At 37.8% G+C, this 144179-nt stretch overlaps 4 protein-coding genes across 7 annotated transcripts in view; 2 read left to right on the forward strand and 2 right to left on the reverse strand.

Annotated features, from left to right (window-relative positions):
• The first annotated feature begins 22504 nt into the window (after window positions 1-22504).
• Window positions 22505-85116, forward strand: vipr1b (vasoactive intestinal peptide receptor 1b). 2 transcript variants are annotated; one of them, XM_028434713.1, is made up of 13 exons: window positions 22505-22739; window positions 36752-36842; window positions 40469-40579; window positions 58698-58798; window positions 64289-64386; window positions 69117-69249; window positions 75220-75373; window positions 75497-75557; window positions 75641-75713; window positions 77389-77480; window positions 79640-79769; window positions 80368-80409; window positions 83285-85116. In XM_028434713.1, exons 1-13 carry the CDS (start codon window positions 22680-22682, stop codon window positions 83471-83473), a joined length of 1335 nt encoding a protein of 444 aa, XP_028290514.1. In that variant the 5' UTR covers window positions 22505-22679; the 3' UTR covers window positions 83474-85116. The 2 variants fall into 2 exon arrangements, with proteins under 2 accessions (XP_028290514.1, XP_028290515.1); XM_028434714.1 differs by lacking the exons at window positions 79640-79769; window positions 80368-80409.
• Window positions 85117-99065: 13949 nt separating this feature from the next.
• sec22c (SEC22 homolog C, vesicle trafficking protein) lies at window positions 99066-104116 on the reverse strand. 2 transcript variants are annotated; one of them, XM_028477319.1, is made up of 7 exons: window positions 103858-104116; window positions 102712-102923; window positions 102433-102596; window positions 102117-102296; window positions 101607-101725; window positions 100804-100869; window positions 99066-100718 (listed from the first exon to the last, which is right to left on the reverse strand). In XM_028477319.1, exons 2-7 carry the CDS (start codon window positions 102891-102893, stop codon window positions 100518-100520), a joined length of 912 nt encoding a protein of 303 aa, XP_028333120.1. In that variant the 5' UTR covers window positions 102894-102923; window positions 103858-104116; the 3' UTR covers window positions 99066-100517. The 2 variants fall into 2 exon arrangements, with proteins under 2 accessions (XP_028333120.1, XP_028333118.1); XM_028477317.1 differs by having other exon boundaries at window positions 99066-100869.
• A 506-nt stretch (window positions 104117-104622) lies between these two features.
• nktr (natural killer cell triggering receptor) lies at window positions 104623-123286 on the forward strand. 2 transcript variants are annotated; one of them, XM_028477315.1, is made up of 17 exons: window positions 104623-104758; window positions 108017-108095; window positions 109543-109617; window positions 112257-112364; window positions 112910-112954; window positions 114436-114523; window positions 116028-116057; window positions 116278-116423; window positions 117616-117829; window positions 118378-118530; window positions 118628-118715; window positions 118860-119008; window positions 119087-121708; window positions 121866-121949; window positions 122060-122116; window positions 122514-122615; window positions 122764-123286. In XM_028477315.1, the coding sequence occupies exons 2-17, from the start codon at window positions 108038-108040 to the stop codon at window positions 122825-122827; spliced, it is 4083 nt and encodes a 1360-aa protein (XP_028333116.1). In that variant the 5' UTR covers window positions 104623-104758; window positions 108017-108037; the 3' UTR covers window positions 122828-123286. The 2 variants fall into 2 exon arrangements, with proteins under 2 accessions (XP_028333116.1, XP_028333117.1); XM_028477316.1 differs by lacking the exons at window positions 104623-104758; window positions 108017-108095; window positions 109543-109617 and adding an exon at window positions 113193-113217 and having other exon boundaries at window positions 112304-112364.
• Window positions 123287-126322: 3036 nt separating this feature from the next.
• Window positions 126323-144179, reverse strand: part of klhl40b (kelch-like family member 40b) — a 42544-nt gene continuing 24687 nt past the window's right edge. The window contains exons 4-5 of the mRNA XM_028434484.1: window positions 134469-134479; window positions 126323-126333 (exon numbers count right to left, since the gene is read on the reverse strand). The gene's annotated coding sequence lies outside the window, so the exon portion shown is untranslated. The remainder of the gene's footprint in view (window positions 126334-134468; window positions 134480-144179) is intronic.

Consider the following 144179-nt stretch of genomic DNA (forward strand, 5'->3'; position numbering starts at 1 on the left):
ATTGATTGTGACCACGGCAGTCAGATGTTGTATTATTGGTATTGACCTTACATCTTTATACTGGCTTTAAACTGACAATTTCTTTTTGCATTCCTGTTGCCAAAATATCAACAAAATGTGCAACAACTAAGATAACCAGTCACTCCACTTGTCATAATCAAAGTCAAAGTCAGCTTTATTGTCAATTCCTTTGCATGCACAAACATACAAGGGAATCGAGAAGACGTTTCTCACTTCCTACGGTGAACAGATAAAGTGCTCAAGCACAACAGAAAAGACATTCCTATACTAAAGGTAGACATACAATTTTTACAACAGATAAAACATTTACTAATACCAAATACTAAAACTAATACTAATATATAAATACAGTGTGTAGGTGGGAGTAGCAGCATGAGTTCCTATATAGTTTGTTATGATAGTGCAAAGGCAAAACGGTCTTGGCAGCATAAAAAAATTCTGTATAGTAGTAGTGCAAGAGTGATAGTACAAAGAGCAGTCAGTAAAACAGTAATAAATAACAGCATTTTCAGTCTTGTTGCTATTTTGGTGGGGGGAGAGGGATTCAGCTGGTGGATATGACTGAGGTGACAGAGGGGAGAGAGTTCAGCTTCCTGACAGCTTGGTGGATGAAGCTGTTGGTGAGTCTGGTGGAGCGGGCACGGAGGCTCCTATACCTTCTCCCAGAAGGCAGGACGCTGAACAGACTATGTGCGGGATGGCTAGCGTCTCTCACAATCGAGGTAGCTTTTCTGGTGAGGCGGGTGATGTATGTGTCTTGCAAGGAGGGGAGTGGGGCACCAATGATCTTGCCTGCTGTGTTCACTATGCGTTGTAGTGCTTTCTTGCTGTGTTCAGTGCAGCTCCCACCCCACACAGTGATGCAGCTAATGTTTTATACAGGTATATATAGCACTTTGTGCTTGTTTTTATTGTAATTGCAGTACGTTCTAATGATTAATTATTGAATGAAGGGAAAACAGATTTTAGTTAAGAGTTCATTGCTTAAAAGCAACCAATGTCTCTACAAATGGAAAAAAATGGACTTCCGTCTTCATATTGACAGCTCACCTTTAGCTAACACGACTTGTGCCCTTTGTTGTGTTGCATGTGCTGCAGATAATTGGTCAATAGCTGTGTGCAGTCCAGGATAATTCAGCAGGTAATTTAATTGTATTATTTGATCCAAACAATGTGTTTTCAGCAGCAAAAGCACAAAGTAAAGACAGACGGTTACTCCCTCCTTTCCTGCAGTGCTATTGTGTGACCCTTGTGCACTCTGCAGGCTTTTGAATGACTTCTGTGTGGCCGTGTAAAAGTGAGGAGAAAATGACATTCAGCAGTTATTGTAGAGCAACTTATTCCCTCGGGCGCTCACAGATGAGAAACATCTGTGGAACGTTTCGTAATCCTTAACATGTGCCGAGAAGCACAACCTAGTTACTTGCTTTATTGAAAATTAGATAGCGCTGCTTGGGCAGAACCAATGGTTTGTGATGGAGCAAAAATTCAATAATGTGTTTTGTCAGTTGTGGGTAATCAGACATTCATTTTGGATGGAGGTCTTATTCTCATGTATGGGGAAGAAGGTCAATGAGAATGGGAGCAGATTGGGGTCGAAGGACCCAATAATGTCAGTTATGCACTGGAATATTCTAGTTAGGGTGTTTGTTTGCATGTTTAATTTATAGATAGATTCAGTTTCCAGTTACAGTACAAACAACTCAAAATAAGCAATATATTGAGAGGGTGAAAATGTTCTATGAAGTCAGATATAGGATGTGTATTTGTAGGAAATCAAAGGAAAGCCACCATGGTCTGCATATAGAAGACATCATTTTATCTATCTCTGCAAAAAAAAGACAGTAAATAAATCCATGAATGATTTATTATTTTCACAAAGGGTTTTGGTATATATTTCTGTAAATTGCTGCCCTTTTGGAAATAAGATATGCTGTGAGATTATTTCCAGTAATGCCAGTGCAGGTTGATCATCCCTCTATTGCCCTACTGCTGAGTAGCAGCTGATAGAAGTTTAGAGTCAAAGCTTTCATTTTACAGTCTTTGAGAATATAAGTGGGAAAATATGACATCTACCCATTAAGGCCGACAAGGTTAATTTTCCTAAACGCCATCAAACAACAATTTCTGATTAAAAAAAAAATATTTCAGATCTTCACGTAAACTCTCCAGTTTTTCTCTAGTTTATTGAACTAAAACAGCTCCTCTTTTTTATTGCATACCTTGCCCCATAAATTAGCATATGATTGGTTAAAATAAATTTGACTTGATTCAGACTTTAGTCTTTTGCCACTTTTTTTTAGTCCTTATGACTTTATTTACATTTAGTCTTGGTTGATGGGTTTTAGATTGATTACAATGTGGTGGCATTAGTTCAGTTTACTTCTGTTAGCTTAGCTGCTCTTTTGCATAATAGTTTTTGGCTGCTTTGATTCCAACATATTACTGGTAGTTTCATGTCACAGATGTTGGTTCTACCTCAGGTGTGTAGTATAAGTTTTCAGCGAAATGGTCCCAAACTTTTGAGACTTTAGGGTGGTTCTTCTTCTGTTGCGCAGTTCTTCTTCACAATGTAAATGGTGAAGCGACACTACTCCCAGCAGTTCATGTAGGGTAGTGCAGAAAAAATGAAGAAGAAAGCAGCAGCCGGACTGATTTTATCATGAATTTATAACATTAAAGCTGCTATCCGGAGTTTCTGAGAGAATGTCTCAATGTCCCGCCCTCAACTGCTCTACTTCCTCACCTACCTCTGTTTTATACGTTGGCAACCGTGGAATGGGTAACTGGAGTTTTGGAGCACTCCTCCATGACGCTCTGCTGCGCAGAGTGATATGCCTGTTTGCTGTTGTGACGGTGCACGCGCATTCACTTTGATTGACAGTGGCCCACTCCAGGACGTCGAAGCCTATTGGCTAGGTGAAGTCAGCACTTGCTTGCATTTGTATAGGGGGCTATAGGACGAAGGCGGAACTTATATACATTAATGCATTTGAATGACCATCGGCAGTAGATCATAGTAAAAGACTAGTTAGGTATTTTTTCACATTTCAAAAGAATGATACATAAACATAGATTTTTCAGAAACTCCGGATATCAGCGTTAAACAACACGTTGACGCAAATTCTTGTCGTTATCATAATCAATTATGTTCTAATCATTTTTGCATTATTGTACATGTTACACATATTTTGGTTGGCGCAAATCTCAAGACGGTCTAAAATTGTATACTGTTTTTAATTCTTTTGTCCCCCCTGGTCAGAGTCTCAAACTCCGCCCAGTCAAACATCTTCTGGGAAAGTGATTGAAATTCTGTACACAAGTAGCTTTAAAGGAGAGCATTTCTACTGGTGTGAATGCAATCAAAGTGACAAGCAGCTCAAGCAGTTATATTGAGGAAGAGGAGGAGGATGATGAGGTCATCTTGATGTTAGTGATGGGTGAAGTGTGGTGCACCAGCAGCCCAGTATCACCAGATTCCTACATTATGCAATTCATACTTGACTCTTTGTTCTCTCCAGTCGTTCTGTTCATGCAGAAGGTTACGCAGCTTACTAGGTGTAAGTTGTTTAGCAAAGGCGTGCACACATTGTTATGAGCTGTTTCCATCAAATAATTCATTCCAAGTGGGCATCGAGGAACTATTTATACACACCACAGAGACATTCACACATATATCAAATGTTATACATACTGTATATACCCGTACATGCATAATAAAACAAAGAGAAAAAAAATAAACAAAAGAAAATACAATACAAAATTGAATCAGACTAAAAAAAAGGGTGAGGGGGGATGTTATTAGTGATGTGAAAGATAATATTTTAGAGTGAGCAGGTGAGCAAAGTATTTACTGGCACCCCCAAAACAGCCAAGAAATGATTCATAACAACTATAATTTTAAGAACTTTGGAAGGAATTGTGGAACATTGGCTCCAAAAGTTGTTGAGACTCAGGTTACAAGGGCTGACGTGGCATCTTTCACATTGATCCATGATCTGTGGGTAGATTTCAGATAGACAGGTTTTTGAGTAGTGTACCCTATATACTGTAATAGCTTAAATTGAATTAACTGTAGCCTTGTAGAGGGAGTACTAGCACGAATCGCGGATATCTCTTTTTTCCACTGTTGGTCAGAAAAGTGTACCCTTAACTCCTTTTCATATGTTTTTCTAATTGTATCTGTCGATTGCACATTATATTCAAGTCCTTGAGTTGCCTGCATACCACAGATATAATTGACTTTCGATTGGTTTCAACCTTAGAGCTAACGGATTTACTGGATAGCATTCACTTTGAAGTAAATTAACTTTGTATCCTGAGAGTAAATTTAATTTTTCCCATCAACGATCTAATCGAGGGAACACTGAATTGGATCAGAAACGTATAAAAGCAAATCATCTGCATATAGGGGCAATTTAAAATTTATAACAAAATGAGAGATTCCTTGAAACTGAGGGAGTGACTGTAAGGATCAATAGCCAGAGCAAAAAGTAGAGGTGATAATGGACAGTTTGGACACCCCTGTCTAGTGCCTCGCGACAGAACAAAATAACTGGAGGTAACATTGTTTGTGTGGACACTGGTCAGAGGTGAATCATACAATAACTGAAGCCATGAGATTATTCGACTTCCAAAACCGAATTTACCTTAAACAGCAAAAAGGTAGTTCCATCCCACTCGATCGAATGCTTTCTCAGCATCGAGTGAAATAACAACTTTTGGACTGATGGAGGAGTGGTGAGAAAGAATCACGTTCAGAAGGATGCGGACATTAAAAAACAATTGACGGCCTTTGATGAAACCTTGTTTGTTCCTCAGAAATGATCGAAGGCAAAAAGCTAATACTTTAGCCAGGATTTTTACATCAACATTTAAAAGAAATATAGATCTATAGGACGCACAAGATGTCGAGTCTTTATCTTTCTTTAGAAGAACTGTGATTACTGCTTGAGATAGTGTGGGGGGCAGTGAACCACATTCCAAAGATTTATTATACACCAAGGCCAACAATGGAGCAAGTTTGTTTGCAAATCTCTTACAAAATTCAACAGAAAACCCATTTGGCCCTGGTGCTTTACCATTGTGCATTGTTTTGATACAATGTAATATTTCCTCTAATTGAAGGGGTGCATCCTATTGTTTAGCCATGGCAGGATCAACAGTTGGTGTGGCAAGATCTTTAAGAAAGGAGTTCAATTCCAAGGGACCAATTGTGGATTCAAATTCATATAAAGATGAGTAATACATTTTAAAAACATTATTTATAGCAATCGAGTCAGAAACCAATTTGCCTGTTGTGTCTTTAATTTAAGTAATCAATCTCGTTGCTGCTTGACATTTTAGCAGGTGGGCCAGAATTCTACTGGGCTTATCACCATACTCATAGTAAGTCGCACGTGAACAGAATAAGAGTTTCTCAGCTTCAACTGTTGAAAGCAAATCAATCTCTGTTTGTAAATCAAGTTTTTTATGCAGATTTGGGGAAAAGTGAGTTGCAATTTGTCTATCAATGTCATTATTTTTTGTCATCAATTCTTTAAACTTTGCTTTACGATCTTTATTTAAATGGGCGTAAAAATAAATTATTTGTCCCCGTAAATAAGCTTTCAGGGACTCCCACAGCAATGCATATGAAACAGTGTTGGTTTTGTTTATTGATATATATTCATCAATTTTTGATTCAATAAACTCTTTAAATTCTCCATCTGATATCAATAAAGGGTTAAGCCTCCAGGGTGAAGAAAAAAGGGCGGGCTTTGCAGCTTAATATCAACACTAAGTGGTGCATGATCCGATACAACAATCGGATGATATTCAGATGTTTCTACTTTCAAAATACGGGAGCCATCTAAAAAGAAGTAATCAGTCCTTGAAAAAGACGTGTACCTGGGAGTAAAAGGAATATGCTTTTGTGTTAGGATTATAGAACCTCCAAGAATCTACAAATCCATTCTGTAAAACGAAACGTTCCGCAGATTTTGCAGGATCAAAATTTCCCCATCCGCTGTATATGCACGTTTGAAGTGAAGCCCCACCCAGCAGCAACACATCCAACTCTGTGAGTTTCACTGCCTGCTGAAGCAAGGAGCTGAGCTCCTTTTTCTCCTCTCAAAAACATAAACCACCAGTGAAAAAAGCTGGTGTGATTAGCGACTAATGCTATCCTAGCTCAGTGCCTACTTTGAGATATGAACTACAGAGAGAACTTTTATCTGCTGCTACCACCTCCTCGCTGATTCCCCTCCACGCCAAATCCTTCCTAGTCTGGTCCTGGTTATAAAGGCCGTGTCATACAGCTCCCGGTGGTCACACACAGCTTCTACTCCATGATTGAATGGGTGAACAGACCGGTGTCCGTGTTGATGGCCTGACGTCATTGTCAACAAAGACTCTGATTGGCTTTCGTCATTTGAAACAGTTGCAGGAGTTCAATAATTTCAACTCGAGCGAATGTGCGGTTATGATGAGAAATCGGGAGACAACGATCTTGACGTGCGAAATCGGACCGCACCATCACACAGGAAAGATATCGCCTCTGGAACGCATCTATCCATTGACTTTGTATGTAATCTGGACGCACTAACATTTTGTGACGCATCCAGTGTGAACGCTGCATGAGGGTTAAAGCGATCTAACACAGGATCAATAACACAGTTCAAGTCACCGGCATAAATTAGAAAACGGGAGTCCTATACTTGAACCTATATCACCTATATTAGTTAGGTTCTGACTTGGAGTACGAGTTATTGGCAATACACTTTAAAAAAATAGAAATGAGACATGGTAGTCTGACATCTCTCCCCCAAAAAGGAACACACATACATTAACGCACACATAATCAAATAAGAGTAAAATGACACACCAAAAATTACCACAAAGTTTTGGGACACACACCCTCCCCCAACCCTCCCGCACAGCAGGCGTCTCCATCCCCAAGTGACAGAAACGGCAGTGAAAACTCCTAAATGGAGCAATCCAAAGCAAAAAGGCTCCCCACGGTTACACAAACTATACCCGAACAAAGGAGCTTCCGCAGAGTATGTTCACTGAAAATGTTTGGCACTAGTATTGAATAAGAACAATTAAAACAAAAATAGTCTCTTCACCAACCATAAATGAAAATGATTAATATACTAATATTAGGATAGTAGTAATTAAAACAAGTAAATAAATAAAAAATGTAAAAAAACAAACATTTAAAATAAAATGAAAGAAAAAAAAGTTAATAAATGAATTGAAATTTTAAGTAACACCCCCACCCCTTCTCCCCTTCCATTTTTAAGTAATCCTGCATAACATTTCACAGTTCACGTGAACCAGATTTATTTATTGTTAGTCTCAATGTAAACCTTAGCTTCCCCTGGTGAGTTTGAACAAGAACAATAAATACAAAGCAAAAGTGGTCTCTCCACCAACAATACATCAAAAATGCCAATATACTGAGACCAGAGTGGTACTAATTATAACAATAATAAACAAATAACAAAACTGCAATAATAAGTAATTAAAATAATATCATAATAATATATGTTTAAAAAAAAAAAAGAATAAAAGAGTTTAAAGCACCGATGTCTGCTTCGGCCTGTTGCAGGGATACTCGGGACTCCACAGCACAACTTCAAGGTGGGGACAGAGCGTTGGAAGCAGGTCATGGCTGGGTCACGTTCTTCTTAAACAACAAAACATAACTTGCCTTGAATAATTTAAATAAGGTGAAGTACTAGGAATTGGCTAATTGTACCAAAAATACTGGACAGTGACTTAAACAACAAAACTCAGCAGGAGCTCCTCGTGCTGCGACCTACTCCATGCTCCGCCAAGCCGGAAGTTCCCGAGGATCAACTTCTGAGCTATAGCATCATTTGCTGTGACGTTGCTGAATTTCATTTTAATTGACTGACTTGCTAAGCGTTTAGGGAAATGAGAAAATCCTTCAGGCACAACCCATTGATATTTTTCTCGTAAAAATCAGTGTCATGTTGTATTGACGAGAAAGCTAATTTGAAGCAAAAAAAAGAGCAGCGGGGTATGTTTTGTTTGTACAAAGCCCAGGAGGATATTTAAATATTAAAGCAGTTAATTCTGCATCACCAAACCTATATTGATCCGTGATGTAATCCGCTTCATCCAGTTAATTTGAGGATAAGAAACCCTGCATGCCACCGAAACAAGCATTTGTCCCTGAGGAGGTCATTGACGGACGAGGGCCTCTTTGTCTTGTGCGATCGCATTTGAACTCATCCATCTAATTACACGTCCATCCTCTTTGCTTGCTTTATTTACAGGAAACTGCAGCTCAACTGAAGCAGGGCAAGAAACAATATTGCCCTTTGACACGTTAGCCATCGATCGATATAAGGTTAAAACACAGACAATCACACAGGCACATTTGTTGGCATTTTAGACCTGCTCCTGATTGATTGATTTGTAAAAAAAAAAACAAAAAAGCATCTTTAACTCAGAGTTTATAGGTGTCAAACATTTTGCTAAGTGAAGTTAGATTTGACTAAAAGACATACTGTAGATCTCCTTCACTGGAGGAGGTGAACCGTGCTGTTTCACTTAATTATCTCAGACTAATTCAAAGAGGAGTTTATTCACCTGGATCAAAGAACCTTTTAGTCCACCTTCTTTGATGACATGAACGTGGCTCAACAGCCTCCCTTATATTGATTTAAAATGCTCAGAATTAGCATTAATGATAAAACATTCCCCTTGCAAAGATTAGATTACACATGTGATTATAATATGAATGCATTTTTATGGACTATGAATTCCGGGCCCTGCTATTCTCAGAAGTGGAGGGCTTTGGATTTTGAAGTAGTTCATTTTTTTTTCTTTTTCGCTCCCAGTTTGCTGAATGAACATGAGGATTTTAGTCCTTAATAAAAACCAACCTGGGTCTGGAGATGGAAATGAGTCACATAACATACATTAATTAAAATCAAAAAGCAGGAATGAATATTAATAAAATCAACAAATAGTGAACTTTTATTTTATTCTAATCACTGTAACTTGTTGTTTTCTGATAAGTAAAGGTTAGTGATGATCTGTTTATTCATTTACTATTTATTTAAAATGCATTCATCAGTACTTTCTATTCTTAGATACTTTTTTTTCATGTTTTATTTCTACTTCTTCTCTGCTGATTAAAGCTCCCCCTGCTAAAGGCACCAATTACTGTACATGCATAATGTTCCATAAAGGAACAAATGCCAAGATCATTAGCATATGAGAATTGTCCACAGAAAGCTCCAATTACCAAATCAGTGTCTTTCTGTGTGAAAAGTCAGAACTGAGATGTTAAATTTTCCACTCTTACTTATTTCTTGCTTGTAGGATTTCGGTCTTTTGACACAACAGACAATCCTAATGATCTAATAGTCTGCTCATTTTTAACAACAATAATACCCTAATATTTACATCTGATGTGTATCTTTTCCTTTTTGGTGTACTGTGACGTGCAGTCAGGGTAGGCAAGGTAGGCAGTGCCTACCCAAGGGTGAATTGATATTTCGATAATTTGTTTTAATTATAATATAATTATAAATTATCTATTTTTCCATTTCCGATAGCCTACAGTACCTATAAGTTTCAAAGTGTCAGCATTTTGTGCTTTTCATAGCCTAAATGACTAAACATCGCTATTTCCTGGTACGGCAGAGACGCTGCACTCCGCTGTAAGGCAGGAGGAGGCCACGCCCTCTCCCAAAAGCACATTGCTGCTCTGCCTCTGGCCCCATAGCGTGTTTTTATGTGTTTGTGCATGCGCAGTCAGTTCCCCGATATGAAAACCATTTACGTAAAAAGGCAGCTCTCTACGCTGCCTTTGGACGTAACCGTGCTATGCTAAATGCTATACGTATGTTCAGAGTGCATTAGTGAATTGATACAGCGTGGCTATTGCTATGTTCATGAGAGTCGTGTCATGAGATATATCTTGTTGGGAGAGTATGGAGGCTGCTATTGAATAATTGTTTGTTTCTTTAATACTGTTTTACGATCTTGATTTTGTTAGATTAACACTTGTCAGCAGAAACATATGGAATTGTCATTGATTTTGACATTGGTGATCTTGATTTGCAAGATCACCAATGTACCCATCCCTAATGCTCACGGCATGTCACTGGTACGGTATATTTTATTTCAGACGAAATATGTGTACATGCATTCACACATACCCCCCCCCTTTTTTAACATTATTGTTGCCTTGAAATACATTTTTAGAAACTTTTTAAATAACCAAGACATCAGTGCCTTCCTGAAACTATAGTAAGAGTGTGTAAAAGGTTTCATCTATCAGACATGCTTTAAAGCTATAGCTAAGACATGGGTACCTGGCAACCCAGGGGCCACATGTGGCCCCTTGATCTAATTTTGTGTCCCCCAGAGTAAATAGACAAAATGACAACAATAACAAACAAAAGGACAACAAAATTGCACAAATTGAACAATATTTAATACTACAGTGGAACCGTGTTCATTTATTGTTGTATTTGGAGTGATTGTGAGGGCTGCCAATTTAGGTGAGAAAAAGGCTAATATGATAGCTTTCTGCACACTTCTTGCTAGAAGAAAAAGTGGAAAAACTCATTGTCACCCACGTACATAGGCTGGGTCAAAAAGGTCACGTATTTTATTCAATTAGAGAAGATCAAGGGGATCAATACAATTTTTTTTCTCATGAAATCTGGCTACTTTTTTTTTTACTTATTTGGAAAATGTGAACGCAGATGACATTTGTTGATGTGATATTGTATTTCTATAATTAATATATATATATATATGTATAGTTTTTTTCTTTTGCATGTGTCTTGTGAACTGTAATGGTTGAGATATCTGGGCTTTTGTTATAAGGTGAGATTGGGAAGGGAAAAGAATATGTTGGAAAATGTGTGTTGAATGATGCCATCTGTGCTGTTCAAAAATTAAAAAAAAGACTTTGTTTAAAAAATAAAAATAAATGCACAAATTGACTCCAAAAGAAGCAAAACAACAACAAAGATACACAAAATGACTGAAAAACACACAAAATGACAATAAAAATGTCCAAAAATATCTTCAAAACACAAAATGGCAACAAAAACACAAAATGACACAAACCCTCCCAAATATGACAATTAAAAATGGACAAAATGACTCCAAAAACATACTAAATGACTTCCAATAACACACCAAACTGCAATAAAAACCAAGAAAATTACTCTAAAAAACAAACATTACAGAAAATGGCATAAACACACAAAATGACTCTAATAACAAGGAATATACAAAAATAAAAGGAACAAAATGACCACAAAAACACACAAACCCTTCTTTGTTCTGACCAGATTGGTCATTATTCTAACTGTGACCCTCTGCTGTGATAAAAGTTACCCATGTTTGCTCTAACTGGCGCCCTGTCCAGGGTGTACCCCCGCCAAGCGCCCTATGAGAGCTGGAGATTGGCACCGGCAGACCCCCGCGACCCTGTTAAACGGGAATAAGCGGGTAAGAAAATGGATGGATGGATGGATGTTTGCTCTAACTATGCCACACTGTCGGAACTTGGTTGGAATTGGACCATCAGGGATGTCTCATTGGTTCATTCTGCGACTGAGCATCATCTCCACTGCAGCTGTGAATTACCATCACACCTGCACCACTGGATGTTTTAGTAAAGGACGGTACAGTGACACAGTTTCTCCACTCCTGCTCCTGCTGTGCATACATCAATTTGGGACCTTTAAGTGCTGCCTGCTTTGATGGTATCAGAGCATTTGAAACATCTGGCAACGATTACAGCTCAGTGTCATACTGCTGTTTTATTGACTCATACAAACCCCTAATGTGGGCTGCAGCATGGTGATAAAAAAAGAGAAATCTGCCAACATTTTCTTCTAATAGTTGTTATTAGTGCTGCCACTCTTGGTAGTAAAGTGTTTTCTAGCTGCTTGTTTAGTCTTTAGTTTTTTTTAATCATATTCAACACTAAAACCATGACAGAAAGCAGAATCCAATTTACAGATGGTAAAATAATTGAGCCTCCTCATCGTGTTTAAAGTAGTTCAGCGTCTGCGGATGAGCTGATATAGTAAAGCACTTTGAGAGTACTTTGATGGTCAATTGAGTATGGTTGGGATTCAGTGACGTGCCGTGACCACTAGGGTTGGGTAGGCACGTTGCAAATCGAGACCACCAATGACAATTTCATATGTTTCTGCTGGCAAGTGTTAATTCAATTCAAATCAATTTTATTTGTATAAAGCAATTTCCAACAAAGTCATCTCAATGCATCAAAATATAAAACTCATAATAAGAAAGAAAAAAGCCAACAAGATCCACATGAACAAGCATGTAGCCATCTAACAAAATCATCATCGTAAAACACCAATAAAGAAACATAAACAATTATTTATTATAGCCTTCATACTCTCCCAACAAGATGTATCTCATGACACGGCAGCACATCTGTTGTTTGTGTTGGAAACACAGAAACACGGAGAAAATGACAACAACTCGGAACAGCCTCAGTGAGGCTCATCCACAAAGTCAATCCTTCCTTTTGTTCCATTCACTGTGAAAAGTATGAAACATTTTCTGACCTTACCTTTGCTGAAGGTCTGGTAGCTCAGGTGTTGGTCTCCCATTTTTTAAAAGCTGTGGTTTTTCCTCAAAAAAAAGTTTCTCTATCATCTCTGGCGCTGTCATCCTGCCTGTAGTGTTATCCCGCCCACTAGCTAGAGAACGTAGCAGCAGCGGTCACGTGGCATCTATTCACTAATGTACTGTGAACTTACAATATGTATAGCATTATAGCTCTCTACGCTGCCTTTGGACGTAAATGGTTGTCATCTTGGGGACCTGACTGCGCATGCGCAAACACGTAAAAACACGCAATGGGAACGGAGGCAGAGGAGCAACGTGCCTTTGGGAGGGGGCGTGGCCTCCCTCTGCCTTACAGCGGAGTGAGACTGTGCAGCTGTTCCAGGAAATAGTGCTGTTTAGTAATTTGGGCTATGAAACGCACAAAATGCAAACACTTTCAAACTTATAGGTACTGTAGGCTATTGGAAATGGAAAAATAAACAATTTATAATTATATTATAATTAAAACAAATAATCAAAATATCATTTCACCCTTGGGTAGGCACTGTCTACCTTGCCTACCCTGACGGCACGTCAACTGTTGGGATTCCTAAAGAAGAGATAGAAGAAAGTGAAAGATATAATTCTGCCATGTGACCTGAATTCAACACTTCTCATTCTAAGGCTACATTCAGACTGCAGGCAGTTCATCCCACCCCCCCCTCATATTTTGTATCTGATCTGTTAAAGCAAGTTTGAACAGTATAAATCCATTTTTCTCCCCAGGCCACTTTTATATGTTAGGTTTGCATTCAGTTCATACTCTACACCAGGGGTTCTCAACCTTGAGGTCTGGCAAAACACTGGCAAGGGGTTGCCAGATGCCTTCAAGAAAGGTTTTTTTTTTTTTTTTTTTTTTTTTTTTTTTTTTTTTTACAATTTGAGCCCATTATTGCTTATTATTACCCTTTTTCTGCAACTATTTTAACCCATTTTCATATCTTTTTTCTTGCTATATTTTTGCTCCTTGTACTCCCATTTCTTCCACTTTTCAATCAAATTCCAATGCCTTTTCTGTAAATGTTTTCCACTTTGAAAACAATCTTTGGCACGTACAAACCCTTTCCACCGCTTTTCCCGCCTAATGTCACTTACATTTGTTGTGCAATGTCCCTGTCAAAAAATAAATAAATGAATACATAAATAAATCATGTTGGGTACAGTAATTTAGGCTGACAGAGAAGGAAAACATCCAGGGATGGACACAGAGGAAGATGAGTAGAAAAGATGACAGCTGCTGAGTGGCTGCACCACAGCTGGCAGAGGCTGTTCCTCCAGACCTCAGTGCAGATGAAATCACATTGCGTGTGTCAATGTGATTGTTGTCACCCCTACGCACCATGTGGGTCACGCATTCACCCTTCAATTGTTTCAGGATTGCGCTTCAGTGTGTGCACGGCACTCTGCATGGAGGACGGCCTGACATACACAGCACTTATTAATGTAAGATGGCTCATCTTGAGCTGTCAGCCTGTTTGAACTGAAGAACTCTTGTGTTTTTATGACTTATATGCAAAAATCTTAGATTATAAAGACATGAACTTATATGTAGAGGTGCTTTTTACCAAAGAAAGGGCTAAGTTATTATTTCTTATTTTTTACAAGAAAACACGTGAGTTACTTTATGTGTCCCCGAGCAGGGGTGGACTGGGACTTGTGTCCAGATCAGCCCACTACATTATCAACGACACCATGTAGAAGCCATTATTAAGTCAGTGATGCTAAACATGTGGATCTTTATGTCTTAATTTTAATTATAATTCTCCCAGAAAACTTTGAAACATTTTAACCCCTTATTACCCTTTTCCATTTTGAAACTTCTTTTGTCCCATTTTTGCCCCTTTTCAAAAAGTTCTGACACTTTTTTTTCCAACTTTGTCTACCTTATGCCAATATATATAATTTTTTTCTATTTGACAATTTTATCCAATTTTTGTCCTTTTTTTAAAAAAAAAAAAAGCCCACTTTTCATCCAAATAAGCTAACTTTTGCCCAATAAATTCCACTTGTTTAATTTTTTCCCTACATTTTCCACATTTTTGCCCTTTTTCACTGTTGTTTGCCACGTTTTGCCCATTTTTCACCATTGTTTGCCACATTTTGCCCATTTAAGCTACCTTTTTCCATTACATACCACCCGGTTCATCTTTATTTGTCTATTTTTTTTGGCCACTTTTGACTGCTTTACAACCTTTTTATTCACTTTACACTCTTTTCTTGCCACGTTTTTGACACTTTTAGACCATTTTTGGCCACCTGTTACCATGTCTGCCTCCACTTGCTCATTAAAAAAACACTCACTAAACAATGTAGGGGACCAGACTGGCCCACTTTGGGTCGACGGCCCACTAGGACGATGCCCCGTATGCTAGATGACCAGTCCAACCCTGTCCTGTCCCCCAGCCAAAAGCAGTAAATATTTGACATTAGAGAAACACATTTGATTTCGTTTTCCCACTGATTACAGCTCTTAAAACATGTTAGTATCGATTCAGCAAATCCCAGGAAACAATCAGTAGTGAATTGGAAACTTTGAAGGTGTTATTGTGAGCAGTCGACCAGGAAACTTTGATTTATTTCAGCAGGCAATTCTTTTCTTTCCCTTGTCTGCATGAAATTAAGTTTGAATACAAAAGTCACACCATAAATCACTATATTGGTTCAGTGACAATTAGAGCTAACACTGAATCGACTTCATTTTTGAAAAGGACAAACTGAGCTATTAGTTTTTCTTTAAGTTGCTATTGTTGCATTAAAAAGAGGAAAAAGAATGAAAAACTAGCAGCGTGCTCCCTGTTGATATCCAATCCTTTGTTTACGACTGAGTTTAGGCTCCTATTAAACAATCATGATCATAATTAGAACAACAAGATCCTGCATGATTCATCTGAATACTCACAAACAGCAAAGGATTATTTTATAATGTAAAGAAACTGTGTGTTCCAACTAAAGGAACAGACTCCCATTTTAATTCTATGCTTCAATATATATTTTTTGCTGTGACCAGATTCACTAAAGGCCATATGTGTGGTTGCTTACGATCACAAACACGCACTCACACTTTAACACTGTTGCCCCCACCTCAGGTCAAAGCTCTTATCTATTTATTTTCCACAAAGCCTGGGGAGTAAAGCTGTTTGTTGCACTGCTACACAGTGATGAAAAAGGAGTGATAGAAGCGTATTGAGGGTCAGTGTTTTTATTGTTGTTTGTTGTGCGTTACCTGCCTGCAATCTGGATCTGTAGAATGCTTTATATCATTGAATAATTCTATTTCCTCCTCAAAACCTCTTTTACAATGTACAAGCAGACCAATGGATGTATGAATGAATGGATGGATGGATATTTGGATGGATGGATGGATGAGAGAATGAAAACACTGTTATTTCTCCTTGAACATCCTGGTTTTCTTTCTGAGGACATATTTAGGGACTCTTTGTGTTTGTGACATGTATGTAGGTATTAAAGGAAGATAAAACAATGAACTATTAGTATCTTCAGAGCAAATTGATTCTAATTACTACGCTACAAGTTTTAAGTGTAATTTTGTATATTTTTCAGTATTTTATTTTTTTTTCAGATTTGTACTCATCGTGTGTATTTTTACAGTGCATTTGTTCGTTTTTTGTTTTGTTTTCTGTATTTATCTTTTATTTTGTGTGCTTTTGGAGTAATTTTGTCCATTTACTGCCACACAAAATTAATTTGAGGCCAATGTTTGTTGTATATGATGATGGCCCTTGTAATATAATGTAACCCAGGTCAAATCTACCTTTGTATATATTTATAAACTATAATATTCATTAATATATAGTGTTTAATTGGTAGAACTTACCTTATATATAAATATATGTAATTAATTTATGTATTTATTTACTGCCTCAACAACCTCAACTCAAGCATCAACACCTCTTTAAACTGTGTAAAGTAGAAATAGTCATGTGACCTTGCTCAGCCAATGGTCACATCTGGGCAGGCATTTTACCTGCAACTTCCTAGTCACACCTGTGTGGAGATGAGGCTTCCACAGCCCTGAGCAGGTTTGACTCCAAACAAATTCTAAATTCCTAATCCCTTGCTTTATGTAACACTCTGTAAGGTCTGTGTTGGAGTCCGTTGGTATCATCAGATGCAGCATCAATAAAGGATTTGGTGAGTGCTGATCAGCTTTGTTGCTAGCATCCTAGCTTAGCATTAGCATAAATGAGCTAAAAGTTGGTTAAACTTTGTACTCATTGTACAGTATGTTATTTTGCCTGTCAGACATTTATTTATGCTATCAGTGAATGCTGTTACTATGAAATATTAGTCTAGTGGTTTAACGCGCCACAATCACTGCTATTGTGGGTTTTGCTAACATGGGTTCAAATCCCACATTTGACAAATATTTTTTTGCATTGTAACATTTTTAACATGGCAAATTACACCTTTAAAAATACATATTCGACAAAAATAAACATTTTGGGGTTAGGAATGGAGTTGGGTTAGGGTTAGGGCTAAAATAAAAGGGTTAGCGGGGGAGCTAAAAATAAATATGAGCTACATGGAACTTTAAGTCAAGTGGTGCACCTATCACTTGACCTAAACTGGCCAATGGGGGCGCTGCATATCCATAGAGTGGCAGTCTACAGATACGTTTAACGTACCCGTAGCCACAGCCAATATTTATTGTGAATGTATTTTGAATCTTGTAGTGCACTGTTGTAAAAAGAGTGTTGCTTGCCAAAAACCTTAATCCAAATTCTGGTTATTCAATACAGGCCAGGTTCCTGTTGACGAGACTGGTGGTGGCCGAGACGATGACTACATCTACTGGAAAGTACTGAAAAATTCAACCATCACACTGTGGGTCTGGTAGGAGGGACTTGATTTAAATGGACTTGATTTTATATAGCGCTTTATCACCACACTGAAGCAGTTAAGCAGTCTCAAAGCGCTTTACATATCAGCTCATTCACCCAATCACTCTCACATTCACACACCAGTGGGACAGGACTGCCATGCAAGGCGCTAGTCGACCACTGGGAGCAACTTAGGGTTCAGTGTCTTGCCCAAGGGCACTTTGACACATAGTCAGGTACTGGCATCGAACCCCCAACCTCTCGATCAGAAGACGACCCTCAACCACGGTCGCCCTGTCATAGCCTACCCCTCACTCTGCTGCCTACACATTTTTCCACAAGGGTTCTTGTAACCATGGACACTCTTAGGGATCTCAATCTGTGTATCATTCGTTCATTCGTTTTTCATTATGTAACAAAAACTTAAAAAACGAAGGAAAAAAAAACTCATTATTTGATATTTGTTTCCAAAACCAAAATTAAAAAAAGGGAAAATGCCTTGTTTTTCAAATTCAAACTCTTTTGCTTCCGTACAAAAACGAAAAACAATCACCTTTATTCGTTTTCTCCATTACCGATTGGCCGAAGTACGTGACCCGGAAGTGTACTCTCATCCTATGCTCACAGCAGTTTGGCATGACAAGATCACTGCTTCCAACTGTGCATCCGAAACGTGTCCTTTTCGCTTTAGCTGATGTTGGGCACAGAACCTCCTCACGGATATTTCGGAGGATTTAGAGACTCCTAAGTGTTGCAGAGCTACAGAGAACTCGGAATGTGTAACGCTTCACTTCCGGGTCACGTACTTTGGCCAATTTGTAATGGAGAAAATGGATAAAGGTGTTTGTTTTCCATTTTTCATTTTCTGTATCGAAGCAAAAGAGCTTAAATTCGAAAAACAAGGCGTTTTCCGTTTTTTCATTTTGGTTTTTGAAATACATCAAAATATGAGTGTTTTTTTTGTTTGTTTTGTTTTTCATGTTTTTGTTACATAATGAAAAATGAATGATACACGGGTTGATCTCAACTACGGATCCTTTAAATGAACTTTCACTGTGGATTCCTGGATGTCATTATTTTGAACTTTAACTGCTGGGGTTAATCATTGACTCAATGACTTGATAAACACTGCAGTTTTTGTAAATATTGTTTGGGTTATCATTTTGAACTTTTTCTTCTTTTGGTTAAATACTTTTGTTAGTCACTATAATACAAGGTACCATCACCATTTGTGCCTCTGTCTCTTACTTACTTACACCAGCTCCAGAAGCCGAGCCTAGTCATTTATTGTAGCCAATAGTATTGCAACTGCTTTATAAATTAGCACCAGACTCGTGTTACAATGAGGACAGTAGAAAAAAAAAAAAAAAAAAAAAATACAATGAGGACAGTAGTCATTAATAATAATACGTCTGTGCAATTTATGAATGATGTCACTGTTTGCAGTGAATGGATGAAAAGCACTTTATGGATCTGTTCTTAATTTCCTTCCAGTCGTTTAAGATATTTTTCAATAAAAATATTGAGTTAATATTTAATTAGTTGTATGAATGTTGCTGTAAACAGACAGGCTTGAATTGAAACATAAAAGTGCGTTATATTCAACCCCTATCACTGGACACTGCAGTATGACGTCATTAGCATAAAGTATGATAGAAAATGGAAAAATAAATAGATTTCATGCTCAGATCAGACTAGAAATAACCTGTGGCAATGAAAAAAAGAGGAATTTCAATTTTATAAACCACGTGTGTTTCTTGAGGTTTTGTTTGTCGCTTTCTTGTGTAAAGCCATGTGGTCCATCAATATTCATTGGAATATCCACACAATCAAGCAGAATACTGAATGAGTACCACCCACTCTGTACATATACTATATATGTATCTATATCTATGTATATATACTGTAGTATGATTATGCATCCATCATTCTATGCTCCTCTTACACCTACACTAATGTTTGCAGGGTCTATTTTGGGGCATAAAGCAGGCGTACACCACAGACAGGGCGTCGTCTGTCATGGGTGAATCATGCATGTTTTTGGACTGTTGGAGGAAACTGGAGCTTCCGGAGAGAATGCACCAGAGCACGGAGAGAACATGCAAACTCCACACAGAAAGGATGTACTCTTCTCGGGTTAGGTGGAGCATGCAAACCTAGTTTTCCCCACCATTGTGTTTCAGTGACAGTGAATGATGTCGGCTGATTTATTCATAGAATACAAGAGAAATCATCTTCAGAGCGATACAATAATATAGGCCTATCAGTAGTGAACGGTTTCCTATAGTTTACGTTCCCTATATATGTCAGAAAAATAGATTTCCTTACAGAACTCATCACTAAATCAAGTTTTAGTCTGAATAAATTATTGAATATGTTGTAATTTTGCATGGACAAAGACAGATTTTAATTTTTGTCCATATGTAGGAGGATCGAGTTGTGATAACATGTACGTAAAAGGGCTGAATAGAAGATGATTACAATATGTGATCTTATTAACCAAAAAAGGGTCCAGCATATTCATTTTCCTCTTCACCGCTTTTATGTGCTCGTTCCCCCATTGCAGAGGTGTCAAACTCATTTTCACCCCTGACCAAATCCGGAGCAGTTAGATCTGGAGTGGGCAACAGATTTTAGGCAGAAAAATGATATACACAGTATATAAGGCACTGTGGAAGTAATTTTTGTAACCAAATGTAGTCTTTGTTAGTTTTACCCAACTGATGAAGGGTTGCAGTGGAGAAAATAGAATTTTCATAATCCTCGTGTCAATTAAGCACAATTTAATGCCACCCTTAGGAATGATCTATTCTTTGAACTTGAGTAGTTGAGCCCGGGAATCACTGATAGAAAGTGTTTAATGGCTGCGCTAGGACTATGACGTTAAAATCATGCTAAAATCTCACAAACCCAAAAAAACATGTTTTACTCATGCCATGAAATTGCAAAAAAGCGATGCATCCTTCAACTATATTTAAGTACAAACCAGAACATTTGTGGCATTTGTGTGGATCTAAAAGGCAGAAAATTAGTACCAAAAGTCCCAAAGGACAGCTTTTTTGTTGTTGTAGAATTGATTTTTTTGTTTTTCGACCGTGGATCAGGGTCGTCTTCTGATCGAGAGGTTGGGGGTTCGATCCCAGTACCTGACTATGTGTCGAAGTGTCCTTGGGCAAGACACTGAACCCTAAGTTGCTCCCAGTGGTCGACTAGCGCCTTGCATGGCAGTCCTGTCCCACCGGTGTGTGAATGTGAGAGTGATTGGGTGAATGAGCTGATATGTAAAGCGCTTTGAGACTGCTTAAGTGTGGGGATAAAGCGCTATATAAATCAAGTCCATTTACCATTTTAAAAACTGTCACATGACTTTTGTCACTAATTTTAAAACACATTTGTTGTTTTGTTTTGTTTTTTTGAATGTGTAAAACATGCTGTATTTGTTTGATAGGTATGTTTCTTATTTGCAACACGAAATGCATCTTATTGTGAATGATGTTTTGTTTTTACAAACCACACTGAGTTTGTTTGTGAATCGTTATGTGTGAGTTAAACATATTTTGTGTTTGTGAGATTTTGGCATGATTTTTAATCATGGAGTGGAAACTAAAGCGCTGTGATTAAAAAAGTTTTGGAAACATTCTTCGTGCCAGGGAAACACAAATGTCATAGGAATGATATTCTCTGAATGCTTTAACTTGAGTAGTTGAGCGTGGGAATCATTGATAGAAAGTGTTTGATGGCTACAGCAGGACTATAGAGTTAAAATTATGCCAAAACCTCACAAACCCAAAAAACTTGTTTTACTCATGCCATGACATTGCAAAAAAGCAATGCATCCTTCAACTATATTCAAGTACAAACCAGGGCATTACTTAGAAACATTACTGGCATTTGTGTGAATCTACAAGTTGGTAAATTAGCACCAAAAGTCCCAGAGGACAGTTTTTTGTAGATGTAGAATTGATTTTTGTTCTTTAAAACTGTCACATGACTTTTGGCACTAATTTTAAAACATTTGTTTTTTTGTTTTTTTTTTTACATGTGTAAAACATGCTGTATTTGTTTGATAGGTACATTTCTTATTTGCAACACGAAATGCGTCTTACTGTGAATGACGTTTTGTATTTGCAAACCACAGAGTTCGTTTGTGAATCGTTAGGTGTGAGTTAAACATGTTTTGTGTTTGTGACAGGGTTGGGGATCAATTCCATTTTTCAGTTACAATTACATTTTCAATTACCCATGTTCAATTACTATTAAATTACGATTTAAGTGACCAGCATTTTTTCAATTACAATTGTTTTTTTTATTCTCAGAAAGTTAATTACATTATTTTGTCAATCAATAAAATTCAATTACAATTAATCACAATTACTGAGCCTGCTATAAATAACCTAATACAATTTAACCTTCCTCTTCTGTTAGTTTTCTGTTAGCATCTCTTATGATAACGAGTCCTAAATAAGCTAATAAAATACACTTAAAACGAATATCTATCATTTAATTTCTTTCATATATATTGGTTCCTACTCAGTGAAAAGATAGGTTTTAATATTTTTGGTGTGGGCATCTAGTCCAGGGACTACAGATGAAAAATAGGCATATGGCTCAATCTTGTACATTTTCTGTATGGATATTAATGTACACTGTCCATGTTAAATAAACCAATAAGTAATTAATTATCAATTACGCAATTACAATAATAATTCTCCCCAACGCTAGTTTGTGAGGTTTTGGCATGATTTTTAACTCAAAAAGTTTAAGAACCATTCTTTGTGCCAAGGGACTTAAAAAATAAATAAATAAATAAATAAATAAATAAATAAATAAAATTAGGTAAATGCCTCAAATACAAAAGGTAGAATAAAGATAAGGTCATAAAATGATCCAGTGCTGGTGGGGAGGGGTTTATAAGGAGGAAACACTGGTGACAGTGGGAATAATTAATTGTCCTGTGATTTACACCTTCAGCAGCGTCGGTGCGACACCGGGTGTGACTGGCGGTGTGCGCGGTGTGCGCGGGTGGAGCCTCGATCTGCTCATCCCCCCACCCCACACACACACCCACACCAGACGCGTCGCTTCCAGCACACATACACACACTCACACACACGTTGACTCAAGGCTGCTGTTGTTTGACTTCGTGTCCAAAAAGGAAAAGAAAAGGTTCACAAGTGAAGAAAAAGGATGGAGGCATCACAGCTGCTTCCTCTGCTGCTGCTGCTGCTGCTCGGATCTCTGCCTAAAGTAAGACTGATTTATATCACACTGCAAAATAGATGGAAACAAAGTTTTTTTTTTTTTTTTTTTTTTTGTTTTTAATCATAGAACTTCTTTTAGCTTTTATTATGCAAAATATCTTCATTTATTTAGTCTCTTGAACACGCATTTTCCAAGACTTTTTTTTCCTTTTTTTTAAACTATTTTTGTGTGTGAATTAGGGCTGGGCAATATGGACCAAAACTCAAATTTCAGTATTTTTTCTCAAAATGACAATATGCGATATTAATCTTGATCTTTTTAACTCAATAAAAGTATGACCAGAAAGACAATTCAGGGTTAAATTTGCCGATACAAAATGCCACACAGGCACATTTATTAACAAACAGCTGCACAATAAGTGCCACTTATGTCTTTTTGTCATATAAGGGACAGCATGTGTGAGTGAGTTCTGTAGGGTGAAATGTTTAGGTGAAGAAAATCCATCTAACTGAGCTTTTCATGCTGTTCTGAGAAGTAACAAAAGCAGCAACTCCTAAAACAAGTATTTTAATGCAAAAATAAGCTCTGAAATACATTTTCTCGATCACCAAAATAGATAACTTAATATATCTTGAATCACAATATATTGCCCACCTCTAGTGTGAATGTTTTATTCATTATTTTGTGGGTTTAATGGTTGGGAATGTGATGGCAGATGGTTCCTTCTTCATCACATGAGGCACTTTTTGCTGTAAACTTTCATGTAAACAAGTGTTTAATTGCTAACTTGGCTCATCCTCTCTAAATATTGAGTTTTGCATCCTTTTTTTTCTGAGATGAGTCATTGCAAGTGAGGGTACATTTTCACTGCAGCAAAACGAGATTCAAACTGAGTTATATAAGGGGAAATTGAGGTCACTTTGCACATTGGAAATCATGTTTGAATGATGAAGAGCAGCGGAACACATCACAATAAATTCACCATCAATGGTGACTTCAGAAGCACGTTCTTTATGCTTCAAATCTGCACACTTTTCCTAAAGAAGTTATTCTTATATTTCAGTAAGAAGTAAAAAAAAAAAAAAACCACTAGAGCTTCTTATTATAGTGATTCTCAGGTATGTGTAAAAGATCATAATCATTAAAATAAAGGTTTGTTGTTTTGGAATGCACTTTTTCTTCTCTATCAGATCTTTTTTTTAAAAAAAATATATATATATAAAATCCTTCTAATCCATTTTTACCAATAGACAATCAAACATTGCTACTTTAGTTTGTTGTAAACTATAAATCAGGTTTAAAGTGCAACAACTTCTAAATAAACAAAATATAAGCATTCCTTCAATTGGGGGGAAACTTGTTTTTGATATCAAGGATTTGATGACATATTGGCATGTCTCCACAAAATAATCTTCAATAGATGATTCATTAATGTCTATTTAATTAAATATGCTCATACAACTTAACTGCGGGAGATCTGTAGTGCCCCTAAGGTTCAAGTTTATTTAATTCAACAGACAAGCTTTAGACAATGGTACGCTGATCCCTTTCTGTGACGCGGTGCTTCTCTGCAGGGAGTTTTAAATCTGCCCTGCGTGTACTGCCTGTAATTGATGCTCCCTGTATCTTTTTTTAATTGGACAAATCTTTAGAAAAATCAATATTCATTAAGCGTCACGCCCAAAGCAAAAGCCCCCAACCGGCAGAATAAATAACACCGTCTTGATTGTCTACTTGATTTGATCTTTTCATTAGACACCCCCATGCACTACTGCTAACCCTAGCTGCTTTGTCCATTGTCTTCTTGTGTTTGAAAATGTCAATGATGTTCTGCCCCGTATCTTCTTAACACAAGGAGTATCGATGCTCTCGTATCTCTCAGAGAAGAAGTTTGCCTCTGTCAGTATTTCAGAAAAGTGAATACAAGCAGGATTAAGATATTAGCAGGGATAATCCGGTGATTTTTGTCACGGTATGGCTTCTTTCACAGCTATGAATGGGAATAAATGAAAACCTTTGCCTCACAGTTAGAAGTTTCCAGGTGTGTTAAGTTGAGGTTTTGTTTAATCAGACAAGGTTTTTCGGCTGTCAACTGCCAGTTGTCGTTAGTGGAGTTCTGCTGATCGTTTTTGATGGTTCCTTTGAAGTTTTACCTGACTTCCATGTAATATTGAGATTCTTTTTGTTTTATTTTTAAATAGTATGTATAGTTGATGTTTTGTTTATTCAGATAAGGTTTTTCAGGATTTTTTTTAATCTCCTGACATGTTTCGACTGTCAACTGCCAGTCTTCGTCAGTGGAGTTCTGCTGATCGCCTTTGATGGTTCCTTTGAAGTTTCACTCGACTTCCATGTAATGGTTCCACTGAGATTCATTTTGTCTTCTTTTTGAATAGTATGTTAAGTTGATGTTAAGTTTCCTGGTGGTGTTGAGACCTGTTTGTGTGGAGTTGTTCTTATGTTCTCCTTGTGCTCTCATAGGTTTTCTTTTTGTATTTGTTTCTTTACACTATGAAAAACATGTAAATTAGCATTACTAGAGTTCATCAATTTTCTATAGGAATGAATGGGTGTGTGTGAGTGTCTTGATCTGTGTGGCATCCTCATCCAACTCTGCAAGCTTAGATCAGCCCCACCTATCTTCAGTTGTCACCAGTTGTTATTTTCAGTATCGACTATACATTACAATAACAAACCCTTGTGAGAAAATGAATTGCTGAGGGTAAAACACATGATAGTGTGAGTGTCTTTCACTCTATGTAGATGCGATGTGATGGATAAAGCTGCTGGACAGTAATGACTTTCTCTTCTTGCACAGATCCCCAACTGACACAATGAGAGTACTCACAGACATCCATTCATTGTAGAAGCAGCATGCTGTGGTTGCAACCAACATTTTTCTGTTCTCTTCTACTTCTCTTTCTGTTTATTTTCAACTCCTGAACTTGATATTTTTTTTCCAAGAATAACCCCAATAATTCAAAAGACTGCACAGAGAAAGCACTGACAGCTGCTGTTTTTTGTTTTTTTTTTTAAAGATGAACAATCTGAAACCATTACATTTTTAATCTTCTGTCCCCGCTTCCATATACTGTACACCAGCGAAATGTGTATCAGGGTGTGGCGGAGCAGAAGTGGATTCAAATTCAAGTTTATTTAATTCCAGTACTAAGTAAAGATGATCAAAGGTAAAATAAAAAAAAAACGAACACACTAACTGATTAACAATGCTGACTGACAGGGAGAGAGATGTCAGAGACACATGTGTGTTTACATGAGGCTTGAGATTGTGCATTTTTCTTCCCGTGACCGTCTCCTGTTTAAAGCAGGAGGTAGATGGTGAGCGTTAAGCAAAAAAGGCAAATTTTACCTGAGGAGGAATCAAATTTAATCCTGCTACTGCAAAAATCCATGTTTTAATTGGTAAATATGTTGATACTTTTAAAATATTTCTTCTTCTTGCATTCTCTGGTCAGTATTTTTGTGTTATTTCAAGAGATTTGTGATTGTTACGGTACTTGTTTGATGAGAACTGAAGAAATTCAAATGAGATTTAATCTTTTTTTAATTATATTATTTGAACAATTACATCAAATAATCTCATTGTTTCTCTAAGGTAGTTGTACTTAGAAGAAAGTGATAAAACGGTACATGTTACATTAATAATGATGACTGAATTACTAAACGTTTCACGAGTAGTCTATTTACTAAGTGATTTACTGTACAGTTCAGTTTGCAATGCACAAGGTGGATGCCCTATGATTTGCAAACAAAACACTGATTTACTGTGTAATAGATTAACTCACCTGCTGTGAGGAATTCAGTAAGATTGCAGCAATGATTAGCTCACATGCAGAAGTGGTGCAGACCGCCCCATTTTAATGAGCATTTTGCTCGTTTATTGTGGAGATGTTAACGAAGTTTAAATGGAGGCAGCTTGACTTCTCTGTCTGCTGCACAAACATTTAATAGTGCAGAAAATGAAATAAACAAATAAAATGTTTTGGTTTTTTTTAAACAACAACTTCAAAACCTAATCTTCATCAGGTCCTATAACTTTGCTCTGATCAGTCCATGAAAAATAGGCAGATTTGGACAGAAACCGTCCCATTGATCTGTTGACGCCATTGATCTGAGTTAATACAGCAACACAGTCTGTCAATCAGCACCATTTTAAGATGATCTACTGATCATCATCCATCAGGTTTGACCTCCTGAGTAGTGCTTTGTCACTACACGCTCATATGCCATTACTGCGTAAATTACGCATCTGATCAGCTGATTCTGGCCTGATGCTCCGTCCATCAACGCGACACGAGAGTTTGATGGTCAAAACATCACTGGAGCGTTGCGTCCATAGCGACAGAGCTCTGGACAGCAGCAGCTTCACCAGACCACCAGTGTACCGCTGCAGTTGTGAAGCTTTTTCTCTCCCTCACACACACACACACACACACACACTTTACTCACTCTTTATTTTCTCATTCAGTGGCTGTTAAAGCTGGGGTACTCAATTTATTTTCTTTAATTAAAAAAAAAAAAAAAAAAAAAAAGATTTTTATTAGCTTCATATAGTATATTGTAAAAGTAATCATTTCTTAAAAAAATTGGATGTCTGCATGCTGCCTGTGCCTTATAATTCATTATTTTAGTTAATAAAACCCCAGAAGACAAAATCTTGGTGGTCACCCCCTCTAAATCATAGGATTTAGAGAAAGGAGGGGTGAGCAGAGCCCACCAAGGAGCCTCCTCATTGACTGCCGCGATATATAGTGAAGCGCGTGCACGGTACAAACTTGTTTTCAGTCTTGGACTAACTTTGGACGCGCAAATGGCTGTTTTCCTACTAAACAGTTAATCTAATGTTCCATTTTCCTATTTTTTGTGTGCATCCTTTTGGGTGGTGACGTGTTTTACCGGTAGCGCACGTTCAGCTCTTGTGCACCATTTTGTGCACTTCTGTGGTAGGAGGATACTGGGAGGGATTATCAGAGTGGGGGACGGGATTTACGGTTCAAATTCAGCCATGCCCCTCTGTCATGGTTCAAGAATCAGGTAGTACAGCTTTAAGATTGACTATTGTTTTATTTGAATTATTTTCTTATACTAGAAAGGTTAGCTGGAGCCTTCAACTGCGCTGTGTTGTGTGTCAACATTTACTACAGCAATGATCTCTGCGTGTATGTTTGCACCTGCTTGTCCGTCGTATTATTTTCTTGTGCTAAAACAATCACCGCAAACAGTTCCTGGTTTGATTCATTTGATTGCGCCCACTGCATTAATTTATTTGCATGTCCTCCTCCCAGATTTTTGCTCCCCTTGTGAGCTCCGCCTATTACACATATTCATTAGAGGGAAACGCGCTAAATGGATTAAGGGCGCATTGCGACGTGCAGCAGCAGCAGCACACTCCTGATTCCATAAGGTTTGTACAGCTTATTATCACGTGGAGTGATGTTTGCACACCATTTATTACCACTAAACCTTCAGTAAATCTGCCCCTGAATGTTAAACTCACTTTGCTCAAGGGGCTAACAGCGTAACAACGTTGTCTTTGTTGTTCTCCACTGATATGAACACAACACTCTATCTATCATTAATGTTTCCACCAGCTTTTTCTATTTCAAAATGTGATTGTTGTCTCAAATAAAAGCCAACAGCTGTATGAAATGACAGAGAAGCACCACCCATGATGAGTGCTGCACAAATGAAGCCGGCTGGTATTTATGTAATGTTTGGCTCACTAAGACACTGTGTATGTGTGCGTTCCTAAAGCTTTGCGGAGGTCCACTTATCATCTGTGTAGCGTGGAACTGACAATGTGATTTATTCCCCACTGGAGCTATCCTCAGGGTACACTCTTGATAATATTGGCACATTTTAAGCACTTCATGCTAATGCTGAATGATTATTATATTGTTCACTAGTCTTGCCATATTTTACTTATTGTGCAGAAGTTTGGGGAAACAAATACACAGCAACAGTTCAGCCACTCGTCATTTTACAGAAGCGAGCTTTAAGGATCATCCATGGGGCGGGTTATAGGGAACAGACAAACACATTTTTTGTCCAAATTTAGAGTCCAAATTATTAAAATTTAAAGATCTGGTTGATTTGCAGACTGTACAAATTCCATATAGGGCAAAGATTTACCTAAAAATGTACAAAAGTTATTTACTCAGAGGGAAGGAGGGTATATGTTGCAAGGAAAACTAAATTTCGTAATACAGATGGTACACAGTAGGAAGAAAGGTTTTTGTGTTTCCGTACAAGGGATGGAACAGCTTAAATGAGCAGCTCAAGGAATGTCCAAATATGAAACAAGTTAGGAAAAGATTTAAAGAAATGAATTTTAAACGTTATAAAAATGAAGGAAATTAGTTGGTTTTGCTGGAATGTTTTGTTGTTAACATATTGTTTGACTGTATAAAGAGAGATGTGCTTGTGTTAAAAAGTAGACAAAACCAAAGGAAGTAAGCTATTGGGATGTTAAACTTCATCCCACTCCTTTTGGAGCAGTGATGAATTTTCTGTTTTCTTTGGATTATTGTCTTATGTTGTACATACTGTACACTTTTTCATTGTGTGCTTGAAATAAAACTAAACTAAACAGTAACCTTAATCGCATTGAAATTGAGGTTTTCACTACTGCGATAACGTAACCTCAGATGCTGGAGGTTTTGTCTTCCGTCTCCATCATTTGAGTGATATATATGTTTGCCAATCAGAATTGCAGAGAACCGCCTTCCTGGGCTGCTGGCCAATCAGGGATGGTTACAGGACACATGCTTGTATGCGCTACAGCAAGTCTCAGTTACCCCTCAGTTGAGTGTGTTAACAACAACAACACTAGGGCCCTATAAAATTCTCATTAACGAAATCATGGAATCAACCAATGAAAACGGAATCTGCTGTTGAATGCGGAAATGGACAGAATCGTGTTGAAACGCCGTCAAGCAAAGGACGTGTTTTTTTTTTTTAATGTGGAAATGTCCTTCCCGCTCTCATCTTCTCCATCTTGGCCGTTTCAAACATCACCTTATAAACTACCAAAAAAAGTAGTAGTAAAGTCTTAAACATAATAAATTAATGATTACTTCTTGTACTTTAAATTACTCTGGCCCCTAGTGGTGAAATAACTGATGCATCCTTGCATCCATTTATTTTTGTTTAATCATTACAGTCTTGAATGATGTCATCAGGATCAATTAAATTAGGTTAATTTAAATTAGGTTGATGCAAACTTAATCAATAAACCTGATCAGATTCAGTAAACCATTGATCCCTGAGGGGGGATTGAGTGACATTAATGCTGCTCTCATACATCTTTATATGACATGAATAAGTAAAAAGGAGCAGTCAGAATAATCCATGTCAGTACAACTTATATTTACGTTTTAATTGTATCTTACTCATTATTTTAAATTACATTTTTATTTTTGACATACGTTTTTGTTTAGTTTTCTTTTTTTTAGTATTCATTTTGTTTCCTCACAGTACAACTTATATCTTCCTTTTAATTGTCTTACTTTAATTATGACATACATTTTTGTCAAATTATGGGTTTTTTATTCATTAGTATTTACTTTGTTTCCTCACAGAAGAAACTAATATTTTCTGAAAAAATGTATGTGTAAAACACGGAATTCGGGAAAAAATAAAAAAACATATGCATTTAAATGTAGAATTTTTTTTTAAAATCGTAAATCGAATCGCAATCGCAATATCTGTCAGCAAAATCACAATTAGGATTTTTGTCAAAATCGTGCATCCCTACTTCATGCTATAGGTATCTCTGCAGGCGATCTTGCCTTCTGCTGTTTTGGCTGAAGGATAAAACACTGACTGTCTTGTGACGGTTGCATCGTTTAAGATTTAGATCTTCTCAATAGTTTCTTTACTGTAGATTTTATTTATAGTTTAATCATTAGTTTTTCTTTTTGTACTTTGGATTTATCCACAAAACAGTGCGTTGTAGATTTAAAATTGAATCGCAGTACTTTTTTTAAACAGCCTTCTCTTGTCCAAATGCTGAGGCGGCGGGCGGAATCTGCTACTACTTTATTTCTGGCCGCCTTCTACTCTTATATATGTTCATAAATGATTCCTTACCCCTTTAGCACTGAAAGAAATATCTGTAATATTACGTGAATATCTGTAAAAGTCATGTTTTTCTATTAGCTCTGTCTGCTAGCATAGCATCTCTTCTTCACTGCACAGAATATTTGCATGGCAACCGACCACTGGGTTACCAGCGCCCTCTGCTGGTTCAAACAAATATCTGACGGAAATACAGGGCAATGACTGTTTTTTTTTTTTTTTTTGAAGTCCAATTGTTAAGGCACAAAATACATTTTCAGTTGCACCTTTAAAAAGAAAAAGAACGATTATGCATTTTTGCATTGTTTATTATAGAACCAGAATTTAAATTAATAGGTTTCTTCTTCATTTGTATTATTTCTTTATTTATTTCATTTAAGATTTATTTTTTAGTTAAATTGCATTGTTTTGAATAGTTTATCAAGGGATTCTTTTGACAATGAAATATAAAAGGAAAATAGTACAGTATTTTCAAGTTTTTTTCCCCCAAAAAATAAAGGAATATTTTTCAATCATCATTTGTCAACAGTCCCATTTTGTAAAATAAATTGTGAGAGAATCGTATCGTGAACCCAGTATCGTGAAGCGAATTTAATCGTATCGGGAGTTGAGTGAATCGTTGCATCCCTACTGAACACATACAACATCATGTTGGCTTTTCTAACTTGTTGCATTTGAAAAGTGTGTGTTTATCACACCAGCAGCAGCGGAGTCATTCAGCTGCTTCAAACACTCACCGGAATGTCAAACTGATAAGTCACTCTTCTCCATTAACTACAGGAATAGTGCATTTAAGGTGAGAATTATTTGTTTTGTCCAACCGCTGCATCTCATTGGGTCCAAAACACATCAGATGAATTCAAAGGTGACATGAGGCAATATATTGTAATGGATACTAAAAATGGAACCTGGGTTCTACAACGTGGCTGCCCACTGCTCCTCAGGGAGGGGTTAAATGCAGATAACACATTTTGTGTATTTAGCTTTACATATATGACAATAAAGTATAATGTATATTCTATATTAAACTGCAGTGTTTGTTTTAGCTGTGAGCTAGTTTGAGAGGGAGGAGCTCACATTCATTTCAGGAGGAGGAGTTTCTTGTAGGTGACGTCAGGTACTGGGGAAAATCTAACCCGCCCTTTTGGAGCTGACTTTTTACAAAATGTGGAATAACAAGGGAGGGAGGAAACAGGAACGTTCAACGTTGGCCCTCTGCATGAGGCTAAAGGGATATATATCACTATAGCAATAAAGCATTATAAAGTGATTTTTTCACAATACTGCCCCTTTAATTTGTGAGTCTGAAGTCTGATTCACATCAACATTACATGACACCAGATTTAATTAAATTACCCAGATTTCTGGTTAACATTTAGATATAGATATATTTTCATGAATGTTAATATAAAGACATGTCCAACTATTTTTGCTCCACCAGTTCTGTTAAAAATCACCATAAGAATGAAGTAAAAATACTTCTATGCATCTGTCTACTGGACTCCACATCCCACAATGCAATCTTCTCAGAGGATGTCAATGATTCCAAATAAAAATCTAATTCCTAATGCATGTTACAGTAAATCTGAATTAGGTGGCTGGTCCATTCCGGTTGTTAGAGGTACTATCTTTACCAGTTAGCAAATATGTATTCCTGGTTATTGCTTTTCGGAATTTTACTAGGTTTTATTTACCGGTGATTAGTTCCTATCTCCTTCTCCTGCTCAGCGGACCAAAGTGAAACAGCACGTCATTGTCGAGCTGCTGCTTCAAAACTACAAGCGAAATAAATGTTAACACAGTTCTTATGTGTTCTTCTATGTTGTAGCCAAAAATTAAAGATTTGTTGTGTGGTTCTTACCAATAGACGTGATGCGTCACATTCGCCCCCTGTCCAATCAGAAGCCTTTAAAACCCCTAATTGAATGAAGCCGAATAAACCTGTTTTCCATGTAAATCTCAATTTGGAATTACTATTTCCATGTAACCATGAAGCAGAACACTCTAATTCGGAATAATGAATTCCATGAAGAGTGTCTTTACGGTAGAAATAAATTCAAACTTTCGAGCAGCAAATCCACCTTTTTGTTTACATCTTTTGCTCAGTCCCGTAAAACATGATTAGTTTTGTCCAAATGTTTAAAAGCAATTGATAAAAGTTAAACGGTCTCTCCAAATGGTGTGCTTCAGTGCAGTCGTGTGTGTGATTATCCATCTGTGAGGGAGTGAGTGCCCCCTATGCGGACTGCAGTGCGTCTGAGGTGGACGGTAGATTCAGCCCTTTGTTATTGCACTCCTGAACCCAGCAGATAGAGATGCATAGATGTCTTCTCTGGTGCATTCATGCAGAAACCCTCATTGGCAGGGTTACAGTGTAACAGAGGTCTGTCCCCAAACACATCTGAGTTATTATTTATTCAGCACCTATCAAATCCCCTATAAAGAGCCAACAAAATACATACATATAGCCTTTAATTAATGTTTCAACTTGAATCAAATGAGTATTACACTATACTTCTTCTCAACTAAATGAATGTAATAGTCTTCATATTATTCCTGGATGTATTACACTATGTACAATGTAATCATATAAAAAAACAATAATAACAGTATAACATATAAAGTCACATTTATAATCAGGAATTATAGGCATTAAATAAAAGTAAATGAATAGAAGAAGACACATTTAGTAATAAGGAAGATGAAGAAATCCGATTTTTCTTGCTGTACTTGGATTTGTTTTTATACATATATATTTTTTATAACTAATCAGATGTATTAGTTCCTTGATCAAATAGTGCTGGGATAATAACAGATCACATTTCCATGACATTCACTGAAGTCAGTTGCACCCAAGATAAAGTTCAGCAATAAAGCTGGCTGCAGAATATATTACCTTCACTATGGCGACAGTAATCATTGATCTTAGGGCTTCTTCTTATTCTCCTTTAAGATACCTCTCCCTTTAATCAATTCTAATCAAAATGAATGTTACTAACGGGTTTAACCATCAGGACGTTTCCTGCTGCGTCAAAGTCATCCCGCACAGACGTGGATGGGGGTTTTAATCCCCCCCCTGCCAGTGATGCTGCTCTCACTGCACGACGTTGCATCCTCTGCTGTAATTACTCCCGGGCTAAGATCCTGTGAACAAAGTTTTGTGGATTATGATGGTGTCAGGACGACCTCATCCTCAGTGGGAGAGAGCAAGTAAGGCAATGGCAGTGTGAGCTCCCTGCCTTCGTTTCCACCGGCTTTTTACAAACTCTCTTTGAGATTTTTGCTGTCAAATTCAATGACTACACAGTTGCTGTTACTAAATTGCTCAAACAAATTCATTTAAATAATGTCTTCCCTTTTATTCAAGAGGCTTTTTCCTTTATTAAACCAATCATTTAGAGAGGTTTTTATGTCTTAAAAAGTCCAGGGATAATGGGGATTTCTGCTGGGGCATGTTCTGAGAGTCTTATCATACAACGTTTAGTGGATGTCTAGTCCTAGATAGCTACTGTCCAGTTTGTATTTAATCTCTCCTGCTTCAGCACACCCATTTGCGGTGTAGCTATTTTCATACTAATATCCGCTATATCCGTTTGCAACAAAAGACAGTTTTAATAATAATCATGGGTGGAAACTCAATCTATTTTTGTCTTTAATTGATAATGTGCTCTGGTTTCTTTTGGAGGTGAAATACTAACAAGAAGCATAGGATCCAGACACTGTTGAGGTAACACTTGGTGTGTTTCTGGTTTAATAGCATCATGCAGCGTTTCTAGTTCCCAGAACTCTTTAATCAAAGCTTTGTTTCACAGAGATCCATCCTCGTCCTCCAGTAATATTCGCATCACTCTAGCTTTTAAAAAGACAAAATATGACAGCTGCTTAACTGTGCGTGTGTGCGTGTGTGCGTGTGTGTAGCTCTATCCAGGGTGTACCCCAACCTAGAACCTTTTATTAGGTTATTTATTACAGGCTCAGTAGTTGTGATTAATTGTAATTGAAATTTAGCAATTGAGAACGTAATTGTATTTGACTTCCTGAGGATAACAAAAATTGTATTTTAATTGTAATTTGAAAAAATGCTGGTCACTGTAATTGTAATTGAATTGTAATTGAACATGGATAATTGAAAACGTAATTGTAACTGAAAAATGCAATTGACCCCAACCCTGATGTGCAGTGTATAGCTATTTTCATACTTTAATCGATTCACGATATATTGCGATATTTAACTGCTCGATTATTGTATCGATTCAAAAAATGTCCGGATAGTTTTGTTTTTTTTTCATAATGTTTTTTATGAAGAAAAAACATTTAATTGTGCTAACATATGCATAGCACATAAAGGACAGTCACTAGGTGTCAGTGAACCACATCAGACCTTGTTAAACTAAGAGTGTAAGAATTTAAGTGAATCAGAATCTGGTGTAGAACCAAAAGTTTAACTTTTTTTGAAAAATGTAATTTGACAATGTTAACGGCGACACAGTGACGTCATAAACCGGTGACCCGGAACCGGAAGTAGAGCGCTCAATAACTTGCTCAATACCGAAATGGAGCCCTCATCTTCAAATTAAAATAAACGTTTTGAATGTTTTGCATCACCAAATTACTCCAAAATAACAGATGAACACACTTGTGATATTTGGAAGCCGTTGACAAAGTTTCAGGTCGAACAGACACCGCGCCGGGGAGATTTTCACTCCACAAACATGCACACGCACACACAGAACTCTCTTGCTTTTATAGGTAGATACCACTTGTTTTTGATATTGTTACTTGAATTATAGTGAGTTACCATTTACGTGTTCTAGAAAGTTTTATAAAAATGGACTAAACTTGCAAAGGTGAAATTTGTAATTATTGATATCGCCATAAGTTGCCATACATTGATATATTGTTATATATCGTATCGTGACATGCCAAATAGTATTGTCAGATTCATGGCAATGCACACCCCTAGTGTATGTTTAGTGTTTGCGACCCTACAAAATGCCTGCTAGATAACTTCCACAAACATTTGTTCGGTTTAAAACACCTCAAACTATCAATGCACTAGAGATGTTCACTCGATTTTCAGTTGCTTGGTCCCATGTTTCCTTGTCTGACGGCGTGTTTACGCTGGAGAATGTCTGATGGAAACCAGCAGTACTTACTGCATGTAGGGTACCAAAATAGCACCCTCAATGTTGTTTCCTTCTTTTTCAAACGAGTGCCTTTTCTGTTGTTTAGAGACGTATCCTTGTCTGAGTTTACCTCGCCTCAGGTGATATGTGGTATCTTTTAGGTGCTCAGCCGAGGAATAAAAAGCACTTTTGATTGATGGCGTTCATTTCACGTTCAGCAACTGAGCTCTGAGAAAGACACCATGAAGGTATCCATTAGAACCAATTAGAGAACAAGAGGGGTACAATTGTAAATACATCATGAGCTGTGTGCTGCAGTGCTCTTCTCATCGTGACCTTTACTACGTGGAGTCGTGTCACTTCGGTAACTCAGGCAGCTTGGTGAAGGGTGAAGCTCTAACACTAGCAGTTCATGAATACACTCTGTTTATCTCCGGCTTCCCAGTCTCTCCATTTATCTCCACTGACCTTCTCAAACTCTGCCGCTGTTCTTCTTCATCTTCACTGAGCTTTGGACTGGCACCTGTCAGAGCACGTTTGTCTGCTTTTGTCGCCACAGTAAACAATGGCAGTAAATCACGAGCAAAAACAATTCCTACTGTCATGTTATAAAGAGTTTTCATTCAAACGAGAAAATAAAAAAAAATATCAACAATATTTATCATTATATATATATATATATATATATATATATATATATATATATATATATATATATATATATATATATATATATATATATTCTGTAACTCCAATGTTGTGATTGTGTGTTTTTTTTAGTGCGTAACGAAAAATGTTTCTCCTTAAAGTAGTGTTTGGTTTCCTCCTCAGGTGATCTCTGTGCAGATGTGCGACGTGGTGAACGAGATCGAGCTGGAGAGAGAACGATGTGAAAACAGCACTTCTGGGAACATAACCTCAGGTCATTCTTGAAATTTTATTGCCATCTCTCTGCCTATTTAGGCTGTGCTGGGAGCTATTCAGAGGAAATGGGTGAGAGCACGAGTAAATAAAGAGCGAGATAAGCTCTTATGGTGTGGGGCTTTATAGATGAAGTGATATAATGAAACAGAAGTGCTGACCTAATAGTTTCCAGAGGTTGAATTTAGAATACAGTAAGTTTGAAGTATGAGGTCTTTGTCAGTCACCACCAGAGTTGGAGTCAATTACATTTTTCCTGTATGTTTTTGGCCATATGTGCCTGTTTTTGTTTCCCTCTTGTGGCTCTTTGTTTTTCTTTTAGGCTTGGTCCTGGTGGGGCGTGGACTCCGAGCAGGCACACCTGGTTCCAATTACTCATCACTGCAATACATAAGCCTCAGACTCACCTCCACTCATCGTTGGATTGTTCCGTCTATGCTGCGGTACTTCTGCTCTAGAGCTATCCTGAAGTCTATGCGTTTTGCCAAGTTTTATTTTTGATTCTGGACTTTTATTCCTCTCGTACCCGAGCCTGCTCTGGAGCCACTACCAGGATCAAGCCAAGCCAAGAGGACACTTTTTGTTAAATAAATTCACATCGACCCACACTTTGGGTGTTGTGTTTGTTTATGGGTCCAACTTAACAACCCTAACATTTCCCTTACAATTTGGTTTTCAATTACAACTCAATTACGTTTACAGTGACCAGAAAATTTTCCAATTACAATTAAATTACATTTTTTTATTCTCATGAAGTCAGTTACAATTACGTTCTCAATTACTAAAGTTCAGTTACAATTAATCACAATTACTGAGCTTGAAATAAATAACTTTTTGTTATTATGATAATGGGTCTTAAATCAGCTGTAAAATACACTAAAAACTAATATCTATCATCTAATTTATTTCCTATCCATTGGTTTCCTTGTTAGACTTCCTAATTAATGAAAATATAGGTTTTAAAATTTTTGGTGTGGGCGTCTGAGCCTTCTTTTTTGTCAGTATACCCCTCAATTTCAATTTTTTTCAGTGGTAACGTGAAAAAGCTTGATATGAACTATATTTTAATGATTATTCAATATATGTATGTAGAACATGGTTCCCCATTGCGTTAAATTATAACTAACTTTTTTTTTGGCAATTACAATTACAAAATCAATTATCTAAACTCAATTACAATTTCATTACGATTATGTCAGCAACAGATTTTTAAAATTGCAATTACAGTTATAATTACGACATAAATGTAATTAATTATCAATAATGTGATCTCAACCCTGGTTACCACATATTTATGAAGCAATCAAATTATTAAAAGTGTAATTAAAATTACAGTGTGTAAAAGTGTAATTTTGACATAGTTTTAGTCATAGTCTTTTGACTAACTTAGTTTTAGTCCAAATTTAATCATCAGGACATTTTTTGTCATTTTTTCAGTCAACTAAATGAGGTTAAAATGTTAGTGGACTACATCTTTTACAGATATAGTCAACTTCCTATTGGATCACTTACCGGCTTGTCCCGCCTTCCACGCAACAAAGGTTGTTTTTATCGGATACTTTCCAAAAAAGAAACTTAGTTCTGGTTGGTTTTCGTCCCATGTCTATATATATATATGTTTTAATTATTAGTTTATTTATTCGCATGTATTTGAAAAAATAAAAAGTCATAGACTTGTCATTGTCACTTAAAAAATGAAGTCGTCAAAAACTTGTAAATTTACACTAACAAGTCCATAACTAGAGAAGAAGAAAAGTCTGCTCTTACTTTTTCTACTTTTCTCTTTAAACCTATTCTGAACTCAAAAAGTAAATTACAAAGTTTGAATCAATTCATATTCAACTCTGACTTGATCAAAAGCGCATAAGTAACCACCGCTATTGCTTTGGTCGATAGACATCTAATAGAATAAATCCAGCATTATGCAGCAGTCATGCATATGATGACCTTTGTGTAGCATCTAAATAGAAAACAAGAGCGAACCATTTTGCATAATACACTTTCATAAAAGACAAACAATTCATGATTCAACTTCAACTGAGATTGATCACACAGAGGTAATCTGTAACGCTCCCGTGTTTGACTTTTACATAAAAAGGTCACTTTTGGCAATTGTAAGAGTGCCTTAGCTGTATTTATGGCGTAAAAAAGAGACAGAGAAATCACAGACAAGCTGTTTAACATCTCCACCTGCTATAATAATGTAGACCTACTAAAACTGTCCTTATCTCTGGAATGACTCTCATCTCTCTACCTCACTATCTGCTTCTGTAACAGGAAGGTATAGTAGAAGACACCACATTCTAAGTAAATGAATTTACAGCCTTTGCATTTGTGAGACACTCTGCTTGATGTGAATGACTTATTCTGCATTGCACGAGTTCCTGTGAAACAACACAGGATCTAAATGAGTTTCTCAGTTTTTTTTCTGATATTAAATCCATTATTCCTCCAGAGACACACAAACATATCTATGGCCAATTGAGTTTGCTCAGTATTAGTGTGTGTGTGTGCGTAAACCCACATACTCAATAAAACTAGAGAGATCACAGCATGTTGGGCTTACACCTACACTCAAACAATCCGTTGCACCACAGAGTTGTGTAAGACCTACCGAGGTTGGACAAAAAACAAAAAGTGGGTAGAACAGGGATGGGCAACTTTTATCACTGCAGGGGCCACAAAAATGTGATCATATCAGCATTTAGAGAAATGAAAAATATGAGCATTAATAGAGGAACAAAACAAAGGGTTTATGGGTGTTTGTGGTAATTTTGTGTGTAATAATTTGTGTTTTTTGTTGTCGTGTGTGTCTTTGGAGTTATATTGTGTATTTTTGCTTTTAATTAGTATTTTTTTGTGTTATTTTACTGTCTTTTACTGTTTTACTGTGTGTTTTTGTTGTCATTTTGTGTGTTATTGTAGTCACTTTGTGTGTTTTTGTTGTCATTTTTTGTGTTTTTATTTCATTTTTGTGCATATTTGTATGTGTCTTCTGAGTTTTGTGAGCCATTTTGTGTATTTTCTTTTTGTTGTTGTAATTTAGTGTAAATTTTTTGTGGTCGATGTGTGTTCTTGAAGAAAATGTGTGTATTTTTGTTGTCCCTTTGTACATCTTCTGTCATTTTGTTTTTTGAAGTCATTTTGTGTGCTTTTGCTGTCATTTTCTACATTTTCTCTTCTCATTTTCTATGTTTTTGTTATAGTTTTTGTGTGTTTTTTTTATTTATGTCATTTTATGCATTTGCTTTGGTGGCCACACATATTTAGACTGAGGGCCTCGTGGGGGCCCCCAGGTGTCAGTTGCACATGCCTGGATCAGATTATTATTTGATACTTTTCAAAAAATTGTGGTTTCCAGCGTTTGCGCATCACACTTATCTCTAAAATCCCAAACTTTTACGTGAATTGAAACTGGCAGAGTGAGGTAAGGGTGAGTTTATTACAATGCAGGTCTAACTATCTGGTAACAAAGCCTTATTTTGAAATATTGTTCACGTTGTTAAAGGTCACCAGTCCCTAAAGGAAAACAGACACAGGGTTGTACACAGCATTGACTGTATACTATAAAATACTTCCACTCACTATGTGAGCGATGCTTTGTTTACTGTTGACGTTCCCTGGCAGGTTGCCGAGGCATGTGGGATATCATCGCCTGTTGGCCCTCAGCCGAAGAGGGAGAAGTGGTGACCATAACGTGTCCTACGTACTTCAGTTACTTCAGTGACCAACACAAAGGTAACTTCCGCTCTCTTCTGTAAACACACAATAGAATCAGCAGGAAATGGGTTCAATGGAAGAATGCTTCACAACCAAAATAGATTTTTTTTTACTTTATGATGCTGTTCTCCAGGAATCTGGAAAAACATGGCCACATACTGTAACTTCATTCATTTATACTTTGAAAACAATGAGCTAAAGTATATTTATTTTTAGCAGGAGAAAAGCCTCTTCTAGAGCAGTGTTTCTCAAATGGGGTTACGTGTACCCCTAGGGCAGGGGTCTGCAACCCGCAGCTCTGGAGCCTCATGTGGCTCTTTGACTCTTTTGCAATGGCTCCCCATAGCTTCATAAAATGTTGAAATAAAGAATTGTTATTCTCTTACAGAGGGTATTAATGATTAATGACATTGACACCAATTAAATTCATGATATAACAATTTGAGTTAAAGTTTTTTTTTTTTTTGTCAAAGTAAATTTTAGTAAATTATTTTTTACTATTTTGAGTGAGCCTTAGGTTCATTTCCCTGGATGTTGTACTATTTTTCTCTGTCACATTACCTTTGTCTTCAGTTCAAAGTGTTCAGATGTTCACCAGTAAATGTAAACTATTCCAATAAAACTTGAATCCACAACTCATCAGCAACAAGACTGAAAATAACGCAATATGCCACATGCAACTAATAGATCCACCACACACCCAAGTTTTAAGTAAGACGTCACTACGGTCTGTTCGAAATGTAAAAAAAATGATTATTGATTGATTAATGGTGAGATTTTTTTTACTGTTAACACTTTGGGGTGTGTCCGAAAGGACAAAATTTGTCAATTGTGAAAAACATCCGAGTCCTTTTTTATGCATGAGCAAAGACGACTTTTGACTTTCATTTCTTTTCTTTGAAACAGCCAGACTTCTCAGACTCTGAATAATAGAAATGTCTATTTCTTGTGTTCAAAGTGGCTGTTAACCTTTGACCAATAGGAATTATCATGCTAGTGTTGTTCTGGTGTTCTTGGCCCAGGTTTTCAGTTCGACTGCATACCTTTAACACGTCTGAATAGGCCATTAGCTTCAATTTAAGCTTTTAGTATTTCATCATTTTGAGATGTGAGAATATTATGTTAGTGGTTCCACACAAAGTGCAATTATTCATGTTTCTTTTCAATGCCACGCTAAGGAAAACAAAGAAAGCTGCCAAAAATGACTTCCTGGGCTTTGACAAAATGCAAAGCTCATTTAGACACAGAACCTATAGTCAGGAAGTTTGTACTTATAAAACTGTGAATATTCAATTACAGGTCATTTTAAATGGAGTTAACTGCCGTGGAAACAGGAAACCTGCTCTTATTTCTTCGTCTAGAATCCTGATCCGTGTTTCCGACTGTTCCAGACATGCTCAATTGATCTGCTCTGTGTTCCCAAAGGATCAGATCAATCTGAGGTTTAGGTTGGCAGAGGTTGTGACTGGAGGGGATAATATACCAAGAAAAATCTGTATAATTATACACTAACTTACAGTATATACCAGCTTACCATTGTGTGCATTTTTACCCAACCATAGTAAACATACTGACAAAACAGGGAGTGGGTTTAAACCGCTAAACCCAAAGAACACTATAATAGGAAAATAGTTAAGCAAAAAAAAAAAAACACAGAAAATCAGGTAACCGGGACTCAAACTCACAACCCTGAGCATGAAAATCCTAAATATTACATAGGACAGTGGCATCCAAACACAGTCCCGTACCACTTCAGACATTTAACCTAAAACCATGTACCCCCTACTCCTCCACACATAAAAAAAACATATTAATGTAATGTCATATGCAGTTTAGCCCTACAAGGGAATTTTTCTCAGAATTTTACCTATCCTGTTGAGGAATAATTTATAATAACAACAATAAGAAAACATCTTATTCAGAATTATCACTTGTTTGATTTATCTAATAATTTAACCTACTGGCATTTTTAGTAATAAACCTATTTCTTCTTTGTTTTAGAAAAATAAGTCGACCAAACATTTATGTAAATTTGTTGTTATGTTGCTGCTGTTTTTTTAATCCTGTTTTTATCCTGAAATACGAGCCAATGCAAGGACATTTCATTCTTATCTGTACTGTAAAGTTTAAAAGAAGTTTGAATAAAGAAAGTCTAAGTCTTAATTGAACGTATCGCAGCAATACAGCGTATTGATCACCCTGAAACTGTGAAATACAACTCACTACAACTTAAATAAGATGGATGAGCCAATGTTTGGCTGAATTTGAGTGAGTCTGAGTCTTTAATCGTTCTCCACGTTTCTATTTTTCTGTCCACATTCACACACGTAGGGGTCTACATGGTGGCAAAGTACATCAAGGTCTTGATAAAACATTTGTCTAGTGCAAACAAATGCAGATTTTGCCATATTTGCAATTTTTTTGACAAGATTCTTTCACTCTGATGTTTCCATGCAGGAAAATACCAACAAAATTTGAAATAAGATCAAATTGTTGGTTAGCTTTTACTGAGGCCAAAAGGTTTGATAATTCCAGGGGATCTATTGGGGGATTTACCATACTGTTACTGATTGGCACAAAGTGCACAGCCATGTCCAGCTCATCATGTCAATCAGGGTGATCTGCTGCACCTGTAGAGTTGAGCACGGCTGTGAGTTGTTGACAATCAGCTGGACTGGCGTACATAAGGAGGATTTTCACTCTTGATTCAGTTGCTGTGAGAAAATGGACTCAGAAGGTTCAGCATCATGTGCTGGCCTTCTTTAAAGCTTGAGTTTGACTGTGAATAATTCATCCAAACACTTCTTTGATTGTTCATGGTGAACACTGGCCTTTTAGTTTTGAAGTTACCACCTAATTGTAATTCACGTCCTAATTTTATCCATCATTTTGATATATTCATTAGGTGATAGAGCAGAGCAACCTCCCTGTCACCTATTAGAGAGCAGAGGCTCTTTATTATTTTGGTGTGTAGTTTATTTTTAGCTTCACCCATCATCCCTTTTAATTATTTTTGTACTGTGCTGATCTTCAGTAGGAAAATGATTATGGACAGAGTCAAAATTATCACTACTATTCTGGCTCACATCTACAGAAATGATGTTTTCTTCCAAAGAAAAAACCAGATTGGCCAATCACACTCAGACAGAAACTGGTCTATACTGGGAAGAAAAAAGCAATATGCTGGTTTATTTCTAGAAGGTAATGAGCTACACTATCATCTGTATTTTTATACCTAAACTTGTATCTTGTCTTTTAGCAGACCTGTTATTTCACTATACTCTAATACCCCAAAGACGTTTCTAACCACAGTGTTTTGAGCAGTCCAATTTCAAGGTGCGACCACATGTTTAACCTTGTGAATTGGTTCACTCTGAAAGAGACCTTCATCTTTAACTGCTTACCATCTAAACACCTTCTCTAATGGCTTTCTGTGCTCATGAGTGCAGTGGGAGATATGTATCTACTTTATTTAGAGCTCTCGGTCTTGGCTCTGAACCCGATTTCAAAGTTGGCTCGTTAAATTCAACGTCTTTCTCAGACAAACTGTGGTGAACCTGATTAAACTTTGTATCCCCCCATTGCTCTTCTGTAATGTCTTTTTTTTCCTCTTGTTTCTGAAACTCATTTTAAAATTGGCCCTGATAGATATTCCTTCTACCTTATCTAGTCCTCTGGGATTCTTACCTGCTTTTCTTGTACTCGTGCTCTCTCCGCAGCATCTTAATGCTGCTCTCCTGACTGTGGGACGCGCTAATATCTGAATGACTTCAACCCTGAGTGTTAAATGTTAAAGATCTTATGTCTTATAATCCTCTAATAACAATTATTTAAGAATATGTCAGTGCTATTCAATCTTTCAATATTTGGTACGACTTTATTTGAAGTTTTATACATAAGGCCGACATTACGCTGTCATTATTCTGACATGACACCTGTCATTTGCATGAATAAGGTGTTATGAATACTGTCATTAAGTGTTGTTTGTTACCCTAACCTAACCCAAAAAATGCCAACATAGCTCCAAAAGTGTCGGAATTTAGCGAACGACACCTAATGACAACCTTCAAGACACCTTATTAATCCTATTGACGTGTGTCATATCATAATAATAGCATTAATGTCAGCCTTATGTATAAAACTTCAAGTAAAGCTATATTATTTTTTACTCAAACTATTATTTAATCAAAAATGCATGCATTTAAATGCTCATTATTTCCAAACTTATGTCTCTCCCCGAACGTGTGCCTTTTATTCACATCAAAATATGAAAATGAATTCACCGTCTAACCCTAACCCGATCCACTTATTTTTGGGTCCAAATGTATGTTACTGCTGCTATTAGTGCAAATATTTGATCAATTATCGATTTATAGATTAGCGTCATTGCGATTAGTTTTAGTAACCAGAATTATTACCGTAAATACCTTTTCAGGTCCAAATGTGGTAGCGTGTTGCAGATTGTAATTATATTGAAATGTGGTCATTTGTAAACATAAACCTGTATTTTTGCTATATTGTAATCCAACTGTTAAGATTTGTAGATGTAGCTTAAGAAAAAATCCTCAACCCAAATTTCACAGACAGTTCAACTGAAAGACTATTTTAAGTATGCTTGGGCGGTATCCAATTTTGGACACCGCCAAACCTCTTCCCTGTTTTATCGTGATGTATGGTATTACCGTGACTAATTAAAAGCTACGACATGAGGCTCAGACTTGTGCTTTCACCGTTCTGAATACCAAACACAGATCCAATTTTTTGTTTGTCCGCTCACATTACCATTTCAAATGTGACCTGTATCAGACTCCAGTGTGAATGGTTTGCGGCTCCAATGTGACCCGCATGTGCATTGACGCGTTTGTCTCAAAGTTTTTGTGCGGTGGAGCCGGAAAATATGTGAAGAGGTGCAGAGGAGGACGAGGAGAAAGAAAAAGTGAGACTAATATTTAGTTTTGGCTTTTTGTGGTGCCGATTTGGTCTTTAACCCTAACACTCATAAACCTTATTTCAAGCTTTGACCAGAACCCGACAAAGCAAAACTGAAACCATTAGGTCTGATTCATATCACAGGCCGACCTGAAACCGACAATTAAAACCTATTTTTTTCCTCATACAAATGACATATTTACGTTTGTGCCTTACTGCATCCTTTGCCTGTTTTAAGTATGTGCATTATGTTTCTAGTAGTTTTTAAGGTCTCATGATGGCCTTAACGCAATTTTTATGGTTTTGAAATGTTTTTACTTCATGCCTTAATATAGCCTTACCTTTGACGGCGGGTGAATTTTTCATTTTTGCCTTTTTTCGTGCCTTATTGCTCTCTCAGCCCGTTTTAAGTATGTGCATTCTATTTCTAGTAGTTTTTAGGGTCTAATGATGGTCTTAACTCAATTTTTTTTCGGGTTGAAATTTTTTTGACTTTATGCCTTACTATAGCCTTACCTCCGATGTTTGGTGAATTTTTTATTTTTACCGTTTTTCGTAGCTTACATAATTTTTTTCCCATTTTAAGTATGTGCATTAAATTTCAAGTAGTTTTTAGGGTGTAATGATGGTCTTAATTCAATTTTTTTTTTTTTTTAATTTTTGACTTTATGCCTTACTATAGCCTTACCTCCGACGTTGGGTGAATTTTCGATTTTTGCCATTTTTCGTGCCTTACTAGTGGTAAGCCTGCTTTTATTAATAAATTGTTAATGTCAACATCAGATCAGCGCATGGGGAAACAATCACATGTCAAACACAGGTGAGCAGTGCGCGCCGCTGTGCCAGAGACAGCAGTGTATCTATTTACACAATCCATGTATCAAATATAGAGATAATCCGTTTTTATTGTGCAGAAAAAGAATCGATTCAATAGTGGATGCTTGTGATTCAAGCCTGTGTTAAATTGTTCCCTCTCTGCTCCGATCAGTGCAGTCACTGACAGCTGAAGTGCAGAACTTTTTTTTTTTTTTTGAAGCCAGCACTTACTCACACACACAGAATCATCTTTAGGCATTAAATTAATGAGATCTGATATTTAATCCTTATCACCTACAGTATATAAGTGCATTGCATTGTTTTTTAAACGGTATTGAATCTGATAGCGTTGCTATTTTATGACACCGTGATATACGGTATTACCGTATGACCACCCAAGCCAAATTTTAAGGAACCATTACTAGTAGGAATGAGAGGCGACTTAGAAGCTGCATATGCAATAAAAAACACTTTAAACGCACACTTTTGGAGGTTGACATGTTTGAAAAAACTGTGACGTGGTGATGACTTCAGGAAGCTCTCTAATTATGCTACTTCATCTGATTTTTTTTTAGATTAAAGGCATCCGATGGTTTTGCTTGTAATAAAGACTAACGTCCTTGTCCTCCTTGTTCATCTGGTAGCATGTGTACATCTGTAATAAGGTGGCTATTAGTGGCGTCTAAATGCTGTTCCACTGGGCATTTGCAAAGTCAGATTTCTAATTTCCTGGAAAGTACAATGTCTAAATCAATCTACTTTAATGTTTCTGTTCTTCTTAGGAATAACGTCATAATGGCCCAGGAACTGGATGAAATATAACTAACTAAGAACTAAAACATATTTTCCATAGACTCTGATACATAAACGCTGATTGGCTGAAATCCTCGTTACCCATATAAAGGGATATTTCATGTTTTCGAAGGACACAATTAAAAATAAATGACCCAAAGGCATTTCCTACAAATTAGGAACAAAGATTTATATTTGGCTTCAGAAGTACCATCTAAAGTGCATTCATGTGATAAATTGCGTATTAATTTAACCAAGACAGATAAAGATCATCCATTTTCCTGACTTGTGCTGTCAACCTCACGCCTCACATACACACGCAACATTATCTGAGCTGGTTGCTTTTTGCTCATTGGAGTCGTGACTATCTTGTGATTTAAGATTCCAACTGTACTTTTGGTGATACAGTTTTGTTGTATCTGCGCTTAAAGCGACATGACTGATCCTCTTTTTGTGTGGAGTGTTGCCTGTTTTTTTCTTTTACCGCCGTGGCTTTTTGTCTCCATCAGTTTAAATACCTGTAAGTGGTGTTCACTGGCGACCCATAAGTGTGACAGTGAGCATGACTCATTGTCTGTGTGTGTGTGTGTGTTCGCTGTGTGACGGGCTGATTTGTCCACCGTCCTACTGTATACTGTTAAACAGAGGAGACTCCTGTTTCCCGTGACCTCTTTCAGCGTGGCTAATGGATGGATGTATACAGAACAAGATGAGTTCACTTTAAACTGTCTCCACATTGTTTTGATTTCCTTCCAAAGTGACCTTTGTCTCAAAGTTTTTACAGCAGCACAATATCATCTGTTTTTTTAAACGATGGTCAAAAAGTTGCTGAAAATGTGATTGTTTTTTCTGTTACATTTTGTGATGAATGCAAAACAAATCTGTCGTCAACTCTTGCAAAGTTTTTCCTAATTTTCTCGTACATGCTGAACGTTTTCTCTCCTGAGTGAGTGCTGATAATTAACTTTAATGTCACAGTAAGCTCAGGTCCACAGTTTATAGCTTGTCGAGGGAACAGATAATTTGATACAGTTCTTTATCAGATACAGTATATTCCACTAGGCCATAGGACAAAAACGCAGCTCTTTGTACCATAAAAGTGTAGATTTCTCACTGCCTCCAAATAATTCCCAATTGCAACAAAACTGCACTAAAATACCATGGGACTTGCAGTACTACATTATTTGCAAAAATATTGAATTACAATTCTTTTTCTAAAACCAAGAATATTCGATCAAATTATCCCACAACATTTTGACAATTTGCATTGCAAATTTTAAGAACATTGATTGCAATTGGAACGAATTTGGACCGATTACTTATTCAGGATATTGTAACATTACTTATGAAAGTGAAAACTGGGGAACCACATTTTTGAATTTTTACTTTTTTACCTCCACAAAAACATGGACGCTGGGTTGACGGCCCTGTATAGGGTTGTCTCAGTGTCCACCCTACTTTTGTTCAGTTTGGCCAGGATCTCCAGTCTCTTTTAGTTTGTTGTGTTGCTACTTTTAAGATTTTGTTAATAAATACTTTTGATAAACCTTGCTTTCTGTGTGGTTTCCTGTTTATGTTGCGGACCCTCAAGCTTTGATATGACATCCTAGAGGGGGGTCGTAACAAAATAATCCAACGGCGGTGAAGGTTAGTGACGTCTGCCGTGGTAAAACTACAAATTTCTGAAAATGGACTCCTAAAAGCACATTTATAACACTTTCCCCTGTGCCTCTAACCGCCGATATGTTCCCAAATATCACAAGGTTTGACTGTAAATCAAAGGAAAAGAGGCTACGAGTAACAAAATTAAAACTAAAAGAACTTTACATTGAGATTGGTTGCTCACACTCACCTTCTTCCACTCAAAAATATGAATTATGTTGAATAAAATATAATGTGGCTAAAAATGTCTGATCTCTTTTTCCTGAACCACAGAGTGTCTGTTTTATGTCAGTTATAATCTGATATGTCTTACATATAATAAGATATGGGTTTTAGATTATTTAAAGTTGTTCAAGGCATATTATTGCCTTGGCGACTTGCATGATCTTCGTCCCTTGTCAGTTATCATGAGTTTCCGTAAGCGTTCAGGTATGCGTGTCCCTTTAAATGTTGTCGCCGCGAGGAATTGTGGGTCGGCATTATCTTGTCTCTTTTGGTAAAGGATGCATCAGTATTTCCTAGGCTAAAGTTGGTTATAAAGGAAGCATTGAGCGTCCTTTCCTTAGCTTAAAGAAAATTTGAACGCCCTTTGCAGCCCCGACCTTTTGTTCTTTAAATGCAAGTCAAAGCTTTGAGACACACTGCCCCCTGTGGTTACTGAAGGTGCGATTCATTTTGTCTTGTATTTGTTAACTCTTAGAAAAAGGATCGCAGATTAACAGAGAAATTAGTTTTTACATTTTTATTTTTAGCATAAAATGGTCTTAATAAGCATAACATACAAACAGATGTAATTATTGCTGCTTTCTTTAATTGCGCATTTTACAGTATATGCTGGGGATTTGAAAAATAACAATTTCTCATTCCAAACATGGCCTTTTCCCAGTCATACAAGTCTCGTATTTTCATATTTTCCTGTCACATGTTTTTATATTTAGTGACACTTGGAGAAAGAACGCCCCTCATCAGCCTTCATTGTCCAGAAACACATTATTTTCTGCTAAACCAAAACCCTGCCTTCAACATCAACAAGTCCTCACTAAATATTCCAGACTCCACAATCACACACCCATTTGGTGTGTGATTGTGTTTTGATCGCCCAAACTGTGTTGTCATCGCAGCCGAGCAGAATTTATGCAAATAGTATGTTGTGCCAAATAAGCTTTGAATTCATTCAGCCCATAATAATGTCAAAAATATTGATAGAAAATTTACACCATCTCACAGGCGGTCTTATTATACATGGTGTGTGTAGTAGATCAAAATCTGATGAAAAAAAAAAGTTTTATTTAAAGTAGGTTTTATTCATTCATAGATGCATTCAACAATTGATACAATAAAACAAAAATAAAATAGAAATCATGGATGTAAAATAGAATCTGCTATATTAATCCCCTTTAGACAATCTAATGCTTTACATTTGATTTATAAAAATAAATATAGACATTATTATTTATTTAAAAAAAATATAATTTATGATGTGAAAATATTTCGTTTGAAAAACATCATTGTCTAGCAGCATTTATTTGGAAGTCTGACAGTGAACAACTTAAGTAAAGAGTTACAATCACACGACTCGTGCAGTGCTGACCCATTGTTTCTTCACACTCTAGTGTTCCCATTCAGCTTTTTGTTTTTGTGGGCAATCACAATGACACTTAAAGCGAGAGTAGAAAGGACCAAAGTAGCCAACACTGTCATAGTGAAACCATGAACACAGAGCGCTCTTAGGCATGATTGAGCCAATTGTTCTGTGGTGATCGACCTTTGATACCAAATAATCGTAGAAAATGATTCTACTACTTGTGGCAGAATCATGAAGTCTGACAGAGCTTCACAATAAAGGTACTTAATACCATAGCAATCATAGTCACAGTTTCATAGTTCTTTATTAAAGTGTGGTGATGTCACAAGCATAACGATAATGGACTAGCATATTCAGGAAAGCTCTCAGGACACATTATTAAGATCTGCTGATCTATACCAATGCGTATGAACAAGACTGATGAGCAAGACATGCGTTGATGCATTTATTACCCGAAAGAGTTTCTGCACGGACAAGCAGAAAAAAAAGTAAACAGTGCAGAGAAAGTGAGCTCGAACGCAATTTTCTACCATATTTAACAGCAGGAATGACCCCAGTCGGGATTTCTTCTTAAGTAAGTTGTGAGATGTGATCCATTTGAAGCGACGCCTCGTCTCCGGTGACTATGACCCAGCTCAGTCTGATGTGCATTATTCTACAAATTACTTAATGCACCACTTACACAACCTGAGAGCAACGTGACAAACTCTTCATCCATCCTTCATGAGAATTCACAGATTTGGCCTGTAGCTGGGGTAATGGGACTGTAGACGAACTCCCACACACCTCCTGCTTTTACTGGTTCATTGTTGTGCGTTTTCGTGGATCACACTAAGCACGCACACAAAAAACTGCTCCTATAATGACTTTGATAAGTCTTAGATGAAGAAAATTCTGCCAAAATAGACTTTTTTTTTTTTTACACTAGTTTCATGACTGTTTTTATGTCCGATCTGTTGGAAAATGTACTTCACAGTGCAAACATATGCATGTCAAACCTACTGCAAATTATGAAGTTGATGAACTTATTTTTTTTTTTTTTTTTTTTTTTTTTTTTTTTTTTTTATGAACTTATTAAAACCGTCTCTTCCTGCCACCTTGACACCAAACTTGCTGTAAAAGGTGTCGTAAACAACATTGTGCTAAATACATTTTCAATTTTCATGAAAAGATGACATTTTGGAGTCATTGTTGACGATGTGTGGAAAATATCAGAATTTTATCTCAAAAACTTACAGCAACAATTTCAGAAACGTCATTTTTAAACAATCACAATTTCACTGACGTATGAAGCCCATAACCCATTATTAAAAACAAATTACCAACATCTCCATGCTGTCTATATCTACAATACACAGTTGACATAACGAAATGTATATGCGTATAATCACATCAAATATACATTAAAAGTGCAGACTGTTTATGCAACGTCCTATACAACTGTTAACTTGCTTTTTCTTTCTTTTTTGGTTATAAATATAAACATATATACATGTATATAGAAACCGGTACATACAACACAAATATTCTGTCAAAAAACATCACTCAGGCCAGACGCAATATGTGTATTTTTTGGATTTTTCTCTTAATAACTAACTTGTTGCGAAAGCAATGTGTGGTTGTGAACGTGATGCTTTTTTTTTTTTTTTTTTTTTTTTTTTTTTTTTTTTTTTTTTTTTTTTTTTTTTTTATTTTTTTTTTTTTTTTTTTTTTTTTACCTTGTCTGCACATGCTGTCGAAGGTTAACACTACAAGAAGTGCAATCTTTTAACAGCAATGCATATTTTATTATTGCAATTAAATAAATTTATTTATTTCATTGCATAATTGTGACCATCACCAGCCCTCCCTAGGGAAGGGTAAGAAATACTTTATTAAAGGGAGGATGTAAAAAAAGAGAGGGCAGTGTTTACACCAAGGTGAGGGGTTGGAGGGGGGTGGGGAAGTTAACAGGGAAGAGGGATACAAGATAGGATATGGAATGAGTGGGGAATAGTTGTTAGGTTCCAAGTGATGCGATGTGAAATTGTGGTTGTGTATATTGTGCAGTTTGGTGACCAGTGTGCGGTTTAGGAATAATAGTGGTGGCTGTGAACAGAGGAAGAGGTGAGTGGAAATTCCATAAAACAGGTATTTGGGAACAAGGTGCAAGGTGTCTAAGGTTGAGCCCAGTATGAGTGTTATCCCACAGCCCAAGGCCAGTGCATACATGACAAATGTATTTCCAAGAACCGCCACTGCAAAACCCACGAGCCGCCCCCGGGCCCGAAGAAGCAGTCAGGCCAGCAGCGAGAGCGGGCAGCCTAAGGGCCCCCGGCGACCACCCCACGGCCAAGCAGCCCCCCGCACGCCCCCAAGGTCCCAAGCCGAGAGGCAGCCATCGCCCCCCCCCATACACACCCGAGAAAGCCCCAAGGAGCCAAGGACCCAGCGCACCACGCCACCGATCCCACCCCCAACCCCCAGACCCCCCACCCCACCGACCCCCCCCCCCCCCCCCACACACACCCCCGCGCCCAACCCCCCGAGGGGAGGGCCCAGAGAACTCCCTGCCCGAGGCCCCAGCGGAGGAACCGAAGCCCACGCCCAGCAGACGACCAGAGCCGCGCCGAACGGGCAGCCGGCGGGCACCCGCCGGCGAGCCAGAGCCAGCAGGGGCCCGACCCCAGGCCAGAAGGACCCGGAATGGATGCAGCACCAGGAGCAGCCCGCCCAGGGAGGACGACCACACCCCAAGCCGCATAAGGCACCAGGGGGCCGCTGGGAGTCCCCCCGCCGGCCCCCAGGCACCCCAACCTAGCCCCCCATGGCGCCCCAGATCACCCCCTGCTGATGCCGCCCGCGCCACGAGCTTCAGTTTTTTTTAAAGCCAGGGCCCCCCCCAAGGGCCAAGCCAGACCGCCCCGCCGGGATGTGGCCCCCTGTTCGGGCCCCGACACCCTGCCTCACGGGGCACTGCCCAAGCAGGGGCCGTACCAGTAGGTACGCAAGGGCGCGGCACGCGCCACCCGCCCCGAAAGACCCCCGCCACGACCGGCCCGGCCAGCAGGCCAAGCACCCCGGGCCCCAGGAGCACCCCCCGGGAACAGGACCCCCCCAAGGGCAAGCCCCCGGGCCAAGCCCCCCGGGACGCGCCCCCCACCCCGGCCCAGGACCCGGCCACAGCCCAGCAGAACCGCACAGCCCCAGACGGCACAAGGCCAGCAGCCCAGGGCCCGCCGTCCCCCGGACGGCGCAAGCCACGGGGCAGCGCCCCCCGCCGGCCCGCGAGCAACCGGCGACCCCCACCGCGGGGACGGAGGCACCCCAACGGCACACATCAAGTAAGGGACAGCAGCCCCCAGCCAAAGATGCCCCGGACCCACCCACCAGTCCGCAGATGGCAGGACGTACCCACCAGGCGGCCGAAAGCAACCTCAACCACCGGAACAGCTAGCGCCGCCCCCCCAGTAAACAGCATCATCCCGAGGCGCCAAACAACCCCGCCCCAACCCCGGTGAGGACACCAGCACCCCCCAGCACACCCACCCCCCAAACCGGCGAGGCAGGCCGCCCCGGGCCCGCACACCGCGGGGCCCGCCCCCAAGGCCACCAGGAGACGAAACAAGCACCAAGCCACACCCAAGGGGGAGAGGCACCCCCGCGCCCCACCAGGCCGACACCGCCCGGACAGACCCCCGCAAGGAGAGACCCCGGCAAAGCCCCTCCGAGACCCACCGCCACGCCCGACCGCACCATCGTGATGTATTTTTACTCTATGCAGTGGCCCAGCCACCAACAGAGGGGCCAGGCCCCCACCGGAGAGGCCCAAATGTGTGTACCAACCCACCACCCTGTTATGGTGCCTCTCCATTCCCCAATGGAGAGGCACTTCCCGATCCCCTGTGTGAATGTGTGTGTTTGGTGAATGTATGGGGTGTGATTAAAAGAAGGGGGATGGAGGGGAGCGGTGCTCCCCATCCAGCCTCTGTGGATTTATGTGTATGTGGTGTAATAGGCCGGAGGGTGTAAGTGATAATACACCCTCCGGGGGGTGGCATGTTGAGATGTGATTAAAATTGGAGGGATTAGTAGGGCAACTAGGGTGGGAGTGCCGCCCCCACGCCACTACATAGTAACACAGGTGGCGGCCCCCTCCACCCCCAGCCCCACCATCCAGCCCCCCAAGGGTTGGGTATGGGTGTGTGGTGCATTTTGTGAGTGAGCCAGACCAGCTGGGAGTGTGGTGAAGTGAACATGTAGGAGGCCTGTCCGGTGTGAGCCGGGCCCGTCCGCATGGCGGGCCACGCGAGAGGGTAGATGGCGCAGACGGGCAAGTGGCACTGTGGGCCCCGGAGCAGCACAGCCAGAGCCCCCCCCCCACGGCACCCCCCCAGACCGCGCCGGCCCCGCGGAGCACGGCGACAACCCCCACCCCCGGGCACAGCCAGGCACCAACCCCATCCCCCGGCGCCCCAGGGGGCGACCCCCGCCGCACGCCGGCCCGGAGCAACGCCACCCCGCCGCCAAGGGGAGCGGCCGAGCAGGGGGGAGGCCCGCGCCCGCACCAGGGCCAGCACAGGCCCACCCGGCGCCACGATACAACACTCTCCACCGGGAGGCGGCCCCGGCCCCCCCCGACTAGAGAGGACGCCATCCACCGCCAAGCAGGGCCATCCCGCCAGCCACGGACCGGCAAGCCGGAGTACCGAAGCACCCCCAGCCCGGAACCGCCCCCCCCACACCAACGGCGCCAATGGAGCCCCCCCCCCCCCACGGAGGCGATCCCCGACGACCCACGCACCGGCACGAGACACCCCCCCGACGCCAGCCCACCCCGGACGACAGCGGGCCTGAGGCCACCAGCCCCGCCCCGCCCAAGGCTGCGCAGCGCCGCCACGAGCCGCGGCCGGTCCCCGGGCAGATGGCAGGAGAGCACTCCCCCGGAAACGTAGACCAAGGATCCGCCCCCGGGGCACCCCCGCCCCGGAATCGCGCCCACGGCGCCCGGTGCACCCAGCCAGCAGACCAGCCAATCCCGACAAGGATCCACCAGGCCAAGAACCACGCGCCGCGCCCCCGCACACCCACCCAATACGACCCCCGGGGAGACCCCATAGCACCCCCCACCCCACCCCTCTAGCCGTAACGGCCACACCCCGGCCATTGCGGTCAAACAAAAAAGCCCCGGAGGGGGCCCCGCCTGGCTCGCCGCGCAAGCGACATCCCTGGCAAAGGCGCGCCCCAGGGAGCCAAGCCTAGGACCCGCAAGGGCCGACGGAGCAACCCACAGCCACACCCCGCCACCCAGCGACCCAGGAGGCAATCGCCGACCCCGGGCAGCAGCCACCCCCAAAGCCACCCCCACCCCGGATCCCCCGGACCGGAGCCAAGGACCCCACCACCCCAGGCCCCCCAACGAGACCACCCCCCAGCCAACCCCCCCGGCACGGCACCGCCCGTCCCCCAGGGGGGAGCCACAGCCCCCCCACCAGCCCCCAGGCCAACGGGAGCCCCCCAAACCCAACCCAACAGGATGGCGGGCGCAAGAGCAAAGGAGGAGGGGGGGGGGAGGACGAGACAGGGGGACAGGGAGCAAGGGGAAGGAGCGGCAGGGGAGCACGCAGGGCCCCAGCCCCAGAGACCAACCAGATGTGCACGCGAGGGGCAACAGCGCCAAATCAAACAGCCCCGGGACCTCGTGAACACCCAGAAGGAATGCACACCCGTGTCGAGGCAACAAGAGACCCCGGCAACCCACCCCAGCCACCCCGGCCAAGACCACCCCAGAGGCCCAAGGTGGCCCAAGCTTACAGTTGGGCTAGTGCGTTAGTAAGAGTGGTGCTGGCAGTCGCTTGCAGGCTAGATCATCAGGGTTTTAAAAATTTAGATTTAATGCAATTAAAAAAGGAGTCCAACGCTCCTCAAAGCACGTTATTTTTTTTTGTTTTCTGAGAGCAGACATCTTTTCCATGGAAATAAATTCTGTGAGGAGATTTTGCCATTGGTTTATGTTTAAGGATTTTTTGTCTTTCCAATTTAGTAATATTGTTTTTTTTGCTATGGCTAGTGCCGCAAGGATTGATTGTGATTGGTTTGCTGGAAGTTGAAGCATTGTCAGGTCTCCAATCAAACAAAGATTTGGAGATAAAGGAATCCTGCAGTCCAAAATGGAGGACAGTTTTTCAGTGATTAGAATCCAAAAGTGTTGAACTGGGGAGCAAAGCCATAAGGCATGTAGATAGGAATCCGCTGTATTCTGGGTGCACTGAGAGCAGATGTCTGTTGCTAAGAAGCCCATTTTATGCATTTTCTGTTGGGTAGTGTGGGATCTGTGGAGGACCTTGTATTGAATTAGCTGAAGGTTTGTGTTTTTTGTCATCTTAAAAGTATTACAACAAATTTCTGTCCAGAAATCAGTGCTCGGGGTGATTGAGAGTTCGGCCTCCCACTTCGCGATTGGTAAGTAATTACAGTTAGTGTTCGAGAGCGCTCTGTATATTTTTGAGAGTTTTTTTGATTTTGTTGAGATTTTTTTCATATATATAGCCAGTTCTGGAGGTTGTAAAGTAGTTAAGTCTAGTGGAGTATTTTTCTTTATTGTCTCTGTTACTTGTAAGTACTGTAGAAAGTTACTTTTATTTATATCGAATGCTTGGGTTAGATTGTTATATGGCCTGATCTTGTCATTTTCAAAAAGGTCTTGGAGATGAGTGATTCCACTCTCTTCCCATGTTTTCAGATAGAGTGGTGTTTTTTATTTTTAAAGTCAGGGTTGTGCCAGATTGGAGACAGTATACTAATTTTTAATTGGACATTTGTGATGTCCAGGGCTTTCCACCATGCAGTCAGTGTGGAGGCAATTAGTGGGTTTTTAAAGCAGTTGTGATGTTTGAGGGTCGCAGTGATAAAAGGGAGATCAGAGAGTTTAATGTGTTTGCAGTCTAACTGTTCTATTTCTAGCCAGGTGTTGTAGTATTCTTTTGGTTTTAGCCACTCTGTTAAATATAATATTTGGTTTGCTAAGTAATAATGCATGAAATTAGGGGCTTCTAAACCACCCTCGTCTTTGTTTTTTTGAAGGGTTGAAAGGCTTATTTTAGGTTTTTTATTTCTAGTATAGAATTTTGTAGTTGCAGAATCTAATCTTTGAAACCATTGTTTTGGTGGTTTCAGTGGTATCATTGAGAACAGGTAGTTTATTTTAGGTAAGATTTTCATTTTAACTGAAGCTATCCTGCCAAGTAGTGAGATGGGGAGATTGTTCCATCTCCGCAGATCTTCTGTGACTTTGTCCAACATCGGATCATGATTTAGTTTAATTAATTCATTTAAGTTTGGTGATATATTTAAGCCTAGATATTTAATTGTATTTGTGGTGGAGGGGTGTTGTGGATTTTGGTTTGCAGGATTCCATGAGTTTTTTGTCAAAGGGAGGATTGATGATTTGTCCAGTTAATGGAATAGTCTGATAATTTAGAGAAGCTGTTTATTAGATTAAATACTTCCTCTAAAGAGGATTGCGGTTCTTCCAAATAGAGTAAGATGTCATCCGCGTAAAGATTAATTTTGTGTTCTGAGATGGATGAGTGGATTCCTTTAATAACAGAGTTCTGACGTACAGCTGCTGCGAGAGGTTCAACGAATATTGCAAAAAGCAAAGGTGAGAGTGGGCAGCCTTGTCTGGTTCCCCTCTGCAGTGTGAAGCTTTGGGATGTTATTTGGTTTGTGGTTACTGAGGCCTTAGGTTTATTGTACAGGGTGGAGATCCATTGTATGAATGATTCTCCGAAGCCAAATTTGCCAAGGACAGTTAGGAGGAATGACCAGTTTACTCTATCAAATGCTTTTTCTGCATCGAGTGATAAGATTATTTTTTCTTTTTAGAGTTCTGTGCCATGTTGATCACATTAAACAGTCTTCTCACATTGTCTGTGGAGTGTCTATTTTTAATAAATCCTGTCTGGTCTTGGTGTATAATTGACTGTACTACTTTCTCTAACCTGGATGTGAGTGCTTTGGAAATAATTTTTAATTTTTAATTTTTGTGAACGTGATGCTATCATAACGTCAGTAGAAACATATTGGATGTGCTTCACATGACCTGTATTGGTTTTTATTTGGAGTTGGATGAATGACAAGCTACAGATCACTATGTCAATATCTGTGTCAGCCAGGTGCATGGCTGTAGGTGTAGATAACACACTAGTCGATAGTGGCTCTTATTAAATGAAGAGACTTCTGTTAGACTTGGCTGAATTTGTTCACACTTTATAGGTCAGCGTGAGTAGCACAACTCGCTCATTAAGCATTGGATACATATTATTATTGTATTGTGAAGTTGACTTGTTATTCCCTTTTTTGTCTTGATAGGCAACCTTTCCAAAACCTGCACAGCAGACGGCTGGACTGAGATGCATCCTATTGACATTGCTGTGAACTGCGGATACAACCTGAACGGCACCAGTGATGAGGTGAGTGAACTGCATCATGGGTTGAACCATTGGCCCAGGAACGGAGCTGCACAGCAGGGAGCCATGTGGGGAATGAGTGGGCTGGAGGAATTGATGGAGAACACATTTCCTTCTCTCAGTGGGTGGGTGATGTTTTAAAATAGTTGTTGTGATTGATGCTTTCATAACACTGATCTTTGTCTGTTTTTTTATTTATTTATTATTACTTTGCTTTGCTGTGCTGTGGGCCTCCAGTGGCCCATTTGGCTGCCTGGCTGAAAGCACGGTGTAGCAATCCTATTACAAAGTGTTTATTAGAATGTACTCGGACTTTTAGAGTGGAAGAATGCTGGTATCACCACAGAAAGGGGGGGGGATTTTTTTTTTTTTGCTCATTGATCACCCATTTGAAAGCTAGATTGCAACACTGATGATTTTCCTTCATTGCAGTTTAATATTCTATGGTGAACCAGTTTAACTGATGTCCCATTTTCTACACTCCTACATGTACACCCTAGTCCATCACTGATGAATGCACGATTCAGACTTTTCATTATATACGTAGAAAATATGTTTTGTTTTTTTTTCTCAACCTCCAGCCATGCTTTCCCATGCTTGTGTGGGCTGAAAGGAAACTCCCACACAAACATGTAGAGAACATGCAAACTACTCACAAAAAGGTCTGTATGAGGTAAATCCATTGACTAATGCTGGAAGGTGGATTTGCCCAAAATTTAAATAACCACCACCAAGCAGCAAATATCCTCTTCATCATATATTGGCAGTTATCTGGATCAGTGATCCTGATCATGGTACCATTATCATTCACACTTTAAAGGCTTTTAAGATTTTTCTATCCTCATTAATGATGATGCAATAGGTCCAAATGTATGGACGCACCCCATTTATCAAAAATTTATGTTCAAACCAGATCGATCTGGATGAAACTCGTTCAGGAACCAACTATGGTCAATTAAAAAACAAATATGATTTTTTTTATTTATTTATCCAGAATCAATATATTGATCTGGATCCCCTCCAAAATGTAATGGAATCCTACATATCACAAGGTGTGTCTTACCTCCTTGGCGTAGGTAATTGCAACTTAATTTACTAAAATAAACTTAAGATATTTACTCTTTGTCTTCATAAAAGTGCTTTTCTTTTTTAATTTAATGTAGCAGAGCTAATCAAAAGGCTTTACTTTTTAAATGCCCTGATGATGTGAATAAACTAAGTTTTCTGCAGCTTAATTATTATCTACATGCGATTGGCTCCCAAACGTAGACACACTCCAATATTTGCTCATTCAGATTCTTATCAGCACAATAGACGTCCAAAGCTTGTTTGTATGCCAGCCTGTTTGTATTTTTCGGTCCCCGTTAATATCCAATATGTAATATTAGAAGTCACTTTCCCACATGGCAGGAAAAGAGGATATTTTAAACTTTGCTTTAATTGAGTTCAGTATCACCCAAGTGAGATGAAATTGTGTGAGATTGGTTGTGCACTGGTGGTAAAAAATCTTTGCTCTCTGAGACGCAGACGCAGCCTCATTTGTATGCTTCACAGAAAAGCCAGGAGGGACTCGTCTGGTAAGATCCTTTAAAAGGAATTCAATGTCTATCTTTCTGCATAGTTGTTATCTTTTCATGCCGCAGAGCTCTTGATCTGATTTCCATCAAATACTAAATATACAGAGACGTGGCAGCAACACAGCGAGGCTTCTTTGAGAGGTAGTAAGTGCTCGTCTGATAATGAGAGCTGCTTCTAAACTCTGCTGTTCTGGTTCACTTTATTAATATAACGCTGCTTGTTTTTGCAACAGTCACTCCAGCTGTACTTATTATGTGTGTGGAGAAAGCTGTAGAGAGATAGTTTATTTGAGTTATTTAAATATAGTAAATAAGATAATACTACTGCCTCAAAGTAGTGACATTATTATCTTTTCATTTTAGAAAAAAAATTGAAATTAAAGGTCATTGAGGTTATCTGGTTTACTTTATGTGGCGTCTAACTATCTCACTGGACGTGACTCTGGTTGTTTCCATTTACCAATTAGCTTTTTATGTCTGTCACGACTGGTGCTTTCTGGCCTCTCAGCCTGCCCTTCTTTCTCCCCCTCACAGGTGAACACCTGAGGCTAATGCGGTCCAAATGATTTATAAAGCAAGTAAAGGTTCACTTCCAAAAGGTTTGCAAATAGATTTTTTGAGAGAGAAGGGGAATACAAACTAACAGGAAAACTACATTTCAAGACACAATATGCTAGAACACTGAAAAGAGTATAACAATAGCAAGTGTTAAATTATAGAACTGCCTAACATAAACAAGCTTAAACAGCTTTTTAAATTATTAGTATAATGATATACTAAGGTATATCATTAGTAAGTAGAAAGGACAGCAGCAATTTGAACTAGAACAGCAATAATATATCATATGGATATAATAGTATAAAATATATTAATACTTAAGCGTTTTTATTCATTTACATATTGCCACACAGCTTAAAATGTTTGAACCTCATTCACATGCCGATTATTATATTGATGTATTTATTGCAGTTGACCGTCTACGTTGGTAATTTTACCACTTTATGTATTTGATATTAATGGTGGAGCAGACACAGCTGTGATTGCTGGCCCAGCTGATCAATGCATTGTTCCCTCTCCTGTGTGGCACAGGATACGAGTGTGACGCGCTGTTACCTACTGCAATCAAAGCGAGGGCAGCGATTACAGCACACATGGAAGGGAGCGAACAAATCACGCAGCAATACAAGGCTGATATTACGTTACGCTGTGTGAGAAAAGTCAGAATCAGAATAATTGTATTGCCAGTTAGAGTTTAAAACAATACAACTTGGTGGATGGTGTGAAAAAACTAAAGCAAAACAGAAGAAGAAGAAGAAGAAGAAGAAGAAGTCGTTTTCCTCCTCTCTAACCCTGGAATAAGTGCAGCGTCCCGATAAGGTGAAACATTATGTTGCACTAGAAATATGGACTTAGTTGAAGCAACACGGACTCGTGCGTTGCGCAGCAGCAGCTGCGATCACTCAGCTGCTGCTGATTAATTAAAACTCTGACAGACACAGACTTCTGTCCACGTTGGTCACAGTGATTGAACTATTTTCATACTATGTCCAACGTAAAGTCACAGTTTGATCCACTACAGAGTGAAACAAGCTGTCATATGTGGATGAGGATGGACCACAAACTGTTCCCACACATATTTTAATGAGGCTCAGCTCAGTTTGCTTTAAACAATTCATATTTAAAACTGCGTATTATGGAAGCCAATAGTTCTGTTTCACTGCAAACATTCCTCTGTATTAAAGCAGGACGCTCTGCGACCCGGTTATTTCCTCATATCTCCAGCACATCTAACTCGGTCACGCTTTACAGCAATGATGATGATGATGATGTAGATCAAGGAGAGATGTTTTAACTGTGACTCAGTCACACTGCAATAATCTGATCAATAATCTGATCAAATCAACCTGTTATTTTGTTTATCAATGAAGATGTTTCAAATGAAGTTTATCATTTTCACGGATTTCAATGACATTTACAAGCATTGGGAAAACTCCATGTTCCGTGATTTCTAGACAGCCCAAAAAAAATGATATCACCGCCTCTTTTGCTTCAGCCCTTCTTCATTCACACACTACGCGCGGTGGGTGTGTCAGCAGCCTGGACCAGAGAATACACGTAGAAGAGAAGCGTAACTGCACGCGCGCAAAAAAACGTTTAAATCCAGACGGGAGAATAGACCCAACAGGGAATTTCTCTGTCTTTCTCTCTGTTTCTGTCTGTTTAAGACACTTTTAGGTTTCATAAAAGTCCTCCTCACTACTCCAAACAGTTTCACACCTTAGGAGCTCTTTTAGGGCCGAAGATGCTTTGTGAATTACTTTTATCCTAACAAGGAAAAATTCTAAGAAAAATCTTAAAATTCAAGGATTTCTAAGATTTTTCAAAGGGTGGCATCACTAAGAGCTACTTTTAGCCTTGTGAATACGGCCCCTGGTTTTTAGTTGTGCCGAAGATCCCTCTGCAGAGTGCAGAAACAACATGGCAGAAGCACGCATAAGTGTTTTTTTTCTGGAGAAGTACACTTCAAAAATGTTTACCTTTCATGCTCGGGTGCTAGTAAATTTAAGCATGAGTTACAAATAGACATTCCATTTGATGGAGTCATCGACTCACGTCGTTATAAACCTTATTTGATTGATGGGAAAGTAGTCGGCTGTGCCTGGGGAAAAGCAAAACACAATCTAAAGTAAATTAATTTCATTTACCATATGCGCAATCCTCAAGGACTTTTTTTTCAATACAATATCTCGTTTTCTGTAAACCATGCTTTGTTTCACAGTTCTTTATATGATGTTGCTGCTTGTTGTCGACCAGCCTTTTATTATCGTGCTAGCCTTGGGGAAATGTCCTGAAATAAAAACAAACGTACTTAATTTGTTTTTATAATGGAATGGATGATTTCTAACTACCTAATGCTAACATAGAATAATTTAATCTAATTAAGCACATGTTTACCTGCACATTATGCCTTCATGTGAGAAAGCCAGGTCTGTGGGGATGAACTGCCAAACATCTTTAATCTCTAAGATTAAGATACGGCACATAGGTTCTAACTGATAAATACATGTTTAAACAATATGAATGGCTACTGTATATCTCCTCTTTGTTTGAATGATTTTTGTGCAGCAGAAGTCACTGCATGAACTGCTGTGGATAGAATTCTGCATTCTGCTGCTCAATAGGATCAGATTTGAATGGAGATTTTATGCAGATTTAGATTGCAGCATCTGACTGAACTGCACTATGCATATCTTGTTGCTGGAAAACAGTAAATGTATTTATTTAATTTCATATTTCATCTTCAGATGAGAATCTAGGCCTAAGCTGCTGTAGAAGTATTTACCTTGGTGAATTCTACAGTAAACATGTAGACTTCATGATACAGGCTTTAGCGCACTGAGCTTATTACATATTAGCATGCAGCAATTACATCATGTAGTTTTTACATATATCTATGAAGTTACGTATACGGTATATCAATAGTAACACATACCTGCTTGCGCTCCTGCTTGGTGACAGCAGAAAATGCAAAATTTAACATTAGGATGGACATAATGTAGAATATTTTATGAAAACAATATTTTGGATGTGTTGTTTGATTTAGCATCGACAAAATATAATGACACATGGGCTTTTCCTAGAACCACAGGCAGTATTCTAAGGTGAACCTCTTACAAAATGAAGGAATGAAGGCAAAAAGTTTGAATCCTAACCAGTAAACATCCTCACCTCCTATAATGGTGGCTCTACTTTGAGCTCCTCCTCCTTCTCCCTATACACCACCACCCCTTTTCTCAGGTTTGGGAATGACTTAGAAACACAAACAGATGTACTCTTACTTTACTTTCCTGTTGGTTATAAAGCAGACAAAGGCGAAGGTTGATCCTGAGACACGTTGCTGTGTGTGTTTTCACAGGGAAAGTTTTTCTGGCAGGTGAAGATTGGCTACACCATCGGCCACAGTGTTTCACTCATTTCTCTGTCTACAGCCATTGTGATCCTCTGCATCTTCAGGTACGTAAATTATAGCAGAATCAACGTAATCATTTTAATTTCTATACAAATGCATTAATAGTACTTTTTTTAAAAAACGACAGATGGAAGGCTTCTTAATCATTAATACTGTATATTGAAAATAAAAAAAGGATAGACTTCTTAGGTTAGTTTTTAAACCTTGCTCTATTGAAATGATGTATTCTTTATTATCTTTGGGTGTTTGGGCACCAATTGCAATGTTTAATTAAAAAAAACGTCCTTGATTATGGTGACAGCCTGTTATTATCGGGTGATGGTTCCTGCGGCCAGAACTGTTGAAAACTAGAGTTTTTTGTGTTCATAAGCTAAATCAATGAGATGTAATTATATTTAATGGCCTTGTCACTGGACTGAAAAGCAGAGTTCTAACATATCAAGGGAAAAGTTGAAAGTTTTCCACCCGAAAGATCAACTTTCTTAATCCAGACATAATTCAGTCGTTCTATCTGTGAGCTGTGTTGCTGAGTTGTATGATAATGATTAGCATTTTGACCTTGTGCTGTCAGGGTTTTATGATACATGTATGATATTAATCTATTATACGTTCATTTCATTTCTTTCTCACAGATCAGTGCAGCGTCTTTGTTTCAGCCTGTTAGGGAATGGAAAAAGATGCAAATGAATATGATTGTCACAGTCTTTCATCTTGGTATGGTTTACATCTCAAGTGTGATGGGATTTAAAAAAAAAAAAAAAAAGCTGCATGGTGCTCGAAGAAGAGAATAAGATGACAGTTTAGGATCGCTGTCTCAAGGAGCTTTGTGCGATACCACTCTGGGTTGTTTTGATGGTGGAGGCGGCAGGCTGATATTCTTTTGATATTCGTATGCATGAATTAATGAATGAATGAACTGCTTTAGGAGGCTGTTGTGTTGCTAGTTTGATAAAACACTACAGCACTCACAAAGGGTGGACCGGAACCTGGCATTTTCTTCAGATCAGCCCACTACATTATCATTGACACCACGTAGAAGCTCTTATTAAGTCAGTGATTCTCAACATGTGGCTCTTTATGGCTTAATTTTAATATTATTCCCCTGGAAAACCTTAAAAGGGGGAAACTTTCGAACCCCTTTTTACCTATGTCCTTTGGCCATATTGTAACATCCTTTGTCTGATTTTGGCCCCTTTTCGAAACTTTTTTCAGACTTTAGTTACCGTTTGCCAATTAATATCCTTTTTTCCCTATTTTTATGTCCATTTTTGCAAGTTCTTTTTGACCCTTTCATCCCATTTTTGTCCTCAATTTTTTGGCCACTTTTCCTCCCAATAAGCAAACATTTGCCTGATAAATTCCACTTGTTTCCTCTTTTCCTACATTTTGTCTCTTTTTGTTTCACATTTTAGCTCTTTTTTACTGCTGTTTGCCACATTTTGCCCTCATTCATTTTTGGCCACTCTTGACTGCTTCTGGCCTATTTTAGTCACTTTTCACTCTTTTCATGCCACATTTGAACCATTTTTGGACCTGTTATAATGTCTGCCTCCATTCGCTCGTCAAAAAAATTAAAAAAGCAGTGAATCTGACGGGCCCACTTCGGGTCAACGGCCCACTGGGACGATGCCCTGTATGCCAGATGGCCAGTTCACTCCTGGCACTCACAAATCTTAGCTGAGCTTTACAGTTTAATAATGGTTGATTAAAAGTTTGACCATCAAGCACTAGCTGTTGCCATGATTCATAGGAAAATACTTTGACATCTAAAGGTAAATTCACTCCAGTGTGCTGCCTTTCTGAAACGTATCTGAACAAACAGTATTTGCATTTGAAAGCAATGAAATACCTTCAGTGATTCAGCCTGAGGCAGCGACTTTACCAACAATTGTCCAAGGCCACAGTGAATAGGAGTGATATAATTCTTGTGTTACGGAGTTAGTCGTTGATCAGAGATGGATTTGAAAGATTCACTCTGAGATGTTTGTTCTCCTCCCCACGCGTGGAGATCAAGGTCAGGATGACAAATTAAACAAGTCAGGATATGAAATCCAAACAAACCAACGATATGAGACATGACAGGGCGAGAGGTGTGTGGGGGTAAACAACTCTGTCATGGATAAATTGTCAAGCTATTGTAAAACGGGTTTAGATAAATGGACATTCACAACTGGGGACAAAATTCAGCCCTGGCATTTTCTGTCTAGATCAGCCCACTTATCAGCGGACACCACGTAGAAGTCGTTATTAAGTCTATGATGTTCAACATGTGGCTCTTTTTGTCTGAATTCTAATTACTAGCGCAGTGCGAGTGGGAGGTTAAGTACCTTTTTCATGGATGGTTTACATGGGAGTTTTAATTCCTCTTTAATTCAGAATAAGAGTAAAATCCTCTTTCACCTGTGGGCATACCATTGGCCGATCTCGTTAGAAGCTGCAGGTCTGGGCCTGGTTAACAGTTGAATGTGAGACCACTGAGAATTCCAAGGGCCACAGTGGGGGACAGTCGCTGAAGTGGTAGCTGTCCATGTGTACTTCACCCACATTGCCTAGTATGAATGTAGTGTGTGAGTGAATGTTGGTGGTGGTCGGAGGGGCCGATGGCGCACCATGGCAGCCTCATTTCTGTCAGTCTGCCCCAGGGCAGCTGTGGCCACAATAGTAGCTTACCACCACTAAGTGTGGAGTGAAAGAGAAATGCCTTAATTTTGTACAGTGCTTTGAGTGTCTATGATAAAGCTCTATATAAAATCCAATGCATCATTATTATTATTATTAAACTGACCTTGTAAACACTCAATTCCTAATAAAAGTGTGATCTGAAAAAATATGCATTAATTGAAATTCTTTATAATGAAGTTTAGGGCAAACCTACAAACTTCTTCCTGTTTTGTAATTTAAATGAAATTACTGTGACTACTTATTAGGTTATGACTAAATTGGTGATAAATTAAGCATTTAAACTCTTTCATTTTCTTGTGCCTTGCACAATTATGTCTATATTCGTCTTTTAGAGTCTCTTTTAGCTCTTTTTTCAGGGCTAAAGTAGAGATGACCTGGACATTGCAAATATTTTAGGCTGTCAGGGACCTTTGGGAAAAATGCCATGGTTTTTTTAACCAAGTATTTACTACCACAATATACTCTGTATTGTGTTTTTGTCACTTTTACTGGTATTGTCATCAACATCATTGTTTCATTAAATCGCGCTTTATGAAAGAAAGGTTGGTTGATCATCTCTAATTTTCTTTCCACTGACATGAGTAAGAGTAAAGTCTTTTATTATCACATCATCACATCATCGTCATTTTCACTACGACTGGATATGACAGAAAAAGCTTTTCACAGCCTTTAATGAGAGAGAAATAAAGTACCTGTAATAACAGACATGATATTAGATAGAAAATAAGTATAATAACAGACAAACCAAACTTATTATTGGAACAATCCAACAAACATTCACAATAATGTGGTTATATCCAAGAGTACAGTCAGGGTACATTATAACAATAGAATTATTCAGCCAAAAAATGAGAGAATTTATGTTGCGCAGAAATACATCCATAAGCAAGATTCATAAAACTATTTATATGGTAATCGTATAATGATGCAGGTTGCATGTTTTGTAGTTTTTATATAAATATTGAGATCCAGTCGGACATTTTCAACTTCGATTCAAGCTTGTTTCATTTTGTGGGAATCCTTTGCATACAACAAGAAGTATCTTTTATTTCTCAGTTAGATCTTTAATAATTAATTTAAGTCTTATCAGTTCCGCTTCCTTCACTGGTTATTTTCACTGACTTCAGAATCAATCTTAAATTCTACATTTTAAAGAAGTGACCAGTTTGTTTGTTCTTGTTTGTTTGTGGTTTACTTTTTCCTTTGTTATTGTATTTTTTATTTTTTTTTTCAATAAGCAGAGTTTAATTTTTGTGCATCAATCTTTCTCCCTGCCTCTTTTTCCTCTGAACATCTCACCCCTCACATACGTGACAGTCCATCTGTGAAAATGCTGCAGAAAGAAAACACAGTATGAAATCATGTATTCATTCATGTAAGTGATGTAATGCAGCCTTGGAATGAAAAGGCTTTTGCTGTTTACTGAGAACACTTTGTCTCTGTACATAAAGAATCCAAACAATATCAACAATTTCATTTTCTGTCATTCTACATCATCACTTCTTTTGTTCCATTGTGTGTGTGTTTAGACCTTATAGACGTTTCTCACCAAATCTTCAGACATACTGTAGTTCTCACGCTCAGGTAAACCAGAAGCTTGTAATGGTCACAGTGTATTGAAGCAGTTATAAACACAAAAGAATGTAATTTGAATAACAACAGTTATTCTGATCGGTTATGACAGTATGGAAAAATATCCTCTACAGTATGAAATGAGGTCCATTGTCACTACAGGGGGGAATAATTGATTTGTTGAATGTATCATGACCACCAGGAGACCAGGAAGTGTTAAAACAAAACCTGTCAGGAATTCTACTGATAATTTCATCATTTATATGCCAATATAATTCCATAGAGTGGAGCCTCAGGCGTTTTAAAATGTTTCTGCACATAATTTGAATTTTGAGAGTAATTTGGTTTAGCTAATTGTGAAAAAGAATTTCAACAAGTTGGCCTTTAAAAATAGATGGGGTGCTTTAAAATGTGTCTATCTAGTAATGAAACAGAACAAAAAATAAATTAATGAATTAAATTTGTTGGTTTCCAACACTGCTTAATGTGACCCATCTTTGTCTCTTCTCCTTTTCCATAGGAAACTCCACTGCACAAGAAACTACATCCACATGCACCTGTTTGTGTCATTTATTCTGAAAGCCATCGCTGTCTTCCTCAAAGACGTGGTTCTGTATGAGGTTGGTGAAGTGGACAACTGTTCCACAGGCTCGGTAAGTTGGCTTTTAAAGCTCTTTCTCTTTAATTGTCACTTAGAGCTCAGTGGGTGCTTCAATGTCCTGGAACCAATAGGAACACAGTTTGTGAAGGTCAGAAAACCCAAAACGTGAAGAAAATTAGTCCTGCTTTTTGATTTTTCCCACTGTCCAAAAATATGCGCATTAGGTTAATTGAAGACAATATATTATGGTGTCATAATATGTTGTCTGTGTTTTAGGTGATGGTTCATGCAGAGCCCTGTAACCACATTATAGGATGAATGGATAAATCAAACATGATCTGTTTTTATCATTTTCTATATGTATATAAATGTATTCATCGATTGATCACAGCTCCAAAATAATGATTGTGAATAGTATTGCATAAACTTTGATTAAGGCATTCAATATTGTTTGAAAATAACATAAATATTGGTACAATATTGTAGTTATTTTTAATAAGAATAGTAGTTTAGAAAAAGAGAGCTACTTTTTCCTTCAGTAGAGTGGACAGACTGCTGTGCCTCAGCAGCAGAATGTAAAAGAGTAATAATTTCTGTCTGAACAGATTTCAATGTTCAAGGTCCAAACTCTCGTATTAACAGTGAAATGCTCTAAACCCAAGAGTTAGATTATATTTGCACTTTATTATAATGGACCTTCTTGGTTATTTTTTTAGAATAAGAAATATTGTTGGTAGTAACCGACTGGCCTTTGATGAAGCCCAAACCTTTGAAGTCTGCATGGTTCACATTCTACATTTTTCTGTGTTTTTCTTTGTGAAAACAAATGCAGGGTAAACACAATTTCTGTGTGATAACTTAATGATTCAGTGTGTCGTTTACAACTTCAAGATGTGATTAATAGCGATTAATGAATTGGTTAATTTTCTTTTATTGATTCACACCTCTACTAAAAAAACAATAAATTGTTGGAAGAAATCAGGGGTAATATTGCAAGTTTCCTTTGGAGATGCCAAGAAAAAGAAAAAGACTTGTTTTGCAATGAATTTTCTTATTCTCAAGGTGGCTTTATGTGTTATCCTTTCTCCCAGAGAATCCAACATTTTTTATGACGTGCCAAGTCCTGCATATTTAAAATATCTCTCTATTCCAACTCACCTCACTCTGTACTCTTTATACTGGCTAACTATAGACCAATCAGCAACCTCCCATTCATAGCCAAGATTATTGAGGAGGTGGTCTTCAACCAATTGAATCAATTTTTGACGTTCAACAAAATATTTGATACATTTCAGTCAGGCTTTCGTTGTTATCACAGCACAGAAATGGCTCTTTTCGAAGTGATCAATGACATAAGGTTAAACACTGATTCAGAAAAAGTATCTGTTCTCATTCTGTTGGATCTAAGTGCTGCATTTGACACTGTAGAATATACAATTCTATTGCACAGATTGCAAACATGGGTTGGACTAAATGGAAAAGTAATGCAATGGTTTAAGTCGTATTTGAAGGAGCAAAGTTATTTTGTAAGCATTGGAAACTTTGAATCTGATAGATTATCAATGTCCTGTGGGGTTCCTCAGGGCTCTGTTCTTGGACCTCTTCTGCTTAGCCTTCATATGCTTCCTTTAGGACAAATTTTACAGAACTGTAAGGTTGATTATCAGAGCTACGCAGATGACACACAACTATGTCTATCACTGAACCCAGTTGACTATGGTCCCATAGAGGTGTTGTGTGACTGCTTTGAAAGAAAAAAACTGCTGGCTGAGTGAAAACGATCAGGAGAAACTGGTCCATGCTTTTATCTCCAGCAGACTGGACTATTGTAATGGTCTTCTGACAGGAATCCCCCAAAAGAGCATCAAACATCTACAGCTGGTTCAGAACGCTGCAGCTCGGGTCTTAACCAGAACAAAGAGGTCAGAGCACATTCCTCCAGATTTAAAGTCTTTACACTGGCTCCCAGTCAGCCTCAGAATATACTGTAAAGTTCTGCTGCTGGTGTATAAATCTGTGAATGGGTTTGGTCCAGAATACATCAGTGAGATGTTAGTCAGGTATGAACCCAGCAGGTCTCTCAGATCTATGGACACAGGTCAGATAGTGGAGACCAGAGTTCACAGTAACCATGGTGATGCTGCTTTTAGTTGTTATGCTGCAAAGAAGTGGAACAAACTGCCAGCAGAGCTGAAGTCAGCATCTAATGTGAACATTTTTAAATCAAAGTTAAAGGCACTTTTTTTCTCTACTGCGTATGATTGAGAGAGAGATTTTTGGTCATGTTGTTGATGTCATGTGTTTGTTGATGATTTTAAATGATCTTATAGATTTGAAGCTGTTGAATGTTTTCTGTTTGATCATGTACAGCACATTGAGTTGCCTTGTATATGAAATGCGCAATAGAAATAAATTTTCCTTGCCTTGCCTAAGTGTTCTAAGGCTCTACAATAAGCCTGCGTGATGCAGCAGGGAGTTATTGTATCAAAAGCATGAAGAATGCAGCTCTCTACGACCAGAAGATAATAGCCCTGTCTTAAATTGTATCTTTATATTTGACAAGCCAATACATTCGTGCTTTGCTTTTTATTAACACTACTAAACTGTACAATATATCTTCCTGAAACAGTTCATACAGAAATTGCAGCTTAAACACAAATCAAGTTCAATCTATCTACTTTACCGTACATCGTAAGATGTGTTGTACGGACTAAAGCATCTACTATTTATTGGAATTCTTTTGTAATCTTGTAGTTGAAGATGAATCATTGTGTTTAGATAAGAGAATTCCTGATTCCTCACCACGTCCGTTAAATGACAGAGCCATAGAGCGGAAGGTCTGAGTGCAGCCTGCAAACACAAAAGTTTATGTTACACTGTGTGTCCGTGCGACGCAGGGAGCTGTAAAGCAGTGTGTTTATTATATGGGCTCCGTGGCCGCATGCAGCGCCTTGGTGTAGCTCAGGGTTTGGCAGAAACCAGCTGCTGTCAGAGGTTGGAGGAGAAAAACACATTTTACAAACAGACCTGATGCCGCGTAGCTCAGCGTGAGCCCTGCATCACTTCCATTACAACTGCACACCTACTGCTGTGCATGCATGTCCCTGTATGTTTCCTTCATCCTTCTATAGTTGGAGATCTACGGCCACAACCCTTTTGATTGTTTTATTACACCCAACTCTTCCAAAGTGAATAAGTGTATCTAACCATTTTTATATAGATTTTGTGGTGTGTGACAGCAAAATGTCCATTGCAATGTTGGAATAACTAAAATATATCCAAGATTTATCCAAGATGTTTTATAAACCAGCCCTTTGTACTGGTTTATAAAACAATGCAATATGGACTTAATTTACTTTTACGCTTTAATGAGCTGTTAAAATCTTTGACTTCATGTTCAAAAGATATAACTCAACAACAACAAACAAAAAAAACCCCAGAATCTAACTTTTGAACCATCTCTGAATAAATTAGTTACACACTGTTTTTTTTTATTTTTATGAATACATAGATGGAAGATAGAATGATGTTATTGTCCTTGCACAAGTACAATGAAATTGCACATGCCCCCTCAACAACATTCAGCTGATTCATGTTAAACAGACACAATCATGGTAAAAACAACATAAGGTACGCTATAAGTTGGTTGGGATAAAAAGTTCATAATGTTTTTTAAGCCTTTATGCCTTTTTTTTAGAGCTTTTCTTAGCTACAAATACAGCAACAACAGCCAGTTATTCAATAATGTTATTGAGTTACGGTTCAAGGTCATTTTCATGTTACCATAAAAACGAAATGTGTTTCTCGGAACTAATAGTTATATTAACCGGATTATAGTGCAATACAAACGTAGCAGAAATAAATAATGTAAATGAATAATAAAGTCAATAATGTAATCAAACTTTTCCATTGTTGCATTTATTTCATTGTACAGTAATAGTTTTTATATTGATGTAACATTAGAAACCTCATTTGAAAGTTTAATAACTGCAAAATACGTGCAAAAAAAATGGTATTAAATTTGTCATATTGGTTTTTTTTTATTGTATAAGACACAACTTTGACCCACTGATTTGTACGTGTGATGGTCTTTTCTGTTTTGACCTTTTGTCAAACCTTTGTCGGACACTTCCTCAGATAGAAGCTAAATTTGTCTTTCTATCCATTTTTTTTTTTTTTTATCTCATTATCCTGACAAGGGGCTTGTGAGAAACTCCATTTAATCTCAGGTGGGGAAAAAATCAGACTAGGCTACACTCTGCACAGGTCATCCTCTGTCGATGATCGGTAGGTCTATAGGGACAGAAATGATCCCACTGCTGCACCAGACATCTACCACTTCTGTTGTGTGCCTGTTTGATAGAAATCCTCTCACATCAAATCTTCACATTATTTTTTATTCATTTATTTTGTGTCAAATCAGTAACCAATATACACCACATGCGCTGTCATGTTCATAGGATAATCATTGTGTCCCAATCAACCTCAACCTGAAAGAGTGAGAGTTGGTTTTCTGGGAATTTAGGATATTGTGAAAGAAGAGGACATTTTATTCTCTATAATGTCAAAAAGCAGCCTCCACATCCTGCTTTCAGTTTGTCTGTGTAAACTAGTTACAGGGTGAACTCACAGCTCCTGATGGAAATGAGCTGTCAGGACCAACAGGCAAAGTTTTTTTTTTTTCTCTCTTCTCACTTACTAGAATCTGTCTGGAGCATTTTTGCACAGAGGAATCATTTTTTTCCTGGATAACAACAGCCTAAGATCATATGAACTACAGACAAGTGTTCATTTTTAAAGGACAGCAATTCACTAATCACAGTATTGGCATTTACAGAAGGTTATCACTTCTTTTTTTAATGATTGGTAAATTAATTTGTCCATATTTTTGTGCTGCCTGTATTTTCTTAAAACAACATTTTTGGACACAGTTGAGTCCATGGTGGCCATTGTCTGTTTTTATAAAGGCCTGTCTGTCCTTTTGAGACAATCCTTGTTTTGTATTCAGTCTAATTGTATTTAATAAATAAATGGGCCAGAATACAAACTTAACAGAATGCAATCAATAAACATATTTAAATTTCCTTTAAAGGGAAAAATCTCAACAGATTAGAGGAGACAGGATGCAGAAGCTGTGTTGCCAGGTTGGTGTAGGCTAAATGTTGGCAGAGTTTTGACAGTTCATGTGTAAAATTACCAGCTCAATCTGGCAACGCAAGGTAGACGGCATCATGTGTGAGGTGCTTAAAACAAACACAGACACATTTTGTGTAGTTTTGTGTATTTTTCTGTTATGTGTATTTTTCTCATTTTTTTTTTAGTGTATTTTCAATTATTTAGTGTATTTTCCATTATTTAGTGTAGTTTTGTAGTGGTTTTGTGTATTTTTCTGTCATTTTGTGTTAGTTTTGGTCTTGTTTTAGTGCATTTTTCTGTCATTGTGTGAATTTTTGCTTTATTTTGTGTATTTTTTTGTGATTTTGTGTATTATTGTTGTTTTAGTCTATTTTTCTGTCATTATATGTGTTTTTGTAGTTGTTTATGTATTTTTCTGTTATTGTGTATTTTTGTTGTCATTGTTTTAGTGTATTCTTCTGTCATTTTCTGTAGTTTTGTAGTGGTTTTGTTTTGTATTTTTGTTCTTTTTTCTAGTGTATTGTCCATTATTGTGTGTAGTTTTTGTTGTTTTAGTGTATCTTTCTGTTATTATGTGTATTTTTGGAGTGGTTTTGTGTATTTTTCTGTCATTTTGTGTATTTATGTTGTTTTAGTGTATTATTCTGTTGCTTTGTGTATTTTTGCATGTTATGAATCATATTGTTGAAGTGAAAAGGTAAATGTTGAAATGAGACAGAAGCTGCTCATTGGTGCCTATCATTAGAGTGCTACAGTGCTCCATCATAAGAACTGAGATGGAATCTTACTATTGTAAAGAGCATGAAATCATAGCAGAAAATTGGACATGCAACATGCTGTTTATAAATGACAACAATAAGATACAAAGTTTACTGTTCTCTTATAGGTGGGCTGCAGAGCTGTGATTGTCTTCTTCCAGTATTGCATCATGGCCAGCTTCTTCTGGCTCCTCGTGGAAGGTCTTTATCTTCACGCTTTGTTGGCCGTTTCTTTCTTTTCTGAGAGGAAATACTTCTGGGCTTACATTTTGATCGGCTGGGGTAAGAATCCATTTTTGAACTAACAAAGGATAAGCCAGGCCACTAGTTATAAAACTTTGGAAAAAGGACGAGACTATACTATACTATAACCAATGAAAACATTGATATATTTCATGTTTCCAGGAGGTCCAACAGTGTTTATCACAGCTTGGAGTGTCGCTAAGGTGTATTATAACAATGTGGGGTAAGAAACACCTGGACACATGGCTGGAAATTTAGAATTGATCTTTTTTTTTTCTTCTTAACAGATGTTTTATGTCTTTCCAGATGTTGGGATATAATCGAAAACAGTGACCTATCATGGTGGATTATCAAAACTCCTATTCTGGCATCAATCCTGGTATAAAAAAACAAGATTAATGGCCTTTGTCAACATTATCAAACACTAAAACAACTTTCTTTAATCAGTAGTCAAAAAATAAGGAATTTTCTCAAGCTCTTTATCAGTTGATTACTCTTAAGGATCGCTAATGGTTGACCTAAACCACATAAGTATCTATTATTAACCTTTCATCTGCATGTTTCTAAAAAAAAAGTGCTATATATACAGTATGTAACCTAGAATTGTGTGTTTTCCTGGGTTTGATCTCTCTTATTGGCCTCCTTTCTCCATGTCTGTACATTTATTTTTTTATCTCCATAATCAGAGCTGTTATGGTTTTATTGCGTGGGTGTGTGCATGTGGCCCTGCTGCCCATTACAGGTCACTGTTCCATTACAGGGCTAGCAGACTGGGACAAACATTCCCATATGCACATTCAGCGACTCTGCTTACTGTTTTAGAAATAATTTTAGATCCAACCAATGAGCTGAAATCAAACTGTGCACCACTAAAGCAAGTAACTAAGTAGCCCTAAAGCAAGACAGTAAAGAATATAATGATAATATTCAGATTTGTTCTGTAAATGCACCATACAAACACAACGCATGTGAAATGAAACCATATGTATGATTATATCTATAATTTTTTTTTTTTCATTTCATAAATGACCAAAAAAGGTGAGATGAATTATTTTAAAATGAATGTAAACCTCTGAAAAAACTGCTCAGTCTAATTAAGAAGCACTTAGACAGCGAAGCAAACACATTAATCGATGTGTGCGCGTCCATTCGTGCTTGTTCGGTGAATGAAGGCCCATTTGTGTGAGTGAAAATCAAAGACGTTCTCAGGGCGTGTGAAAAGGAGGGTAAAGACAGTTCAACAAGCATTACTTGTGAGACACTAGTGGTGTGAAAAGGTCTTTTCTACAAAAGAAAATGAATCGGAGCTTTAGGACTGCTTCAGCTCACCCATCTGGAATTCTCTACAGGGTCTATTGAACCCAGAAACAAAAAAAAGCCTAAAAATACGTTTTCCAAGAGTGAAAAATACACTGTTTTTCTTTCTTTCCCCTCATTAAATTATCACAGACATTTTCCTCGATTTTATAATGAGATGTATTTTGTTTCCAATTTTCCTGTCTTATTTTATTTTTATCTTATTCATATATTCATCACCCTTAGAAACAGTTAGAATTTGCTTTTTCTTTGTAGCACAGTTAATGCTCAGGTGGGCTTTTATTGGATTTTTGGGACTTTTGAAGTGTGAAAGGTAGTCATGGTTCATTTAACCCTGGGTGTTAAGTTTTTTTTAGACGGCATTTGGCTGCAGCTCCACATATTCCTTTTATTAAACACCACAGAGTGGTATTGATCTTTGTCTCTAAAGCCGCGGGTAACTCTGGGGTCAATTGACCATTTTTTTCTTTTTAATGCTGTTGAATGTTGGAAATCTTAAAGTGAACAAGTTAGTGTTTCATTTTATTTGTGTTCATATAAGAACACCAATCTACAAGGATCTTATTAAAAGAAACAATTATAATTATATACTATCAATGACTTTCTAACAACTATGAATTTGTCATTATAAACTAATGCATTCACGCTATTAGTGATTGCACATTTTTCCAAAACAGTTACAGTTACTGTTTGTGAATATTTAATGTTTTTGTAATTAAATTTCCACATCTCCGCAGATGAACTCCATTCTTTTCATCTGCATCATTCGTATCCTTCGTCAGAAGATCAACTGCCCTGACATTGGAAGAAATGAGTCCAACCAGTACTTGTACGTATAACGTAATGGACCTTTATCTCATTTCATATGATAAACTGTCTAATGAGATCATAATATCAACACTGCATGTGTTTGTGTTTTAATTTTATGAACTAGATGCTTTATTGAACAGTTTTGGCTTGTAGATTTGTATCACTCTTGTTAAATTACGTGTTTAATGTTTATCAGATTAAAAGAAATCTATGTTTTTAATTTGCCCTCAGCTGCTTTACACAGAGATATAGGTTAAAAAATGAGCCTGTTGCAGAGTTTATGATAAGATTTTTATCCTTGGTAATTATGCTGTGTAGATTGTGAACTTAAAATTTAGATACATTTTGACTTTCTATTGTTATTTTTTAGCAATTTTGTGCATTTGGTCAGCTCAGAACTGGTTTATAGTAGAGAATCAGAGTCTAGGGTCATAGTCAGAGCAAGATATATCCGGAGGGTCACAGACATTTGTTGAATGTTAATTCATAGATAAAATTCCCTCATATTTCCTGCATAAATGAGATTTAAAGCATTGATTAACTTGGCTCCCACATATTTGCCTGCGTTTACTGTCCAAACACTTGCCTCTCCACTGGCCATGGTTATATTTGGAATTTATTCCGGTTTAAATCATTTGGAATTAAAGTGTTATGCTTCGTGTTTACATGGAAATAATAATTCCCGAACTGAGATTTACATGGAAAAACGGTTTATTCGGCTTTAGATAATTCCGCTTTAGGTCTGGGGGGAGAACGTGACGTATCACGTCTATCGGGAAAAACACACAACAAACCTTTTATTGTCGGCTATAACACAGAAGACCACATGAGAACTGTTTTCACTTGTATTTTCATTGTAGTTTTGAAGCAGCAGCTTGACAAAAACACATGGTTTCAGTTTGGACCGCAGAGCGGAACTAATCAGCGGTAAATAAAGCCCAGTAAAACTCTGGAAAACAATCACCAGGAATAAATTTTTGCTCCCTAGTAATGATAGTAGCTCTAACAACTGGTTCAATGATAAACTTGGTGAAATTACAGCCTGTGAATGCAGTACGGGGATGCGTTTACTCCGCCTCCGGGTCTTAGTGCCAGCCGTCCGGTGAAACCTGTTCCATTTACCGTGTTTACCGAGGTCCGTGTGTGTTTAATAAGTCAGTGTGTGTTCGTGTGAAAGTTTGCATGTTCATGACTTTGTCCATCCACTTTTTTCATTATAGCCATGTCTTTTAAAATTCATGTTAAGCTAAATCAACTATGTATTTTCTACAGTCTATGTATGTACCAGTGAATGCCCCGCCCCCACGTCTCCTGTTTATAAAGCAGCATGAGCTCAGCTACGGAGTGGGTGGGAGGAGGGCGGGCCGTCCTCTGTCACCGTGCGGGGAGGAGGAAGTCAGTGTCCCGTCTATAGACACGCCCACTCATGAATATGCATAAGTAGGCTGCAAATCAGCCTGTTTGTGTAGAGTTGCTCAGAAAGTGACTTTTTAGAGGCTAAAACTCTGGAAAACAGGCAAGTTTGGGAAAATAAACCTCAAATAGCATGACATGGGACCTTTAAGGCTCTTATTAAATAGTCTCGGCTGGAGTCCGGGCCGCCATTATCTTGGATCATGTCGTCACCAGCGCATCATCACCGTAACGATCCAAATTAACATAAAGCGGCTTTAACCAAATTAAGTGTTTGCAAGAAGGAGGAATTATCTAATTCGGAATTAAAATCGGAATAAACCAGCAACTTCATTCGGATTTCAGTTTAATTCGGAATTAAATTAGCATTAGGAATGAACTGTTTACAAGGTCAGGTTAAAGAGGAATTAACTTTTAGTTTAAGCTCCCATGTAAACGTAGCCATTGTGGCACAACACTCGTCTTTATAGGGGCAGGGAATTCTTGGGTTTTGTACCATTAAAGCAACAAGTGCCGCCTGAACAGATTTCATGAATAAGAACCGATTGGTTTAATGTATTTTATGCTCTACGTTCATCCAAAAAAATTTGCATTAGCAATTTCCACCTGTCACTTCTAATGTGTTTCCTGCTGTCAGCTGTGCTTGACTGAGCTGAAACAAAAATGACAGATACCACTTTTTATAATCAGGATCTGAGGATGGATGGAAAATTGATTTCACACGGAGGAGGGATTTGAGTGTGCGTTGTTTTTTTGTCGTTTCAGGAGGCTGGCGAAGTCAACGCTGCTTTTGATTCCGCTGTTTGGGATAAATTTCATTGTGTTTGCTTTCATCCCTGAGCAAGTGAAGACTGAGCTGAGGATGATTTTTGACTTGATTTTGGGATCATTTCAGGTATGAAACCTACAGAGAGAAGTGACATAGCAGTGATATTTGTCAGCATTCGACAAGTTTAAATCCCACTTTAGAATATCTAAGCAAAACTGTAATTGTAAATTGGGGGTTGTTGGGCAAATTTTAAGTTTTATTTACTTTTTGTGTATAAAAAAGTGACTATGCATAACATTTGAGGGCTGATAGAGTTGTTGGTTTTAGAGGAAGGCCTTCACAGACATGAGTAATACCTAAACATACATTGAATTAAAATTTAAAAAAAAAACAAGAATAAAAAAACAAACAAAGTCCAAAACAAATATATGTAATCCAATCAAAGGACTGAAAACATGCAGAGCAACTGGGATGGGCTAGACAGGACAACACACAATGATTCTGTGTCCAAGCACTGCTTTAATAGTGAGGGAAGACAATCAGTAGATTGGGCAACACTGGATGGAGACAGAAGGGAAGACTACTCAGCACACACACACACATAAGAAAGGCTGAATGGAAAACAATCAGCTTTGTGGAAATGACAGAAAATTCAAGAGTATAAGTATTTTTCTCTGGCACTCAGTGTTAAACCAGATTTATCTGTGTTTATCTTTCCACTCAGGGCTTCATGGTTGCAGTCCTTTACTGTTTCCTCAATGGTGAGGTAGGTGCTCGACACAAAGTGACACAAACATTATTTGTCTGTACTCGTGTTTTATACTTAAGATATTCATTTGGATTCGGGGATAAACTCACATTTTATCATAATAGATCATTTTAAAGTTGCTCCCATGGCTGATGAGTTACAATCACGCACTCATACTGTGAGGTGGATGAAGTCGTGAGGATGATTCACCAGTGCTGGTGGTTCCAATATGTCCTCGGAGCATGTTTTCTACATTCTGCCTGCAGGCGGGAGTGAGGGGGGGGGGAGCTGCTCACTGATGTCAGCAGAGACTCTCTGTGGGCAGATTAGTTATGTTCTCGGTGCTGGGCCAGAATGAATCACAGTGATGGGCCGGATGGCAGGGCTTTAACATTGTGTTGCCTGAATCTTAATGTAGAGCTATTTTCAGGTGTCTTTTGTGACGTGTGAATGAAGCTTTGGAGGAAGAGGAGTGGGCTTATTTTATAGTTTTCTTAGCCGCTAAAGCCAGTCAAATTTTGAACAAAAAATGTTGTATTTGACTGGAATCGCAATTTCCTATAAAAATTGTTTCAAAAAAAGAACATTTTTAACATTTTATTAAATCCAAAATCTTTCAAAAGAAAAAAGCATTGTACAGAAGTAATAAAAAATTATGTAATATAAAAAGGTTTATTCCTTTTCCATTTTCACCCACAGACTTTCTGATTCATCACAAGAGGGAAATTATTTCAGGCAAAGTTCAGAGCAGAAAGAAACCCACACACTCTCAGGAGAACATTAAAATTCACTCAGCAATGCCAAAGCACGAGATTCTCTCCCACGACATTATAGCGCACACACATCAGATTGGATCAGAACAGTGTCAGAAACATACATCGCAGACCTTACAAGTGTTCAAAACCGCAGCTGATGCCCCCCAAGTATCACTCATTTAATACATGATATCCTCAAACTTTGTCTGCTGGGCTCCATTTAAAAAATATAAATCGACCTATACTGTGCAATTATTTTTAAGATCAACTGAAACTTTTAATTGAACAAAAATAAAAGCACAAACAGCTTAAACAAGTCTTTTGTTTGTAGTTACTAAAAGTAAGATTTACAACCGCTGCTGCACAATTTGCCTGGAATGGACTCACAAATGATAACCAGGGGATTTAGCTTGAATTAGAAGGAAGTGCAAAGCAGGATGTTTTTGCTCCTTAAACTCTATGGAATTTGTTTCTCATTTAATAATTGTTAACTACTTTTTTGTAAGCCATAGAACTGTAAAATGGTTTCCCAGTTTTACGTTTAATTAAAGGGGCAGTATTATGAAAAAAATCACTTTATAGTGGTTTTTCTACAGTGATATACACCCATTTAGCCTCATTACAGAAATCTCTTCCTTGCTATTCCACATTTTGTAAAAAGTCAGCTCCAAGTTGGATTTTTCTCGCCCTATGACTCATAAGGCGGAAACTCCTCCTCCTGACAATTCTGGCTCCTCCTACCCTACATAAGAACATGAGCTCCTTGCTCAACATCCCACATTGATGGCCCAGGGAGATTCAAACCAGTAACCCTCCAATTACACGCCTGCTCCTTTAACCACTAGGCCACCATTGCCCTTCATCCACAATTAATATATTTACGTTCAGCATATAGATTATCCAGTATGTAGATAATCCGAAGGACAGCACGAGTGCTCACAATAAGTTTAATTTTTAGCAGCCGTTATATCGCCTTTATGGGATGATCTCAATGCAACGCAGCGGTAGGACAAGGCAATGGACTATTCCTGTGGTCAGAAGTGGTGAGGATGACGAGAAAGGGACTTAGCAGCTTAACACTCCGGTGAGTGTTTGAAACAGCTGACTCAGACGCACACCATAGACTGTAAAAAGAATGGACAGGACAAGCTCTCCGGTGGAGTGAACCTTTTATTTTTAGAGCTGCTGACTGGCTGCAGTATACAGTAGGTCATAAACCCCGCCTCCTCAATGTTAGCAGATAGGGTTAAAGTTAAAATACTCATCACATAATTTTTTTTACAAACCTAAACTCTGCTGTGATCATTAGTTATTATCACCCTACATTGTGTTCAAGTGCTCATTTTTCTGTGACGTTTGTTTTAAATAAGTTATTTGAGGTTGAAAAATTTTACGTCATATATGACGATGATTGACAGCCGCGGATCACGAGTTACGTCGAGAAGGAAAGCTGAGACGCCATTTAACTTTTCCGTTCAGTTTTTTTTTTGTCTTTTTTGAGCTGCCAACACAAGTTGTTCTGCAGTAAACCATTCGAAGCCGTTGGTAGAATTTCCAGCGGGAAAGATACTTATGTTCTCGGCGTAGCTGGGCTGCGTAAGTCATCAGGGCAGTACGCTAAATGGGTGGAGCGTGTTACCAGGGCTCCTCTTGCTGGACTCTGGTTCCAAAATTGCCAGACGGAAGCACCCCTAAGCGCCATATTTTGACTTCAACCAAACACAGACCAGTATAGTATTAGTGCAAGCCAAGCCCTCTCCAAGAGCGGGGCATGAAGTCTGCATCTGCTTGAAGGTAGTATGTTGTTGGGGTTCTTAGAACAATTGGAGATGGTGAAAAATAGCATAATCCTGGACCTTTAAATGATAATTGACAGTTTTTATAAAAAGTTCACGCCAATTACAAATACAAAGTCAATTTTCTGAACTCAATTACAATTTATTTACGATAACAACAGTGGTCGCTTTTTTACAGTTATAATTACACAATTACAATTATAATTGAACCCAACCCAACTTAATAAATATTGTTTTGTCTATACTGTCAAGCGTTTCACGTGCTAGCTTTGTAATTGTATGTGTTGAAAGAAAGCAGTTACCTGTTTGATCCTAATGTGTCACGGCTCTTATCCTCTGTAGGTTCAAGCAGAAATCAAAAGGAAGTGGCGGCGGTGGCACTTACAGCGATACATGCGCTCAGACACAAAATACCAGCATCCATCCATTGGCAGCAGCAACAACTTCAGCACGCAGATCACCATGTTGACACGATGCAGCCCCAAAACGCACCGCAGCTCGTCCTGTCACGACGACACGTCGAGCATATGACTCTGTGAAGAGACGAACATGGTGTCACGGCAAATTTTAGGGAGAAGAAGGAAATGATGTGAGCCGACGTTCAAGCAGCTGTAGATCTACAACATGCTTCTTTCACAAATCATGAGTGGCACAGCTTTTTGTTCATAAAAGTTATTTATTTTGTAACACTTTCGCACACAAGTAAAAGGAAGCTTCAATGATGGCAACATATGTCTTTGAACTGAAGAGTTACTGGTATGTTACACCATCCACCCCTTAGCTCCGCCCATAAAGGAGAAAAAAAACCAAAGCCTAAGCTGACTAATTAAATTTAAAAAAGAGCATATGATCAAAGAATGCACTGGAGAAAAACATAAAATATATATTTTTAAACAAAACGTAAAAGCACCACAAACACATCATGGGCCGCTTTTTTTTTTAAATAACACACAAAAAAAGACAAATCTGTGTAACATTATGTTTTTCCTCTCACTGGCTTAATTCACAGCAGGAAGCCTCATTTCCATCCAAGCCAAACAGATGAGCCTCCAGACCTTGTGACACATGTGACGCTGGTTTGGAACACAAATGCCCTTCTCTGCACTATCACGCTCACAGGAAACCGATTGTTCCTCCTTTTCTGATTTTTTTCTAAAATATATTTATATTTTAGGGTCTGATTTCAAGCTTTTGGACTCACACACTTTTAGTTCAACCTTCTTCTTCTTCCTTCTGCAGGAAATGCCTTTAGTTCAGTCCTTAAATGTTTACATTCACTTGTAAAGAAAAAGACTCCAGTTACATTGTACAGACAAAGAAAGTGATTTACTGTGAATCTTTGAGTTACACAGATTACATTAAGACTGCAGCACCTGTGATGCGTCACTGACAGTTCACAGTTTGTAATTGAAAGCATGACGTGCTTGACAACCCTGACAAGTGTCTAGTCAGAGTTGTTTTATGTGAGCATTCATAGTTTATTGCGGAATAAGCGGCTGAATACTTGCCTTTATAGTACTCCTACCTTTAAAAATGACCTTGTACACTCACTGACTAAGGACAAACCTTACACACACACACATCACTGTGCGTTCTCATACACCTTTGGAAGGAGTCTGACTGAAGACAGTATTCAATACGCTGCCGAATTGTCCTCAAATAGTGCAAACTTTAAAAATGTTGTTTCTCACATAGTTCAGTGCCTGTTTTTTGTCGTCAGAAAAGTTACACGTAGTTGTGTGAAATCACCAGCATACCTCTCATAACTCTGAATGTAGATATATCTGTAAATAAAAGTAAAGCAAAGCTATTTAGATGCTAGTTTTAATCTATTGTTGTTTTGGAGAAACATAGTCAAAGGCGTGCATTTGCAAAATATACATCATTTAACACCTATTGTACCGGTTTGGTACTGAAATATTGTGCGTTATACGTGTGTTATTTGAACTGGATCCTGTGTTGTGATTGTGTAAAACAGGTGCAATGTGTGCAGGACACAAATATAGTGTTTATAGGATTTGAAATGCCATATGTTCACAAGTGCGCTCACGTTTGCTTTAATATTGTATGATGATGTTATCAATTGTGATCTTTTTTTCTTTTTGTAATTCTATTTAAAGTCACTGTAAATATTGTTCCATTATTACTGTCTGTAATAAATTATGTGAAACATGTTTATGTCCCCTTATTTGTGTTTTGTCAAAGCCGACATTTTCAAAATGATAAGTAAAAAACAAACAACATTATACAACTTGAAAAATATAGTTGCCAAGTTCTGTGGGAAACAGTATTTATGAAGAAGCAACAGTACATTTGTTTCATAAACGGCTATTATTCTTGCTCTGTAAGGTCAAAGCACACTTACTAGTCTAATAAGTCTGGCAGATAATGCCTCATATGCTTTGTTCTATTAGTTTATATTAGAATATCACTTTGCATTTCAGTCTGCTGTTTGGGGAAAATACATTTATCGGATTTACTGTGTTTATTACACAAGGAATACAAGGTTTGCATCAGTGGTTTCCAACTGTTTTGTCAATGTGATGATTCTATTTGTAAGGTGGCTCCCTTCTGCAATAGATAAATACAAATTAATGTAAAAAATAAATAAATAAAACCTTTAGATTTTCCAGAAGTTTGAGCTTTTTTGGTGGAGTTTATTGTCAGCCAGGTGGATGGTGGATGCTCACACTCTAAAAATAGGCTTTTAAAACGACTCGACAAAGATTAAATCCTCTTGGATGTAATTTGAAGACAACATGTACCCTTGGTTTGGGAATAAGAGTGAAATCTAAACAAAATTTGTATGGGTTTTTAAAGTGATCTGGGTGACTGGTTTGGGTTTGTATGGGATCATTGGAAACCTTTAGGATACAGTCGATCAATGGAGTTCCAACTTTGAATGTTTTGTTGAGTCTTAAAAGAACACGGTGTGCTTTTAGAGTTTATTCAATGGATTTATATCACTTCAAAACATGAAACCATGTAAAAAAAAAAAAAAAAAGAAGACAACTTGAAAATGGAAACATGTATTAAAACAAATAAATAGACTGAACTTATGTAGAAGTAGTTTATTGGACACTAGAATTGGGATCAAATCCATTTTTCACTTACAATTATGTTTTCATTTACCCATGTTCAATTACGATTACAATTAAATTACAATTATTATTCGATTACAATTACATCCTCAATTACTGAGCCTGAAATAAATAACATAATAAAAGTGAACCTTCCTCTTGTGTTAGCTTTCTGTTAGCATCTCTTATGATAACGGGTCCTAAATCAGCTGTAAAATACACTAAAAACAAATATCTATCATCTAATTTCTTTCCTATCCATTGGTTTCCTTGTTAGGCTTCATAATCAATGAAAATATAGGTTTTCATATTTTTGGTGTGGACCTCTGTATCCCCCTGGATTTTTTTTAAATGGTAAAATGTGAGAAAGCTTGATATGAATCATATTTTGACAATTGTTAACTACATACTGTATGTGTAGAACTGCACATAGAACTGTAACATGGTTCCCCAGTGTTGCGTTAAATAATAAATGACAATTTTTCATAGAATATACATTGAAACTACAATTACAAAGTCAATTATCTGTTCTCAGTTATCAATTATCTCAGTTACATTTTAATCACGATTACGACTGCAACAGATTTTTTAAATTAAAATATTTACACCATAATTGTAATTCATTATCAATTACACAATTACAATTATAATTGACCCCAACCCTGTCGGTCACATTCACCCATTAAAGACAAATGAACCAGAGATTAGTCATTTTTCCACCAAACCTCTTCATACCTGCATAGTTTGATCATTAGTGGTAATAAGGCTAAAGCATCTTCTGCAGCTTCTACAGGTTCATGCCAACAACATGGGCTGAAGCCAGGAATTGTTAATCAGATTTTCTCCGACTTTTTCAAGGTGAAGCAGATGCTTTGCCTTTGTGATTTTATAAATATTCATGACACGGATACCATATTTATGAGATAAATCTTAGAAACCCTGCAAAGGCGATCAGAAAAGAAGCGTTCTGCCGGTTTGGGTCAGTGAGATATGGCGGAAAGCCCATGGGATGGACTTCAGAGGTTTGTCAGCTTTTCACTTGCACTAACACACTGTAAATCAAAGCCTTCTTGAGCCCTCGGTAGGTGGGATTGCTTCCTGGAGCTTGTTTTATGATGCTCGATGGTTTTGTTCCTCATAAAGTCTCACAGAGACGATCTGGGCTTTGTCAGCACTCAGCTTTTCATCTGCACATGCCTTAGGAGAGAAAGGGAAAATAAACTGTTTAGTTGAACTATCAACAGATTGTCATTAGCATGCACCCGCCTTTTCTTTCTGTCCTCACAGCATGCAGATGACATCATGTGTGATGTGTGTTCAAGGTTGGCCGTTGATTTGCATTCCACACGTTGCATATAACAGAAATCAAAACAAAATATATCGATTGTTTACTTCCTGGGTTGATTGCCATTATGGAATTAATTAATGTTATAGCCTGTTAGCTGTAAAGCTCTGCTACACTGGCACCATTTCAAAAGAAAAAACATCACGCCATCGTATTCTAAAGTGGTTTCATTTATCCACAGCCAGCATTGTTGTGCCACTCTTTCATGTTGATTTGTCAGGGTAAACCCATTTTTAATTAATGAATGCCACAGTTCATAACAACATACACTGTACACATACTGTACATTCACATCATAGCGTGATCCATCACTGCCAGCGTTCTATGGAAGCCATTTAAAAGCTCCACACTTTGAATCTTGATCAATCAGGTCGTAAACAGGCTTGGGAACATTTTCCTACACATTCATACAATGACAGGATGTTTGAACTCATGTGTAACACACAACTCATTCAGGGAAAATATGACTTAGTGTACAGAGTATTATTGTGTGTCGTGGCCTAGTGGGAGTATTGTATGTTGGTCTGATGGGGTTTACTGGAGGGTAAGTTGCTGTGTTACCCTTAAAGGTGGTGTTTTGAACAGAATAAAAGGTAGAGTTAGAATGATGACTGCTTTGTAACACTGAGGTTAGCAACCGTTTACACCATTTAGACGTGTTTGTAATGCAGAGTGCATGAGGGCTCTCCAACAGGGAGGCCCCTCAATAAGTAGCTCGCCAAGCAAATCCACAATATAAAAAAATAAAAGACAGAAAATGAAAAGAATCTGCCCTATGCATGAACAAAACCTCACTCATAGCAAACTCTATTTACTTACTACAACTCGAGATCTATCTAACATCCACCACCACCCCCTCCCCCACCCCAAAATGAACATCGACCAATCACGTTTGAGTAACAGTTACGCAAGCTGGCGGCTAACACCAATATTTCCGAGCCGAACATGAACGCAACTAAAAGCAAGGCAAGGCAAGGCAGATTTATTTGTATAGTGCATTTCATACACAAGGCATCTCAATGTGCTTTACGTTATCAAAAAGTGACAAACAGCTTAAAATCAATAAGAACATTAAAGTAGGCATCGAAACAATTAAAATCATTAGTAAAAACATTTAAAATCATCAACCAACATCAATAACAACGTGACCAAATATTTCCCTCTCAATCATACGCAGTTGAGAAAAAGAGTGCCTTTAACTTTGATTTTTTTCACTTCTTTACAGCATAACAACTAAACTTAGCATCACCATGTTTACTGTGAACTCTGGGCTCCACTATCTGACCTGTGTCCATAGATCTGAGAGACATGCTAGGTTCATACATGACTAACATCTGACTGATGTATTCTGGACCAAACCCAATCACAGATGTATACACCAGCAGCAGAACTTTAAAGTCTATTCTGAGGCTTTTTTTTTTTTTATTTTCACATGTGTTTTTTGTATCCACAAATATATCCACAATTTTCACATGTTTTCTTATGTATGTGTGTGTATTTGTCATGAATTGGATGGTGGTGCTCGAGACACACTTGGATCGCCAGCTGTGTGTGGTGATTTGAGCGAAGCTGCGTTAGGTTTGTCTCAAAAACCAATTCACACGCGGGCCGATCCACAAACGTGCTTTGCTCAATACACAAGCGCAATTGAAGATTTACACATGATAATTCATGATGAATACACACACACACAAATGAGAAAACACGAGTGTAAATTGTGGATTTGTGGATCTGAAAATCATGTGAAAATCTGAAAAACACATATAAGTACATGTCAAAATTGTAAATATATTTGTGGATTTGAAAAAAACTTGAAAATTGTGAATCTGTGAATACTTTTGACCAAAAAATAGGAAATACTTTTTTAAACTATTTTGATCCAGTATAATACTTAAACTTCTTCCACAAAAAGTTCCACACACAGAATCTCTGCAGTTAATGAGAAATTAGCTCCTAAAGTTTAGTTTTTGAAAAAAAAAAGATGACATTTTAGCCTCTACAAGCACTTTTGACTCCAATTATCTCAGAAAGTAATAAGGTCACAGACTTCAAATTTTACAATAATACAGACAATACTAAAATGTTTCAATATGTGAAAAAAAGACGTGGATGGGAGCGTTAGTTGTGTGGAAATCCTATTTCAAAAAAGTCACGCTTTCAAAAATTGTCCTATTGTAACAAGCACAATATGGAGACCTAATTTTATGGACATAACATTTTCAAAGTAGAATTTATCAACAAAAATGAATAACAAATTGCTCCCAATAAGTTTTAAACCATTCTTTAATTATGTCTAATGCATTTAACATATATTTTCTTACTATGACAATTTCTTTATACACGTTGTCATCGGTAGGCCGTTTCATTTAAGCGGTTGGAGGAACAGAGTAGAGCTAAGGCCACGTTTCCAGGTGCAGACCAAAGTGTATTTATTAATGACTTCCAAGTAGAAAAGTATTTACAAAGAAATAGGCATAAACAAGGTTAAACCATGTGCAGCGCTCCAAACATAGCTCACATCATGCAGCACTCTTCCCCAACAATGCAGCTGAGCAGCTTTTATAGGCCGACAGATGATTAAGCCCCAGCCTATTCTGCAGCACAGGAAAGTTCTTAAAAACAACAATTTCATTCTTCCACACAATACATTACAAATCTAACAATGTAAAAACATTTCATAACCTCTACCAAATATACATGTTTTATTAAGTTAACTGTATCTATATTAAAACAAACATCTAATTTAGCACAACATTTAAATCAAACACCCCTCCTGCTCCTCACACAATGGTCCCTCCTGGAACCTTCTTAAGATGCTCCGGCTCTCTGGGGAATCTTTTAGCCGGAACACCTGGGACCAGACCAGAGATACAAAGTAAGTTCATTTCTCACACAATTATTTTATTTATTTATTTATTTATTCAGTTTATTTCCTACATGGTTACATTCACTTTTTTTTTTTTTAACATTTTTTTTTTTTTTTTTTGTACATGCCAAAAAAGGAGACGAGAGAAGCGGTTTGCTTATCTGGGTCCCGTCCCCTGTTTTACCATCGCAAATTTACATGGGTTTACCTGTCTCTCTGGTCAAACATTCTTGAGTTGTTCTGAACGTCCTTTTTTGTGTATTCTCATCTGTAGTCAGTGTTGTCTTTATTTTTTTTATTCCTCCTCTCTATCGTTGTTCGTGTTGGCCTTGTTCCCTGCCAGACGTTGTTAGCATTCTTCCAGTGCAAGAATAGTTCCTCTTTCAAAGGTGTTTGGAAGTTTTTTTCCCTTTTCATCCATAGTGTCACCACTCGGGAATGTCTCTTTTGGACACACAAGTTTGCAGCTTGTTTTGTCTCTACATCAAGGTTAATCCAGCTGTTGTTAGTTTTATTGGCAGTGTTGTATTTTCCACTGTTAGATTTAACTTGTATAAACACATTATTACATCTTAGTTCATAAGCAAGGTATTAATTTCATTGTACAGGAAAACATGTTTCTAACTGCACATATGACAATAAACACTTTGAATTTAAATTTAATGTAATCTTTAATCACCCCACCACCTAGCAATTGAAATGAATAAATGACAGACCTTTTTTACTCTTGGTTTCCACATTTAATTCAGTTTCCGTAAAATAATCACAGTCTGAGTTTTGTTTCCAGTGTTTATATAGATCTGGGTCCATATCCATGATTACCATCAGTAATGTTGTTGTTTAGGTGGATCCTTCGTATTTTCCCAAGTCTTCCATCGTTTTGATGAGGATTGGTTTTCCGTTCTCTTCTCCCAGTGGTGTGATGTAAATTCTGCAGTTCCTTGTCCACGTCTTTAAAATCTTTCCTCCTTTTTTTTATTTGGCGTGCCTTCCATGCGATGCTTGCATTTTTTTTTGTCAGGTTTTCATTAATAAAAACCTTCGTTTCCTTCAGCTTTCTTCCTTGCTTCAGTAGTTCTCCTTTGAATTTCATATTCGTGAAGGTTATTTTTACAGCTGTTATCATTTTTCTTTGGCAGGAGATGACAGGAGTTGATGTTGTCAGGGTTCAGGACAATGTCCTTCGACTCCAGGTAGTTAATGACCTGTTGTTCAATCGATTTTGTTTCTTCGTCCCTCGCGTAACTCCTGGGTTTTATCTTAACGCCTGTGATGATGATTATTTCTCTCTTTCCTCTTGTTCCAGCTGTTCAACCCTGGCGTTCAACAATTTTATCTCTTCAGCATTTTTGTCATTCTTCTCTTTCAGTACCTTTGCTTCGCTTTGTAGGTTTTCCAGTGAGTTTTCCAGCGTCTTTTCCAACGACTTTATCTCGGCAGATAGGTTTCGTAGACCCTCGCGTATCATCTCCTTGACCTCTTCCAAACCCGAATTGGGTTCTGAAGGGCCTCCCTGGGGTTTTTTCACCATTTTCCTTCAGTCTTGGGCCCAATTTTTCAGGCTGTTCAGCTGTAGCCAGCTGTAGCCAAGGTCGTGTTATCGGAGAGAATGAAAACACGTCTGCTCTCTCCAAAGACCAGAGATTTATACATTTTACATTGAGATTCACTCATGCTTTACTCCCTGTTGCAGGTCCACAACCATGGGAAAAGACAATCAATAAACATCTGTTTTAATAAGATAATATGCATGCGTCTTTTGTAAACAAATAATGGACTTGCTTCATTACACACGTATTTAAAATGGATATTCAAAATCACTCATCATCACTACCGTGAAGTTTCATTCTAGGAATTCAGAAATAAAATGTATTTAAATATTCTGAAACAATAAAAAAAAAAATCACTGTACCTGTAAAATTTCCACATGCAGGGTTAGGGTAATCCTGCAGTTTTTGGGTAATTCAAGTGTAAAAGTGGAACTATTTGACTTGCGTGGCATAGTTTTGAAGCTCACGTGACCTAGTTCTAACCAATCACAGCAATGATTGGTTAGAACTAGGTCAAGACCGTGTAGACAGTGATGGGGGGCCTCGTCACCAGATTATGAAAATACAGCTTGCTGCATGCATATTTTAGAGCACTGCTGCGAGAACACCTGTGTGTTAACTAAAGCCAAATGGGACACATTTAGAAAAATTGCAAAAGAGTGGCTATCACTGAAAGGGAAAGAGTGCAATGATTTTTCTACAATCGTCTACACGACAGATATTTTAGCTGAACTGATGACTAAATCATATACTAACATTTGTTGGTCAGGCTAATATATTGGTTAATAAATCATCTAATGACTATAAAGATATAACAATGCCAGATAACCTGTATGAACAGTCACGGGAATGTCTGTGCGCACTGGCTGTGTACGCGCACAGTTGTGCCAATCGGAGCACATCACGGTGCTGAAACATCTGAACAACCCAACTACAGAAAGCGCTCTATAATTAAACCACAGGTGCATTCATGAGCCACAACACCACGCCATATATATATATATATATATATTTTTTTTTTAAGCCAACGCGCAATAGAAAACTCACGAGTGCCAGATAAATGCCAGAAGATGTAAAATTGCACGCATCCAGCTTTGGCAAAGTTAAGAAAATAGCAATATTTCCTATGATTTTCCCATTCATCAAGTTTCCCTGAGGTCACACATAAGGGTCCTGATCCAATATTGATATTGGTCCGATATCAGCCAGAATCCGAATATCGGATTTTATTGGACTGCATCTAAAATCTCCGATATATATATATATATATTATATTTTATTTGTTCAATTGTAGAAAACTGTAGATATTTTGTTGAAGGTTAAAATGTATGTAACCAATTGGTTAATAATAAATGCGTCAGGTTTTCTCATCCCTACTGTTGCTGACTATTGTTCTCTGTTTGAGTAACATCACTTGATCAAGTCTTTTCTAACATTCAACACTACAAAATAATATTAAGTACTAAAAGTATGTATGATTTGTGTTGATATCGCATCGGTATCGACTATTACCCGAGGCCGCAATATCGGTATCGTATCGGAAGTGAAAAAGTTGTATCGGGACATCCCTAGTCACACATAATTTGGTCGTATTCTCCAAAGCAGAGGCCTGGTTCATCGCCACGTATCCAGCAACTGCTGCTAAACATCCCCACGCATTAAACGTGCACTTACCGTATCCACAAACTTATGAAACTGAAATCAACAACGCGACATGCCAGTAAGATACAAACAAAACAGCACAGTTTAGCTAAAGTTTAATGCCGCAGCATAGCATTTCCTAGATGTGGTGTCATGTGACCTCGGCATTGCCATGGATACGCGCAGCTTTGAGAAATAATTTGCTGCTTTCCTGTCCATATTTCTTTTAGGACATTCCTGATAATAGTGATGAGAGTGATTTTGAAAATCCATTTTAAATTAAAAAGAAATAAAAAAAAATTTTTAAAAAAGGAAATTGTTAAATGCATTGGATATAATTAAACAATGGTTTAAACCTATTGGGAGCATTTTGTTATTCATTTTTGTTTATAAATTCTGCTTTAAAAATGTTATGTTCATACAGTTAGGTCCACATAGTGTGCTTGTTACAATAGGACAATTTTTGAAAACGTAACTTTTTCTTAAATAGGATTTCTACACAACTAACGCTCCCATCCACCTCCTTTTTTCACAAATTGAAACATTCTAGTATTGTCTGTATTACTGTACAATTTAAAGCCTGTGACCTTATTATTTTCTGAGATAATTGAAGCCAAAAGTGCTTGTAGAGGCTAAAATGTCCATTTTTTCACAAACTTCTCAACTTTAGGAGCTAGTTTCTCATTTCTCATGAACTGCAGAGAGTCTGTGTGTGGAACTTTTTGTGGAAAAAGTTTAAGTATTATACTTGATGAAAATTGTTTATTTATTTTATTTTTATTTATTTATTCAGTTCATTTCCGACATGGTTGCATTCACAGAAATTCATTTGACATTCAGAGCAAAATCACATTGTTTTTTTTTTTTTGTTTTTTGGTCCTTTTTTTGTCCTTTTTCATGACGGAAAAAAGCATTATGCTTATCCAGATCCGTCCCCTAATTTGAACACAGATAATTTTACATCCAACCTTTTTTTTGTCCTTTTTTTTGTGATGTGTTCTCGTCTGCAGTCATTGTTCCTGTTGTTATTCCTCTTCACTGTCCTTTTCCTCCGTATTTCCTCGGGCTTTCTTTTCCAGTCGTTGTTTACGTTCCTCCAACTCTCCAAACGTGAAGTTCTTCTTCTTTCGGAGTACCTTCATATCCTCTGAAAGTCGCCTCAGCTTACGATCCATCCGGAGGGCACATGCACATACACATACCCCCATCATTAGCAGGCCAAAGATCATGACTCCTAGCAGATAGATGTCCTCCACATCTTCTACTGTCAGCTGGGAGAGAGAGAGCATCTGGCTTCTCCCTCGTGCATCCATGACATATCCACCTGAGTATGTCTCCTTTGGACACGGTATTTCGTGCTGAAGCAATTGCCTCGTTGAGAAAATTTTGTCAATGGCGCGCTGTAGCGTTCAATGAAGAGTTGACTTGAGATCTGTATGCATGTAGAAATGTACTCCTCGTTTTCTCCTTAAATTGTTTCAGATTATCGGACTGTTGTGTCTCTTCGTCAAGGCTGTTCCAGAGGTTCATGGCTCTATACAGAGTACTATGTTTGCCAACGTTTGATATGATCCTGTTTGGTCTGAACACATTATTATGTCTGAATTCATAGGGATTTTGATTGTATGTGAAACGTTTTTGTATTCGATGTGGTAGTTTATTTGATAACAAAGTATTTCCAATTTCCCGGAACAAAAGTCAATTTAGGCACTTTCTGAGAGCTAGCCGATGGCCTATAATGACCTTATTCCACTTTGGATATTTCCTGAAAATTTTGTCCAAACCCATCGATTAGTTTTTGAATGACTGTTCACAAACAAACAAAACTGACAATATTACCTCCTTTGGCAGAGGTAAGTAAAGATTAAACAAATGACAGGTTTTTACAAAACCATTTAAAAAATAAATCTAAAAAAAGTTCAAAAAGTGAAAAGTTGTGATATAACATTCCTTTTAGCAGAATGTGAAACCTTCAGGTTCAGGTTGGGTTGAATGGGTACTAGCCACAGGCCATCATGACACTTTCAAAACCAATAGTGGACATTTTAAAAGGAATCTCTTAACTTCAAAAAATGTGAAATTATTAAATGTTAAATTAATATAATCTTGGTCAGAACATTGGCTTTCATTTTCATTATGCCTTGTACTTCTTTGTAGATAGCTGTCCTCGGAGCAGCTTGTGGCGTGCTGATAGCAGAATCCATTTCAGCCTATCTCTGAGTTACACCAGAAGCAGAACTGTGTAAAAGGGGAAAGCTTAAATCTAATTACTGAAGAAGAAGTTGAAGAAACATAAATCAGCATTGACAGCATTGTCAATACTATAACATTTGAGACCTAAATAAAAACACAACTGAAAATGCTTTTGAATAGATTATTTAGCATCTAATTCAAAGGGATTCTGGCTAAAATGGTTATTAAAACCTTATCAAGTCTATAACTTCAACTGGAACAAGTTATTTTCACGCGCTAAATAATCAACAGATTACTCCATTTGACATTCACCTGATGTGATATGAAAGCTTTAATCATTCTACTACTGACAGCTTTTCATCATTTCACATTTGCAAACATTGGCCCTGGTCTTGGAGCTCTAGCCAGCAGACGACAGGATTTGTGCCAGGGTAACTTAAATTGATTAAACCTACAGAGGCTTGAAATAATTACACACAAACCTGGGCCAAAAAACCTTCTGGAAACTCGGTTCCATCGCGTCAATGGGCTGAAAACCTGCTGAGAATAAAGTGTTGCTGCTCCGTGCCTGCAGAAGGATCAGAGAAGGATTTGAGGCTCTTGTCCATGGATGAAAGAAACCTAAGCCGTGAACCTTTGAGCAGGACCAAAGGAGCCGTTTCTAGCTTTGGTGGGGCCCAATGCAAGATGCTGTTTGGGGGCCCCATTTGCTAAACTATTTGAAGATTCCTAATCCATTCAATGCTCCACAAACTGCTATAATCTATTACACTTTACCAGCTGAACAGGCTAGTTTAAACTTCTTTTTTTTATATTCCAAACATTTCACATTAAGCCACTAAAGCAAGATAGAGTATTAGATTATTTGTGTATCATGCACTCATTTTCCACCTTGTGGATATAGACAGAAGTGTAAAGAGTACTGATACTGTATATCCTACTCAAGTACAAGTACAAGTAAGTCATACATAAAGTACTCAAGTAGAAATAAAAAGTAGCTCAATTAAATTGGTAATAAATCTTGCCACGGTTCCCTTGCATACAGTAAACATCTCATGTGTAAATTTAAAAAGGAAGAGACCAAACCTTGCACAATTGGAGCTTAATTTATTTTTCGCAAAGGCATCTGTATAAAATAAAAGGTTTGTTAAAATGTACAATTATTTTTTTTATAAATAAAACAACACCAATGAATTCAATTGACACCATGCATTACGTATAATCTCATTGGTCGGCTATGATGTGATGCATTTGATTGTTGTCTGGTCATTTCATTTTTTGTAGTATCACAATGTTCGTTGATCATTTTAAAACAAATTTAAAAAATTTAATTTACACAGTAACGGTTGGGTGTAGAAATGTAATGAATGAATTAATTATTTTAAAACGTAGTACACTGATTGAGAAATGCACTTAAAAAAGTACAAACCATGTAAGCAACTCAAATACAGTAACGTGGGTACTTGTAAGATGGTTTTCAATATTTTATATTCCGTCAGAATAATTTACGTAGAATACTTATTTATTGTGCTAACTTTCTGTATATATTGTACGGTTTTACAAGCTATAGATGTAACGACATTTCTTTTCTAATGCACATTGAAATATGTACATTTTAAACAAATATTCTATCATTTTCTATGGTAGGTACAAGTCATTTTCTTAAGATTTGGAGGCCGCTAGTGGTTTTTGGAGACCTGTGCACAGTCTGCATACAGCCAAAAACGGCTCAGAGGACCAGCGATGCTGATTAATCTGTTTGTTAGAAGATAGAGTCTCATGCAGCTTCTCTGCCTTAAAGCTTCTGTCAATTAGGATTAACATATTTTAATCCATGAATTTGGAAAAGCTCAACCACATCAAATCCAGAGCTGATCATTTCATTTGAGCTCAGTAAAGCCAGACCAACTGGATGGAGTTGGGTCTGATTTCAGCATTTATTCCTTCTCTTTCACACTTAAGCTACAGCACCACTGATGCCAATGTCCCTAAAAGTTTGTATTGTGGTCTCTATTTGTTGATCATTATTAGTTAGGATGTGTTTTTAGTTTTTATTTGGCCCTGAGAAAAAAATTAACTCCTTAGAAAAATGTAACAAAGATGAAACACATGAGGCCCCCAAAATAATTGCACAAAATGACAGACACAAATACACAAAATAAAAGCAAGAAAACATTTTTAAAAAAATACAAAGAATTACAACATTGCAGGAAATTACAGTTAAGGACAAGAAAAAAAAGAATATACTACAAAAACACACAAAACTACTCCAAAAATGAACAAAACAACCAAAGTAATACACAAAAGTACAGAAAATGACAACAAAAGTACACAAAAAGACAAGAAAAACGTGAAAAATTACTCTGCAAACCCACAGTACTAACAAACAAGCAAAAAAAAAAAAACAACAAAAATACATACAATATACTCAGAAAAACGCAAAATGACACCAGAAATACACACTATAAATTACCAACCAAACCAGCTAATGTGATTGTTCTCATCAAAGTAGAATTTGAATCAGAAACTCTTTTGATCTAAAAAATGAAAACCTTTATGATATATATATGTATTGGACTGCGTTACTATGTTGGTCAAACCACTGTATTATTAAGATATATGAAGTGGTTCACACATTAAATCAAGGATATAGCGCCATCTATTGTCATGCAGATAAAAACGCATCCAAGGATCAATAATTATTAAATTCTGCTTTTAGTTTTGTGGGGTTGTGAGACAATTAATTGCTGGAAAAAAATTTAAATAAATGCTAAAGTAAGAAAAAAAAAACCCTGACTTTTATGTTCCAAAATAGGAAGCATAAAGCTAAAGGTTTGATTTAGTTTTGGTCGTAGTCTTTTTGACTAAAATGCGACAAAATGTAGTCATCATGGCTATTTCAGTCATAGTCCAGTTTTAGTAAACTGAATGACGCTTAGTAATATTTTAGTCGACTGAAGCTGTCATATAGTTGACTAAAATTCAAAGCATAAGAGTTGATGCCTTTTTTTAAAAAAAAAAAAAAAAGATTTGATTACCATTTATTAACCTGATATGGGATGGTAGTAATGTTTGTAAATACACACAGACAGATTTGATGTGATCATGATCACGTGAGTTCTGATTGGTTTTCGGCCCATTATTAGTCAAACATATCAATATATTTTGATATGGTAGGTTTTAGTTCATGTGCATTTTTTAAAATTAGTCATAGTCTCGTAATTGTCACTTAAAAAACTGTAGTCAAAGGAAACTACAGCTATACATTTTTTCAACAAAATGAACACTGCTCTGTACCAAACAATAACACCCAGGTGGAACTGCAGGTGATTTTACTCATGCAAAAAAGTGCCAGTGACAACCCTCTCACACACACACACACACACACACACACTAGTCAAGGTGAAAAAGTGTGACACACAATGTATTTCCAATAAATATAAACAACTTTAAAAAGACAATATTTATTGACGAAATGTCAGTTTTACGCCTCTTTATCACCACATTCCTAGGCAGCTACAATAAAGAATGCAGATTATAGTAACATATAGCAACAATAAATTAAACCCATATGCATTAAATGAAAGCTCTGAAATTTGAGAAACTGTCCACAAAACACCCTGTTGAAAAATGTAAGCTTCCACCATTTAAACGTAAATCTACCACGTGTTTCTGCTGCACAGTTCAATTCCACCATTGGTTTGTCAAACTTCAGCAAATACATGTTTATTCATTGATTTCAAAGACCCTGAGGCAGATTCTTCTTTCTAAACAAAAAACATTCATGTTTACTATTTATTTTGTTTATATCCTGTGATGAGGGAAATGTTCCTACTCATATTGAAGTAATCACAACATCCAATAACTGTTGCACAAATTATATCATTGTAGAACATTAAATTATCACTAGTATTAATTTTTTTCTATACTCCCATGGACCTTCAATCAGGGATAGACAAGTTTCCTAATGAATACTTAAAGATAATCTGGTGCTACACGATAAAACTAACATTTAAATGGTCCAACAAACTAAACGTCAAACAGATTTCCCTTAGTTCCAGTGTTTAAGCAAGGCTACTAATGAGTCACACAACTAGGCAGATACTTAAGCTCATAAAAAAAATAGCATAAAGGGACATTCAGGGTTCCATTGGTCCACTAATGTGATGTGTTTAGTGCACATTGATGTGAAAGCTCCAGAAAAGACAACTAAACAAACCTCAAACCAAAAATAATCAACACAGCCAGGTAAGAAAAGCAGGCAGACAGATCGATTCCCAAACAATTAAAGCCTAATAGTGCAGTTTTTAACAATGACACAATAATGAACAAAACAATCAGTGCTTTCAATGCTCTTGCCTTCAATTTAACTACAATAGAAACCACATGAACCCCAACGTTTCAATACCAAAAACCCCTTGGTGGCACTTCTGTCTTCATATCGCATGATGTGTGTGTAAAAAAGGTTAATACACTCGTCAATAATAAATTGTTAAATGGTTAAGCCCTTAAATTCAAATTTTTCTATCATGCAACAGAACAACCAACCAGCACCTGCATCATCACACGTTAATATGAGAATGAAGTCACTAAAGCTCGCAGTAGCAGGAATGATACTCAAGTTATCATCGATTACAAAATAGCAAACTTTGGTTGGCGACTCTGACTATCCTGTCTTAAGTTTATGAAAACATTTCTTTTCAAACACAGAAATATTTGCTTCAACAGTTTACATTCCTAAAAACATTATACACAAAGTGCAAGTACATGTTGTATACAAAAATAATGGACTTCATCTGGATTTCAGAGATGAAAACAAAACTCCATGGGAATCTTCATGACTGGTGTGAATCCAACCGTTTACTTCCTTGTCACACACACACTGCCTGGCCCACCATCCTCAGACCCCACAGTCATCACATCTGTCCTGGAGTTTGCGAGTCACGATGAGGACGGTGGAAAGGGAGGCGACGGAAATGTGGAAAATGAGTTGCCACGCGTTCCTTAATCCGAGCAGGAACAGGTTGCATAGGACGATGCTGCTGAGGAGAACGCAGGACTTCACTTTCTTTAGCGACGAGTGGAAAAGGTAGAGGTGGCACTACAGAGGGACGGACAGGGATGAACATGAGCGACTCTCTGGTAACACTAAACTCCTGGTGGTGAAGAGTCCATTGGTTTTTTACCTGAAAAACGCAGCAGACAAATGCCAGCAGGAACGCCCCGACGTTCCAAATAGCTTCATAATCATCCTGAAACATATCCACATACACAATATGGACCTTTGTATTTCCTCTTTTAAAGCACTAAAGCTGGCAGGGTTGGGGTCAGTTGCATTTTCAATTACCCATGTTCAATTACAATTACAAGCATTTTTTCCAATTGCAATTATTTTTTTATCCTCAGAAAGTCAATTACAATTGCATTCTCAATGTCTAAAGTTCAATTACAATTAATCACAATTACTGAGCATGTAATAAATAACCTAATAAAAGTGAACCTTCCTCTTGTGTTAGCATCATAACGGGTCTTAAATCAGCTGTAAAATGCACTAAAAACCAATATCTATCATCTAATTTATTTCCTATCTATTGGTTACCTTGTTTGGCTTCCTAATCAATGAAAACATAGGTTTTAAATTTTTTTTTTTTAAAAAGGAAAAAGCTTGATATGAAACATATTTTAATAATTATTAATTACATTGGTGTATTTCTGTAAAATGGTTCCCCAGTTTAGCGTTAAATTACAATTGACAATTTTTATAGAATTTTTATGGAAATTAAAATTACAAAGTCAATTACAACTTCATTACAATTACGACAGCAACAGTTTTTTGTTTTTGTTTTTTAATTACAATTACGCCGTAATTCATTATCAATTAAAATTAAAAAGCTGGTAAACACTTGCCTCCAACTATGTGTAGTTTACGCACCATTATGTGAAAAAGTGCATTTTAAATTTAAATATTTAAACACTGTTCTGGCTGTACCTGGAACGTGTTCTCTATGAGGTGCACACCACGGATCACATTTAACGATGCACACACAATATTGAGGACAAGAGAAAGGATGCCTGATGCCGTCACCGGTTGAAGCCTTTGATTCAAACCTGTCGGATAATAAAAACAAACAATCAAAAACCATGTTTAAGGTATTTAAACATCAGCTTCCAGGTCCATTAATATCATGCTGTGCAGTATAGATGCTTATGCTGCGTTCACACCGGATGCGTCACGAAATGTTTGTGTGACCAGATTACATACAAAGTCAATAGATAGACGCGTCCCAGAGGCAAAATCTTTCCCGTGCGGCGGTGCGGCCCGATCCGAAACTCACCAAGCTGGGTGTGTGGCTGGTGGGCGGTGCTTTGCTTGAAACGCGCATATGAAGCAAATGGGGAAATTTTTGGATCCTGTGAAACGTGCGGAATGTTTCGTGCAGCAGACGCGTCCGGTGCTGCAGAAGACGCATTCGGTGTGAACGCAGCTTTAGAGTCATACCAGGTGTGGAGCCCTGGTCCAAGTGTCCATTAGCAGCTCCATTAGTTAGGTCTAAATCATCCAAGTTGATGACTTGTGGTGGACGGATTGTCAGATCCTCAAGAACTTCAGCCAGAGTAACCTCAAGGGTCGGACCCCCAATCTGATTGTACTGCTGCTTCAGTTTCTGAATGGTGCGGTCTGACAAGAAACAGTAATGTGGATTTTATCCAATTGAAAATTCATTACAAATGCTTTTTTTTTATTTTACTGACAAGCCTCCACAGTGAGGATAACTCGTTTAATTAAGAGTCCTGAATCATGAAACACGACTCACCAAATTCCAAAAATGGATAGGGCCTGGCTGCTGAGGAGACGACGGAGTTATTGAAGCACGCTGTGAACTCCCACCGCAGATCCTCCAGAAAACAGAAGGCCTTAGCAACAGGGAGACTGCAGTGGCACACGGCCATGTAGGACACATCCTCTGAAGACTGGAAGCTGAACAGACGAGGGCAGGGAGAAAAAAAAAGACGTTTGTTACCAATCGGTCTGAGAGCGTGTGACATAAAGCAACCAACGTCCATGATCTCCCTCAGCTCTGTGCGTTTCTTACTATATGCTGAGCTCCTGGCCCTTGACCGTCCCTCGCTCAGGGAGGCGGGCCAGTGTCTTGCTGATGGTCTTGAGCTGCTGCTTCCTCTCTTGGAGCTCACGGTTGTGTTCAAAGTCAGTGGAAGCTGAAAGAGGAAGTCCATCCCTGACCCGAACCACAAACGCAAACAGGATCAGAGGCATGATCCCCTGGGTCCATGGAGACAGCACAGCCTACATGGGACAGAGAGAGAGAGAGAGTGAGTTTGGTGTTCCGTGTGTTCAGGAAGTTAGACCCTTTTCTGATCAGTAGCATTACGAGAAAAAAAAGTGCAAAGAAATTACACATTTTGTATAAAAAATTACTGTAGTAAACCGGTAAATTGAACCCCCCAGGTGGTGCTTAAAATTATTATTTATTTAAACAAAATTAAATTAAAACAATCAAACACACAAATGTGTTATTTCCATTATTATTATAATTACTACTAATACAACTACAAGCTTGAGATGATATCCCATTATTAATGGGAATAGGAAATATAAAAGTTAATAATAACGATCAAATCCCCTTATATTCAGTAAATAGACGTTGTTGGGCACATTCGTTAAAGTCAAGGTCCGAGGGCCAAATCTTGCTTGTCAGGCTGTCAAATATTATAGTAGTTGATTTAAAAATATGTTGTTTATAAAAAAATAATAATAATAAAAAAAATAAAAAAAACCTGTGAATAGAAAGTTACTGAGTTTAAGATAATTTACCTGATCCCTTACTCTTTAAATGTAAATCTAGTTTGACACCTATGTTGTAACGTGTCCATGTAAATATTAGCATGAAAAGAACAAAGGAACGTGCACCCCATACGCCAAAAACACAAAATAAATAACCAAACATATTTTACAGGCTTACTTTTATTAAGTTTTATATCCATATATGTCTATGTATAGTTTTATGAGAGTGGGTTACATTGACTGTGGTAACATATGTTTCCATAATCTAAGATGGGCTGTTTCTCATGTAGCAGCTGTTGCTAACCTAAAACAAATAATAACGTAAATCTGTAAACGAATCAATTTGTTCATTTATGTGACTTAAACTGCAGATGAAATCCAGTGAATATAGAGCAACTCCCTTTAAAAGCAGCACTGACGTGTAATGACAGCTTACCTCGTTGTTAAGGGTTTCATGGTGCACCACCTTGATCAACTCTGTGTTGTTAGCATACTGCTAGCATCATAGCACAAACACGGTCCGGTAAGGGCAGAGCTGCGTATTCACCAACAGGTTATTACTGGGCTGAAAATAACTAAACAACAATGTTTGAATTTTTAATGAATTTGATCTATAAATATACTGGTTCCTCTGGACAAACTTGAATCTTGTTCCTGGTACTACGCACCACAACAAACCCGTACGGAAACAGATAAGGGACACACCAGTAGACGAACAGCTTTCGAGGCGAAGTTTAAGGGAGAGGTTTAAGGGATATTTTTGGTTAGAACATTACAATTACTCGTTTTTATTACTAATACTTATTGTCTGGAAATGTTTTGTTTATCCTGGAATCTCTTTGTTAAGGGATACTTTGTCCGTAAAATCTACGAAGAAGAATATAATAATAACCATTTGTAAGAAATTCAGGAGTTTGATTGCAGTAAAAAAAAAATAATAATAAAAAAATCATTATATTGAAAAGCAGCTACACATTTAGGGGCAGCAAAGAATAACAAATGCTACATTTTCATTTGAAGAAGTCATTAGATCAATCTTGCAATGACAATTTTTTTATTAGATTATATGTTGTTTGAACAAGAAGGTCAAGAACAACAAGAAAAACTAGAATAACAAATGAGAAAGTTGTTGTTTGTGAGAAGTGTGGGTGTTTCCCTGTGTGACGAAAAATATTTAAATATTAAAAACAACTGCTTGCTCGGTATCTTACCCAAAGGTTTTCCCTTAAATTTCCCCTTAAGTCTGGAGGCGAAACCCGTTCAGAGGAAGTTAGCAACACAAGCTAACACCAACCTACTGTGACTAGCTACTAATCTGGCTAGCTTCTATTACCGAGGTAGGTCGTTCAATGTTACTTTAAGTCACTTCAGTGATTTATAATGTTACGTTGTCGTTGCAGGCCTTATTTAACTCGCTGTTGACAATTGTCTTTGTCGTTTTAAAGGTGTTAAGGTGGCATGGCACTTAGCAGCTGTTAGCCGTGTAACCACTGATTTCTAAACTGCATCACTGATAATAGTAAAAGAGTCTGGACTAATTATGCCTTGTAAAATGTAATGGACAATGCACAGCTGCTCTCAACTACATTCGTGTATTAAATGCTTAAATTAACTAGCTGTGTTTCAAATCTATGGCCTGCGGACTAGGACCGGCCGCTCAGGAGGTCTTTTTTGGCCTGTTACTGAACTACTCTGAAATCATTAATGATAAAGAAGCACTACAAATCATATATATGTTAGGTTCTATTTCCAGCTTTCCTGTTCACTGTGTTATTATTGCCCCCCAGAGAGCCGTAGCAGTTTATTTGATATGATAATGTATGCATGTAGTCAATCAAATTAAATGCTTTTTTAAAAAATGTATTTAAACCACAACATTTAGGCTGTTGGTTTACAGTAATTTTGTTTACTGTTTCAATGCATGATTGTGTTTCTACAGCTCTTTACAAAAATATAGACAATACCTGCTGGAGTCATATGCAATAATGAATTAACATTGTATTTAAATGCTATATCTCCACACCAGTCTGACAACTGATTATTTTTTAAAACCTTTTGGTAATAACAGATAAAAATAAATATTTTTTATTTTTTTTTTCTAAAATTATTGTTTGACAAATTTTAAAAAAATGAATCCAAGAAGTGTTTATTCATTTCTTTTTTTGAAAGGTCAATTAATTGCCACATAGAATATAATTGAATATTAACAAGTGCCACCCTGCCTTTCATTCTTTTTCTCCTATTTAATTTTCATTCCATTGTAGGACTAACATATAGAGATGTACAATATACACTAGATGTCCCGATACAACCTTTTCACTTCCGATACCGATATTGCAGCCTTGGGTGTTGGCTGATACCGATATCGATCCGATCCGATATTATCACAAATAATGCATACTTTTATTACTTATTTTTAGGGATGTAACGATTAATCGTAAGGCAGTTAAAAATCGATTCATAGGTATCACGGTTGATATCGATTTTCTGAAAATTGAATCGCAGTACTTTTTTTTTTAACCACAAGTGTAGGCGGCGGGCGGAGTCTGCTAATACTTTCTTTCTGGCCGCCTTCTACTCTTAAATATATTAATAAATGATTCCTTACCCCTTTAGCACCGAAAGAATATCTGTAATATTATTTGAATATCTGTAAAAGTCACGTTTTTCTATTAGCTCTGTCTGCTAGCATAGCTTCTCTTCTTCACTGCAAGATATCTGCATGCCAACCGACCACTGTGTTACCAGCGCCCTCTGCTGGTCCAAACAAATATGACGTAAATCAGTGCAATCAGGTTTTTTTTTTTTTTTTTTAAGTCTAATTGTTAAGGCACAAAATACATTTTCAGTTGCACTTTTAAAAAGAAAAAGAACTATTATGCAGTTTTGCATTGTTTATTATAGAACCAGAATTTAAATTAATAGGCTTAATTTTCATTTGTATTATTCCTTTATTTATTTCATTCAAGATTTATTTTTAGTTAAATTGTATTGTTTTGAATAGTTTATCAAGGAATTCTTTTGACAATGAAAAATAAAAGGAAAATAGTACCGTATTTTCTAGTTTTTTTCCCAAAAAAAAAAATTTGTCTACAGTCCCATTTTGTAAAATAAATCGTGAGAGAATCGTATCGTGAATCGAATCGTATCGGGAGTTGAGTGAATCGTTACAGCCCAACTTATTTTGTAGTGTGGAATGTTAGAAAAGGCTTGATCAAGTGATGTTACTCAAACAGAGAACAATAGTCGGCAACAGTAGGTATGAGAAAAACACATTTATTATTAACCAATTGGTTACACACAGTACATTTTAACCTTCAACATGATATCTACAGCATTCTACAATTGAATAAAATGAATACATTATCGGAGCACTTATATCGGATATTTCATATATATATATATATATATATATATATATATATATATATATATACATACATACATACATATGTGTGTATGTTTTCTGGCTGATATCGGACCGATACCAATATCGGATCGGGACACTCCTAATATACACAAAAAAGCAGACATAATCAAATTCTGTCAGATTTGAAATAAAAGCTATTTATGCTCAGGGAGAACATGCGTGCAACAATTAGTACATTCTACCAAAAGCTTGTTAATATTAAACACTCCACATAATGACTAATGTCTTTATGAGCTTTACATTTATAGCTGTTCTAATTGTTCTGGATTGTAAAAGGATTATTTTGAACGTGAAGCCTTTTATTGTTGGCTAAGTATAGCAGGCAGGAGTCACATTGTCATAATTCCATTCAGAGACTCTAAAGGTTGGTAACATGATATCGGTCAAGCTGGAATGCTGTTCTGTTTATGGGCTATCCAATGGTAACATCAGCACGGAACAAAGAAGCACATATTTAACTGAATGTTGTCCTCATTTCATTAGAACAATTTAAGAATGAACTTTGACACTCAGCCAGCTCTGCCTTTTCCTTAGATATGCAACATAAGGTGTGAATAATGCATTTAATATTTGTTCATTCATTTTTCACAACACTTAAAATTCCAAATCACTAAAGAGTAATAATTTCATGTGTGCATGGCTTTAAATTCTGGAAAGCTTTTGGGAACACATGAACACACATTTGTCACACAAGCCACTCAAAAAAGTAATTACCTGCAACGGTAAAATAATATTCTCTTGTGCTGCATTGGTTATCCAGATACTAATTAAAAAGTAAGGGCGAGAGTTCTGGATATTTTACTATTGTTTTGCACACTACTAGTTCCTTATTCACAATTAGGCACTGGTACAGTTAATAATGTTTGAAAAGTAAAATCAGGTTTTGTTTGTTTTTACGGTGACGCACATTCTAAACATGTTGGATTGATGTAGAATAAGCTTCTGTTGTGTAATCTTTTTGAATTTGCATATTTAAAAAAAAAAAAAACATGTCCTGGCCCTCAGGCCTCTCTCAACCCTCCCATCGCCCCCTCCTCCCTTTTCTCTCGATGACCTCTCTCCTGTTGCTCATTCTCCACTTTGTTTTCTTGTACACTCTTCGACATTTGATTTACAAACTGACTTAAGAGTAGATGCAAACAGTTCTTGTTTTTTTTACATTTAGGTCACAGGGACTTTGGGCACAATGGGTGTGAAAGATCGCCCTCAGTGTTACTTTGATGTGGAACTGAACCGTGAGCCAGGTAAGGAATTACTGTATTAGTTTGCCTCGTGAAGTTTAAGTCACTTTTTAGAAAATACTTATTTGAATAGTTTCAATAATGCTGGATTAACTACTTCAAGCCTGTTTAAATCATGGTGCTAAAGCTTTTTGAATCCCTTCGTTCTTTGCTTATTTCGTTTTAAAACCAAATCAAAATAACACAGTGTGGTTATTTTGTTTTACAGAAATGCAGAAAAACCAGATAAACAGCGTTTTTCTCTTTTTATTTTTTAAACTTCTTCTGTTTGTGTGATATCTGGATATTTATGGGGAAATTAGAGCGAGAATTGAAGTCCGCTGCACCTCGTTTCCCTCCACAAGTCCTGGACCAGGTCTACTCACACAATAGGACTGTTTATATTTGATTTCAGCAGTTTTCTGGTCCTGCTCATGTTTTTATCCAGTGTGTGGATGTTTTAGCTTGTAAAAAGCTGCTCACGTTTATGTTTTGTTTTGCGGTGTTGCGGTCCAAATAACATCCTGGTAAAAAACTGGTGACTGACTATCAACTGATGTTAGAACTTCTAACATTTGACACTTTTGCAAAAACAATTACAGCTTTTTTGAGGGCAGTAAAAGTGTTTATTTTGCACGATATAAATACCGCAAACATCAGCCGTCAACACATGGAAGTTGATCACAAGAAACAAGGAGCACCCGTAGATTCATTACACCACCTCTGGTTCCACATATCATGTTCATATTTTACGTAACATAACTTTTTTGGTTTTGATTTATTGCTGTATTAATAAAGTTTAATTCACCTGTAATGTGACTTATGCGTGGCTTTTTTTAATATCTGGACCGGGGGCAAAGTCCGCCCAGTCACCAGTTTATCTGGATACTATTTGGACTGTTCGGTAAAGTTGGTAGATATTCACAAATTTGGACTTCCAGCATTAATAGCTCAAATAACGAAACGTCATCGACACAAAAATTACGCCTCTGCCATCAGTGTGAGGTGGAAAACATATGATACAAGATCATTTTTCGTCATACGCAGCAGAGTCTGTGGTGAGATTAAAACATGAAGCTCTCGTTCTAGTTTCCCCTTAAATATCCAAAAATCGCACAAACAGAACCAGGTTTCATTTTAAAACAGAAAAACGCTGCTTGTTTGGTTTCTGGTTTTTCCATTTTCCTGTTTCTGGTTTGAAATTAATAAAACAAAAAAAAAAAAATTCATTTTTTCTATTTTTTTATTTAGTTTTGAAGCGGAATAACCAAAGAATGGACGGTAGATGGATTTTTCTGTATTTTTGTCTCAATTCCAAAAATATAAGTAGTTAAAAAATGATCCTCTACTAACTATGTAAGCTTAATAAATAATTGTTTTTCAGTAATAAGTATATAAAGATCTACAATACATGATATAAAATGATTGTATTGTTTTTGTTCATTATGAACTTTGTTCTGTGTTTTTGTAGTTGGGCGTATTGTCTTCCAACTGTTTTCGGACAGTTGTCCCAAGACGTGCAAAAACTTTCTCAGTTTGTGCACAGGTGAGTAGTGTATCTATACGTATGAGCTACATAAATGCCCTTGAGATCTTAAAGCAGAACAATAAAGGGTACCTGAAGGGAATTTTAATTTCAAGCTCTATGAAAAGATCATGTTTAATACTCAAGGTTTAGTCTGGTAACTTTTAAAGTCCTTGTAGAGCACGTGTCAAACTGAAGATCCGGGGGCCAAGTTAGGTCCTTTAAAACATCCAAATCGGCCTGCAAGGGAAAGTAAAAATTAGTGAGAAAAGATAAATTATTGTGTAAATGACCAAATAATTTAGTTGTGGATATCTCGGTAGGGTTGCAAAGCGGCATAAAGATTAATGCCAAATATCCATGAGAACTTCAGCTCAGGAATTTTGGCAATATTAAAAAAATAGAAACTTTTCATGGAAATTATGTATTGTAACTAAGTAAGTAATTATTTATAAAGAGCTTTTTGCAGACAAAATCACAAAGTGCTGTACAGAGCAGTGTAGAAATTAATACAACAGGTGCAACATCATAATAGAAGACTAAAACATGGATGCATTTACATCACAGGAGCAACATCATAAAAGGATATTAAAAATGTATTAAAAAAAAAAATTGAAATTATGCAGCAATTGTGAGTAATTTTACACTATCATATCCAAACATAGATATTGGCATCTATGCACTTAATAAAAACTAATTCTAACAGATTTATTTGGAAGTAGAACTTTACAATTATTCAAGTTAAAGTTGATATTTGCAGTGATTTGCAGTTTTCCCATACCACTAACACCCCTGTTGTGAAGCATTCAGGAGTAGAAAAACCCAGTTGACAGGAACAGGAACACACAGCTGGTAGTAGTAATGACGTCGGGCTATTGCAGTTAGCACAGTTAGCAACGTACACTTCTTTAGCGGATTTTTCTTCTCTAAATCGCTTTGATGTTCTCCCAGACTCGTCCCTCAGTAAATCCACTCTGTCTCCTACTCGCCAGTGTTGCGTCGCGCGATCTCTGTCCTGTATTTTATACAAACAGTGCAGCCGGCTGTAGCTGCTCCGATGCACAATAAGAGCTCACACTAACTGCTTCATACATGTCCAAAGTCGCTCCAATGCATATCCTTGTGTTGGCTGTAGTAATAAATAAAAAGATATTAAAGAAAATGTGGATAGAAGCTCTGCAAAAACATAAATAAAACCTAGAAAAATCAGGTAGGAACCAATGTAAACACTGCACCGGATTGAACGTCTTCACGCCACGTTCAGCCGAACATAGATTGTATAAAATGGTGCAAAAAAGTTCTTTTTTTATTTTATTTTATTTTTGATAAATGTCCACATTTCCACTTCATGCATCCTTTAATTTGATGTTTCTGCAATATGATTGACCAGATTTATGATATACTGGTAAAAACAAAATGCCATTTCTTGCAATAGTCAATTTTCAGTTTGATGTTGCCTGCTGTATTAGTCGAACTATACTATGTTTCACTGGCCCACGCTGGTCATTTAATACTTTGACGAGAGGAGGCGTGAGTGTCGTGACAGATGGACTCTGAATGGATCGAGAGTTGCTGAGTCGTTCCCTAGATATCCCATCCCACCAAGCAGAACAGACTGTCCTTTAGTAACCGTGGTCAGCACAGAGATACCCATAAATTTGGAAAATGGCCTGCAAATCAATCCTTTCTCTCACTTTTTACTACATCAGTTTGAATACATTGGTATTCAAAGCAGGTAATGGGAAAACAAAGGTTGTATTTGTTCTAAGACCGTTGAAGTGGGGCCAAGGTGTAATACACACCTATTGAGACTTCCTCCAAGATTTAACGGTCAACTGAAACCAAATCCAAAGAACTTTCCTGGAACCAGTGAAGCAATAAAGACTAGGATACTGGTTTCAAAAGCCACATTTCTTCCTGCTCATATCAACCTTAGATACTGTTGTTAAGTAATACTTTAGTAATTTTACTAGTCTATTAAGGAATAACATTAGAATATTGAATGAGCTGAATGACATGTAACTAAGCACTGAAACAGACTGAAATGCAATTTTATAATAAAGTATCAGTGTTAGACTGTGTGGTTGTAGGGGTGTGTATTGCCTGGGATCTGGCAAGTATAAGGTGATTATTGCGATTTTAAAAAAAAAAAAAAAAAAAAAAAAAAAAAAACAACTAATCTGTAAATGTGTACACCTTCATGAGAACATTATGTATGAAAATATATTTTATTGGCATATTTTACACTCAAAACATTGGCTTTAACATGCCATGTGCCAACAACTTAAAATAAAGAAATAACATACAATCTGCCTGTGGCTTTTAAACCAACTTTGACTGTAGCGCAACATGACTGTAGCGCAACATGACTGTAGCGTCACATGACTGTAGCGCAACATGACTGTAGCGCAACATGACTGTAGCTTCACATGACTGCAGCTTCACATGACTGCAGGGCCATATGACTGCAGTGCCACATGACTGCAGCGCAACATGCCAGGTGGGGGGAAAGAAAAAAAAAAATGATATGGATGCATTTTGAATCGAACCGAGAATCGCGCGACTTAATATCGTGATATTTCGCCAAATCAATTTTTTTCAACACCCTAATTGTATGTGTCAAGTTTAATGAGTTTTTATTTTAACGCATGTGATTACAGGAGAAAAGGGAACTGGGAAAATCACTGGGAAAAAGCTGTGCTACAAAGGCTCCACCTTTCACAGAGTCGTTAAAAACTTTATGATTCAAGGGGGCGACTTTACAGAAGGTAAGACCCTATTTATTTTAGACCTTGTTTATTCTATAAGTGACAAAAAATGAATTTCATTACACATTCAGACTTTCTGCAAAACCTGGTTTGTTTAGTGTTATTTTTATTTATTTATTTTTTACAATGAAATAAAACAAATATAGTGCAGCCAAATGCTGCTGCAGGGAAAAAGAAAAAAGATTGCATACCTGCTTTGTTTGTAGGATGAATGAAATCCCCTCTGGGTAGGAAATAATGTTCCCGTCATGATGCTGCTTTGCATGGTTTCACTGTAAAGAATTAATGATATCACTTACAAGCATAATTAAATAGGCCAAAAAAACTGATGAAAGCGATTAATCTCTCTATAGTGCTGAGATATCACAAACATTTCTGAACGTGTGCGATTTAAAATGTGCTCCCTAAACATACAGTAGTCTCTTTCTGTTTGTAATGCACAAACAGGTGATGAGGGAGCACTTTTTTTTAATTTGGTACACGGTGCATTGAATGATTTACTGTAAAGAACCTGCTCTTTATTCTTTCTGTGATATTCTTTGTAGGGAATGGAAGAGGAGGGGAGTCCATCTATGGTGGATACTTTGAAGGTATTGGAAACATCATGCTTTATAATGTGTTAGTGATTATTGTAGTGCTAAAACACTTGGTGTGGTCAGTGTTGCATGTGCCAAGGGATGTATTAACATGTTCATTTTGGATTCCCATTTCTGATCATTGTCTTATTTATGGTAACGCTAGCAGACTTTATCAAATCAGCATGAAGAGTCTCTTTCTGAATCTACAATTATCCTGCCTAAAACTTTCAACATATTCTTTTATTTATAGAGTGGTCTTTTGCAAAAATGAGAAGGTAAGCGATGTACACCGTTCAGTAACACCATGCCAACATCGTCCCCACAACCTCCCTCAGATGTTTGTTATTCTTACAGATGTTTTCTTAATTGCCCAAAACTTTCTATTATTTCTGTTGAATTTTTATGTGTCTGACTTCCCTGGTGTGTAAGGCAGAATCTCATCAAGTAGCGTCAAGTAATGAGCTGTTCCTGGACAATTTTCTGTTGCTTAACGGGTTCGGCTTTACATGGTTAGATTTTAAGTTGTGGGACTTGCATGACTGAAAGACAGAATTTCCTAGTTTTCACAATTTTTTTATTTTGTTGTTTCACGGTTACCCTGTGTATAATAATGCATTGCATTGAACCCCCCACTCCTTATGTGTACTGTTTTTCCTATTTTTCTCAATACGATATAAGGTATCACTCAAGTAGCAGACAGTGTACTCATTTATACACTGTTAGAATTTATATAAGCTCTTAAAGTTTTCATTTTTAACGTGTCCATAAAGATGCTATCGTCTCGTAACTGCTCGAATATACAAGTAGAATTCTGGGCCTAGTCTTCCTATTTCTTCTTTACTATCTCAACATTATCCACAGTTCCTGAGAACCAAATGTGGTAGATCTAGCATCCCATTTAATTCTGATTTGAATTGCATTGTAACAGAGCTGGCTTTTTCATGTTGCTTTTATTTTCTGGTTTTTGGATATATACTTAAGTGTATGTAACACTACAACTTCTGTTCATCTTTTTCCTATTAAAGAGCAGGTACCTAACATCAGTCGGGTGAGATATTTAAAGTCACTTAGTGAACCAGAAATGATAACCTGAAAATTTGAATGACATTCTATAATGATACTAAGCGTTGGCCATCTATGCAGGAGTCATGAGATGTATCACCAAATAAGGTTAAAAGAGCATCTTTTTGGTGTCCAACAACTTAAATAAGTTATTTCAATCACATTTTTTGTCTAAATTTGTCCAATCAATTTATATATAAACTTTTCTGACCAGAAATCGCAATGTTTGACATGAATGATGTAATGACAGCTTCTTTTACCAGTGAACATAGGTCAACATGTGAATTAAGACTAACTCTCAGTGTATCACTATAAAAGGACAGCTAGTGAGACTGTGAATGAGTTCCCTTCACTTCCTGTATGATTTCCATTAAGGTTGATGAAATGAATCCACATTGAGACATCCACTGCTGCTTCTGTGCTTTAAACAGATGAAAACTTCACTCTGAAACACGACCGAGCCTTCCTGTTGTCGATGGCGAATCGTGGGAAGGACACAAACGGTTCACAGTTTTTCATGTGAGTAACTTTCAGTTAAACTGAATGTCTCATATTGAGTAACCGTGTTGTTTCTGTTGTTCTTAACCAAGTTCTGTTTTTGTTTTCTGTCTTTCCTTCCTGTTTTAACACTGTTGTTTAAGTGTGACCATCAGCAGCCTCCTCAATGTGTGCAGATTAATTTAATGATTGCAGAGAATCGTTTGGATTCAGTCTATTTAAAATTTTTTACCTACAAATGTGTTACATTTCTTCTCTTGCCATTTTTGTGTAAAATTTACAGAAACTCTAGCATCCTGCTCTTCCAAGGTAATGTGTCTCAAAGGCTGTGTTTCTTTCTCTCTCTCTCTCTCTCTCTCTCTCTCTCTCTCTCTCTCTCTCTCTCTCTCTCTCTCTACCCTGACTGAATTAATCTCTCAGTAGTTTTTATTTGCGAACATTCTTTACAGAACTTTGTATTTTTGAATATGTTCCTGTATGACACATGTCACAATGAGTTGAAGTGGCTCATGTTGTCGTCCTGGGCAGACTCCTGTTATCAGTAAAATAGTGGTCATGAGTTTTTTGATTAAAACATTTTTAAACATAAAGATTAAGTCAAGAAAATTGAATATTTTCATTGTAATATAATGATATATACAGGGGTGCACATAATGTTATTGGTCCTTAGGGGAGCACTGGGGTTGTTGTTTGGTGCTCACTTTTTTTTTTTTTTTTTTTAAATACAGGTTTTCAATAACCACCTCCCCTTGAGGAACACAATGGACTCAGGATGTGTGGATAACATGAAATTTTACTTCAATTTCAACTAAAAATTAATAGATACAGCACAACAACATGTCTGTTCTTTACAGCCTCACAGAATAGTAAGCGTTCAACTGAAACGACTTAAAACTAAATGTTCACTGAAAACCAAGTGAAATGAGCATTTTAAGCAGTCAACATGTTTTAAAGTACTGAATTTCAGTTATTTTTCAATGTAATTATTTATATATATATATATATATATATGGTTTTTTTTTCTATTAAAAAAACAAACGAATATAATAATATTATATCAAGTATTTATTATTTTTTAAAGTTTTATTTGTATACTTGGAGACGCAGCCAGACGGACTGGGAACCTAAAACAAATCAGTTCCCAATCGGGGTCGACTCCCGTTGTTCATTTCTATTTATCCCTGAATCTTAGATGCACAATTGCGACGGTCAGTATTTGACACACTGAGCATTGGTTACTATGGTCACACATGCATGACCGCGCAACACTTATGTGCACCACTGAATATATATTTGTAATTTCCAACACACTCGTGAGTGACTTTATTTAGATTTTTTCCAAATTTGTTTAAAGAAAAATAATCTATAAGGCATTAAGAAATTTTGTACTTTTGACATTTTTCCTGTCACTGTGGTTTACGGAACAAAAGCCCTCCTGTTTAGTTGAGCTTTTGGCTTATCCTCGTTCTTTTTCCTCTTTTTTCACATGTGCTGCTGGTTGACTCCCCACTGCTGGATTAAACAGCACCACTAAGACGGCACCACATCTCGATGGGTACTTTCCAATAAATTATGCTTTGAGTATGATAACACAACAAATTTAATGTAAATCTTTGATTATTATACTTTCTAAATTATTTTGTGGCCAGAAATCCTCAATAATGAAATGTACAAACAATATTTGTTCGTTAATCATCATTTTAGTTCCATTATGTCGCTTGCTTTGTCACATTTTCTTTTAGTGCATCTAAAGTTTGTTTTTGTCGTCTGTGCAGAGTCCACGTTGTTTTCGGTCTGGTCATATCTGGTTTTGAAGTGATAAAGAAGGTCGAGGGCCTAAAGACTGATTCTGCGAGCAGGCCGTATGCTGATGTGAGAGTGGTGGACTGTGGGCAGCTGATTACCAAGTCTGCAAATGACGGTATGTTCAGTCACAGATATCCTGCAAATCTGATTAAAGGTGCTGTCCGCAACTCTCAGATCCCTCTCTCCCCCTCCCGCTGCTATCTTGCCCTGCCTTCAAACTTTCCAAAGTCCCTCCCTCAGAGGAGCTAACAAGCTAACGTTAGCCAGACAGCAACATCACAGTAATATAACATGCTCTGTTAAATACATGTTACTGCAGTGCTTCTCTCTCTCTATGTGCACACACCAGATTCTAGCAGCAACAACACAGTGTCACTTACAGCACCCAAACGGAGGCTGCTGCGCGAGTGCACCAAAAACACATGCACCACAGAGTTCTAGTGTAACAATTACAAATCAAACATAATGTAAACACCTTTCAAGCAGAAAAGTCACCAATTCCATCTTCTACTCCTCCAGACCACACACTGTAAACAAGACGGCACTCCAGCCTGGGAAAGGGGCAGGGCCTGTGAGCAACAGCTGTCAGACAGTCCCTCAAACACAATCCTGGCTCTGATTGGTTCTTTTTGCTCGGTCGCGGTGCATTCTGGCAATCTACCAAAGGCTGCATGAGCAGCAGGGGAGCTCAATGAGCCTGTTTTTAATATGACAAAAAGTCACTTTTATAATTGTTGCAGACTGCACCTTTAAGGCAGAATACGATGACCTGTCTGTTGCACTCACATTTTGGCTCATTTAAGATCAAAGACTTGGAAAAAGTTGAATTAACATTTCTATTTTTAAAGGAGTTTGCTAAAACTTCAGGGCTCTCTTTTATATGCACACAATAGCAAGAAGTACATTCAGAAGTGTACATAGCAATAAATGTGATGCAACTGTAATTTATCTTTAATTAAAATTGAGCCACATGCCATTAAACCGCATTACTTTTCTTTATTATGCGTTTCATCTGTTGTGCTGACTATTGGTTTAATCATGGATGGCACTGCTGGCTTTGCTCTGAGCCATGTAACAGGATCTAATGTTGAATGAGAATCAGAGGGTTTTCTTTAACCCACCTGCTGTCTATCTGTCATTAATTGTGATATGCCGTGGGGAATCAAACATAAAACTTTGCTGTATCACTTCACTCCTGCCATTTCATCGCTCTCATTTATTTATTGTTTTAGTATTGATACAGTTTAGTAATTAATTTAGTATTATGTGATTCATTACTAATATTTTTCCTTGTTTTTTTTATAAAGTGCTTGAAGCCAAACGGAAAAGAAGTTCCCATTCTGCTGAGTCGTCTCTCAACTCTCCTGAGTCATGCTCTCAGCTTTCTTCCTGGGTGGATTCTGAAAGCGAATCTGAGGAAAAGCATAACAAGCAAAGGAGACATATGAGTAAAAGAACAAAAAAGAGAAGAAGGAAAACGAAGACAGAATATAGCAGAAATGTGTCACCATCAAAGAAAAGGTATATTTTCTAATCTTTATTTTTGCATGCATACATGCATATTGGCTATTTAAAGTGAATTATACATGCAGTTAAAATGTATTGGTTACAGTTTTACATGCTAGTGTTTCCACGCTGACATGTGGGAGTGAGCATTTGATTTGTTGTTGTAATCAAAATTAATTTATAGGGAACCTAAATTGAATTTTAACTGGAAGCTCTGTTAAAAGGTCAAAAAAGGAAAAAAAATACCCTTTAAAAACTAACAAGTAAAATATGGCCTGAACAAAAAGGTGGGACTCATAATATTATTGGCTCTTTTATTGATCTCTGCTTTTTGTTTATCATTCATGTTGTTCTTTCAAATTGTCATTTTTGGCCACATCTTGATTGGGTTGCAACTGTCCTTTGTATGTGTAATTTCTTCCTAATCATTGAAATGCATTTGCACAAAGACTTGTCTGGTCTCTCAAACTTTAAATATGCAAAGCGTTTTTTCCTGTCAGAAATTGTACAGACAAAAGATTCTCCCTTAACCTGAATTGGGTTGTTTGTCACATTTTTCACAGATTGGTCTCAGATGAAGAGGTGTTGGAAGACGAGAAGGAGGAAGTTGGAAAAAGAGAGAAGCTTGTCGTTCGGCCTGAGGAAATCCCACCTGTTCCTGAAAACCGATTCTTGCTGCGACGAGATATTCCTTCTAAAGAGGATAAACCAGAGAAGTCAGTTTCAGTCTTTTGATAAATGGTGATTCTAGACTATGTAAAAAGATAATTTAAAGTACTTACGGTATTTATTGGTTCTTTCTTTGTTCTTTAGAGTTGAAATGGAAGAAGTACCGCTCTCAGCTGACCAGAAGCAATTGGTGTCCAAATCTGGAAGGAAAATCAAAGGCAGAGGAACAATTGTATGATCATTTGAACTATGAACAGAAACAGTGTCATTTCCAAACCTATAATGAATTAGCATTAGTGAAGGTCTTAGAATTCTAATTTTGGCTTGTAAATAAACATGTAATAAATTTAACTAACTTTACTTTTTACCTTTGTAGAGATATCACACACCGACAAGATCAACGTCCCGGTCAGCATCAGTGGAGGAAAGAGGAAGCAGTGAGACTCCACCTCACTGGAAAGAAGAAATGAAAAGAACCAAAGTTTATCAGCCTCCAAGCCTTGAGAGGTGGAGCAAAGGAGACAGGTACGATTTTAGGAGTACACCTGTACTTAAACTGCAGTTTGGTCTTTGTTTTCTATTGTGCATTTTTTGATTAAACAGATTAAATGACGATTCCTCAAGCCGATGGGATTATCGAAGTGAATCCCCATGGTCCCGCTCTGCAGAACACTCTTCAGATCGTAGCTCGGACAGGTCCAGTCCGCACCGCCAGTCTAAAAAAGAGAAAAAAAAAGCGAAACACAAGAAAAAAGCCAAAAAACGTAAACAGGGAAAGAAGAAAAGCTCCAAGACCAAACCAGTAGAACCTTACAGATCAGACCATGATGGAAGGTCATTATCTTCTGGAAATCATTCCTCTTTAAGCCACCATTATTCATCAACCAAGCGGAGACGTCGATACTCACCATCTCTTCGAGATTCACGATCTTGCTCCAAGTCCTTCTCATCAAGTTGGTCCCGATCCCGAGGAAGGACAAGATCTTACTCAAAATCAAGAAGCCTCTCTAGATCTAGAAGTCAGTCATTGTCTCGGTCCAGATCCCGTTCTTATTCACGGTCAAGATCAAGGTCGAGAAACAAGCACAGATCCAGATCCTTGTCAACTTCCCGAAGGAGGAGGAGTTTATCCAGATCTTCAAAGGGTAAAAAGAAAAACAAGCAGAAAGACATTGTGCCAGTTGTGGCTGAGAAACTTTCAGAAAGCAAAGGTGTACCGGTATCTGGCCTACCAGCAGTCCCAGTTCCTGAAAGTGTCCCTGTAATCCCCCTCAGTGACAGTCCTCCTCCTTCACGCTGGAAACCAGGTCAGAAACCTTGGAAGCCCTCCTACATTCACGTTCAGGAAATAAAAGCCAAAGCTACTACCAGTAATATTTCCTCATTTAGCAAAACCATAAACAGTGGTGCAGATAAAACACAGATTTCAGTCAATCCCAATTCTCGGAGTGATGACCCCTCAAGCAAAAAATCCCACCAACCTCGAAGTCGATCACACAGCAGGTCCTCCAGGAGCAGGTCCTACAGTAACTCCTACAGTCGATCGCGGAGTAGAAGTTACAGTAGGTCCAGATCAAGGTCCATATCTGCTTTTCAGTACAAGAGCAGGTCATCTTCTTTCAGCCGATCAGACTCTGAAAACTCCAATCAATCTCGACGAAAAAAGAAGTCTGCATCAGACCAGGAGAGAAGTGAGTATTTACCATCTCTGCGTGGAATAAAGAATGCAGATAAGTACCTCTCATTTGCCAGCAACCACAATAGTCACTCAGAATCAGAGAACAGGATGGGAAGTGAGTGTAGTCATGAAATCTCTTTCACCAAAGGAGGTGGTTCTGTGGAGAAAACAAAAGAGAAGGAAAGTGCTCAGGATCTTGGAGTTCAGGGTGTTGTTATTAAGTCTGAGTGGGATAGTGACAGTGACAAAGTTAGTCAAAGCAATAGTGTGTTTGCACTAAACGAACAGAATGAACCAACTCAGTCCACCGATTTTAAGGACAAGATGCTGTCTGCTCCTACCGGCTGGAACTCCGAAAGTGATTCAGAAAATCAGGCAGCCAAAGCATCAGCCATATCTGAAAAAGAGGAGGGGGAGGCCAGCTCAGAGTCAGACTATGAGGCTACCATAAAGGCATCAGGTGAGATATCTGCTTTGGCTCAAAAAATTTCTACTGTCATCGCTGCTGCTTCTGCTCCCCCAGAAGTGAGTCCACATAGAGTGTCGGGGTCGAAAAAGCGCAAGAATAAAAAGAAAGCAAAGCGTAAACATAAACGGAGTAGGGAAAATAAAACTATTTTGCATCAAAATAAGGGAAAAACTAAAAAATCTAAGAAAAAACATCAAAAGCCAAAAGAAACATTCCACTGGCAGCCACCTTTAGAGTTTGGAGAAGAAGAGGAAGATGAATTTAAAAAAGAGAGACAAAGTCCAGGAAAGACGATAAAAGAAAAAGTCCTGGATGCCAAGGAGCAACATGTAACCTCTGCAAATGAGAAACATGATAAAGAAGAACAAGCACCACTGAGATCAAAAGAACACACCCACAAAAGTAGTAAACACACTGAACCTCATCAACACTCGAACAGGAATAACGCAAGCCACTCGCAAGAATCGTTGGAGGATATGGACCTTTGCACCCCAGAGCACAACATTGAAATTCTTGAACCTCCAGTCACACATGATTCTGATAACAATAGCAATGAAGGCAATCTAAAAAACACATTAAACTCCTCAGACAAAACTAGTAGTGATAAACCTTCAGAGAAATCTGCTGTTTTTGCTGATGGACCATCAGATGAATCAAACTCTAGCAAACCTGAAGCCACAGTGGTCAATTTCAAATGGAAGCCACTAAAAGGAATGTTGGCACTACAGAACATGAATTTACCACCCGTCACTGTAAAGAGCATCCAATTGCAAGAAAACTCCAACCTCGGCATGCCGGGTGTAAGGATGGAGATAAAAAGCAAAAGTCGGGTCCGGCCAGGGTCGCTGTTTGATGAGGTTCGTAAGACCGTGCGGCTCAACCAGCGGCCAAGAAACCAGGAGAGTTCCAGTGAAGAAAGTTCCCCTTCTGTGACCAGGGAGACATCACACACACGCTCGCCAAAGAAGCCCAGATCTGTGTCCAGAAAGTCTCGCTCAGTTTCCAGTCAGCGCTCAACATCTAGAGGGTCATCCCAATCCTACAGCCGGTCTAGAAGTAGCTCCAGCTACTCATCCAGGTAAGAGAAAGTCCTTTAATCGAGGGACCAAGCACACAAATGTGCCAGTTATTTAATAAAGTTTACTTATGTGTTGTATTTTGTACAGAAGATCAGGCATTGTCACACTTTTTGTCTAGGGTGGAAAAATATGATCATAACAACGCTGTTATTTCAGGAGTCGCAGTAGAAGTCGCAGGAGACGTGACAGAAGACGATCACGCTCACGGAGCAGCACATACCGAAGTTACAGGAGCCACAGGTACATAATCGGGGATATTAAAGGGTTCTAATGGGGCGATAATTGCACCCAACACATCTAAAAGTAAAAAGAAAATTACAGGAAAGCTCTTTTTAACATCTTTGTTACAGGACGTACAGCAGAAGTCATTCCAGAAGCCGCTCATATGATCACCGGCGGAGATCCAGGTCTCAGATTTTATCAGTGCTTTAACTAACTATACCTAGTAATGTGTTTTATTAAGAAAAACATGCTAAATATACTGCTAATGAAAACTGGAATTAAGGATTCAAACTTTAAACAATGGACAAGCTTTAATTTGGCCTAAGTTGTGTGATAGAATAGGGATAGAGGTCAATTTTGAAAGAGAAAAAGTAGTAATGGTTTTACCAGAATACAAGTAGTATATTGGATTAACTAATATATATGGACTTAGAAGCCTAACAGACAAAAACATCTTTCAGGTTGCATCAAAATGATGCAGTCAAAAATGATTTCTTACTTTGCTCTCCTTAACCAAATACTTTAAAGCAAACACTATTCTGTAGAGATTCCTAAAATAATGTCCCTGCCGTTGTGCTGTAGATCCGACACCTATGACAGCTATTCCAGCCGGAGTCGCAGCGTGAGCAGAAAACGAGGTCGCAGACGAAGTGACAGCTACAGGAGCTCAGACCGCCGCTCCTGGTGAGGCCTTCAGTTCTAACAATGTCTCACTGTCTTTGTTTTTTGGGTTATGTTTTGTGCTATAAAATGCTCAGAGACATATCCCCTGTCTAAATCATATATAGAGTTCATTGTGGTACTAAAAAGGTGAAACACTTACTGTGCGCAGGTCGTATCGTTCCTCCAGCCGCAGCTCGTCCAGGCGCAGGAGTCACAGCAGTCGCTACAGTTGACTTGTAGCTTCTGCAGAGAAGGGAACAAAACCACAAAGTCTGGGCTTTACTTGCTAATAATTTGTAAGGGAATGCGTGTAAAACTAGATAAACCTGTAACTTTTAGGATCATTTAATTTGTAAAACAATCTGTGCCCCCAGAATAACACCTGTGTGTGGAAAAGGTTCTTTTTTTTTGTTTTGTTTTTTATGTGAACAATCTGCTGTAAATAATTTACATGAGTGTATATTCTTTTTCTACACAGAAATACAACTACTAAGCATGTTGAATGTTCTCGTGTTTAACGCATTTTTAAGGACTTTGCTCCAGCCAAGTCTTCACTGAAAGGACAGTAACTTCTTCAGTTTGGGTGTGTAGCAACTCATAATGTATGAATGTCTAATTTGTGTTTTAATTCTTGGCGTAGCCTTTTTCAAGTTGTTACTTATGTTACATTTAATAAATGCCCCATATACTTACATGCTAGTTTTGATTGATTTCCACCAGTACTTGAACAAAACACTTGTTAAAATAGATGTCTGATCTATAGAGGCCAAACCTTACCTTGTACCTTACAGGACTTGGTAGAAGAGCTTCATATAAAGTGTGATGTGGAGACATCCAAATCAAAGTGAGAACACAAAGTCTAAAAGCAGAGGGAAGTTTAAAATGGTAGATGTCTTTTAAAACTATGACATACGATTTCCTCACGTCATTCAAAGCAGCTAAAACAGCTCGTCAACCTCAAATTTTCTCGAGGTAGTAGCAAGTCTGTTATAAGGTCCACCTATTGAATTTGCCATAAGTTATCAGATTGATAATTATGCATCCCTTGTTGCAATTTAGTCATACACTACCATCCATCCATTTTCTGACCCGCTTGTTCAGGATTACGGGGTTCTGCTGGTTCCTCATACACTACCCGCTACCCTTGAATAGGGGAAAGTGGGTTGGAAAATGGATGGATACTTTTATTTTGTTTAACAGCAAACCAAAGTTGAGGTTTTAATACATAATGTAATGCTGTATGTACCCACTTTTTTTTTTAGTTTTTCAAGTATGTTTAAACAAAGCCTGTCATAAAGGAAGTTTCACACATAATGAGTAGGAAGGAATACCACAAATCAGGTAAGTATGCACTGATGTACACTTAGTTTTTGTGTTTCCCAAATTTGGGCCTGCTGAATGTGCTAATCTGTGCAGTTAAATGTATTAGTACATTTAGAAATGCAAGTAAATACAATTTTTTTTTTTAGCATCATAATCGACAAATATCAGTATGTTTGACTTTTCTTTCTTTCTGTAAAACAGGCTACCAATGTAAAATTTGATGGGTTTTTTTTCTTTTTTTCCCCCCCCCTTTTTTCTATACAACCATAGGTGCTACAGATTTGCAACTTTCACCAAAATGTATCCCCACTACAAAATATGTTTTTTGTACATATAAACTTACTTGTAGAAGTCAGAAGTATGTATTCATGTGGGAGCTTGAGTTGTCAATTCTGGCCAAATGAGTATGTGTTTGAAGGTTGGATGTACAAAGAGGTGTACATACTCTGTAGTGTTATAAAGGGGTATATTTGTGTGTGCGATTTCCCTGGTTTAATTCTATGGGATGTGCGCATGATGAATTGATAAAGTTTGCACCAATGCTGCAATTCAGGTCGAATCTTATAAGACAATTTGTACAAATAGAAGTATTTATTTAGCATTTAACATTTCTTAGTTTAGGGGTGATTAATGTGTGTACAGAAGAGTATTAGAGCCACAGAAAAAGAAAAAAAATTTGGAGGCTAAAAAAAAAAACCTAATGCGCTTCAGAAAAAAGTCTAAAATCAAAGTTGAGAATTTTTTTTTCCATGGAGAGGAAAAAAAAGTAAAATAATGTCGAGATTTTTTTTTAGGGTTATGGAAGAAAAGAAATCGTCATGCACTTCGAAAAAAGTTGAAAATCCATGTCTACATTTTTTTTCCACGGAGAAAGCAGAGCAACACGGAGCTGCTCACTGATGTAAGTTTATGAAGTTATGCAAATGCATGCTGAATTGATATGTGTTTCTAATCGTGTTATTGTTTACAGCAGCCAATTCTAAAGTATAGTTTAACCAGTTCCTCAAACCGCCTGCCAGGCATTTTGTACAGTCAGCATAATGAAAATCAATTTTTGACTTTTTCCTTTTTTTTTTAATCTCCAATATGTGTGTGTGTGTGTGTGAAATATTAACTTAAATAACTTTCAGCAGTACAAAAAAAGACATTTAGATATTTGCTCCACAAACACACACGCACACAGAACTTTCTTGTTTTTATAGATAGATTGCAAATTATGAAGTCCATCATTGGTTTGTTTTGGGGGGTTTTTGGTGTGTGTGTTTTTTTTTTTTTTTAAAAATATAAAACCTATTAAACCTATCTCCTCCCACATTTTCATCTTCAGACTGTGCACCAACAAAAAAAAAAAAAAACATTTCTCAAAAATCAAGCCGACAGCGCATCAAAATGTTTGAGTGTAACGTAAACATAATTCTTGCAAAATACATTTCCAATGTTCATTTGCTAAGCATCAGCTTTAAATTAAATGTATATTTTAGTAATAAGTGTTCGTTTCTTTAGGGACAGCCGGGTATGTGGTACATTATTGTTGTGGTGGACAGTGAATGCACCCTGTGACCCTGTGACGTCACTCCGTTCCGGGTTGACGCTGGACGTCCTTCCCGCTCTCCCACCGCTCGGTCCTGGCTCTGGTACTACAGTAGAGAGAGAGAGAGAGAGAGAGAAATGCGCCTGTCTAGAGTCTATGTCTATGTCTGCCCGCTCTGCTAAAACAGCACCGTGTCCCTTTAAAAGCGTCTGACAAAAAGCCCATATGATCCCCGAGCTCCAATCACCAATGGGTCCCGCACAGCCTGCCTCTGCATTTTTGTCTGTCTGAAGGCTAAAGCAGCTCGGAGGGGGAACATGTAGGGTAAGGACAATCTGGAGAAATGTGACAATCTACGCCTAATTTCATGGCGGAGGGGGGACTGCTACTAAAGGGGTTATTCAAGGACTCCTTTGAGCCTCGACCCGCTCCATCAAAATGGTAGGTACACAGCAGCGACCCAGCAATCTTTTTTTTTTTTTTTTGGTTTATTTTGTCTCTCTTGTAGATTTCTACTCATAAACAAGGATAAACTAAACTTGCCATACTTGTGTCCTGAGCTTGATTGAGACCTGCTGGATGTCATGAGCGTCTTTGGAGCTGAAGTTTGTAAGTTAGAAACCTGGCACAAGTTGGATGTACGTCTGTTGAAGCAGGTGAAAGAAAGCATGAAGGGGCCATAACAGCAAAGACTGACGCAAAGAAGGAGTTAAATTCTTCTGCTAAAAAAGACTCAGGTCGTGACTGGAGCAGATGTAGACAAGATGAGGGAAAGAAGTGCCTCCGGACAGCCAGGACTGGACAAGTCTGTGTTTAGCCTCCTAACTTTACCTGGTGGGAGGGAGACACTGACAAGACTCTTTTTAAGTCAATCCTTAGTGTTTTCTTGTCTAATTGTGTTTTTTTCTTTTTATTCCACTTTTTTTTTAATTTTTTTTTAGGGCTGCACGATTATGGCCAAAATGATAATCACAATTATTTATCATATTAGGGAAAAATCTGTGCTATTATTGCACTACTTTTAAACAAACAATATGTACAGTTTACATTGCAATGTTAAGCTTTAAAATGGAATTACAATTATCAAGAAACTTAAAACGAACCAACAAATTTAGAATAGGCACCAGCAGACCCCGCACCCTGAATAATAACATGAACCAGTGGGTGAGAGAATGGATGGAACCCAATAATTTAAAGACTAACTAAATAAAAACACTATTACAGAGTGCAGAGTAGTGATAGACCGATACATCAACCGGCCAATATTATCGGCCAATTTTTGCGGTTTTTTTTAACGTGTATCGGCATTGGCCGACGTGGGCTGCTGTGTTCACCGATCCGCATTATTTACAGAGAGCAGAATTTTTTTTTTACTTGTTCTTGTTCTACATCACCTGTTTTTATTATTTGTTAAATATTTTTTCCTTGGTGCCGTTCTACCTCACCTTTGTTAATTTCAATAAATGTTCCTTTATTGTAATTGAGACTCGTACCATTTGTTATCATCATTGTACAATTTTTATGTTGTAAATTGAAGGAGCAAGAGTACTACCGGCTCAAGAAAATTGGCAGTCCGTATCGGTCATCGGCTAAGACTGATGGAAAAAAATCTGTATCGGCATCGACCCTAGAAAATCCATATGGTCGATCCCTAGTGCAGACGATTTGGTTAATTTAATCGTGGCAACCAGATTAACTAGATTAATTGTGCAGCCCTAACTTTATTTAAACTGTGTCTCCCCGTTGCTTGGAGAAAACTTCTGATTCATTCCCCCTGGCTAACATGTAGGGCTGAACAATTAACCAAATTGTTCCCGTCTGTCTCCGCGCACACGCAGAGACAGACGGGAATACACACATCGCATAGACGTGTCTGTAAATACACACATAGCTTGATGAACCCTCTGATTAGTGCAGAACCTGCTCTTCATAGAAGCACAGAGTCAAAAACATCACCGCAGGAACACACGCAGCATGAGACTTCCTTAGTGAGGCTGTCAATCAATGCTCACCGAGGGCTGTGATTGGAGGAAACCCTTCTCCCTCCACTCAGCTTTTATAGGAGGGGCGGGACTTCTATAAAGAATTGGTTCTAGCTCCCACCAGATTTGAATTTAGCAGGTCAAAAACAGAAAGTATGCCAAATTTCATGCTTGTAGACATATATATATTTATAGGCGATATTGTAATTTTTATATCGCGAAAATAGAAATATATCGCCCAGCCCTAATCCCCTTGTCTCCTTGGATACGTTTGGTTTTTTCATCCCTCCTTTCTCACATTAGCAAAGCAGGAGGATGAGTGAGGCAGAGTTATGGGAATACTGAGGCAGACAGTCGGCTCTATCTCAGGGGTCATGTTAGGATGCCTCATTAGGAAAGCATGTGGAGCTTGATGCAGTGGTGGAGTAATCCCAGTGCGTGTTCACATCTGGACTTGGGTTAATATCTGGGTCAGGTCAGGAGGGTTATAGCCCTGGTGCTCGCTGGGTGGCTGCTGGTGGGGAGGTTGTATTTTTTTTTTTTTGTTATCTTTTCTATTTTGTCATTGATGGAGTGTCTTGGAGCTGTTGTGATAAGGATGCAACACATTATTTAAGCAATTAGCCTCCTGAATCCAAATTAGATTAGTTCCAGCTAATTTGGTTATTAATCAATAGTTTCAATGTAATATCCTATAAACGCACTCATTCATAGATGGATTACTAAATGAGAAATCATTACAGCCTAATGTTTAAACTGCCTATAATGATAGAGAGAGGCAGGCCAAATATTATAAACAAACTCAATGAGAGGGACCAACACTAAGTGTTAAAAATTATAATAATTGTAAAGAAATAAAAACATGATGAAACAAGATAGTCAAAAATGACCACAGAGAGATTTTAGGGCCGTGCATAAAAATTCTACTTCCCCCGTGATGTTTGTACTCCTGGGACTTAAAATTAAATATATAGATAAAAGATCACAAAAATGGCTTAAAGCCACAAACAAAGCATTATGAAGAACCAAAAATATGAAAAAAATGTGTTACATACGATATAAAAGACCAAAAACCAATCTACACCCCTCATCCATATCAGTGATTCCCAAAGAAGCACATTGCAGTGGTTATTTGGAGACAGTTCTCAATTAAATGATCAATAATAACAAAACATTCCTACTTTCTTATTTGGCTATTTTTTGGACCGATTTACCACAAACTAACAATGTAATTGCTCAATAAAATACTGTAATTTATTGAAACAGGATTAATTTATACTGTAGAAGCCATTTAATCACACTTCTGACAGTATTTACTTACTAATTAAAGTAATCACATGAATATTACATTGTTTCTCTGTTGTTGTTTTTTTTTTAAAAATGTTATTTTGGGTTTATGGATTAAGTTTAAAACAGAACCAATGTTAAGACAGGAAAGAGTTTATGAGAACTTGCTGATACACTAATGAGAGACAGCATATGGAATTATGGAAGGGGTACTTATGATATGAAGAGGGGGTACGCAGGATTTGACAAGGCGATACACAGGAGAAAAAAGGGGGAAACCACTGATCTATATCAATGCTAATCTTTATTTTTTGATGTGGCAATGGAGCCAGTACCAGGTATTTTATTTTGGAAGGTCAGATCACCAGTTCATTTTATCTTATGTAAGTGCTCATTACTGTACAACAGGGGTGTCAAACTCTTTTTAATTCAGGGGGATAGGAGTGTGTATTGCCTGGCATCTGGCGATACAATTCTTATCCTGATACATAGGTCACAATACGATACGTTATATCCCGATATTAAAGTATAAGGTGATTATTGTGATTTTTTTTTAATGTATATGACTTAAGAAACAACTAATCTGTAAATGTGTACACCTACATGAGAACATTATGTATGAAATATATTTTATTGGCATATTTTACACTCAAAACATTGGCTTTAACATGCCATGTGCCAACAACTTAGAATAAAGAAATAACATACAATCTGCCTGTGGCTTTTAAACCAACTTTGACTTTAGTGCAACTTAACTGAGGTATATGCCTAGAATAACAAATAAATGCATAAATTTTAGATTTTATTGAAAAAACACAAGCTGGTCAACATGCCCAGGTGTCAGTGCACTTTTTTGTGCAGTTACAATGTTTCCTGCAGTGGAAAATACTTTCCTGGTTAAATAAAGGTTAAAATAAATACATTTTGTTTTTTTAAAATAACAAAAAATCGTTATGGATGCATTTAGAATCGATCCGAGAATCGCGCGACGTATTATCAATTTTTTTCAACACCCCTACAGGGGGCCATATACAACATAGTTTCATCTCAAATTGGCCAAAGCACAAAAATAATGGTTTTTTTTTTTGTTTTATTTTTTTGTACCCAAGCTATGATTTTTGCCTATAAAAATGTGTGAGATTCACTTAGATTATTCACTAGTTGTAAACCATGAAGTCATCCATTTGATATAGGTAACTCCTGGATCTCATACTTCATGAATCATAGAAATTGTGAACAATTTTTTTTGTCAAAGTTGTATACGTGAATTGAAAAAATATTTGGGGGGAAATGCAGGATTTGGAGAAAAAAAAAAAAAACAACCGAAAAAAAAAACAGAGTTCAACTTCCAGCATACAATTTGCGATAAAAATTTAAAGCAGTTGTGTAAAAACGAGCAGAGAGAAATGTTAAGTCCCTGAATATTTTAGGAAGTGTTATTCAAATCTATATTTTTTTAATTTGGAGGGACTGTGATACCTGGAATTAAAGTTTCTAGTGATTTACATGATGATTCATGTTTTTGTCGACATTTTTAATAACATAGTGTATGAAAACGGAAAGAAAATCCGCCTACGGACCAAAGTGCAGGCTTTGGTGTGCTTGATTTGGCTCCTGTCAAACGACACATAGAAAGCTCCCTGGTTTTTCCCAGCTAAGTTGGAATCCCTAACCAGTATCTTGTATATTCCAGTGTACTGCTTTGATTGACTGCTGCACTTTAGTTGTGGTCTCCACTGTAAGCCCCCCCCCCCCCCCCAGATTTTGAGGCTGCCTCTGGGAGCCGAGCGAGGATAATGTTTTCAGTCTTTGTGACAAGTGCAGCCATTCCCCAGACCAGGAAACAAGCAGTGGCAGAGACTCCTGGGCCTGTGGAATGAAGCCCGCTCTCATGGAAACCCCTGCTGTACTGAAGGTGCGGCTAATTTATGCCCCTGAGAGTAAAAGCAGCGAACCCGGCCATGTAGACAGCAAGGTCAAACTTCCAGGGCTTATATAAGACTCGTCTTTTTTCTGTTGGTTCACGCCTGTTGCAGAGACATCAAGGTTTTTGTACTCTTTGAAAAGATCCAGCACTTGTTTCCAAGCAGCCCGAGCATTAGTGCTTCTGTAAGTATCTGTGAAAAAACTGTTAGTCTGATCTTTCCTGGGGCTCTTTAAAAAAAAAAAAAACGACTTTGAACTCTATTATCAAAGAGTTTAAACAGTCTTTTTCCTTCTGTAAAGCTTGATATGAGGATTTCTATTATCCTTTCATTGTCAGACGATTGAAGATATTATGTGAGCTTTTCTAAAAAGAAAAGAGGAGGTGGAGACGGGGACAGGAGATGGTGGAGCATCCAAAGGCTTCTTATTGCTTTTAGCTGAATTCAGGCCAGAGAGTGAGTGAGTTAGGGAGTGAGAGAGCACTAAAGCAGATCTAAAGGAGTTTTCATGCCTTTTTTCAAAGACTTGTCAAGCCAAAAAGATTAGAGTGGATGGTCATCACAGATGTTTGTCCGTCGTTTGCTTCGTAAACACAGATTCATGTTTGAATTTGATGCAGGAGTGACGTCATAATTTATAGCAGTTGATCTATGCCAGTGGTACCCCCTTTGTCCGACTGCAACATTTTGCTTAGAAAACTATTTAAAAACTGCTATAAAGCATAATGATGGAATGAGCTAGTGATAGCGACTGTCATTTTGTAAATAAATGGAATGAAACACTATTTAGTGCAGTGGTTCCCAACCTTTTTTGGATCTTGACCCCATTTTGATATCAAGAATTTCTGCAGAGATATTTTTTTAATTTACTGCATTTTAGTTGAACTATAGTCACAAAATGAAAGTATAGATATACAGTTGTTTATGATTGTGTGTTGTTTTAATTTTTTTTTTATTTAATTTATTTCAGTTGTTCAGAAATTTCAGGCGACCCTGTTTAAACTCCAGGTGACCCCACATCGGGTCCCAATCCCAAGGTTGAAAAATGCTGATTCAATGGCTCCTGAATAGATGTATTGCTATAGTTTTGATCCTATCCAGACATTCCCCGCCAGGTGTTGAACCAAGACTAGGGGTGTCCCGATCCGATATTGATGTCAGATATCGGTCCGATATCAGCCAGAAAAGGAATATCAGATTTTATCGAGCTGCATCTAAAATTTCCGTTAAGAGATCCGATAAATAGGGGTGAGTATTGGCAAAGATGTTGCAATACGATACGTATCACGATACTTGGGTCGATACAATATTACCGCAATATTCTACCCAGTTAATATCAAAATGAAACGTAGAGATGAAAAATCAAGTTGCTGTATATGTTTATCAGAAGATATTGATCATTCAGAGGACAAATTGAGTCAAAACTAGTTGCTTCACAACATCCTATTTATTATTTATTATTGGTGTTTTTGCACATTTTCACTGAAAAAAAGAAAATTCAGTGTCACACACTGCCATCATAAAATAAAGTGCAACAAGTTTCTTTTCACTGAAGCTACTGTGTAGAAGTCTCAAAGTAACCATGACAACATAATGACGGCATTGTAACAACTGTAAGTGAGAACATTAAGGATAAAACACCCTGAGTTAGTGACAATGCACAAAAATCTCAGTTGTTCCCACCATATACTGACAGTAAAAAATAACTGAAGTGAACTTTAATTGCTAACTATTGTTCTTTGTTTGAGTAACATCAGTTGCTCAAGCTTTTTCTAACATTCCACACTACAAAATAAGTAATAAAAGTATGTACGATTCGTGCTGATATCATATCGGATCGATATCGGTATTGGCCAATACTCAAGGATGCAATATCGGTATCAAATCTGAAGTGAAAAAGTTGTATCGTGACATCCCTAACCAAGACTGACACTTTCTTTGTTATTTTCCTCTCTCTCTCTCTCTCTCTCTCTCTCTCTCTCTCTCTCTGGTACCCCCTGTAGTGCCATTGCGTACCCCCATCTGAGAAACACTGATCTATGCTACAGTTGGACACAAAATCTACTTTAAAATGCTCAAAATGTGCATACCAATTAGCTTATTCTTCTTGGGTTTGTCATGGCTTAATAACACAACTTATGTCAAATGTTTCTGTGTCATCTACTCATTTGTTGCACCTACAGAAAGACGCTGCCGGTCCTCTTTCTAACCTTCTCCACAGCAGACGGACGTCACGTCTCACGTCTCTGATAAGCAGCTCTTGTGTTAGCGACTTCCGTCTTTGTGTCATGCTATGAAAAGGATAATGAGTATCACTGTCTCAGCCGGTGAAAAAGCCCACGGCTACGTCTGCACCTGCTCAGTGCTGCACCACACAGAGTTTCATGCTGATTGCTTTGAAGATAGATACATCCTTCTCTCTTTGTACAGTGCACTGCTGCACATTGTTGGAGGCAAAACTGGGTTTTGATCTACTAGAACTTTTGTTTTGCCACTGGTACTTTCTATTAGAGCTGGGCAATATATCGAGATTCAAGATATATTAAGTTTTTATTTTATTTTGGTGATATAGAAAATTGCAATATTGCATATATATATATATATATATATATATATATACACTGTAACGTATTTTCATAGCTTATTTTGTATTAAAATACTCGTTTTCGGAGTCGCTGCTTTTACAACTTCTCAGACCAGCATGAAAAGCACAGTTAAATGGATTTCTAACACAGACCTTCCCTTAAACATGCCACACTACAGAACTCACTCACACATGCTGTCCCTTAGCGGAGAAAAAGCAAAAATATTGTGCAGCCGTTTGTTAATAAATTTTCCAGTCCCGTTGTGTATTTTTATTTTCTTTTTTTTGCTGCGTTTGTGTATTTTGTTGTGCTATTGTGTATTTTTCAGTAATATTAGATGTCTTTCTGAGTCGTTTTGTGTATCTTTTGGTATGTATGTTCTTGGATTTTTGTTGTCCCAGTGTTTTGTTTTGTTTTTCTCCTTTTGTTATCCTTTTATTTATTTTTGTTTTTTTTATGTTTTTATCTTGTCTCATTGTGCATTTTTTCTCTTGTGTCCTTTTTTTGTATTTCTCTGTTTGTACGTTTTTGTAGTTTATTGATTTTGTTGTTCTTTAATGTATTTTTTGTTTTTGTCCCTTTGTGCATTTTTTCTCCTTTTGTATATTTTGTGTATTTGTGTTGTTCTTTTGTGTATTTCTCTGTTAATTCACATTTATGTAGTAATTTTGTATATTTTTTGCTGTCATTTTGTGCATTTACTTTTGGGGTCGCTAGTTGCCCAAGTTTTTTTAAAATTATTTTATTACCAACACCGTGATGTTATTTTAGCCTGTGTGGCATTTCACATCAGCAAAATTTAACCCAGAATTGTTTTTCTGGTCAGACTTATTTTAAGTAAAATGATCGCGATTTATATCGTATACATCGCCATTTTGAGAGAAAATATAGATATAGAATAGTTTTGGCCATATCACCCAGCCCTAGTTTCTATCACATTCTGTTTTCTGATAAATGCACAAAGCAGGACGGTGTGTGTGCGCACCCCGCTGTGCATGTGTGGGTGCGATTCAGACGAAAGGGAACAGTGTGTTTAGCATTATTCCACGTGCACGAGGAAGAGATGCCAGTATGACAGGCTTCCTGACTCAGCGATTCTTTCCCAGCTCACTGGTCCTGACACAGGACTCATCACAACCTCCGTATACGTCCACCTGCAGGGCGGCCGTTTTGATTATCCAACCACGTCAGATGACCGGTGCTTGATCTGTATTCTTTCAGCATCACGTCTAATTGGGCACATGCACACATCCTGAGTCAGACACAATGATTAAACACACCTTTGTCCTCTTCATAGAAAGGATTTATGAACTCTAAGTCAGCTTTGCTCAGGCTGCTTTTACCGAGGTGCCGCTCTCGTTCTGTTACCATCGTCATTTTTTTGTTTGCGTCCCAATTTCACACTCGGGTAAACCCATATCAGCTGTAGGTTGGAGTGTCACCTGTGGTTGTATTACCATATAGATGGAAATTCATTATAATCTAAAGCAGGGAGCTGGAGGAGCCGCAGCAGGGTGAGGCTGGGGCAAATTCCAACTTGGATTAGAACCTGTGATTCAGTGTGAAAGGGAGATTAGATGTCGGGGATTAGAGCTGATAATATTGTCTTTATTAACTGCTGCGGAATAGCGAGAAGCTTTTATGTATTCAGTTAGATCCTGTTAGTGAGTTATGTAATCAAGATCTAATTTTGACATTTTCTCATTAGATTTTTAAATATGGCTGCAAATATTATCTTGATTACATACTTCTTTTTCACCTGCACTTAAAACAACAAAATGTGATAACTCTTTTGTGATTGTGTTTGATAAATGAATACTGATCATCTTTTATCATCAACGTGAACCTCATCAAATCTCTAAAAAGGTCATCGTGTTTAAATCAAACCACTTTTTCTTTTTCCTGGATCTCTTTAACAGGAGCCAATCCGGTAGATGCATAAGCCACTCAGTTCTAATATTAAACCAACTGTCTAACACTTTTCAATATTTGTTAATAAGGATGTCCTGATCCAATAATGATATTAGATATTGATCCAATAAGAGCAAAAAAAATAAAAGAAAACGAGTATTGGATTATATCGGCCTGCATCTAAAATCTCCAATATAATATACATAATTTTTTATTGGAATTATTGAGGTATTTTTTAAGGTCTTCATTCTTATTTATTTTAAGTTTGAGGAATATCACTTGATCAAGCCTTTTCTAACATTCCACACTACAAAATAAGTTTCTACGTATACTGTCAATACAGCTATCAACAGCTGGAATAACCTTGATGTAGAGACAAAACAAGATGGAAAGGGAAAAACCCAAATGCTGTGCCTCTCAATCCTCTCAGTGGAAGACGTGGAGGGCCTCTACCTGTTTGGGATCATGATCATTGGCCTGCTAATGATGGGGGTATGTGCCTTTCTAATCCTTCGTATGCTAAGAAAACTTTCTGAAGATATTAAGGTACTTCGAAAGAAGATGAACTTTTCTTTTGAACTGGAGGAACGCAAACAACGTCTGGGAATGAAATCCGCAGGGAACAAGGCCGACATGAACAACGATAGAGAGGAGGAGGAATAAAAAAAGACAACACTGACTACAGATGAGAATAAATCCTACACAAAAAAGGACAAAAAAAATGAAATTGAGTTCAGAACAACCTAAGAATGTTTGACCAGAGAGACAAGCTTTGATGTAAATTTTCTGTGTTCAAAACAGGGGATGGGACTTTGATAAGCAAACTGCTTCTCTCGTCTCCTTTTTCGGCATGTATCGTATTGCAACATCCTTGCCAATACTCACTCCTATTTAGGATATTTAAAAGTTCTTGACATTCCAATTGCAATAAATACTCATGAGAAATAAAAATGTATTAGATTTGAAAGGGTTGATTTTGTCTAAGAAAAAATGTTGACGATATTATTTATCGTCAAATAATTCGTCCAACAAATTGTGCTATCGTCCCAGGCCTATGATCTGTGTTGATATCGTATCGGATCAATATCAGTATCGGCCAATATTCAAGGTTGTAATATTGTTATCATATCAGAAGTGAAAAAGTTGTATCGAGACACCCCCATTTGTTAGCATTTCTACAAATATTCTTGCAGTGTTTCCCTGAAATCTTTTTAATTTGAATGTTCGTGATTGCCTTCTTTTCCTTTTATTGGCATCAAACTAAAATGTCTCGGTGCTGCAGGCTGCATTAACACCCAATTTATCTGATAAACACGACCTCACAGGAGCTACTTAAATGTGACCGTGTTGCGTTTGACCTCTGCAGTGAAATGTTCTGCCACCCGTCGCTGAGCCTCCCTCTGTAGTCATCAAATATTGATTTTATTAGCATTTTTATCATAGTGCCGCAATGACCACCACAGGGCTTCTTAAAAAGACACACCATGCCACTTATGCTATTACCAATCTGGCCATTTCCATGCAACGTGTTCCATAACAGGATCATGAGTTCAGGCCAATTCACATCTCCTCAGTCGTCACGTATGCTGTATTTACTCTTTTAGTCGTTGCCACAAATGCACGAGTGTATGGAGGGATACTGTAATGCAGAGGAGTGCAGGCATGTGCATCACTGTGCTGTGCATCCACCACTGTGTGTTTGTCTAACTCAAGGTCAGAGCTGGGTCACAGTGCTGATTGGATTTACAGAGGAGAGGAAGGAGTGCAGACAGTTGAGAAGTCCTGTACTAGACTCATGAGTCATGAATGGATTGATAGAGAACTGAGCTCATTGCAGTGACAGACGGGCTTATAAATATCCCCAACACTCCATTTTCCCTTTAACTGTATTTTATTTTTATTGTATGTAAACCACCTTATGCCAATTTCAATATAATCCATGTTGTGCCGACATCTCGATGTCATTTAATTAGAGGTTGACCGCTATATCTGGCCGGTATATGGACTTTTTTCAATCTTTCTTTATTTATTTTAGCACTTTAGAATAGCCATTAAAGGAAAAAAGAAAGAACATAAAAAATATCCATTCGAATGTATGAATATACAACAAAAAATTATATTGGCATGTGCATGGGAGAGGTAGAAGCCAGGCTTACAAATAAAAAGCCGATATAATAAGATAAGGATATAATATAATAGTGCCTGATCAAAAATCCTTATCCTATTATATCCTTAAAAGGATGAGGATTTTTGTTTTACTTGGTTGTGTACGGGTGTATTTAAAGAGTTCTATTGGTGTATTTAATTTAATTTCTAATATATACATTTATATCATATGAGTGTTTCAATTGTTTTTCATAATCAATGTGCGTTAAAAAAAAAAAAGGAAATCGGCCTCAAATATCGGCTTTAGATATCGGCCATCGACTGAAATCTTTTTTTAAAAATCGGTATCTGCATCGGCTTTTGAAAATCCCATATTGGTCAAGCTCTACATTTAATAGCTCTATTGGAGGTAGATCGACTCGTGTATTTTGTCGTACATTTTGCTTCCTTTCGTGCTTTGTTGTTACTGAATTTTGTGTTGAATTGTGTTTAATTCCGTATTTTATATGAATCTCGTCTCGGTGGTTGTGTTTGATTGTTAAATATTTTCTTTTTTTTGTAAAACTTTTGCTGTTTTTTTAAAATGAAATGATCCTCTATCATCTTCTTATATTCTCAGTCCTGCACTGATCTAGTTTAGATCCTGAGCATCCCCAGGATCTAAACTAGTCATTTGGCGTCAGCAGTAGGAGACGGTCTGCTGAGCACAGAGGACAGTGTCACTTATTACCCTGATGACTTCTTAATGGCTGTCTGATTGGACTCTGGCACAAGTGACATGCCCTTGTCTACTTCTGTTTGGTTGTTTTTACACGTGAGCAGATCCATTTTCCTGCCACCTAAAAGCAATTCGGCGCTGCCCAGACTTGCTGCTGTGGCCCCTGGCAGAGAGTTTCTCATCAGGCCTGTCATACTCTGCTCTGACAACTCAGGGGCCTGTGATCATGTATGATCTCAATGTATGTGTGTGCGTGTGTAGGATTAGGGACGGCTCTTCTAACAACTCCTAGTTAGTGAGTGCAACGAGTACTGACTCGGTGCCCACTCGGCTTCCTCTGGGTGTCAGTCACATCAAGCTCCTCAACACGAGACCCTGCTGTGAGGAGGAGTGCTGAGTCGGCTCTTTGCTGCAGCAGGTGAAGGTTAAAGACCGTGTAAAGCAAATTCTGACATTTTCTTCTAAACACATTAAATACGTCATATATGTATTCCAAATTTCTGTGTTCAGGGTTTAATGGGCGGGTCAGAAATCATGGCCGCATTCCGTAACAGCGCCATCATTGGCATAAACCCGACCCTGCTGCTGAAGCGCATCACACTTCCGCGGCCTCCAGCGGGCACAATTCGGCCCCTAGCTGAAAACAAACCACATATTGGTGCTACGTTTGCCATGAATGTTCCATGAAACTTTTTTTGCACCATGATTGTGTGTTTTGCCTCTAGCGGGCACAGTTCTGACTCTACCCGAGAGCGATACAAATATCCGGACTCGGGCGGAGCAGACATTTCTGCTGACACCTGGTTTGGCCCGATCCGAGCACTTTTGGAAGCACCATCAACGCTGGAGCCTCTTTCACACTGCTCTCTCCCATAGACACAGTAAGGAGGCGGGGCCCTTCCCGCACGTTGGCATGGTTCCAGGGCCTCTAACTGACACGCCCCCAGCATTTCAGTGCAGAGAGAAGTGCTTTTGAGACCTAATTTTATAGGGATGTCCCGATAAACCTTTTTCACTTCCGATACGATCCCGATATTGCAGAATCGGGTATTGGCCGATACCGAAATCGAACCGATGCGATATCAACACAAATTGTACATACTTATTCCTTATTTTATAGTGTGGAATGTTAGAAAAGGCTTGATCAAGTGATGTTACTCAAACAGAGAACAATAGTCAGCAACAGTAGGTATGAGACCCATTTATTATTAACCAATTGGTTACATACATTTTAACCTTCAACATGATATCTACAGTTTTCTACAATTGAATAAACATGATATAATATATATCTGAGATTTTAGATGCAGTCCCATAAAATGTGATATTCGTTTTCTGGCTGATATCGGACTGAAATCCGATATCAATATCGGATCGGGACACCTCTATGATTTTATATACTTAGTGATTTTTTTCATCTTTCAAATTTGGTTCAGTGGTCAATGACACGTTTTTGTGGTGAGACAAACTCATAACAAAGTTATTTCTGCTTTACATGGACTTTAAGGTTCACGTTTTTCACTAGCACTCTCTTTGCCTCAGTGGGTAAAGAGCTTTGCAATTAGATCATATTTGGTTTTCCTCAGGACTGAGTTTTAAAGCTGATGGACACAATTTTATTTTGTCATTTATCAATAAAGTCATAGTGTAGGCCTCATAGATCAATAAATTGAACATAATTTGCTTGAAAAAATGTGTAAAAGGTAAAAATTGGAGCTCAAAAGTTTGTTTTGAGGTCCACTGTTTTTGACATTGTCTGAAAAGTTTAGTGCATTGCATTGTGGGATGTGGAGTCGTGGAGACGGATGCATAGAAGTGTTTTTTTTTTTTTTTTTTTTCACCTAATGCTGGGAACAAACTAGATGGTGTTCAGCCAATCACTGTCCTCCTTGTCTGGCAAATAAATACAAGAAATCACAGGAAAACCACTTCTATGCATCCGTTTCAGGGACTCCATATCCCACAATGCAATGTCCAAAAGTGTCAACAAGCAAAAAAGTGTTAATGGTGGAGATGAAAACAAACTTTAGAGTGCCAATTTCAGCGTTTTAAATCGTTTTTGCGAGCAAATGATCTTCAACTTATGAGGCCTATACTATAGGCTCATTATATACTATAGGTATATTATCTAATTAAAAAGGTTCTTGTTCAGCAGCTTTAAATAAATGTGAACAATACAAGATATGTGGATCTTGACTAATTCATTTTCAATTGAAATTTACAGTAGGGAGATCTGCAGTTTGGAGATGAACTGGTTGTTTTGCGTCTGTGTTTTTTTTTAGTTTTTTTTTTTTTTTAAAAAAGCACTTCAGGGTGTGTTACAAAACTTAAATGTGATACACCTTGGCTTGAAATCCAAATACTAACACCTGTGAAAGCCTCTACGTCAGTGTGACTTTGTGACAATAGTTAAAGACAATACCTTTGGAATTACACTACACAATAATGAGTAGTGTTGGTAATATTTTTAACAGTGAGCCACTTTAGTCCAATGTTTCATTTTGAAAGATCATAGAATGAGATGTACTAGGACACTGAGTTCAGCCTGGCTGTGTAGAGGCAAGCAGAGAAAGCTTTAACCCACCTTGTAGCTTTTCCCTCTGAGACTCCCTCCAACCTGAACACAGCTTGCCCTTCCTCGCACTATTGATGCCTCCATGACTGTGCTTTGCTCTGACATCGTGCCCCTACTAATGGCTCGCTCTGTTCACTCGTCGGCAAACAACACAGCAGACAAAGGAAGATGTCGTTTTAGTCTCTCGCTCATGAATCAAAGCGTGGGCAAATCGGAATTACATTTCAGGTGCATGGTGTGTGGTTTATTTTGATTAAAGAACACTTCCTTACACTAGTTAAGTTTTTTGTGTTCTTGGTATGCAGGAAATTAGTGGTTGTTTCTATGGATACGCCGCGAACAGACTTTTTAAGTACCTGACGTTGATTTCACGTTCAGACATCAATGGTAACGTACAGCAAATATAGTTATTTTAAAACAAATAACATTACATAAAAAGTATTGGTTTTTTTTATAAATTCTAATAGACAAATACCATTATTTCGAACAAGATTGGAAAATAATGCACATAAAACTCATTTGTACTAATGTTATGTTGGATTGTATATTGTATAGAGCAAATCGACATTGTGAGATAGGGTCAAAGGTCAATATATAATAAATAAATGGCAGACACAAGAGGAATATGGACTGACTGCAATTTCCAGCTCTGGAAAGTGCAGCAATTAAACATTTATGTATAAAATATGGTGTTAATTAGTGTGAAAGTAGTTCGCGCTCACTGGCCCAAAATAACCTGTCTGATGGTTCATATTAACCAACATGTTAAGGGAGATATCTGTTCCTCCTCTTAAGATGAGCACAGCTAAAAAAAAGAAAAAAATCTAAATCACAATTAGAAAAGTAAATATTTGACTAGAAAGACCATTTTTTTTGCCTGCTCTTCTGATCCAGGCGTCTCACTGAAGTGTAACAATATCACTAGTCGTCTAAGTTATGCTCTGGGTGTACTGTGTAGGTAATTCACATTAAAGTGAACAGTTCTTTTATTGGTGTGAATAGCATCAACCTTGAGCGAGATTCCCACTGAGAGCCATCCAATGCCCACATAAACCATCCCACTGTACACAGCTTTGATTGAAGCTGGTTTAAATGACACCGCTTGTCGGATGTGCCACTAATCCCCCAACAGTGTGTTTGTCACGGGTCAGGCCACATATGAATAATGTATTGGGAGACATCTGACTGAGAGGCTGGTTAAAGGTGGCTCTTCCTCTAATGACGACAAACAAGCTCTGAGTTTGACATTTTCCAGAGAAACGAGGGGAGGGTTGGAGCTACTCACAGCCAGAGGTTTAAGGAGTCAGATAAGTTCCTCAATTTAGTACGCCCGTTCAATTTGTTTATCAACTGTAGAACGAAATGTGACGGAAAGGCTTTGTTTTTGGCACACTGGGGAGATTTACTCCGGAGGGACTGGATTAAGTGGTCTTTGAAACCAAAATGTTTTGCTGATCTGAAACGCTTATCTCCGCGCTTCAATTCACTTCAAATAAACTTTATTTATATAGGGCAAATTACAACAACAGTCATCTTGAAATCTCCAGCAGAACCAGGCTCAGAGGCGGCAGCCATCTGCTTCGACTGGTTGTGGTTAGTGGACAGAAAGAAGAGAACAGAACAGGATAGACTAGGGCTGCTCGATTATAGAAAAAATATTAACCACGATTATTTTAGTCATAATTGAAATCACGATTATTCAAACGATTATTTGTCAACCAAAATGTTATTTATTTTTCGTACAAAACAAGCATAAAAAATATACTTTAAGCGTAAATAGAATCCTTCAAACACTAAAATCAAGTGTGTTCACCTTTGCACAAAACAAAACACTTCTTGCACGTGATGTGTCTTTGCTCTAAGTCTTCATCATCAAACCCAAAGTGTTCCTATATAAGACAATTTGACTTGCCACTTGTTTACCAAGTGTTTTTGCTGCGTTTCTCCTGCCATGTTTTAAGACTACTAGCAACAACTTTCCTTGTGTTAGCCTGCAGGCTAGCTTTGGCTTTGAGAGGAGCGGGGCGGAGGGGAGGAGCTTGCATGTGCCTGGATTAAACAACTCAAAGTTAGTATTAATAACGTGTGTGCCAAGCTTTATTATTTGTAGATGTCCGAAATAGTGGGTTTGTTTTATTTAGCAAACATTGTTGAATAATTGGTTTTTCGAATTTTATTTTTGTCACCGTTGGGTGTAATAATCGAAATCGAATTTCGATTAATTGAGCAGCCCTAGGATAGAGAGAGAGAACATCAGAGTGTCCCAGACAAGTTGAGCCTTGAACCACAGATCAGAAATTGTCAAGACACCTGAAACAGAAAAGAGAGAGAAGGGCGAGGAGAAGGCACTGACTGCAGAAAAACATCATACAGTATGAGCAGGTCTGTCTGTATGGAAACACCTAGCGCTAGACTGTGTGACTGGAATGAGTATGAGAAAACCCTCATTTTTTCAGTTATTTATTGCTATTCAAGTCGTGCAAGTCCAATGAATAGCTTGAAATGGTACAATGGTAAGTACTGAACAGCCAGAGGTTAAAAAAAAAAGGTTTAGTTGCCCAAAACAGAAAAATAACGCACATTTGAGAATTATACACATAGGCTTTTTTCAGGGAATACGAAGTGGCAACAATTTAAAGCTGTTCTGCAGCAATGAAGGTTGAATCAGCCTTGAACGCTGGTGCTACCAATTCCTACAGGTGTTCCAACCTTTCTTGGTTACTTACAACCTTACTTTGATGAGTCAAAAGTTTATAATACATTTTGGTCTGTAAATTGATTCCATGATTTCTTTTTCAACTGAAATTGCTTATTTGTTCTGTGCTTTCATTCCAGAGTGCTACGACACAATAAACTGAATAATGTTCAGTAAAAAACTGGAAAAAGTGTGTTGTTCTAAAACCTTTGACCGTTAGTGTACGCTTGTGTGAACAAGTACATTTTGAGTTTGTGGTTCTGTATCGTGATTTTTGGTTATAGATTGGTTATCGACAATCATGTGGAAAACATGAAGCTGTTGTTGTTTTCATTTCATTTTTGCCAAACACAGGGAAGCCTAACAGAAGTCATTAGTAAAAACGATTACCACTTGAAGTGAAACACCAACTTGCCACAGTGACCCCAAACATTCATTCTCTTCTTCACACTGCCATGTCGGAGGTCGTCGCCTTGTGAACTTTTTTATTTCTGACTAAGTTTAAATTGCAATTATAGTGATTAATTGGTGCGGCCGATTAATCTCGACGATTTTAGCGATCACCAATTAATGGACATGTATTAACTGTTTTACAGCATGTAAATTATATTCTTTCTGCATTATTAACAAAATACCACTTTTTAATTGGCAGTAATGTTTATACTGCATAATGTTCGTTATAATGTTTTTTTTTTTTTTTTTACATTGTATTCCGGAAACACAGTTTGCACAACTTTTTTATTTATCAGTAGCTTTACATTCTTTATTTTGACAGTGTTACTAGTTAAAGTTCCTTATTTTATTTTAATTGTGTTTTACTTAATTGGTTTCAAATCATGTTTTGGGTATAATAATAATTGGCATTCATATACCCAGTGTTAGCGGCAGATACATCGGATATCGGCTTTTTAAAACCACAACATCGGCCCTAAAAATCTCATTGGTCA

This window comes from Gouania willdenowi, chromosome 20, assembly GCF_900634775.1.
Source record: "Gouania willdenowi chromosome 20, fGouWil2.1, whole genome shotgun sequence".
Lineage (NCBI taxonomy): Eukaryota > Metazoa > Chordata > Actinopteri > Blenniiformes > Gobiesocidae > Gouania > Gouania willdenowi.

Excerpts from the sequence above, each read along its gene's own strand:
- vipr1b (XM_028434713.1), top strand. The coding sequence starts at position 22,680 with ATGGAGGCATCACAGCTGCTTCCTCTGCTGCTGCTGCTGCTGCTCGGA. Across the intron at positions 36,843-40,468 it reads TTCTGGGAACATAACCTCAG|GTTGCCGAGGCATGTGGGAT; the intron begins GTCATTCTTGAA and ends GTTCCCTGGCAG. Across the intron at positions 75,558-75,640 it reads GTGTATTATAACAATGTGGG|ATGTTGGGATATAATCGAAA; the intron begins GTAAGAAACACC and ends ATGTCTTTCCAG.
- sec22c (XM_028477317.1), bottom strand. The coding sequence starts at position 102,893 with ATGCCTCTGATCCTGTTTGCGTTTGTGGTTCGGGTCAGGGATGGACTT. Across the intron at positions 102,597-102,711 it reads GGCCAGGAGCTCAGCATATA|CTTCCAGTCTTCAGAGGATG; the intron begins GTAAGAAACGCA and ends TCGTCTGTTCAG. Across the intron at positions 100,870-101,606 it reads TCATAGAGAACACGTTCCAG|GATGATTATGAAGCTATTTG; the intron begins GTACAGCCAGAA and ends GATATGTTTCAG.
- nktr (XM_028477315.1), top strand. The coding sequence starts at position 108,038 with ATGGGTGTGAAAGATCGCCCTCAGTGTTACTTTGATGTGGAACTGAAC. Across the intron at positions 109,618-112,256 it reads CTTTCTCAGTTTGTGCACAG|GAGAAAAGGGAACTGGGAAA; the intron begins GTGAGTAGTGTA and ends ATGTGATTACAG. Across the intron at positions 118,716-118,859 it reads TCAAAGGCAGAGGAACAATT|AGATATCACACACCGACAAG; the intron begins GTATGATCATTT and ends TTACCTTTGTAG.